General features: G+C 47.0%; 4 long non-coding RNA genes across 5 annotated transcripts; 3 read left to right on the top strand and 1 right to left on the bottom strand.

Moving 5' to 3' along the window:
• Nucleotides 1–51,616: 51,616 nt before the first annotated feature.
• LOC120229562 lies at nt 51,617–53,194 on the top strand. Its single transcript, XR_005527776.1, has 3 exons — nt 51,617–51,889; nt 52,203–52,280; nt 52,925–53,194. It is a non-coding gene; the product is annotated as an uncharacterized LOC120229562 (long non-coding RNA).
• A 2,104-nt stretch (nt 53,195–55,298) lies between these two features.
• Nucleotides 55,299–58,036, top strand: LOC120229473. The gene is made up of 3 exons (XR_005527744.1): nt 55,299–55,466; nt 57,189–57,329; nt 57,813–58,036. It is a non-coding gene; the product is annotated as an uncharacterized LOC120229473 (long non-coding RNA).
• A 35,911-nt stretch (nt 58,037–93,947) lies between these two features.
• LOC120229535 lies at nt 93,948–121,950 on the bottom strand. Of its 2 annotated transcripts, none has more exons than XR_005527765.1 (3): nt 121,567–121,950; nt 120,528–120,632; nt 93,948–95,784 (listed from the first exon to the last, which is right to left on the bottom strand). It is a non-coding gene; the product is annotated as an uncharacterized LOC120229535 (long non-coding RNA). The 2 variants fall into 2 exon arrangements; XR_005527764.1 differs by lacking the exon at nt 93,948–95,784 and adding an exon at nt 116,505–117,906.
• A 14,327-nt stretch (nt 121,951–136,277) lies between these two features.
• On the top strand, nt 136,278–142,486 carry LOC120229497. Its single transcript, XR_005527757.1, has 3 exons — nt 136,278–136,975; nt 139,013–139,154; nt 141,338–142,486. It is a non-coding gene; the product is annotated as an uncharacterized LOC120229497 (long non-coding RNA).
• The last annotated feature ends 1,693 nt before the right edge of the window (nt 142,487–144,179 follow it).

Genomic DNA, 144,179 nt, shown 5'->3' with positions numbered 1-144,179 from the left:
AAAGACAGGAATGGGGCCCTCAGGGACTAAATGAAAACGACAACATTTATGAACAAATATCAACATTTTACAGAACTGCTTTCCTTGACCACCTTCCCTTCCTAAGCTCCGGGGATTGGCAATGGAATGTCGGGGCTGGAAATGGCCTTGTGGGTCCAGATGAGGAGACCAAGGCCTAAGCACCTGGGACTTTGCCAAGGTGGACTGCTGCTCCAAGCCCAGGGGTGTTGGTGCCCAGGGCTGAGGGCCTGCCTGTTTCCCCCACTTCACACACCACCCACACGCGATTTTAATTTAACAAGGAATGAAGTTGCAAGCAACCTGAATTCAGTTGCAAAAGACAGAAACTAATTCACACTGGGTTGGACAAAATGGAAATACGTTCACTTACATAACTGAAAAGTTTATGATTAGGGTTGTCTTCAGGCATGGCTAGATCCAGGAGCTCCAAAGAAGTCTTAGGCCAGGCCTCTCTCCATCTCTCCTCTGTTTTTCTTTGTATTGATTCTTTTTCCTACTGGCACCCCTGGACTCACATCCTTGGTTTAGATCCTAGAAGAAGAAAGGTGTATCTCTTTCCCAGGAACTGCAACAAAAGCCTGGGGAACACATCCTTCTGGCCTGCCCAGCTCACTCTGGAGTCCAAACTCCTGTCGAGGAGGATGGGGCCACCAGTAGAGATGGTCCAGGGGCTAGAAGTGGGGAGGGCTAGCTCCCAAAGAAAATTCTGGCATCTGTTCTCAAAAGGGCAAATGGTGGGGTGCCTGGGTGTCTCAGTTGGTTGGGCATCCGACTTTGGCTCAGGTCACGATCTCGCAGTTCGTGAGTTCGAGCCCCACGTCCCGCTCCGTGCTGACAGCTCAGAGCCTGGAACCTGCTTCACATTCTTTGTCTCGCTTTCTCTTTGCCCCTCCCCAACTCATACTCTGTCTCTTCTCTCTCAAAAAAATAAATACACATTAAAAATTAAAAAAAGGGGGGGCAAATGGCAGGGAGTAAGCAAAAATAACCTATGTCAACGTAGTTTATAATGATGTCATTTGGTTATCAGGAACCCTGGGAAGACAGGATTTTGTGTTTTTGGAGTGATTTTCTTGGCTCTTCTCAAGGTCTGCCCCCAGGATAGTCACCTTCTCACGAGAGTGTTTCTTCTCTATCCTTGCTCTGCGCCACAGGCAGGGCCTAGGCTGGGTGCCAGTCCCAGACAGGACTTTGCTTAGTACTCTGGGACTTGGTCATTTGGAAAGTGATGAAACAGTCTAGAACCCTCTGGATCTGGCACCCACAAATGATTTTTTTAAAGTTTATTTATTATGAGAGAGAAAGAGAGAGAGCACACGATCATGAGCTGGGGGTGAGGTGCTGCAGAGAGAGAGGGAGAGAGAGAATCCCCAGAGGCTCTGCACTGACAGTGCAGAGGCCGATGTAGGGCTTGAACTCACAAACCATGAGATCATGACCCAAGCTGAAACCAAGAGTCAAATGTTTAACTGACTGAGCCACCCAGGAGTCCCTGCTCCCACTAATGATCTTAACATAGGGCTCCTTTCTCTCACCTGCTTCTCCCCCCAGTCAGGTCTTGCTTTTATTTTAAGGGTAGCAGGAGGGAAATATTTTAGGAAAACATTTGATGTGTTTTCTCGATGCTTCACTAATTACTGCCCACAGTGGGCTGACTATAGCCCCCGCCGTTTGCACCGCACAGTGGGGTTTAGCAATAAAGGGCTGTCTGTTGTCCAGTAGAGAAAAGAGATTAATAGACATAAATAGAGCCTTCCAGAACAGAGCCATTAAACAGCGACTCACCGTAACTGAATAGCAACCACTCTACATTCTAATTTCACTCACCAGGTGATAAGTTGATTTTACAGTTGATAATTTAACTTCCAACACATAAAAATGCCATTCAGCTGGATCGACTAGTAACTTGCCTGCAAATACGGATATAAGTTGAAAAACACTGGAATTATGTCAAGGAAAGTAACGTTTACTACTGTGTCAGAAACACAAGACTCGTGCTGAGTCTCTTTCTACGTGGACACGTAGCGTCGTGGCTACCGGCCTGGGCGGTGTGGAGAGACTGGCTGGGTCCTCTGCATTTCCCAGCACATTCTAGCGGGGGCCAACGCCTAGTTCACTGTTTTCAAGCTCATCTCTACACTGTGTCTAACACATGCGGTTGCAAAGATTAAATAACACGGGCAATAAATAAATAAGAAACAAATCACTGATACACGTAAAGGGCTTGGCACCGTGCCTGGGCACATAGTAAGTGCTCAGTAAATGTTAGCCTTGCTGACTGCAAAAAAAAAAAAAAAAAGTTTTATGGCGTATACACAGTCATTGAATATTGACATCTGGCCCAAGGGCAAGGATCCCACTGAGGGGAAAATACTGGCTGCAAGGTGCCACCTTCGGCACCTCAGTTTATCAGGATAAGACCATTCCTCAAAAACCAGTGTGCACTTCTGTCTTGCCTGAGATGGGTTTCACTTCCAGCAGCCGGGACTGAGCTCCTCTCCCTTCTCTTCGCATCAAGATGGTTTTACACCCAGAAAAGGACTCAGTTAGTTCAAGGAAACAGAATACAGTAATCAGCAGTCTTTTTGCAATTGAAATCCTAACATATTCTTTTTTTTTTTTTTTTTTTGTCCCCTGAAGGGCTTAGAAATGAAATGTGCCACGGATTAAAATAACTCTGAAGTGAGTCTCGTGAACAGAGCGATGCACATACTGCACCACTCTTTGCTGCAGTAACGGTAATGACATGACATGGAAAGTGAGCGTCCTATCCGGAGCTGAATCTGTTTGGGTATAAATATCAGGACGCGGGCCTGTGTGGCCCCACGCTCGCCTAGGATGCGCGGCATCATTAGCACTTTCGGATTGGATCCCCGGATTCAGCCGCTCCGCGCCCATGCTGAGCTGCTGTAATGCAGGAGCGCCCTCTACTGAGCTTCTTGTGTAATAGCCGAAAGCCTGTCTAGAGGCAAATTTATTACCTGTGCCTGGTACATGTCCCATCCGTATTTACTGAACTGATGAGTATGCGAGTGACTGCCTAGCCTGGCTTCTGTCTGGACCTGTGGGACCAGAGCTCTCAGGGCCGCACCTGTGACACGGAGACCGTGCTTCTGCTTGGGGCTCAGAGCTTGAGGATGGCGATTCTCACTAGCAGGCCTGGATCTTGTCGGTGAGACCGGTGCAGGACAGGGTTATGAAAGGGTGTGGCCAGGGGGGCGGTTCAAAGAATCACAAATTGATGGAAGAGAGGGGAAATCGGCATCCAGGAAACCCAGCTGAGACTAGAGAGTGAAGGAAATCCGTTCAGGGCAAGGTATGAGCAGCGTAAATGGAGATGGGGCTGGCAGTCTGTCATGAAGGAGACCGGTGGACAGAGGAAGAAACAGGGCCTCCATCAGCCGAAGCCCGGTGGTCCAGGATTGAAGTTCTTTGTCTGGTGGGAGTGTCTCCCTCACAAAGAGCCCCCCCCCCCCATCCCCAGAATCCCTGGGGAGGGACACACCAAGAATGTCTCAGCCCTGCACAATCTGTGAGATGCTAGGCTCGGACGATGCATGGAAAGACTATGACATTGTCTCCAAGGGGAGTTTTGCAGACGAGGCAGTGGATTTTGGTGGAATTTGGCAAAAAAAAAAAAAAAAAATAGCCAGAAGGGTTGTGTTTCTTTTTTTCCACGTTTAAGCCTTCATTATCAATCGTCGATCTCTGTTGTATGTCTGAGATAGGTATGAACATTTAGAAGTCCTAAGCTTTCCTATCAATATTATTTTCAGATAAGACTCCTACAGCAGATTGTTTTAAATCTCTCCTTAATATTTAAATTTAATACCTTTTATTTTAAAGTAGGCTTCACAATCGGGGGCCTTGAACTCATGACTCTGAGATCAAAAGTTACATGCTTTACCAACTGAGGCAGACAGGCACCCTTAAACTTCATCTCTTTTTTAAATAAAGATTTTTATTGGGGTGCCTGGGTGGCTCAAGTGGGTGGGTTAAGTGTCCGACGGCTCAGGTCATGATCTTGCAGTTCATGAGTTTGAGCCTCGAGTCGGGCTCTGTGCTGACAGCTCAGAGCCTGGAGCTGCTTCAGATTCTGTGTCTCCCGCTCTCTCTGCCCTTCCCCTTCTTGCACTCTGTCTCTGTCTCTGTCTCTCTCTCTCAAAAGTAAACATTAAATTTTTTTTAAAGATTTTTAAGTAATCTATATACCCATTGCAGGACTCGAATGCATACTCCTGAGAACAAGAGTCACACACTCCATAGACTGAGCCTGCCAGGTCTCCTCTAAATTTCTTATTTTACGTGAACTTTTATCAAGGACATTAAGAACTTACACTTTGGAAATCAAGGCTCAAGCCTACTGACAAGGACAGAGAATCCTCATACCAGAGCCAACATCCTTTTAGGTGAAGGGGAAGAAAAAGCTTGCGATGCAAAAGTTATTTGTGATTTGTTTAATTATTCAATCACCATAATTAAATTTCTACTCTAATAGCTACAGAGAAGAAGGAGAAGAAACGGGTAACAATAAATACCAGGTGATTACAGCGCTGCACCATGAACCGAGAAGTATTTGATGGAAACTTGGATTCCCTTTGTGCCCCCTTCTCTGTTCTCCCCAGGTGAACTGGGATGCCTATTATTTTCATTTAATTAAAAGCTAGCTGGCTGGACCCAAGAGAGGTAGAAACAATCGAGCTTTTGTGCCTCAAGCCAGCCCTGTCGGCTCTCACAGCCGTGGTGAAGGGGGGCCCGGGTGCGTCACCAAGCTCTTCCTTTGTCTGCTGTGCGGTCACTCAGGATGACTCTTCCCTTTAATACAACAGTTGGCTTCTTCTTGAACTATCATCTGTGTGAATATGGCATGAGCATCTGAATAGAGTTCTTTGGCTCTTTGCTTCTTTTGTTAGAGGCAGAGCCACGTACGATTTTCATTTCCTCCTTATAAGTTAAGCTGTGCTTTATGTAATCTACTACCCTGCCCGTTAGTCATAGAGTATTCTTTCTACCTTCTTGATTCTGCCCCCTCCAGTCTCCTAAGTCTGTTTTCCCAAGGGCATTTGGGCCCAAAGGAAAAATCCACAAGACTTTTGGTTCCCTGGCCTTTCAACTGATCTTCTGATCCCTTTATCCTTCTTAACATTTTTTCCCCTTGGGAACCGACTGGACTGGCCACACTTCCCTTATTCTCTGTGGCACCACATTGCTGCCCCCAAGATGCAGGACTGATTTGTGCTGGTGACCGTCTGGGATGGAAATGTTCACGGGGTCAGAAGTACGCCACCCACCCATCGCCCACCACCCACATCCGTGGTTGCAAAACCACACTCCCTCCTCCTCAACTCTGTCCTTCAGTCACTAATCCACAGAATGTTGGTGGCTCCCCATGTTTGGTCTGGAACCTTCTCATCCTCTCGTGTCTTGGTAGTTAATCCCACCTACCTCTCTAGGTTTCTCACTTTCTGTCCCTGCCCACAGCCAGAGGAGCTCAGCTTACAAACCATCAAAGCGCAGAACTCTCTTCTCTCTATGTACCTCCACCAGCACTATGGAGCAAGACAGGAAACCAGCACCAGACAATAAGTAAACCCATCCGTCCTGTCTATCTGCTCATGCTTACATCCGGTCAACCAGAGTCCAGATCATTCTATTTCAGAAATGGTTCTTGGAATTAAAATTATGAGCACTTGTTTTTTCCTCCATTCAAGAGAGTTGCCTTGGGTGGATCAGTCAGTTAAGCATCTGGCTTTGGCTCAGGTCATGATTTCACGTTTGTGAGTTCAAGCCCCGCGTTGGGCTCTGTGCTGACAGCTCAGAGCCTGGAGCCTGCTTTGGATTCTGTGTCTCCTCTTCTCTCTGCCCCTCCCCTGCTCATGCTCTGTCTCTCAAAAAAATAGATAAATACACATTGAAAAAGAAATTATTTTCAGAGAGAGAGAGAAAGTGCAAGTGGGGGAGGGGCAAAGAGGGAGGCAGAGAAAGAGAATCCCAGTCAGGCTCCACACTATCAGGCCAGAGCCCTATGCCGGCCTCACACTCATGAACCATGAGATCATGACCTGAACTGAAGTTGGACACTTAACCGACTGAGCCACCCAGGCGCCCTTATTCATGTCTTTGATGAGTGCAGTATTCACTTCTACTTTGGCATGTGGGAGGAGCACGTGCCTCAGTCCTCTCCGCTTGCACCCTGGGGATGTGCATCCAGAAGTAGATTTGCCGTCTGTCTCCCTCTCCACCTGTTGCAGGGAAGGTATGATCTGTAGAGCTGGTCACCTCACACTTGGGGATACTGAAGGGCAAGTCCTGCTCAGATCCCTCACCTAAGCTGCTCTCTTCACTCTGGCTTGTAGCACAGAGTTCCGCAAGGAGGCGGGAGGCTGGTCATCAGAGTTCTCCCAGCATAAGAAAGCAATACTGCTTGGCCATAAAGGGGCATCGTAAGTGAAGGGATTTAGACCTCAAAACCCAACTCTCAACCCCTCACATGACCCAGAGGGACATTCCAGTGAACTCTGGCATCCAAATTGCATGTGAGGAGACACAACACGTAGGCAACAATAGAGAAAAATCTAGAGAGAAGAGATCCCATGAGAGCCTCTAAGATGAGATGAAAGAACAGAGGAACCAAAGAATAAAGGCTGAATTCCTCCTTCTCCTGCTCATCTTTCTTCTTTTAAAGGCATTTTGGTATTTTCATTCTACTCAAAGACATCACAATTTTTACGGAAGATCCAGCCCTTTGTTCATGGTAGAGCAAGTTTTTCTTTCTTGAGAAGCTGGTGTTCAAGAGAACTGAGAGATCACTGAATAGATCATTTTTCAGTATATTTAAAATTAATTTATTTAGAGTGAGAGATGGAGCATGTGAGCGACTGGGAGAGGGGCAGAGAGAGGGAGAGAGAGAGAATCCCAGGCAGGCTCCTTTCTGTCGGTTCAGGTCCCCATGCGGGGCTCAAACTCACAAGCCATGAGACCATGACTTGGGCCAAAGTTAGATGCTTAACCAACGGAGCCACCCAGGAGTCCCATTTTTCAGTATTTTTGAAAGAGGTGAACAGACGGTGTGATGTTCAGAAGGTACAAAGGGCATTCAGTAAGAAGGACGTGCCTGTCTCACCCTCCCCATTCCATCCCATCTCTGCTGTCCCTGGGGAGGGGGAGGTGGCTGCAGTTATCAGCAGCTTGCATCTCCTAGATATTGAATCATCCCTTCTCAGAGCTATTCCTTAAGGAAAATGTATTGTGCTTCTTGAAAATCTTAGGCAAGAGAGGCTAAAGAAAGAGCAATATCATAAATTATTGATAGCAGGCAGTCCAGAAGACCTGAAATATGGGCACAAAATATCAAGGCAAAGGGCTCCAGAAGAAGGAAGACTTTGAGTTTTGGGGGAAAGGAATAAGCTACCAGATCTTTCCTATTGAAGTTCCTATTGAAGTCCAGGCCCGCCTAGCTCCTGAGAGCCCTGGGGACCTCTGTTCCCAAGAGCAGCTGGATGCTGGGACCACTTGGAGGCTCCCCTTGGGCATCCATCCTTTGGAGCTGTCTCCTGCCCGGGGGGCCAAGACACCACTGGACACCTGCCATCTGCGGGGACTGAGCCTCTGCTCCACCCGCCTTGACGGCTGTCCTGACAACGGTTAGCCAATCGGAAGCTCGCCTCCCTGATTCTTGCGACTGGACTCACAGCTGCTGGTGGAGTCCTGTCTGACCGGGATGCAGCCCTGGGTCGATTGATTTATGATGACTGGTGGAGACCAGAGAAGCAAGACTGACTGAGAACAGTAACTCCAGCACTTTCCCAGCCTGTGATGGCTTGGCAGGAAAAGATAAAGAAAAACAAAAGCAGAGAAATGAGAATAAATTTGATTTCTGTGATGGAAGAAGCTGACTGAATTCTGCTTATTTATCTAGTATCTCTTAACGTAATTTCCAGCCTGCCGCTCACAGACTGTGTCTTTGTCATAATTTTATCTAGTGCCAAGTGGGCAAAAGAACAAAATAAAAACCAGCTTAGGCTGTTCCTTGCCAAAGGAGTTATAAATTCAAATACAAAAATTAGGTCTAGACTTCAGGGAGGAGCCATAATTCAAGGAAGTAGGGTTGAAGTCACAGGTAGCCTTAGGGACTGGGCGTTGGCTTGTAGGAAGGAGTCTTTGGCAAAAAGTTGTTTGCCCCAGCCAGAAACTGGAATGCCCATCTGCAGCAAAATTATTAAATAATCTAAGATACGTCCATGCAGTCACAACTTCAGAGCTATTAAAAAGAATGAGATGGGGGTGCCCGAGTGGCTCAGTCAGTTAAGCATCCGACTTTGGCTCAGGTCTTGAACTCAATGTTTGTGGGCTTGAGCCCTGCGTCGGGCTCTGTGCTGACAGCTCAGAGCCTGGAGCCTGCTTCAGATTCTGTGTCTCCCTCTCTCTCTGACCCTCCCCTGCTCACACTGTCTCTCTCTCTCAGAAACTTAAAAAAACATTAATAAAATAAATAAAAAGAATGAGATGAATCTGTGTGCCTTGATATGGTCAAGATCACCCAGATATCGTTCAGTGAGAAAGAGAATAGTGCGTAAATGCCCCCACCTCTGTGACAAGTTTGTATATATACACGTATATAATAAATGGGTGAATGTGTGTGTGTTAGATAGATTGACACGGGTATATGATATGTGATATCCATGGGGATTTGTCCAAAAAGACAAACAGGAACATAAGAAACTGTTGGTCGTGATTATCTCTGGACAATGGAATGGAGTTATGTGGGTTGGAAAAGAAGCTTCTGTTTTATTGCATCCCCACGGTACCACTTGCATTTTCTTTCCATGTGCATAAAAATATTATTTTCATCATAACAAAGAAAGTCCAAAAAACCCATTTAGCTAATGCATGCATCAAAAGAGAAAATGACTGCATACATATGCAGATTTGAAAAGCCCTAAATTCTGTACTGCCTTCTAGAAAGGATTAAAATAAATAGAACAAATGTCCAGAGAGTGAATTAACACATCAGCCAATGTCAAATATCCATAAATAAGTGATTCCAGTTCAGCTGCATGAGGTCCATAAAAGTAGCGTCCAAGCATGACTGAAGCCCTTGCAGGGAAAAATTTATGGATGGTATCATTTTCCTTCAGAGCTGCTAGCCTGCTCCCTCAAGGTCAGGCCAGCAAGTTTAACTGTAACATTAACATTAGACGTGCTTTCCCCGTAGAGGCGCAAGGGCAGGAGGGGTCTAGCTCTCCCCAAACCTTTAACCTTTCTGGAAGAAGCCGTACTGTCAATGTCCCTGGTTCTTAGCAGGTTTTTCAACTGATTCTTTTCAGAGGCCAACTTTGCTTGGGTCATGATCTCTCACGGTTCGTGGGTTCGAGCCCCACATTGGGCTCTGTGCTGACTGCTCAGAGCCTGGAGCTGCTTCAGAATCTGTGTCTCCCTCTCTCTCTCTCTGCCCCTCCCCTACTTGTGCTTTTTCTCTCTCTCTCTCAAAAATAAATAAATAAACACAAAAAAATATTTTAAAATATCACAAATTTCTCCTTTCTCCTGGGTGTGCACGCAAATTATGTTTCATAATGACAGTTCATCTACGTATCATTAACACCTTATCCCATGAAAGTGGTGGAGAAGGAGCTTCCCAGCAGAGTTTCCGTGCGTCTCGGAGGACAAGGCTTTTCACACCTCTGTATGAGGCTGGGCAGAATGGAACACAGCAGTGCGAGACGAAGAGCAAGCCCGGAGGAGGGGGTAGGTCTTCTCTGTTCTGTGTGTTAGAGTTCCCTGTGGGAAAAAAGCCACCTCTCATTTTTAAACGTTGCGTGGATTTATCTATCAGTGCTCATCACCCAGGACACAGGGGCTCTCGGATCTGCTAACTGTGGGCCATTCTCTCCTATAAGCCCCAGTGCCCCTTCTGGATGTAACATTTTTCTGGAAAAATCACTCTTCCAGACCATTTTTAATTTTGACTTCCTGATGAAATTATATGACGAACTGAAATGTATAGAAAAAAAGCATGGTCATCTAGAGAACAATGGAGTCTGGTCAGAGCCGTCAACCATGTCATTATAACTGGCATCGACCATGTCTGCTCATGTCAAATTGACCTCTGCTCTCTCCACAATAATTTCAGTAAACTCATTACCTTTTTTTTTTTTTTTTCGGGACACTGTAAAAACCCAACGGGAATGTAGTCAGCAAGTTTGATATACCCTGTGTCTGAATATAGAGTTCTTTGTTTACTTTCCCCATTCTAGAAACTTCTGGCATGGTTGACAATACATAGAACTGGAAGTGATGTAACAAAATCAGAGGATTTCCCAAGCCACATGTGCCTCACATGTTCTTACAATTAAATTGGTGCTATCATCATTTATTCCGATTTTTAGAGTTCTTCCCCTTTTCCTTTTTGGTTGAAGCCATTCTCTTAATAAACATTCTCTGCAATAAAGAATTAACTTTTTAAAAGTTTATTTATTTATTTTGAGTGAGAGAAAGAAAGAGAGCAGGGGAGGGGCAGAGAGAGAGGGAGAGAGAGAGAATCCTAAGCAGGCTCAGTACTGTCAGTACAGAGCCCCATGCAGAGTGCAAACTCACAAACCATGAGATCATGACCTGAGCCAAAATCAAGAGTCAGAAACTTAAGCGACTGAACTACCCAGGCGCCCCAAGAATTAACTTTTTAAATCCTGTGTTCAGACTGTCTGCAACAGACCTGGGCTATACGTATAATCTCCAAGAAGCTTTTGAATTGAGCGCCTATCAGAAATATCACTACGGGTAGCCAAAGGGTATTATTTCTCTCACGAGTCCCCTTTAAATGCACCACCGCGCCTTTATTTTTCTGCTTCTCACATTGCTTCTCACGAAGAACTCTCCCTCAATTGTCACATGCAAGCACGCACTGAGCACAAGACACTTTATTTTTGGGTATGCATGGAGGTGGTTACACACACTCACCTAAAGCAGGCGGGCCATGATTCATCTATCCACAAACACCTCTTTTGTTTTAAGTTTATTTATTTTGAGAGAGTGAGTAGGGGAGGGGCAGAGAGAGAGAGGGAGAGAGAGAATCCTAAGCAGGCTCCACGCTGTCAGCACAGAGCCCGATGCAGGGCTTGATCTCATGAACCGTGAGACCATGACTTGAGCTAAAATCAAGAGTTGGGCGCTCAACCAACTGAGCCACCCGGGTGCCTGCTATCCACAAATACCTCTGAAGGTGTGTGTATGCTCAGACCCTTTGAGCATCGAGCAGGGGTAATAATAGGAGAAAAGATATTTACAATGAGCCCAAGACATGATCCCTCTACACAGGACATTTACCCTCTGGTTGGGGAGCTAAGTGATTACACGTTTTTAGAAAATACATCTTCTTATTTCACCCTTTGTTGTTTTCCTTTCTATTCATTCACTGCTTATACCTCACCTTTTCTGTGTTCCAGATTTCCAGTTTCCTTTCCTCTTTTCTTTCTTTTCCTCTCCTCTGCTAGTATCCTAAAGTTACCCAGAAGAATCGGTGCGTCTGGTGGCATTTAGGGCCAAAGAATGGCTCACCTGCTGTTCGAGGCTGGGCAGCCCCATCTTTTTCTAGAATCCTTGTCTTCCTTCCACTGCCGCAGACATATGTGCCTTCTCTCAGGGGTCACAGAAGGTCTGCAAGGGTCCTAGCCTTCTGAGGCTCCCTCCCTCCCTCTCACTGAGCTGTGGCCCAGGTCCTGGGACCCCCTGACCGACAGCCCGGGCTCACAGTCCTTGCACCCCCTGCTGCCGGGTGAGGCTGCCAGATCATCGGTGGATATGCGTGCTCGGGCCATGACGTAAGAGCCCACGTTTGCAGTCTAGGAAAGAGTTCACGTGAAATGCAGGAAAGGAACAGCTTGTCATTTCAAATACAAGTTCACTCTTTGGGGAAACGATTCAGGTTTCATTCATTTAAGACATAGTTTGTGGGGCGCCTGGGTGGCTCAGGCAGTTAAGCATCTGACTCTTGACTTCGGTTCAGGTCATGATCTCACGGTTTGTGACCCGTGTTGGGCTCTGCGCTGACAGCATGGAGCCTGCTTGGGATCCTCTCTCCCTCCCTCCCTGCCCCTCCCCTGCTCTCTCTCTCTCTCAAAATAAATAAATAAACGTTTTTTAAATAGATGTATTTGTAGACATACATTTTATGTCAGGTGATGGCATCATGAAACCTAGTCCTGATTCTCAGGGAGTCTGCAGGCTGGTGACAAACAGAGACAAATACTCCCTCAGGAATAACAGCGGCACAAGTTCTAAGAGGGAGGTGAGCCCTGGGCCCAGGTTGGGCTGGTGGCAGATGGTGCGGGGAAGGGTGGGGTGGGGAGTGAGGCAGATGCCCTCAGGGACAGCTTCTGGGCAGGTGACATGTAAACAGGGGACAGAATTAGCAGACACTGGGTGACTACAGCATGTTAGCTCGCTGGTGTCTGAATCTATCCCCATAGCCTTCTGATTGCACTGGGGTTCCCAGCCATGTGGGGGAGGTGCGCTCGGGAGCCACCAGAGGAAGACAAAGTTGCCCACATAGAGGGGCCGGGCACCCCATCTCGGGGACAGGCCCCTGGGAGGCAGCCCAGGCCTGATCGGCCAGCAGCCGAGGACAAGGCCAGGTGACAGACACTTCAGGAGTTTCTACCAGCCTCTCTGCCCGGACTGCAAGTGAGCAACACAAAACCAGACTTACAGCCTTGAAATCACAGCGGCCATCTACATGGCCTGCCCCGAAAGGGGGTAAGAGCGATCACATGGGTGAGAAAAATGTCTTCCGTTAATTCAGCCAACAGTACGTGCTGGTTACCTGATAACACCTGTCAGTTAACGGTGTGTTGTAACCATGAGGATTTAGCCACTTACAGTTCAAAGAGCTGTTTTAGTAATGTGATTTTCATCTTAAGCACATTATATTAAGAGGCAAGTCAGGAGAATTACCAGAAGAAAGGAAATCCGCTCTGGTCTAGCTGCAAACAAGAGGGGCTTCGTGGCAGAGGAGGCCTGAGGACCCCCAGGCAGGCATGGGACCGCCCCCCCCCCGCCCCCCCCGTGAGGGCCTTCCTGACAGAAGATGTCTGACACAATTGGGCAAACCTTAATGAGGGTCCGGAGATGACTAGAAAGCTCTGCTGGGAGCAAGAGGCCGGGAAGGGAAGGGCTGATGGGTGGTTATCAGGCTACTCCCCAGACTTCACAGGCCTTCCAGACGCCCTGCCGAATGTGTCCAAGCAGAAGCACAGGCCACGCACAGGCAAGCACGTGGGCTTTGCGGACGATGGCACCGTGGAAAGTTCCGGAGGTTTCCAGAGTCGGAGTCCCTGTGTGCGTAGTAACTCCATAGGCACAATGGAGAAGCTGTACAAACCAATGGAGAAGGGCATCCGGCTCCGGGGACCTGCCGCCGCGGGGCTGGGTCCCGATGCGGGAAAGCTTTGTGCTGGCTTCTGCTCAGCAGGTCCCGTGGGTGTGCAAGCAGTGTCCCTGGACCTGACAGCATCCCTAGCATGTGTGGGTGACATTTCACCAACAAATCTCCATTCCCGAGAAAGCCAAATACTTGCTACCACCCAACACTCTCTTCATTTGCTGGGAAGTCATGAGAGTAGGGAAATATGTTAGGGATATTGGGTTGTGCCTCATGCTTTTCTGAGAGGGATGTTTGGCTTTGTTGTTATCTTTCGTATTTAAACTTTTTAATGTTTATTTATTTTTGAGAGAGAGAGAGAGAGAGAGAGCACAAGTCAGGGAGGGGCAGAGAGAGAGGGAGACACAGAATCCGAAGCAGCTCCAGGCTCAGACCCGTAGCACAGAGCCCGACGCGGGGCTCGAACCCACGAACCAGTAGAGCATGACCTGAGGCGAAGTCGGACGCCCAACCGACTGAGCCACCCAGGTGCCCCTGTTTGACTTTGTTTTTATTTTATTTTTATTTATATATATTTTAAAATTTATTTATTTATTTTGAAAGAGAGAGAAAGGGAGAAGCAGGGAGAGAGAGAGAGAGAGAGAGAGAGAGAAAGTCCCAAGCTGCCAGAGAGGAGCAGACATGGGGCTCAATCTCATGAACCATGAAATCGTGATCTGAGTCGAAAACAAGAGTTGGATGCTTAACGGACTGAGCCACCCGGTCACCCCTGACTTTGTTTTCAATAGCATCGATCCGGGAGCTGGTGAGCTCTGGGCTCTAATTCTGCCCAGTGAGATGGTGTAGAAGGAGCACTGACCCCTACTTTCCTACCTGGGAAATGGAAATGAGAATAGCACGTGTCTCACAAGCCACAGGGCTGGGAGCCTGGGCATTCAAGGACCCTGTGCTGTGCCTGGATAAGTAGCATCGGCTCTCGTAGCTTCCATCACATCGTACTGGGTCATTCAACCCATGCCTACATGAGATCCTTTTGTGCTTTGCCTGGAAGTCACCAATATACCACTTTACCTGTGGTTGGGTCAGTTTCCTGGAGTATAATTGTTTCAGTAAATGGTTACAGCAAGTTTCATAGAAGCACGGCTTCCTGCAGTTTGTAAGAGAATGAAAGCTTATTTTCTCCACCTGGGATGCGACAGTAGGCATCTTTCATGTGCTCTACCTACTTCACGCTCCACAAGTGTGTGACATTACAGCATCGGGGGATTTGCACACGCGACATCCTTCTTTGTCAGACTTCTGATTTTGTCTACCGAACTCTGCAAAAATATCATCTGCATCTGAAGTCCTGGGTGTGGCTCAATGACTATAAAAATGATTACTTTGTTACTGCACTTACCTTCCTGAACAGACAGAAGACAGTAATTGACAGTGGTAAAGTCATATTTTTTCTGTTCTTCATTTTCATGCCAGTGTCTGATGTAGCGTATGTGTTTGGTGTGTGTGTGAGTGTGTGGTGTGCACGCATGTGTGTAGGTGTGAGTGTGTGTATAGTGTGTGGTGTGAGTGGTATGTGTGCTTGTGTGTAGGTGTGAGAGTGTGTGGTGTGTGTCTACAGTGTGAAAGTATGTGTGTGTGTTTTGTGGGGGGGGCATGCATGGTATGTGGGGTTTTGTGTGTGATGTTCATGCTGTGTATGAGCATCTGTGGTTGATGGTATGTGTGGTGTATGTGTTTGTGTAGCATATGTATGTGTGTATGTGTGTAGATGTGCATGGTATTTGCATATGTTTCTTTTTATTAATGTTTATTTTTATTTTTGAGCGAGAGAGAGAGAGAGACACAGAGTGTGAGCAGGGGAGGGGCAGAGAGGGAGACACAGAATCCGAAGCAGGCTCCAGGCTCTGAGCTGTCAGCACAGAGCCCAATGTCGGGTTTGAACCCACCAACGGCAAGATCATGACCTGAGCCAAAGTTGGATGCTTAACCGACTGAGCCACCCAGGCTCCCCCATTGTGGATGTTTCTCATATATGACGTGACATGATGTGATGTACGTGTGATGTGTGTACAAGGGGTGTTGTTGACTGAGACAAGGCCAAAATGAGTGTGGACTTCATGACAGCCCCCATCTGAGGGAGTACAGGCTGTTTCTGTCTCCTCAGCAGCCACTCTGCCCAATGGGAGGGTCAAGCGGGCTGTGCAGACACTCCCTGCAGCCCTCCCAGGCCCAGACCCTTGATCTGGGGCCAGGGGAGCCATGAACACTCACTGTGGGGCAGTGGGGGCAAGGTGGGGGTGGGGGAGTGCCCCCAGTAGACAGGTGTCACACGTGTTGTCACAGCCCGTGGCTGGAGGAATCAGAGGTGTCCCGGGGCTCCTGGAAGCCTGCACCCGGTCCCCCGGCACCCCCCACCCCCACCCTGCTCTCTCCTTCTCCCTTTGCTGACCCCTCTGTGTTGTAGCACCGGAATAATCCACAGCCGCGCCAGGCTGCAGGCTGGTCCCAGGGGTCCCCCCAGCGAGCCAGCGCCTCCGAGGGCGGTCGTGGGGACCCCCCGGCACAGCCTTCTTCCATGGGGATGTGTCAGGATGAAATAAAAGCCTTGCAGATTTTGAAGAACTCAGAAGCCCTTAGAAACCCCTCCAGTGAAAAATCTCTTAATCGAAGAGCCCTGACCCTGCCATCTCGGGGTTTGAGCAGATAAGTGAGGTGAAAAGACCCCTCTGTGTTCTAATTAGCCTTGTAACTAGTTTCAGTCATAGCTCTCTTAGGAAAATTGGGTTGCTTTGTACACAGGAAGTCCTATTCTCTAAGCAGCAACATGGTGAGGGCAGAGGGGAGATTCTGGAAGATGAGGGATAAGCTCACAGCTGTCCAGGGCCATTAAGACCCCAGGGGTTCAGCTTTCCAACATTTTAACATATCACAGTGTTTCATCTTTTTAAAAAATTTTTCAAAAACTGACTGCGTGCCTGGCTGGCTCAATTAAGCACCTGACTCTTGATCTCAGCTCAGGTTACGATCTCATGGTTCATGAGTTTGAGCCCCACATCAGGCTCCATGCTGACAGTGATGGGTGTGCTTGGGCGTCTCTCTCTGCCCCTCCTCCATGCTCTCTTTCTCTCTCACACAAAGTAAATAAATAAACAAACTTAAACATTTTTTTTCAAAAAGGGAAAAGTTCATACAATGATAAATTATTACTTTATAATTAAAACACAGACATGTGTAAAGTAGAAGTTCATTTTAGAAGAAAAAAAATGTTAAGCTTTACTGTCAGACTTTGTGCTATTTTGAAATAGCATAAAACCTCCCTCTTTTGCCCAACAGTCATGATCTCATCACAATATCAGCCTGAGCATTTGAGAAGAGACATGGGTTGACTTTTTTCCGTGTCTTAATGGATGAAACCTTTGCAGGTCAGCATGCCAGACTAGGGGTTGAATCTCAGGGACAGTAACGCCGTGATCCACAAGCAGGGGTAAAGTGCACCCTGACAGTCCCCGGTGCAAGCTGTGCAGTCACCGGCTACGGATGGCCGGAAACTGTGTTAGCTTGTAGCATGGTCCTGTGGTGACAAATGTGCGTGTGCACGTGTGAGCATGCACACGCATGCAAACACCCCATCCCGGCCGAGGCCTCCGGAACACCAGATCTGCAGACGGATACACCTGCACTGGAATCCTGGACTTTCTTTCTACCTGTTGGCTCTGTGATCACGGGAAATGCTTCCGCCTACTAGTACTGAACCTCATTTTTGTCCATCTATAAAATGTGCACAATCATCCCTACATCCCGTAGGTGTTTTGAGGATTTGGGGAATAAGGCATCCAAGAGGCAGTGTAGACACAGGCAGAGGGTGGCTACCAGGTGGCCTTGCAGGGGGCCGGGCGGCTCTTTCCAGCAGGCTGCTGCCTCACCTGTTCTGCCCTGAGTGGTGTCTCCTGTAGCATCCGCCTGACCGTGATGTCTCCCCCGCGTGGCCTTTGTGAGAAGCGCACCAAGTCGCCCATGAGGCATGCTGGGAGGAGGGCCCCCTGCCATTGCTGGTACCCAAAATATCTCAGAGCTGGCTTCTCTAACATCTTGCTTTACACGGCTCCTTGCATCCAAGCTGTTGCCTTCCTACCACGCAGATTGCCAATCTTTTGAAAAATAGAAATGAATTAAGAGCGTGTAGTAGTGTTGAGGAGCAGGGAAAGAAAAGAGAGCTCCCACTGCAAGAAGGAGAGGAAGATCTTTGGTTATTGTACGTACACTGCTGGGGTTCTAGAAACATCTCACGTTCACCTTTAAAGGGGCCCACCTCCTAGCCGGCAGTTGCCTAGACGGTAAGAATCACACATCCTCCGCACCTAGCATCCCTCCTTCAGGTAAAGCAGGCATACAGAATGGGCGACTGAGACTTCAAAGAATTTACAGGAGAACCCTATCAGCTGTTTTCCTTCGTGTCCGCAATCACTGCCCACGACAGAAAGGCTCTCAGGGACCCATCAAGCAATTTCCCGTTTTAATAGAAACATCACTTGCGAACGGACAGTCAGTGGCCCTTCCTCACTGAGCAGCGCCCTGGTGTATAGAAGAGGTCAGCTTTGGTGGAAATTCATCACATCCGTGAAGACTACAGCTTCTCAGCGACAGCAATGTTAATAGATTTCATAACTGCGTCGCTGAAGCAATTTCAGCGTGAGAGAGGACAGCAGGCGGGGGCTGTCCATGCTGTGGCTGAAATTAGGCAGACTTCGAACCAGGAAGAGCCAAAGCTTCAGTGAGCAATGCCCTTGTTCAGGATATATTCTAGAATCTCTTAAAACAAAGCCTCTGAGTCACGTTGGCTTTGAGGATGAATGTGAGCCAGCACCCAGATGGTCTGAAAGGGAATTGGCAATTCATTTATTTGTTTTGTTATCCACGGAGAAGTATTTGCTGAGTGCCGACAATGTGTCTGGCTCTATTCTCAGAGGTGGGGCTCTGGGGCCTCATCACTAAGACCATGTGACTGGTGGCCAGTAGTAGTGAGTTATTTGCCCAGGCCAGAATTTGGCTGGAGGTAAATATAATGGTAAATGGTTAAGGAGGAGTATAGAGAAATTGCATTTCATTTTATTTAAAAAAATTTTTTTTAACATTTTATTTTATTTATTTTTTGAGAGATAGAGAGACTGAACATGAGCAGGGGAGGGGCAAAGAGAGAGGGAGACACAGAATCCAAAGTAGGCTCCAGGCTCTAAGCTGTCAGCACAAAGCCCAATGGTGAGGCTTGAACCCATAAACCACAAGATCACAACCTGAGCTGAAGTCGGATGCTCAACCAAGTGAGCCACCCAGGCACCCTGAGAAATTGTATTTTAAATGTACATAAATACAATGGATTTAAGGTCAAATTTCCTAAGCTGATCCATGAGCCATGTGCCTTGAGATGTGTGGGGTCGGAATAAATAGGAAGTACCTTCATGGAGCATGAAAGTACTCAATATTTATTTTACTTGAAAATTTGAGGGGGGGCAGCGCCTGGGTAGCTCAGTCGGTTAAGCATCCGACTTTGGCTCAGGTCATGATCTCACGGTTCATGGGTTCGAGCCCCGCGTCGGGCTCTGTGCTGACGGCCAGCTCAGAGCTTGGAGCCTGTTTTGGATTCTGTGTCTCCCCCTCTCTCTGACCCTCCCCTGCTCATGCTGTCTCTCTCTCTCTCTCTCTCAGAAATAAATAAAAAACATTTAAAAAAATAAACAAAGAAAATGTGACGGGGGGAGCCCATGATTTTTGGATATAGATAAGTCATTTTGAGGAATGCAAACTTTTCTATATTTTTAGGGTGAAACACAGAGCTTGAGAGTAATTATTCTCTTGTAGCACCTTGAAGATCTCAGGTCTTGAGCATATGTTTTTATTCTGTTCTGCTTACTAGGGTGGTCCGGTGGAAAAAAAATCTAGTGAGCCCTCTTTCAGTGTATTTTCTTTACTCCTCGATGCTCTGGTTAAGTTTGTCATTTGAAGTAATCTACAAATACTACTCCTTGCAAGGATGCGTATGGTTTATAAGGTGATTGTGTTTGATGTTAATGAAAGTGAGACTTAACACTTAATGCAAGCAAGTCTTGGTAGCTTCACAATCTCACGTGGGAAGTTAATGGTCATTTTTTACTGTTGTAGCCTGAATATAAAAGCTGCTCCGAGGAAAACTGTCCAAATGGTGTGTTCTTTTTCTTTTCTTTTCTTTTTAATTTTTTTTTAATGTTTTTATTTTTATTTCTGAGAGAGAGAGAGACAGCATGAGCAGGGAGGGTCAGAGAGAGAGAGGGAGATACAGAATTTGAAACAGGCTCCATGCTCTGAGCTAGCTGTCAGCACAGAGCCCGATGTGGGGCTCGAACCCACAGACTGTGAGATCGTGACCTGAGCCAAAGTCTGACGCTTAACTGATTGAGTCACCCAGGTGCCCCACTTTTCTTTTTTTTTAAATTAATGTTTATTTATTTTTGAAAGAAAGAGAGAGACAGAAAGAGCAATAGCTAGGGAGGGACAGAGAGAAATGGGGACACAGAATCCGAAGCAGCCTCCAGGCTCTGAGCTGTCAGCACAGAGCCTGAGGCAAGGCTCGAACTCACAAGCTGTGAGATCATGACCTGAGTCGAAGTCAGATGCTTAACCAACGGAGTCCCCCAGGTGCCCCTGATGTGTTCTTTTTCAAGAGCAAACACCTCATAAATAAGAGCTGACATTAAAATACACTAGAGTAATTGATTTGGGGAATAATGAGAGCAAACTGTTGGACGACCCACGTTCTCCACCTGCAGCTAAGGTCAAGCTCAGAAGAGGTCACGAATGCATTGACTGGTAAGACGTGGTTTGGCCTGTAGAGGTCAGTTGAAAGTAAAATAATTTTAATAGTTTTGGAAATAATCAGATCAATTCAGGGATTGGGGTTAAGTAGGTCCCTAGCAAGGCTCCTCAAAGTTCTTTGTGAATAGGGACGGCCCAGCTGCCTATTAAACACGCAGATTCCTGGTGTCTACCCCAAAGAGCCTGATTCACTAGGTCTTCGGTTGGTTTGGGGAACATGGTTGTCTTTACCAACACCTCAGGGGGTTCTGATACAAGTTATTCTCTGCCTACAGCTTGAGAGAAGTCTGACCTTGGGTGCCCCATGGACAGACTTCATCGTAGTCCCATGAACCCCTGAAGTGGAATGGCAATTTGGTTTTGTGTGTTCATATTTCTGGAGGGAGGATGCATATCTTTCTTCAGATGCTCAAAGGGTCCTGACGCTGGAGCATTTCTGGGTTTGGAAGGGGGCCCTGTAGCTGGACTCTGTGGTTAGCAAGGTATAGAGAGGAGGCTGAAAAGAACAGCTATGTAAATTGACATGGCCCTTTAGCTTATGCATATAAAGAAATGTTTGGACCTTAAAGTAAATCAAAATATTAGATTAAAAAAAAAGGAGAGAAGATACTTTAGAGATGTTTTGGAGTATGGACAGCCCATTTTAAGACCGGCCGACTCTCTCCTTCTCAAAGGATGCATTGTTATGGCAGTGACGGAGGAAGTGACTCAGCACCTGAAACCGTTACAGGCAAGTAAAACATGTTCTCAGACTTACAAATTACTTTTAACCTCCCTGGAAGACTGGCCAAGAGGCCCGGAATGCCGCACCCATCATAATTACGGGAAAGAGTCCGGGTTTCTGGGCTTCAGGTGTTTCTCGCATCCACTGGCTCTCTCAAGTGCTATCCAAATAGTCAAAGAAAGGTCGAAGGATTCGAGGTGACAGCACCGAATCGGGATGGAAAGGAAAAGAATCAGGAAATAAAAGAGAAGAAAGGGAAGTGGAACATGCCTCCCTTCTTGAAAAATGGGTGTCTCGTAAAAAGAGATGGTCCATCTCCGTGACCAGACACGGAATTGAGTCTCTTGCTCCTGTTGCTCTGAGGTTGCTGTGAGCTCTGCAGGACCCGGGGCTTTGCGGAGATGGGTTGGTGAAGGAGGTTGGATGAGGAGTAGAGAGTCAGGCTCCCACCCTTGCCATGTGTATGAGTACGCACCCCTGTAAGAGTGCAGTGCAGGGCCATCCTCCAAGCCCTTCATTTGTGACCCTTTATCTTTCATTTTTCAAAAAATGTTTTTTTGTTATTTTGTTTGTTTATTTATTTTATTGAGTGTGCTTGTGCATGAGTGGGGGAGGGGAAGAGAGAGAGACAATATTTCAAGCAAGCTCCATGATCATCACAGTTTATTTATTTTGGGGGAGAGAGAGAGAGAGAATCCTAAGCAGGCTCTTCACCGTCAGCACAGAGCCCCGCATGGGGCTTGATCACACGAACCACTAGATCATGACCTGAGCCAAAATCAAGGGTCAGATGCTCAACTGACCGAACCACCCAGGGCCCCCTCAGACCCTTTATTTACTCTGCACTCTCTCCCTATGGGCTTGACATTCTAGAGTGCGGCTGCTTGGCTTGAGGGGTGAATCTCCTGGTTCCTCACCATCAGGGACCACTGTGCTCCCTCCCTCCCCGAGGCCCAGGTCCTGAGTAAGGGCCCTGTACCCTCCCTGACTTGAGATGATCTGATAAGAGAGCTTTAAACTTCCCCCTGAGGTGGCTTCCTCTGCCCCCTGAGCCTAGAGGGGGCCTCTGCTTGCCCTTGGTGGAGACAGCGTACATGGATTCCAGGGGTGGGGACACAAAACGGGGCTACAAGGATTGTGACACTCGCCTCCTCCAGGGTCTGGCGGCCACATGCTGACTGGCCAGGGGCCTTGAGAGGAAGGTCAAGGCCGCAGAGGAGCCTCCCGAGATCTGCCAGCTCTGACAGTGGCCTCTGCCAGCTGAAGAGGGGCGGGGGAAGGGACTGTTGTCAGAAGCAGGCAGGAAGATGGGGAGCTCGTTATGATGTGGACTTACGGGGTCCTGGTTGGGGCTGCCGCCTCAGGGCGCCCACATCCTGCAGAGCTGAGCCCCGGCAGGGAGAGCAGAGGGGCACCAGCCTCATCCGATACCATCCAAACTCTGACTCTTCTGCCATCTCAGGGTCTGGGCCAGCGGCCCCCTTTGGCTGGATCCACTCAGAAGCCAGAAGACAAAGACGCCCCAGTCAGGGAGCCCTCAGAAGTCAGCTCTCTGGGCCCGGAGCCGGGCAGAGAAAGGGTGGATACGAGCTGTGTATTTGAGACGTTGCTGTGTATGAAAATGGATGAAAACCAACACAGATACAGAAAAGGGATGTAGACGAGAGGCTGTGTGACCCGGCTGTGGCCACAGAACTTGTCCCCCAAAGGAACCTCTTTGTGTCTGAAGCTTCTAATACAAGAATTGGTGAGGGGGAGGCTCCCCACTCCTACCAAGTTTTGTGAAACTAGTCAAAGGATGGTGTTATGGGCTAAACTGTGTCGCCCCACCCCAATTTCTGTTCTGAAGCCCCAACCCTCCTTGGGACAGCATCTGGAATTAGGGAACTTGGGGTTAGGTTAACTGAGGTCGTAAGGGTGGGACTCTAATTGGAGAGGGCTAGTGTCCTTATAAGACAAAGAAGAGACACCTGAGAGCTCTCTCTGTCCACGTGCATGCAGAACAAAGGCTGCATCAGGACACAATGAGGAGGTGGCCATTTGTAAGCCAAGGAGAGAAGTCATGTCATACAGCAGCCCCCTGGAGCCTTGATCTCAAGTCTCCAGCCTCTGGGGCTGTGAGAAATAGATCACAGTCCCCTAGTGTAAGTCACCTGTCCCGTCACCACAGCCCAAGGTCAACGCAGATGGAAAGTCGTCAGTAGACAGTCTGAAATTGTAGGTAGTTGCCTCATAGCAAATGGTGGGAAATGAAGGGCCGTTGTTGACAAGCCTTCTGCCTAATTCTCTTGGGGCTCTGAGTCTCTTTCTTACTCTTTAAAAGGAAACCTGTGGATGATGTGGGGCTTGAAAAGGGAGTGTCTTCTTTGACTTTGCATGAAGATTCCCCTAAAATGGGCAGGGATGGGCAATGAAGGAGGGGTTTGGAGCAGGAAGGGTCCAGACACCCTGTGAGGGATGTAGAGCCGCTAAGGCGGACAGAGGCGGGGAGTGTATCAGGTGATTTACATGATGCCTACGCCAGCCTCAGCCTCACTGTGACCCCAAACCTCATTGTGGCCCTTCGGGAGGCATGGACAACAGGGGGCAGCAGAGGCAGCTCTTCCAGGACAAAATCTGGTCTGACAAGTTCTCTGCTGTCTGTTCAGTTCTGCTCAGGAGGGTGGTTGGCAGAGAAGGTGGGAGTTATCTACCCACTAGCCCCATCGGGAGCGTCCAGAGGTGGCCATCAGGGTGCCCTTGATGGACGAAAGCGTTCCGTTGCCCAGGAAGAAGCAGCCTGATAGCAATTTGGTACCTGGAATTCGGAACCTCCTCTCTTGGGCCTTCTGACTTGGGGCTTACATTTGAAACCTTGTTCATTGTAATGGCGTCACCACAATATGGCCGACTTCCTCTGGACCCATCGTCACTTGGATGCCTTCTTTTTACCTCTGTTTCATTTACTCCGGAGAGTATATTTCCCTGAGTCGCCCACAGGTAAACTAGAATAAACCGTACATATGCCCCAAGACCAGATATATTCTAATACATTCTCTAAATTTAGTGAAAAAAAAAAAAGACAACTATTTTCAGAAGATGTAAGAGGAAAGGGATACTATGAACTTTATTCAGAAAACTCCCCTCCAATAAAATTCCCATGATAACCTCAATTCGGTGTGGATATGGTCCTGTTTTAATGTACCACTTCATTCTTCTTGCTGAGATTTTATTTAGGATTTTGCTTCTATATTTGTGAATGTGATGAATGTACAGTTTCCTTTTTCTGCATGGTCTGAGTAAGCATTTGGTACTGGAGTTATGCTAGCTTTATAGAAATGGATTGACCTACATGAAGAAAGTGATAAGGCTTTATGGAGAGATACAAAAGACGGTTGAGGGGAAAAAAAAAAAAAACCCAGAAAGAGAGCCCACACTGGATGGGAAGAGAACCCTACACAAATTTTGCTTCTTTCCATACATTTTCAGTTCTAATACAGCTTTCGTTGTCACCTTCTAGAATTTGATAAAAAGAATGTACATCTCCTCTGGAAGGGGAAAAAAAAACCCCAGAAAAGAGTAATTTTGCTGTTAAGGTTGTCTGTATTTTCTAAATAGTGCTGTGTATGGATTTCACTTTTCTTAGCAGATGGTCTTTTTTCATTTAACCATGGTTACTGATCTCACCTTGTACAAGGATGGTCCCACTGTGGTCAGGGAATGTGACTCTGGAAGATCTGCTTCTGGGAACTCTATGACGCTCTCTGTAGAGCTAGCATGTGGTTGCTTCTTTTTTGTTGTTTTTAAAGAATCATACAGTATGTAGACTTTTGAGCCTGCCTTTTTCTTTTTTAATATTTTTATTTATTTCTAGGAGAGAGAGAGAGAGACATTGTGAGCAGGGGAGGGTCAGAGAGAGAGGGAGACACAGACTCCGAAACAGGCTCCAGGCTCTGAACTGGCAGTCAGCACAGAGCCCGACCCGGGGCTCGAACCCACGAACCGCGAGATCATGACCTAAGTGAAAGTCGGACGCTTAATCGACTAAGCCACCCAGGTGCCCCAAGCCTGCCTTTTTTTTTTTTTTTGAAGTTTATTTATTTATCTTGAGAAAGAGATAAAAAGAGAATGTGCATGGGGGGAGGGGCAGAGAGAGTGGGAGAGAGAGAGAGAGAGAGAGAGAGAGAGAGAGAGAGAATCCCAAGCAGGCTCCGCGCTGTCAGAACAGAGCCTGATGTGGGGCTGGAACCCATGAACTGTGAGATTATGACCTGAGCTGAAGTCAAGAGTTGGACACTCAACCCACTGAGCCATGCAGGCGCCCCAACATGGGGTCACTTCTCACACATGCCCCTGTTTATTCGTTGTAGGTAAAGAGCTTGAGAGGTAGTTACACAGATCAGTGTAAAACTAAATCTACCGTATTCGTAGGCAAGTTCTTTCTGGTTATTCGGCCGTAAAGGGACAGCTGTGTGTGGAAAGCTTCTACGGCAACCTGGCTTACGTCACGTTTTCCTTCTGGTTTTAAAATCTTCGCTTTGTGAGTCATGATTTATCGAGATGCAGAGATCCCCGATTCGCCAAAGAGCAAAGATTGCAGAAGGAAGATAAAATTCACAAAGGAATTCAGCTCATGAGAAAATCGGCCCTGACAAGGCAAAGAAGGAGTGACAGGGACAGCCGCTCATCTGTGCTCGGGGCAAAAAGCTGTCTTTACCTTACTCCTTACACCAAAATAAATTCCAGAGGCATCGAAGACCTATGTGTCAACTATTAAACCCTGCAGGTACTGGAAGGAAGCGTGGGTTCTCTCTTTGGAAACTTGATATGAGGAAGACCTTTCTAGTCACGACACGAACTCAGAAGATAGAATGGAATCGATGAGTGCGTTTAACTTTCTTTTTCAAAAAGCTGACAAAATATTTCAGTCAAAGCTAAATGACCAACCGAGGGTAGAATTGCAATCTATATATGAATAACAAATAACAAATTGTCTGCAAAATCACAAGAGGGCAGAGAACGGATCCACAATTATGGGCCTGATTTATGCTGAATCTTTCCGTAATGTAAAATTATATCTTTTGACCTATTTCATGCTTTTCCCTTGAATCTCTCTTTTCTTTTCTTTTTTTTTTTTTTTGAACGCTTTTATTCCTGCTTCCTCTTCCTTGTCGTTTGCCAGAGATATCTTTGCCTTATTTTTATTTTTAACTTTCTTGGGTCATTTATTTTTAGGTGCATCCTACAGGCAGAAAATCTTCGGATTAAAAAAAATTAATCTGAGTTTGCCCTTTAGAGGAGAATTCAATCCGTGTGCCTTTACGTAATAAGAAATAAATCGGATCCGCATATGCTATCTTTATTTTTTTCCCTTTTTAAGAAATTTTGTTGGGCATTAGTTTTTATTTTCTTTTGCTATATAAATGATGTCTGCTGACTTTAATATTCTGTAGTAGTTCAACATTCCATCAATCATAGGTTGGACAATTTATTAGTTTTTATGTTTATTTCTAATTTTTTTAATGTTTACTTTTGAGAAAGAGACAGAGACAGAACATGAACAGGGAAAGGGCAGAGAAAGAGGGAGACACAGAATCTGAAGCAGGCCCAGGATCCAAGCTGTCAGGACAGAGCCCTAGTCGAGGCTCGAACTCACAGACAGGGGAGATCATGACCTGGGCTAAAGTCGGACGGTTAACCAACTGAGCCACCCAAGCCCAAGTGCCCCTAAAGTTTATTTCTTCATTTTGAGAGAGAGAGAGAGAGAGAGAGAGAGATAAAGAGAGCACAGGGAAAGGGCGGAGAGAGAGAATTCCAAGTCGGCTCCACACTGTCAGTGCAGAGCCCCATGTGGGGCTCAAACCCACGAACCGATGGTGACCTGAGCTGAAATCCAGAGTCAGACATTGAACCGCCTGAGCCACCCAGGTGTCCTGTAGGTGGGACAATTTACCACAACAGTTTCAAACACTAACCCAACTCATCACTAATGTAAGTACTTAACTTTTGTTCTGGTCTTTCTGTTTTATACATATTTTCTCTCTTTCTTTTTCCCCCTTCACTTTTCAGGGCTTGCTTCCTGAGGCTGTAGGGGGGATCCTGAGTCAGGCTCCCGCTTTGAGGAGCCTGGCAGGAACCCAGGCGAATTCTGATGACGGGGAGAAAAAGGGTGGCCAACCTCTGCCCTGCCCAGGAAGCCCCCCTCAGGAAAACACCCTGACGGCTCTGGTGCAAACCATCCAATTAGGTTAGAGCCTCACTCAGGTAGTGAGAACTCGCGGTTCCTCAGGGGGCTGTGTGCCTGTGAGAGACCTGACCCGCGGCCTCCCCGGGCCTGGGAGAAGCCCAGACCCCGGCGCTGATGGCTGCTTGTGGGGCCTGCAGCCTGCGGTCCGTCGGGGCAGAGAGAGGGCACAGACAGAGGGCGCCCGCGGTCAGCCCTCAGGGTTGAGCCAACCGCAGCCAGAATGTGACAAACAAGGGACATCTCTGACAGGCTGTTCCCTTCCATCGGGAGCCCTGCAGGCTGGCGGGGAGGGACCCTAACGGGGGTGCAGGCAGGCATCAGGGGACCCACCGCACAGACATAGAGAACTTCACCCTCGATGTTCGTCCTTTCTGCCGAGACCACTCACCCAGCCTCGCAGACCGGCAAGGGGGGCGTGAGGGTGATGTCAGGCATCACGCAGCCCCAGACTTGCAGCCTGTCACCTGGTCACACTGACAATGGAGCGGCGTGCCTCATTTAAACATTTTTTAAATTTAATACTTATTTATTTTGAGAGAGAGACAGAGCATGAGCAGGGGAGGGGCAGGGAGAGAGGGAGACACAGAATCCGAAGCAGACTTCAGGCTCTGAGCTGTCAAGCAGAGCCCGACGCGGGGCTCGAACTCATGAACCACAAGATCATGACCTGAGCTGAAGTCGGACTGAGCCACCCAAAGGCCCCAGCGTGCCCCGTTTTAAAATCAATTCCATATTTACCATGTGAATGATTTAATTGCATTCTTTATGTGTTTAAAAGCATTCATTTGTTTGTGTGAACTTTAAAAACTTGCCACAAGGTGGTAGCCCGTTTGTCATCATTCTTCGGTATTCGGGAGTTTACAAGCTGGGCGTCGGAGCCCCTCTGGTCTCTGAGGGGCCTCGGCTCTGGTGGGAGGGGGCTAGTGACCCTTAGCCTTCCCACAGTGTGCTGGGTCACCACATCCCTGACACTCAATAGCACGACAGGCCTCCAGAACCTCTCTGGAATTTGGGGTGCGAGGTGGGTGGGTTTCAGGAGTGTCCGGCCATCCTGGGGTGGGATTTGTATTTGGAAGGGTCTTTAAGGATAAGATGAATAGGGCATTTCTTCAACTGACAGCTATTTTTGAGGTTTGCAGACAAGGCGAGCTGGCGTAGGGGAAGGGAAGACGTTCTGAAATCTCGCAGCCCCCTCCTTGGGGAGCCCCCAGAGCCTCCCCCACTTAGAATAACACGTCCATCGTATTGTTTCCCCGGCGGGCTCGGCCTGACCCGTCACGCCTCCCTGCCTGTGACCGTCAAGCTGGCCGCGTTTTCCGCCTTACCAGTCTTGACTCCCACTCCCCGGGCTGTGTTGTTTGGGACCCGAGACACACAGGGGTCAAGGTCACGGGAGAAGCTGCTGAGAAGCTCATGTCTCGCTGCAGCTCTAATGTGCTAGTGGCCACGGTTTCAGACTTATTCCAGAAATACCATCCGTCCTGAAGATGCCTGTGTTGTTATGGAGGCTGGAGAGCTACAGACACGCCTCTGAAGGTTAAACACGGATGCTGTTATCTTTTTGTGGGACCGGGGTGGGGGTGGTTGTGGTGGTAAGCCAGTCCTTTTCTTCTGAAAGAGAAAATAAGAGAGAGAGATGAAAGGAGGAGAGAGAAGGAAGGAAGGAAAAGAGAGGAGGAAAGGAAGGGAGGGAAGGAGGAAGGAAGGGAGGGAGCCTGGAAGGGAGAAAAATCGGTGAAGCAGGAGACAAAAGCAGGTGCAGAATCCATCCACAGCAGCAGAAACCCATCAATAGAGCGGGAAAGCGCAACCCTCCAGATTATAAAATTGGATCCACCCCTGGGGGGACATTTGCGTTCGGGCATTTAAGAAAGGAGGGCGTGAGCGGCTCAGTGGCCCCATCCACCTAACCTTGGGGGCGTTTTCATGGAGATGCTTACCCTGATTCCCGGTACCGCGTTGCCAGGGCAACCGAGGAGGGAAAGATGGCCAGGGATTCCACGGGGTGCTTGTGAGGCTTACAATGGGGCCCGGCACAGGCCCACAGGGGTGGGGGGGGCTGGAGGGAATGGGCCCCAGACCGCATCAGGGCACACCCCACCCCTGCATGGCAAGTGAGGCTGGCCCGGTGAGCACGTTCCTTGGAGTGTGTGATCTCAGGGTTGTCTTTCAGAGGAAGTCTCCAGAAGGGAAACATTCTCCCCATTCCCTGTCCTCTGTCTAAGGAGACCTGTGTCCTGTGAGTCTGCTTTCTCAATAGGCCACGAGGTCACGTGTTTCTTCCACGTCCAGCTAGGTAACACTCGGTTTTCAAGGGGGTTTTTGTAAATACAAAGTAGTGCCTGATTGCACATTAGCCACAGAGGGGAATTTAAAACAACATAAATGGCCACACTCTTGTGACCATACGAGCTTCCCTGCCCTTTTCCAGCTATCCCCTCGCACTGCCGCTGGGGACTCTGCCGTCCCCCTCCCGTGCCCACACGTGCCTGTAAATCACACGGGCCCTGGCGCCCCAGGTCCGTCTCTCCGCACCGGCCATCTGCTCCCCGCTCTGTTTCTGTCTCTGCACCGCCAGCTGCTCCCTCCCAGACTCTGCCCGTCCGGGCACTAGTGAAAACTGGTGGGCTCCCACCGCCCCATCTACTTTCTGTGGCTGACAGCGTCGCCTCCCCCCGGGATGGGCCCTCCGTCCAAGCAGCTCCAGCACAAGCAGGTCCAGGGACACTAGGACTGAGTCCCAGCCCGGGGAGCCTCCTTGGGCACCTGAGGCCCGGCTCCCAACACCGGGTGGGGGCTGCTCCTCTGAACTTCTGAGTTCTGATAACCCCGATTTGTTTCCCTTGTTCCCCCAGCCTGAGGGGTGGTAGCTTCTTCTCTGTGGCCTCAGTTTCCCCTTTTTCCTTCTTCAGCCCTCCAGCACCTCTTTCACTAATTCCCTATATTCAATTCTCTCTGTCCAGTGACAATGCAGCTTGCGGATGATACATGCTCTTCCATGATGCCTGTTCCCCCTGACCATTTGTATTAATGCCTATAATTCTTCCTCATGCATTTTGGCATCTGCCTGCCCTTCCGGTTCAGGAGGCATAACCCTCCTCCTCTGATGGGCATTAGGGATCCCTCAGATTTTCACCACAAACAGCACTGCCATGAGCAGCCTTGGACAAGACTGTCATTTCCAAGCACATGCCTTTCTGCAGGAGGTGACTCTAGAAATTACTGGTCTTTTCTTGGATTTGCTTCCTAGCGCTCAGAGATTACACAGTCTGCCTGCCTCATCAGCGTGTCATTTCAGAGTCACCCGTGACGTCCATGTCTTCTGTCTCACAGTTGGCTCGAATGTCTCTATAACCTTCTACTGTTTAAAACTATTGTTCTGTATACAAAATTGTTTTTATTACCAACAAGGGGTAATGAACTTGATTTCCTACAGCCTTTTGCTATTTTAACATGTTCTTGCCTCTGTTTATGCTTATGGAGATGAAAATTACAAATTTATTAAATCCAGGCAATCTACACTATGAATGCCACACCATATGTAAATTATTAAAGCTTCGCCTAGGGGCACCTGGGTGGTTCAGTCGGTTAAGCGTCCGACTTCAGCTCAGGTCATGATCTGTTACAGATTCTGTGTCTCCCTCTCTCTCTGCCCCTCCTCTGCTCACACTGTCTCTCTCTCTCTCTCTCAGAAATAAGTAAAAACCATTTAAAATTTTTTTTAAAAAAGCTTCACCTTGTTTTCTGTTTTCTACTTGGGAATAAACTCACTTTCTCAATTCCTTAGTCAGTGTAGTTGACATTGGCCTCAGGTAAAAGAGTGCTATGAGTTTATTTTTTAACCCAAGAGGAAAATAGTGATTAATTTCTATTGATCTTATCAATTAAAAAAACATATTCATGGAAAATCTTGTATTATCTTTACCTCAGGACTACTTTTTTAAATTTTTAATGTTTTTTTTTATTTGGAGAGAGGGAGGGAGAGGGGGAGAGAGCACAAGCTGGGGAGGGGCAGAGAGAAGGAAGGAGAGAGAAAGAATCCCAAGCAGGCTCTTCCCTGCCAGCACAGAGCCCGACTTGGGGCTTGAACTCGTGAACCATGACATCATGACCTGAGCCAAAATCAAGAGTCAGATGCTGAACCAACTGAGCCACCCAGGCGCCCCTTCCTCAGGACCTTGAAAAGCAAGTAAGCAGTAAGTAAGTAAGCATGTGCAATACAAAAGCATGAAAAGGCCATTCTCAATCTACATTCTGTCCCATAAATATTTATAGAATCTATGAAATTTTGTTGGCCGTTATAGGTTGAATTCCGAATGCTTACATTTCACTATAACTTTGAATATAATGCAGGTCCAGTCAGCCTGCTGTTTATTGAGAACTCACTCCATGCCAGGCATGATGCCAAGAGCTGTAGCTGTATTTACTTGATTGTCCTGCTCACAGTTTATGGCCACTTTCCAGATGAAGAAACTCTTAGTTGGTAATTAAGTCACTTGCCCAAAGCACACAGCTCCTGAGTGGCAGTGTGGAGAGTGGGACCAGCTGTCCGTAGTCCCCAAGTTGGTGAACCCATCACAGGCCACCCTGGGTGTTGGCTGCCTGTAAGAAGGAAACAGCTTCATCGGCTCCATCTCGCCCCGCACACAATGACCAGCCGGAAGGCACAGTTGTAAGTGTCCAGCTGTGCTGCACCTGGAGCTTCAGGGCCTGCCGGTTCTATAGAATGTCCCAACCACACCCCCTTCTCCCTCACCCCTCACACGCCTCAGCTCTTAGCTTAGATGTTGACCTCTGTCCATGGTACTCATGATGCACTCATCATTGTTCACCTAATCATCTAACATTATGTGTTTAATGAATGGCTCCCCCTCTAGGGTGTGTGTTCAGTGGGGACAGGGGTTGTGGCTGTTTTATCACCTCTGTGTCTTCAAGGGCCAGGCCAATGCTTGACCACAGCCGGTGCTAGCTGATGCCTGGAATGGGGGCCAGGGGAGCTGTTGGGAGCCAGGGCCAAGATTCTGGAGGACTCTGGGACACAGACAGAATATGGTGGACGAACTTGTGGACCGGTCCGCCCGAGGCTCCTTGGTTCTTCTTTGACTTCCAGAAGCTAATTACAGATTAAGGCAGCTCTGCCTTTATCTCTTTTCATTTATTTCTATTTGGGACTCCTCTCTTTCTCATCTGTCATCTGTCTGTTCCTCTCTGAGGCATTCCAGGGGAAGTCTGGAGTCTAAGATCTGGTAGTGTCAAGATACCCTGGGATCTGTACTGGGTTAGACAGTGTCTCCCCAAAATCTGTAGATGCTACATTACTTGGAAATAGGGTTTTTGCAGAGGTAATTTGTTTGGGATGAGGTCATCCTGGATTAGAGTGGATGGGCTTTCATCCAGTGAATGGAATCTTTTTAAGGAGAAGGAAATGTGAACGCAGAGACACACCAAGTAGACGGCCATGTGGAAATGAAGGTAGAGACTGGAGGGATGGGTCTACAAGCCAAGGAGCACGGAAATTGCCTGAACCACCAGAAAATTGTAAGCAGCAAGGGAGGATCCTTCCCAGAGGGAGCACAGCCCGGAAAGCACCTCGTTTTCGGACTCCTAGCCTCCAGAACTGTGAGACGATGGATTTCTATTGTTTTAAGCCACCTGGTTTGTGATATCTTGCTATGGCTGTCCTTGGAAAGTAATACAGGGACAAAAGGTGGGTCCCTTAGAGGCTAAGCTGGTGAAGACTGGTGAGCCAGCAAACTGCTTGGAGAGGTGATGGGGACAGAAAAGATATGAGACTATTGATACTTACAGCCCTTCCAGGGGGAAGACAGCCACAAGAAGTGCTAGGATTAGGGTGTCAGGAAAACAAGAACTTGACTGATGGTTGGACCCAAACACCTCTTGGTTTATATTCTTGGCCTTTAAAAATACAGGTGACTTTTATAAATACAGAATATTTTGGGGGAGCACCTGGGTGGCTCAACTGATTAAGCATGTGACTCTTGGTTTTGGCTCAGGTCACAATCTCACGGTTCGTGAGTTCAAGTCCTGCGTCAGGCTCTGTGCTGCCAGTGTGGAGCCCGCTTGGGATTCTCTATCTCCCTCTCTCTCTGCTCCTACCCTGCTCACTCTTTTTGTCTCTCAAAATAAGTAAATAAATTCAAAAAAAATTTTTTTAATACAGAATATTTTGAAATTGTTGAAAACTTGTTTCAGTAAAATAAAAGTACGTAAAGTATTCCCCTTTTGACTTGTGCTTTGTTCATTCTATGTGCTCTTCTTAGGAGATCCCGTCCACGCCCTTGACTTTAACGATGATGTATACGCGGACGACCGCCGTGCGTGTCGTGAGCTCAGACTCTTCCCCGTATGCGTAACTTCTTATTCCGCGCTTCAGCCTGGATGCCCACAAGTATCTAACTCAGCCCGTGCAAGATGGAACTTGTCACCTTCACCCAAAGCTTCTGTCTTTCCTCCACCACCAATCACACCCTACCCCTCACCAGTTTGATGCCTAAACCAGAAACCAGAAAAGCATTCTCTGGCCACTCCTTTGCCTTATCTCCCACATTCAATCAACTCCTAAGTTCTGCTCAATCGGCCTCTAAATATTCCCATAATTGGTCCATTTGGTCTTCTTCTTCCATTGCCACTCTCTGGTTCATGTCCTTGCTTCTTCTTGGGGTTACTGCTACAACTTCCTAACTAGTGTCCCTGTCCCTGTCCTGCCCTCTAGGACCCCTTTTTTGTAAAATGTCTTTAATGTTTATTTATTTTTGATAGGGAGACCAAGTATGAACGGGGGAGGGGCAGAGAGAGGGTGAGACACAGAATCCGAAACAGCCTCTAGGCTCCACCTTGTCAGCACAGAGCCTGGCACAGGGCTTGAACCTGAGCCAAAGTTGGAGGCTTAACCTACTGAGTCCCCCATATGCCCCCCCACCCAGGACCCTTGATACAGTCTTCACGATGCCTCGAGACACCCACCTAGAGCGCCAGTCCGACTCTCACACAGCCTCGTGCAAGCTCTCCACGGGAGGACCGAGCCAGTTTCGTGGCGCAGCCGGGCAAGTCTGCAGCAGCTTTCCCCAGCCCGGGGCATGGCCACCTGTCTGCGCCTGCTCCCCGCCTTCCAGCCTTCACTCCGCGGCCCCTGCCCTTCTGTTGTTCTCTGGCTCAGTCAGAACAGACTGACTGGTTGGCCAACAGCAGTGAGGTCTCTGCAGAGGCCACTTACACATTTTCCTTTCATTATGCAGCAGAAGAGACCGCCGGCAAGGTTGGCTTGGACAGGCTGCATGGCCTGATGTTGTGGGTACTTCCTGGGGCCTCCCCTGGGCCCTCTCCATGGCCACATCCCACGCTGACACCCATATCACCTCAGGGCTGTGCGTCCCCAACAGCCTTTAAATTTCCCTACCTTCTATGAACCAGAAAACCCACTGTTTGGCATGACTTCATGCTGCCACTGGGGAAGCTGAATATAATCAGTTTTGCTTAATGACTGTCATCAATTTGTCTCTCTCTCTCTTTTTTTTTAAGTTTATTTATTTTTTTGAGAGAGAGATACAGACAGTGTGAGTGGGGGAGATGTGGAAAGAGAGGAGAGAAGGAGAGTCCCAAGCAGGTTCCGCACTGCCAGCACAGAACCTGATGTGGGGCTCGAACCCATGAAGCCATGAGATCATGACCTGAGCCAAAACCAAGAGCTGGAAGCTCAACCGACTGAGCCCCCCAGACGCTCCATCAATTTCTTTCTCTAAATAAGTGATGAACATTTATAGCAAGCTTTCCGGTTCAGTTATAGGATTTAATTTTACCCCCATAACAAGTCTGTGAAGTATGCAGACGGCATATTATTTTTCAGTTTTCTAGAAAAGGGAACACGGAGCGTATAAGAAGTCGCCTGATGCCAGGCTGCCAGTAAGAAGGAGAAGCGGGGGTGAAATCTGTTCATCCAGCTCCAGTGACGCGGAGCTCCAGCCGTCACACTGCTTTGTCGCCGGTCCTCAACAGGGGGGTGGGAAACCACAGTTAGTATCTCATCCTTACGGGGACTCACTGTCTGGCAGCCTCATCTTTCTGGAATGCAGCTAAAACCATCCAAGGAGCCACCTGTGGGCATCTGCACACGCCCCTTCTGAGTCTCTGAAGATTGACCTAGTCTGGCTTCCCTGGTGGCCGAGGACCCCGCTAGGCCTCTGGGTCTGGGAGGACAGTGAAGATGGAAGTTCAACGGGAGACCAGCTGGAAACAGAGGCCACGAGGTGAGCCAAGCAAAGCCTCCTTCAGAGGAGGCAGGGCAGGACGTTGGGCTGGAATTGAGTAGAAACAGAGCCAGAGGCAGATGTGCTGGAGAGGCAGACGTGTGTGCCCACGGGGTCTCTGGTTTTGATGAGCCTGGGGCACTACGCTGGCTGGCAAGGCCAAGGTGCATGAGCTGAAAGACAAAAAGGCTGATGAGGTGTGAGGGTCTCAGCTCAGGGAGCAGGAAGCAGGAACCCGGAGGAGAAGAGAGGTGGACATCCGGATGAGGAGCGGGGAGAAGGTAGTGGGGTTCAAGGAAAGTCTCTCGTGTCAGCAGGACTCGGTGTCTGGCTCCCTGCAGAGATTCTAGAGTGAAGACTGCTCAGTGTCAGGGTTCTGAGCCTGCTGTCTGGCGGCCAGCTTCGGCCAGGACCGGGTGCGGGGACCTGGGAGGCGAGCTCGCGGCTTGTGCCCAGCAACACCCCCACTCTGGAAGGTTCCATTCTGCCCCCTCCCCATACCCCTCCATCTCCTTTGGAGCCGTCTTCCTCTATTTGAGCAATTCTCATAGAACTTAGTTCCTAACTTTTGTTTCCCCATCATAAACCTTCATCCAAGAACAAGCCCCTCTCCTTGGCTCTGCCAATATGAACAGATAAACTGTGGATGTTACACGAAGTTGTGGCCCCTGGGGGCCTGGGATAATTCACCGGAGGGATTCCACAATGGCCTACAGTCAGGTGTACTGACTGATGGTGCCTGGCTGCCGACAGCAGCTGGGGTGCAGACGCCTTTGACCTTGCTCTCAAGGGGAATGTTCTGAGGAGCCTACAGAAGATCCCTCCCCCTTGGAAATACCCGCGGCCTCCTCTGTTTTCAGTCCTCCCCTCACCCAGACAACAGAGCCGCCATCAGGGTGGAGTTAGTTGGCCTTGGCCTCCCTCTGCAGTTGGGCGCGTGAGTCTTGCACACGCTCAGCATTTTGAGCCCCTGAGCACAGCAGCACAGCGGGACCCTGGTTTACCAGATGTCTCGGTGCTGGTGGGCTTGCCGGGGCCCTCCTGAGTCCAATGTCAGTAGAAGAAATAAATACTCAAATTACGTGGGTTCTGCTTAACAGCTGAGGTGAAAGGAAGGCTCAGCATCCAAAGACAGGAAGGCTTTCAGACAAGCTCTGAGTGATTCAACACGACAGAGAAGAAAATAGAGGGTGACAGAGCCTGTAAGCCCCATAACACAGGACGGCAGATGACGGGGACGCTGCTTAATGCAGGAGTTGCCTAGAAGGACCATCTCGGGTTTGATGACAGCAGCCGCAGCAGGACGTCTCACCAATTTTGTTTTACACTCAAGAAGTCTCGTGACCTTCAGGTTAGACTAACTAAGATGTCCATCGATCATTTTTATCCCCCAAATAGTGTCAGGCCTCCTAGCATGTGACCTCACATGTGACAGCCAGAATCTCTTCAGGGCCGTGAGTTAGGGCCATAGGTAATTGACAAGGAATGCAAATCAGGTGCCAATTTGTGGCATTTAGAACGTTTCCATTTAAATTGCTAATCTCGCTGAATCCACTAGCAAATGTAGAAATCAACATGTACATAAATTATCTGGAAGACTGCAGAGCTCTGTAGAAGACACGATATCCCCTAATCTGTGTAACAATAAGGGAGAAACGTCAATGTCTTGATACAGATAGCGCCCCCCAAATCATCCAGCCATGTGATGGCTGAGCTTTTCAGGGAGCGCCTTGACCAGCTCTTTGAAAATATGCTTCTCAGACCAAACACATTCCATAAGATGGTTGTCAATAAGTGCTTTACACACACATACACACACACACACACACACACACACACACACACACATGCAGAATGAAATAAATTAGAGAAAAACAGCATCCTCTCGCCCCTCTAGAAAAATCAAAATATACCCTGGTCCATTCCAGACTCTGAGACGTCCCGGGAACAAAAACATGCTTACTCTGGGTGATTTCCTGCAGCATTTCAGGAGACAGATCAGAGAAGGCTCATTTTTGGTAGAACACCTATTCATATCTTGATATATACACATTCAGAAGCTGCTCTCGCCAACTGTGAGTTTCGCGGCTAACAACTTAATCACTTACACTTTTATGGGGAGACAACTCCCACACCAGTTAAGTACGGAAACAACTCACAGCTGCCCCCTTTAAGCCAACACCCCATTCCAAACAAGCAACTGTTTTGCCAGCTTCCCATCTGTTCTGTGTGTTTATGTCTAAATGAACCCCCCATCAGACTGAGAAACAGATGATCTCTGTTAAACCCCTCTAATAATTGCACTGAGTTGACGGAAAATGTGATCTCTCCCCTGTTCCGCAATCCACAATGGCTCCCCATTTAGCAATCCCAAGTTGCCTCATCCTTCTGGACCTCAAAAACTCCTGTGCCCTGAGCCCCTTGCGCCTGTCTTGTCTTTTCTTCCGTACCACTTCAGTCCCTGTCCGTACCTCGGTCTGACTGCTCTTCTCCTCACTTCCCTCGATACCTGCTCCTACAACATGCTCCTTCCCACTTATCCAGAGCAGGGGTCAGTGGACTTTTCCCCAAAAAGGCCAGACAGTAAATATTTTAGGCTTGGAGGAGCATATGGTGTTGTTTGCACCTAGTCAACTCCGCCTTTGTAGCAGGAAAGCAGCCAGTAACAATATGTAAATAGATTAACATGGCTGAGTTCCAATAAAACTTTATTTAGAAAAACAGGCACCAGGCTGGATTTGGTCCTTGGGCTGTTGTGCGCCAACCCTGGTCTACATGACTGTCCATTTTTATTTTTTAATTTTTTTTTTTTCTGAGAGAGAGAGAGAGAGACAGCATGAGCAGGGGAGGGTCAGAGAGAGGGAGGTGCAGAATCTGAAGCAGCCTCCAGGCTCTGAGCTGGCTGCCAGCACAGAGCCCGATGCGAGGCTCGAACCCATGAACCATGAGATCATGACCTGAGCCAAAGTTGGACGTTTAACCGACTAAGCCACCCAGGCACCCCTGATTGTCCATTTTAAAAGAGCGATCTAATCTTATTCTGTGAATCTTTCATCCATCACTTCAGCAAACATCCTTCACTTTACTGCCTCACTGGTCATAAGGGAGGGTCAGAGACTCAACAGGAAGCACCGACTTATGTTTTGGGCTTTACATAAAATGCTTGATGAAATTAGATAATTATTCGTGCTTCATGATGAGCAGCTTGGGCTCAGGGTACCATGCCTCCAGTGAAACCGCTAGTGGGAAGGACTCAGTTTACTCCAGTTTTACCTGATTCTACCAGGCCCATCCTTGATACAATGTTGCACACTGAGCTTTGTGCAAGTGTATTTACAGCACCATCTTGTCCAAAACTTGCAACGCCCTAGGGATGTAGAGACTACTCACCCTGGCTTGCAAATGCGCAAACTGAAGTTCTGAGATAGTCATGTGCTCAGGCCACACAGCTGGTCACCTATAAGAACAGGATCCAAACTCATATCTTCAGTTGCCAAAGGCTGTTTCACTATGTCTCAGTGTTTTGAGCTAGTAAATGAGGTCCTTCATTGTGATACTCAGCGATCAGCAGGGTTTACTGAAGCTTGTCAAGACGTTCTGAGCAAGTCGATTTGCAGCCTGATTTCAGATGTAAGGAGAGGTGAGGGCCACTCAGAAAAGATTCATTTACATCTTGATCCCTAATTTGGGAAGACCAAAAAGATAATTTTTGAAAGAATCAAACCTGAGCATTTGTTCTTCAGGAAATTATTGGAGAATGCTAATAATGAGCACACCACCTTCTTTGCAGGTACTCAACTGACTGAGAGCAGACACAAAGAATCAGAACATTGCATTGATTTTGAAAAAGCTACATGGGAGAGCTTTAACATTGTTTTTTTTTTTAGTCTAGAACTCGAGACCTTATTATGTAAACCAATTCTTCAAGCAGAGGCAGAAAAGCTGAAACAGACATGAGCAGATTTCTGATTGAGCCTGACAGAAGCAAGCCCTGTTTGGTTTGTTTTCTGCATAGAAAGTAAAGCCCATAATGCCCTTGGTTGTTTGGGGTGGCTTTATCCCATGGCGAACATTCCTAAGGGGTCTCCAAATTTCCCCAGGCTCATTACTCAGACTAGATATTGAAGATATAAAGTGTGTGTGTGTGTGTGTGTGCACACGCGCGCGCGCGTGAGAGAGAGATTATGTGTGTTTCCCCTGAATAGTAGAGGGAAAGCTTTTTCATAGGAAGCTAGGGGAATAAGAGTTCCTTCTTGTATTACTTAGCTAGTACTAGTTATGCTGTGTAACAAACAATCCTTCACAGTGTAGAACTTGTAACTGCAAAGATTTATTTCTCATTTGGTTACATGTTGGTTGGCTGCAGAGCTATGGCTCTATTCCAAGTATCTTCCTCCTGAAATGCCTAAGGGAACAGCTTCATGTTGATTTCTTGGCAGAAGGAAAAACAATCTAGAGATCTGGAAAGAAGCATGCATATGTCATGTCCCACATGCCATTGATCAAGTCACATGGCCAAGCCCAACGACCCTGGGGTGGGGATATGTAGTCTTCCACAGGAAGGTAAACACTCTACCCCCCTCCCTCATAGGGACTAACCTACAGCAAAGAAGAACAAGAGAAAGCACTTCCTTTAAAGAAAGTAAATTGTGTTGTCTAACTTCATTTAGCCAGGTTAATGGATCAGTGACCAATTCCAGATATGTCATGAACTGATAGCTTATGCTATGTATATTATAAATTAAGATGAATTCTAAAATGCTCTTAAATCGATCTACTTCTATTTATTTGAATGTCCCCATCTTGGTCCATATCACCAGACTCTCTCCCAGGTCCCCTTCCTTTAAGTTGGGCCCTCCAATCCATTCTCAATTCTGTAGCCAGAGTGAGCTTTCTAGAGAACAATCTAATTTTGTCATTCTTGCAAAATACTTTTGTGCTTGCAACTTGTAGCAAAAAAGTATAGCTATTTTTTGCTCACTTGCTATGTTCCAGATATGTTTCTGAAATAATATGACATTTTATTTAATCCTCCCAGACACACTATTAAATACTGCTTTAGTACTAGTACTTAATGGATGAGAGCCAGAGATCTAGAAAGATCAAGTCACTTTCCCCTGTAGAGGTAGAGTTTTGAATCTAAGAAGAATGACCTTGTAGAAGCCAACCTCCAAGATGGCTTCCAATCATCCCTGACTTTTAATGTCTCATTGTTGTGTAGTCTTCTCCCAAACTCTGCTGGAATTGGTCTGTGTAAACCAATAGACTATGGCAGAAGTGATGGTATGTGATTTTCCAAGGCTGGGTCATAAAAGACATTGTAACTTCTGCCTTTGTGTGTATCTGGGATCATTCTCTTTGGAGATGGGCAACCGCCATGTTAGGAGGAAACCCAAGCAGCTCTACAGAGAGGCCCACGGGATGAGGAACTGAGGTCTCCTGCCAATGGCCAACAAAGAACTGTGGTTGGCTGAGCTATGTGAATGAGTCATCTTAGGATCAAATCCTCAAGATGGCCACACACCTGGCCAAGCCCTTGAGTGAAGCCTCAGGAGAGACTCTGAGCCCAGAACCATCTAGCTAAGGAGACTCCAAAGTCTTGAGCCATGGGAACTGGGAAATGATAAATGTGTATTGTTTTAAGCTACAAAGTTTTAGGGGCAATTTTTTTTTTACACAGCACTATAAAACTAACACACTCTGCAACCCTCACACGAAAGCCAACTCTCAAGAGCATGGGGCAGCAGTCTGTGGTCTCCTGTTACTGTGGAATATGGCAGACAGTGAAACTTTCTGTGGGGAAAAAAAGCTAGGAGAGAGAGACAAGATGTTAAGATATTATAGTTTTAAATAGTACCATCAAGAAAAGATTCACAGAGAAGATGGCCTTTGAGGAAAGACTTGGAGGTGATGAGGATGCAAGCCCGCTGGTGATATGCAAAAGAACATTCCAGAAAGAAGGAGCAGCAAGTGCAAAGGCCCTGAGGTGAGTACACATGTCCAAGGACACTAGAGCAGGTCATATGGGTAGAGGAGGTGAGTGAAGGTATGCATAGCAGGAAATGAGACCCAACAGGCACCAGATCAGGTAGCAACCTTACTGGTGATTTTTTCAAGACTTTGGCTTTTAGTCTGAGTGAGATGGAAAGCCACTGGAGGGCTTTGATCAGAGAAGTGATCATATCTAGTGCCTTCCTGAATCCCTAACAATAATTATTAAGCAGAATTAGGCTAATTTTAGTTAACTGATGGCTATGTGCAGACATTACATAACATACTGTACTTGAATTAAAGGTACACAGAACAACTATGAGCATTCCCATTCTACAGGTGGAGAAACTGAGTCTTAAGGAGGTAAATGGCCCACATGTTGTCCACAGCCAGTGAGCGCTGGAGCTTGGGTCTGAACCTAGGAAATCTCGATTTCCTGATTAAGCAGGTACTGTTAATATGAGTAGAAGTCAAACATGGCTGAAGTACTCTGAAGTAAAACTGAAGTACTCCTCTTCAAAATAATACTCAGCCCTACGAGACTCGGCCATGAGCTCCTTGACCAACCCTGCCATTGATTCTTGATGCACCATCCCCGGGAGGGCTGTGCAGGCCTGTGGAGAGGGCACAGGCTGGGGCCATGTAGTCTTACATTTCTCACCAGAACATTGGCTGAGAGAACACATGTCCTCTCCCAAGCCAATAAAGAGGGTGCTCTGTTCTCAGTTTCTGTGACAATTAGGCCTGTTGTAGGAATCATGTGGCACATGACAAGTGCTAAATTAGTATGGAGATCTGTGACTTCCTTTTAATCATGATTTAAAATCTAGAATCTGAACTTACACTCATTGCCTTTTAGATGATTTATTCCAGGATTCCATAAGGTGAGATAGATTTTAAGTGTCCTACAGTTAAAGGAACTAGGCTTTTGTTTTCTTTATAGTAATATTTCAGGCACTGTTAGATTTTTCCCAAGTCAAGTGACTGCTTTAAATAATGGCAAACATCCTAAAGACAGATCCTTTCTGTCACAACCATGAGCATTGAATATACTCACCCCTCAGTGGTCAGAGAGAGATGTAATAATAGAGATTCAAAAAGTGCTTTTGTCACAAAGCATACCAGTGACATTCACCTAATGGAGTCTTCTATTTCTCAAATGGACTGAACCAGTCACACATGACCATCAGTGACAAATGCAAACCTATCAGGGCGTGATCCAGTTTCCTATTATACCCCCACATTGGTTTTCGGGTTCACCAAGCACCATGCACCATTATTTTCAAATCAATCAGTGGTTTCCCAGATCATAATACAGAGCTTTCAAGTGATGATGTTCACAATGCCAAGATATCACACTTGAAAACACGTAAGAATTCCCAGGCAAGAAATATGTGATGGAGGAAAACAGATGTCAGAGACTATTTAAGGACTCATTCATAGCATAACACTTTGCAGATTTTTTTTTTCTTAGAAAGAAAGGAAGATGTCTCTTTGTTACCTCCTAGTGGAGAAGAGTTTTTCATAGAAGCCTAATCCAAAGAGAGCCTTTGAGGGTCAACCTTTTAAAATAAAGCAAGAATGGGGCGCCTGGGTAGCTCAGTTGGTTAAGTGCCTGACTTCCGCTCGGGTCATGATCTCCCAGTTCGTGAGTTTGGGTCCCGCATCAGGTTCTGTGCTGGCAGTTCAGAGCCTGGAGCCTGCTTCAAATTCTGTCTCTCTATGTGCCCCTCTCCCGCTCACATTCTCTCTCTCTCTCTCTCCCCCCCCACTCAAAAATAAATAAACATTAAAATATTTAAAAAATAAAATAAAATAAAATAAAATAAAATAGCAAGAACACTTGGGTCCTTGTGATGAAAACCTGCAGAGTCACACCGTCCCCCAAAGCTTCGTCTTAAGGAGTGAAGTAGAGCTAGAGAGGAAGGCAGATGCTTCCCCAGACTTTCTGTTCTTTCTTACAACGTGTGCTTTTCATGGTGGTCTGTGAGGTGATGCTCTGGGCATCATGTCTGGCGTACAAGGATAAGGGTAAAGAAAGGAGATTCAGACCCCAGGGCTGAGGCTGCAGCTGTGGGTGGGGTGGGGGCAGTCAGGAGGGGCCAGAGCCGCCATAACCACCCATGCAGTGGATGTGGGACCATGCCTCCACTGAAGTCACGTCAAGGGGGAAATAGTAGATGGGGTAGGTCAGCACAATGCCATCAGAGTCAGTTGGCAGAGCTTGACAAGTAGGGCCAGATAGCTCTGGAAACTGGTGTCCACCCCCTATATGAGGGGGGTGCTGCTTGTGTGGTTGGCTGGAAGTTCCAACGAAGTCAGTGTGGCCCTTTCAGGGTGTCCCACCAGACTCCGTACTACCCCGGTCCTCTGCTCCCTCCCTCCCCGCCTATTTCCATTGGGTCATCCATACCACACTTTTGTACTTTCTAGGCTGTTCTGTACCCCTTCACCTTTATTTACTCAACCCTCTTCAGCCCTGTACAGCAATCTCATTCAAGAAATATCGATCGAGCTTTTCCAGGATGCCAGAGAGTGTTCCAGATGTTGAAGATCCATTGTGGAGTTTCACTCTTAAGGGTGTGTGTGACATGATAAACAAGGGGACCTGCAGATAATTGTATCCTTGCAACCTGTACTATGTGCTAACACACGATGGCCACATAAGTCACAGAGAAGGCATGCGGTGGGGTGCATGGGGTGGAAGGGATGGTCATGAGAAGGGCAGACTGGGCTGTCCCACTGGGCAGGAGGGCAGCAGATCAGAGAGTGTCCTGCAAGGCGTGTGGCTGAGGGAGAGAGAACAGGATGGAGGAGACTGGGTGGGAGGGTCTTCTAATCTGGGAAGAGGAGTGTGGACTCGCTTGAATAGAAAGGGAAGTCCCTTTCCTCTGCTTTCTGGTTGTCACCTTCCTGGAAGGGGCTGAGTCAATCTTCAAGACTCCCTAGAGACCTGGCCCTTCTCCTTCCTGTGATCGCTTACCTGGGGCACGCCCAGGCTCAGTCGGTTGAGCATCTGACTTCGGCTTAGGTCATAATCACGCGGCTCGTGGGTACCAGCCCCATGTCAGGCTGTGTGCTGACCGCTCAGAGCCCCCATGTGGGCTCCTGGAGTGGAAGATTCCCCCCTGCTCACTCTCACGTGCACAGTGTCACGAATGGAGGTATGACCGATGAACAGAGGGCAATCTCCACGACCTCCAGCCATTCTGCAGAATAGGGGTCTCTGGATGTGGTATTTGGCTCTGACATGCTGCTTGGGAAGCCAGCCCCCTCCTCCTCAGAGAGTCCTTACCTGGAAGCAACTGTCCCCAGCAAGTCCACGCAGCCTCGGACACACGGGACCATTACCCTGGAGGCAGAGGGGAGCCAGAGGGGTCATGTGTTCACCCTGGCTGCTCTGTCCCCACCGTGCAGAGCCACCATGGCCGGCTGCTTCCCCTCCCTGTGAGTGTGTGCGCACAGACTGCAGACTCCTCTCCGCTTACGGGTGAGCAGAAATCTATTTGAGAATATAAATGAATCTGTAATGCATACCATGTTTTCAAGCTAAACTGATTGATTTTGGATTAAGTGCTATTGTGCCATCAGGATTGCACACTATCTTTAAGACACACACACACACACACACACACACACACACACAGAACCATGTGGTAATTACGACAAGAATCAGAAGCTTCACTGTGAAAACCCAAGCAAATAGGTCTGGATTTACCGACAGGTGAGATTGTTGCACTTTACTGCTGGGCCAGAAATCTGGGAATGGCATGAACTCTTCCTATGCTCTTTAATAAACCAAAGTGTCTGAGTATTTTCACGGGCAAGAAACATGCTGAAGGGGGCACCTGGGTGGCTCAGTAGGTTGAGCATCTGACTTCGGCTCAGGTCATGATCACGCGGCTCGTGGGTACAAGCCCCATGTCGGGCTCTGTGCTGACCGCTCAGAGCCTAGAGCCTGTTTCGGATTCTGTGCCTCCCTCCTTCTCTGCGCCTCCCCTGCTCATGTGCTCTCTCTGTCTCAGCAAAAATACATGCTTAAAAAAGCATTCTGAAGGGTGATGATGAATTATATTTGTAATCATCATATGCAATTTGGGGTTTTTTTTGTTTCTCTGTATTTTCTGGTATCTCTATAGTGTCTTTCTGCATTTCTCACCCCCTTTTCTCTAGTAAAGCAAAGATATGGACTCTAGTGAGTTTCCCCAAACATGATGAATTTTTAAAATACTTTTTCTTGTTTTTTTTTTTTTAAGGCGGAAGAGGGAACAACCTTTCTTATTTTCATTTTGATTCCAAAGCCTCTTTCTCATTCCCACCCCTTCCTCTTGACATACAGATCTTTAGAGTTTTTGGAATCCTGAGTGCCAAACCACACTGCCTGACTCATTAAGCGAAGGGGTCTGACTTGGTAAAATCCACCTGCAAAGTCCTTTTAGGACAGGCCTCCAAAGAAATCTTTTTTGGGGTTTTTCCTTTTTTTCTTCCAATTATTAGCTATCTTCCCCTGGACGAGTGGAGAGTTTCTTTGCATGGGTGAGAAGCCAAAAGTAGGGGAGAAGGAGACCTCTAATGAGTGTGCACCATGAGGTCCCCTCCTCACAGGCTATAAAGCCAGTTCTCACCATCAGGCAATCAGATGGCAGCGGCTTCCGGACACCTTGGATGTGAGTGTGTGTGAGTGGGAGGGACCGTGTGTGTGTGTGGGGGGGGCTGTAGTCCACCCGCCCTGACACTGCATGTGTTAAACACATCTTTCCACATTAACACGTCTGCATCCTTGAGTCTTATTCCGTTCTTGCCCTCAGTCACCTGTCTTGCCTACATAGATTTCTTGACATCACAGGTGGTATTTTCCAAGCCCTTCAAGAGACCCTTCAGGAACAGTCTAAGAAACCTACAACCCACCCAGTGTGCTTACAGCTAAGGCTTGCAGATAAAAAACAAAAACAAAAACCAGCCTTGCAGTTTCCTGTGCGGTTGCACATTTTTCTTCCCTTATTGTGATAACAAATGAAAAATGGCAAGCAATGAGCATTTCGGAAGGACCCCTGCCTCTCTCTACGTGTATGCAGTAGGAAGTGCATATGTGCACTCAGTGAGCCCAAGTGTTCTGTGCTGGCTTCCTTGCTGGAGGACCTCACTGCCAGATCAGGGGAGTGGGCACTTTCTCTGCATTTCTCGGGCCGCATCTCATGCATCAGGGCTGGTTCCTTCATTCGGGAAGCACTGATGGTTTATCCTAGACACAGGGAGGAAGTGCTGGAGATCGTTCCTGCCCTTGAGCTGTTCACACTCCGTGGGGAGAAACCAGTACACAGTTGGTTGATTCTTGGTCTTGAAGGTTCCACAGGAGGGACCCAGCCTCTCTGAACGGGGTGTTATCTGAATTTCAAAACAAGTCACGTAACCCTGTGGGTTTTGTCTTTGCAAGCCTGCACTCCTGGCTTGCGATGCATTGCACGCCTTGGATTTGGGTCTTCTCTGTTTCTCCCAGATCGCAATCACCAGCAACCCAGAGAAACGCTTCAGGTTGAGTTACCGTCTGTTCTTCTTGGTGGACTAGAAGTCTCCTGGGAGATGTTAGGATCTGCCTTCTCACACCTGACATGTAGACGTGAGGGATGCAGGCTCTGCGCCTCTCAGGCAACAGGGGCGGAAGTAATGACTGCGGGCTAGAAAGAGGAACTTTGGGGATAAATATCAACGAAGATAATGGTGGTCTGAGTAACTGCTATATTGTCGGCTCACACACTGCTCGTAGCTAACAAGTCTCCCGGGCACGGGATTCTCAGCAGCACAGCGCACCGATCCGCAGTGAGTCGAGGCAGTGGCTGTCTGACTTCCATACTTTCATGGTGTTCGATGCCCCTCCTAGAGTCCCCAGTCCGCCATAGGGGGCAGTAGGCTCTAGTAACTGATCATTCAAATATATTAAAGCCTGAGACAGTACTTCAGTCCAGCCGGCCAGGGTAGTTTCATCTGCTGCTAATTCAATCTGCTGCCTCACTACTCCATTCTTTCCTCCTATCCACCCTGCTGCTTGCGGGTGAGAGTGGAGCTAGGATTTCCATTCAATGTCATGTGTCATTGCCCAGTCTGTCCACCATGACCTTTGACATGGGATCCTGGTCACGGTCTATTGGATGAGGGCATCCACATGGGGTACTCAGTTTCTCCCTTCCCCGGTGATGGCAGTCTGGCTTGCGAGGCGACAGGGAAACTGCTGGGCAGGGTCAGATGCCCGGGGCATCTTCAGAACCACTTGACCCGCAAGCTGGACCCAGGCAGTCAGAGGCTCCCAGCCCCCCAGGCCTTGCAACGTGCATTCCACCTGCTTTCCCCACTTCCAGAAGCTTCTCAAAGGATAGAGCCTTAAGATAGGGATGGGTTGTTGGGACCATCTGGACGCCTCATGTGACTGAACCGAGTTAAGGCCTTTGCATCAGTGTTGAGGATTCTGGTGGGCGGGTGCAGAGGTCATGCCGAAGAGCTCCGAGTTCAGCCCACCGGCCGCTGTGGTTTCTTCTTGCCTGAGGTGCTCCACCAGGAGCATGTGGCTCTGTGGGGAGACCGGGTTTCTGCCCCTCCCAGAGCTGGGACCCGGATCCTAGGGCGCTGCCCCCTCTTGTTGTCTCTGCCACAGCGTCTCAGGTACATCCAGGTCCAGTGGTAGCGCCACTTGGGAGGTGCCCAGAGCGCCAACCCGCTTCACTAGCGGCTTTTGCTTTCTCAAGGGCGCCTTGCTGCTCCGATCCTCAGTCCCATGCAAACCCTTTTTCAGGTGATAGAAGGGACAGAGGCATCATGCCACGTGGGGAAGACAAGTCTTCTAAACCCCAAAATCCCTACAAAAGCTTGACCTCTTTCTCATGCTTGGGGTTGGGTAAACTTGTACCTTATCAATCACAGCTTCTGGGATGTCACGAGGCTTACCCAAACAGACGACTTCCAAAAGCTTCACAGATGTGCCTGGGCCTTGGATTTTTTCTGCGGGCTCACACCCATCCTCTTCCTCACAATGCTCCAGCAAAGCCGGAAGGGTGTGTGGTCCAGAGGGGGTCTGCACATGTTGACATTATGTCATCAGCATGATGGGCCCTTGTCACTGATGTGAGGGAAGCACAGTGACCTAGGCGACCATCCCATGACATATGGTGGGGCTGTGCAGGTGACCCTGGGGAAGCACTTGAGAGGTCCGTGCCTGCGCTTCCCACATGCAGGCAAATTGATCTTCTGACAGTAATGAGCACATGCTGCCCAGTAACTCATACATGGAAAAAGGCATTTGCTAAGTCCAGCCCGGCATGGTTCACTCCTAGGATCTTGGCCAAGGCATCCAAGATGGTGGCCATGTTGGGTATAGCCATGTGGATGGGGGGGCACCTTTTTCAGTTCCCAGTGGTCTGCCGTCATCTGCCACAAGCCACCTGGCTTTTTGACCAGCCACTTCAGGCTATTGAAAGCACTTTGGGCAGAGTGTCCAGAGCCCACTCAGTGCGGTTCTCGGATGGTCCCTCCTGTCTCCTTATGTGGGAAGTTTACCTTGTCTGATGGTCACCACCTTCCATGAGGGCAGCTGGCTTACTGGTTCCCAGGTGACATTTCCCTTTGGCACTGGTTTGGTTTCTCTAACCCAGAGGCAGAATTCACTGATAGAGATTTGCAGAGTTTGACCTTGTAGGATATGTGTGCCCATTATGCTCTCTGGTGTTGGAGAGATTAAAAACCTCAAGGGATGGAAGCACCTGGGTGGCTCAGTCGGCTAAGCTTCTGACTCTTGAGTTCAGCTCATGTCATGATCTCATGACTTGTGGGATCGAGCCCCATATTGGTTCTGCCCTGACAGCACACAGCCTGCTTGGGATCCTCTCTCCCTCTCTGCCCCTCCTCTGCTGGCTCTCTCTCAAAATAAATAAATAAACTTTAAAAACTTAAAAAATAAAAACTTTGAGGAACCTGGGTGACTCAGTCAGTTAAGCATCCAACTTGGCTCAGGTCATGATCTCACTGTTTGTGAGTTTGAGGCCCGCGTCAGGCTCTGTGCTGATGTCAGAGCCTGGTTCAGATCCTCCATCTCCCTCTGTCTCTCTGCCTCTCCCCTGCTTGTGCTCTTTCTCTCTCTTTAAAAAACAAAAACAAAAACCTAAACTTTAAAAAAAAGAATAATAAAATAAAATAATGGTTGAAAATAAATAAGTAAAAATAAAAACCTCAAGGGACAGGGGCGCCTGGGTGGCTTAGTCGGTTAAGCGTCCGACTTTTGCTTAGGTCATGATCTCGCGGTTTGTGGGTTCGAGCCCCGCGTCGGGCTCTGTGCTGACTGCCAGCTCAGAGCCTGGAGCCTGTTTCAGTCTGTGACTCCCTCTCTCTCTGACCCTCCCCTGCTCAAGCTGTCTCTCTCTCTCTCTCTCCTAGAAATAAATAAAAACATTAAAAAAAAAATGAAAAAAAAAAAAACCTCAAGGGACAGAGAAAGAAAGTGAGCTTTCTCCTAGGAGTTTTGGGGGGATAATTGCTATTTAAAAATTCCCTTTATATTAGGGGTCAGACGGTACGGGGCACGTCATCTATTTCACTGTCTGTCACCACAACGCCTTCCTCTTCACTCTGCCCATTTTCCCCAGGATTCCACCTGCTCGTCCCAAGCAGGCGTTCTCACCAGTGCTCGGACCTTAATCCCCGGCGGCTCGCATGCTCCCAACTTCACACGTGACACAGGATGGCCTCCAACTTATTATCCTGCTCTCACCTTGTCTGCCAGCCCCGAAGCCAGCAGAGCAGTGGGCACTGCACGCCCTTCTCCAACCTCAGCTCTTCTTCCAACCTTCCAACTCGAGCTGCAGCCTCTAGTTAAGCATGAGCAGCTGCGACACTGCCCACGGTAGCACCCAGCATGCCATGCGGCCCATCGTGGCTCTTCTCTGCCACTGAGTGCTCTGTGCTGTGGCCCCAACAAGCGCATGGAGCCAGCCAGTGGACACTGGACATGCCCACGCTCATGGCAGTCCACAAGCATGGGACCTGCAAGCCCCACGTGGCGGCTGACAGCCAACTCAAGATTTCCCCAGGAGACACCTCTTTCCCAAGGCTCATGTCTTCAGTCTCCTGGCCAGCTCATCCACTGTTGGTTGGCATCCTTGGGGATTCTTGGGGGGGAATTCTGGAACTGGCCCCAAACATGGAAGGCACGGAGAGAGGAGAGATGCAAGCCCCTCTAGATTGGTGGACAGTGAGGGTAATAAGGAACCTTGCACACGGGGCTTGTCTTGTGTGCTGCAGGAATAGTAGATCTCTGCACCTGCCCACCAGTATCTTGAAAGCTCACATGAAGACCTTCATTGGATTCAGTCGCATGTACTGTCCAGATGGTCTCAACAACACATCACAATCTTAAGGCTGGATTCTTGGAGAAGCTTCTGGGAGTGGGGGAAGCAAATGGAACACACACTGCAGGGACTGGGGGGCCGGGTGACTCCGATCGCCGGGGTCCAGCTTGCTCGTCAACTGATGGTCATGTCCTCTTGATGACCTCCTCCAACGCAGGTGCTTTATTGTCTTATCCCATATAAGTTTCACAGCAATGTTATGAGGTGGGAACTATTATTATTCCCATTTTCCAGAGAGGACAACTGAGGCCAGAGCAGGTAAGAAAGGTACCCAACATCACGACCTGCTAAGTGGTGGAACTGGAAGTCTGTTTCCCAGGCCTGTGCCAACGAGAGCCAACCAACCATGGGGAGGCCCTCAGGTAGTGAGGTTTTCATCACTGGAAATTTTCTAGAAGAAGGAGACAGGGGGCATTTGTGGATGCCTCCCCAGCAAGTATACCCCCAACAAACTCTGCTTTCCATTTAGGCATCTGAATGGTGCTGAGAGAGACGAGCGACCCTTACTATCAGGAAGAACCTGGTCAGTTGGTACACAAATTGGCCACTAGGGTCCCTGGGCTGCTTGAGCAGAGCTCCCTTGAAGCACCTGACCTCAGGGCTTTTCGCTGTAGGTTCTGACTGGGGGGTGCTGGTCAGAAGGCAGAGGGGAAGACGTCAGGGAAGTCAGTAGTAATGGTTGGCAGGAAATCCGTTTGTCAGACAGACCTTGAGGGGAAGGACATCAACCTTTCGGGGTAGGAGAAAGAAAACAGTTTGAGAACACAGGCAGAGCTGAAGTCTTCTAACCGCTAGAGGAAGCCGGGGTGAGCTGCAGGGACAGTCGACGGGGTGCTGCAGCTGCCTGCTCCCCCACTCCGTCTGGACATGGACCCCCCTTTATAATATAGCATCAGAACTGAGAAGAGCCACAAGCATGTGGATGCCCATCGTTAAGGGGGCGGCGGCCAGATGAGCCGGGTGGAGGGGAAACCTGGGCTGGGGTCCAAGAGGTATTTGTGCCGCAGCAAGAACAGTGTTGTGAAGGCGAACACGGCATTGCGGGAAAGGGTGTGTGAGCCCACGGCCTCACGGTTCCTCAGGCTGGTGGCGCCTCCAGCTGCCTCAAGCAAGGCTGGTCACCCACAGAAGACGGGGAACAGCTTCACGTCTGTGAGGCATCACCTGTGCTAGCTGTTGGCATATGTTCTGGGAAGACGGGCCTGGATGGATGGGCGGCCCACACCTGGGGGCCCTCGGAGGGCTGGCCCGGATCCCTAACAGCCCAACCCACCCCCTCCTGCTCCCCAGTGTGGACCTGGGACAGGGAGCCCGCAGGTGCCCACACTGGTAAGCCAGACAGTCTCGTTTATGTTCCTTGCAGACCCAAACCTGATGGATTTGGCTGAAATCTGTCTTCCCTCTGCCAGGGATGCTATCAAAGGAATCACCTCATTAGAAGGTGGGTCTGGGGACCTTGGTTTCACCTCTAAGACTAGTATTTCCTTAGTACGATTCAATGTGATGTGGTTTGTGTTTTTCATAAGGCAGGTGCCAAGTATCTTGAAAGACACAGTCTTAATGATTTCATCCTCACAGACGTGTGCGAGACAAATGGCTATAGAGCCTTTTCACCTAAAGTTCTGCTCTTTCCGACCACCAGTAGGATCGCGGTCAAGGGTGTGAGATCGATGCACTTGGCCATGCCCGCCTCCAGCACCTTCAGACAGTCAGTTCCAGGAAATGTCTTAAAATTTTATACGCAATACAAAGAAATTGTTCTCATCTTGGGTTTAATATGCAGTAAGTGAAACAGCGACCTTCTAATGGAGTGCTCAGCTTTTATATGTTGGAACAGATGTCATAAATTATGGTTATTTTTAACAAGATTATGAAGATTACCTAAATCACTTGACAGTGTAAGATATCCTAGTTCAAAGTCACGTGTAATATGCCTGCAAAGGTATGTTATAATTAGTGCAGAGAAGGTAATGAAAAATTTAAATAGAGTTTTAAGTGCACAGATAGATGCTTAAGTATGTAACTCACAACTCATTCCTTGTAAAGCTCTGTCCTAACACGTTTCTTGATCTTGACATTTTCCAGCGTGTTTCAGTTCCTGAGGATCTGCAAGAGTGGAGGGTGCAGAGAGCGTACCTGGGCAGGGGAGGGGAACAAAGAGGAGGAGCCCATATCCTCACAAGGATCAGCCCTGAGCCGGAGGGACTCTGCTGTCACGGTGAAGATGCTCAGTTCCACCACGAGAGGGAGCACGTGCTACACAACAGAAGCGCAGTTAGGGCTGGAAGGGAAGGGGGAGAGATGGAGACAGAGACAGAGAGACAGATGCAGAGATAGAGAGTGACACAGACCCAGAGACGGAGACATACAGACAGAGGCGGACAGACAGAAGCTGAGAGAGACAGAAAGAGAGAGACAGAGACAGAGAGAGACAAAGAGACACACACAGAGAAAAGAGACAGAGGGATAGAAAGAGACAGAGAGCCACACAGAGGGATACAGACCTCGAGACAGAGAAAGAGAGACATAGAGAGATCGAAGCTCAAGGTACAGAGAGAATGAGACACAGGGACACAGGGCAGGAGGGGACATTTGCAAGAGTCCCAGAATATAAGGTAACAGAAAATGTCCACAGACAGGAAGGAAAGTCCCCTGTGCTCTTAATGGAGTTGGATTGAGGCCCAAGTGATTATTGTGAATCCTATTGCCAATCCTCAAGTAAAGGCTCTAATCAACTTTTGCAAAAGATTTCTCTAGAAAATAAGCAAAGCTATCGTAATACTGTGGGTTTATAACCTTAGATTATATTAACAAAGATCAAGGTATGAAAGTGGGGAATGGCCATGGTTTCCATGGGTTGGTTGTAGTCAGGGTTTATCGTCAGTTGTTTTTTTTTTTTTACTCTGAAAATAAAGAAAGATGAGTACAAATACAGCTCTGTCAACCTAAAAGTAAAAGCTAATTGAATTAAGAACAGAATGTCTTGTCTTTCAAATATAAGAGAAAGAAAAAAATACATATACATTGCATACATAAGCTATCAAAAAGATAAAAAAAAAATGAAGAGAACTAAGAGTCCCCAAAGAGAAAGTGTGAATCCACATGGCAAGAATGAGTGAGAAAGAATTGTTTGAAGACTATAATTAAAAAAATAAGACTTAGGGGCGCCTGAGTGACTCAGTGGGTTAAGCATCCGACTTCAGCTCAGGTCATCGTCTTGAGGTTTGGGAGTTTGAGGTCCGCGTCGGGCTCTGTGCTGACAGCTCGGAGCCTGGAGCCTGCTTCCGATTCTGGTCTCCCCTTCTGTTTGTCCCTCCCATGCTCACGCTCTGCCTCTCTCTGTCTCTCAATAATAAATAAAAATGTTGAAAAATTTAAAAATAAGGCTTAGATCAAGTTTTGACAAAAATGAGCAGTTTCCTGCTTATAATAGGTGCACTTGAAGCAACACGTGGGTGGAAGATGACAAACTCAAGAATGGAGGATGGTCAAAGACACATCCAGCAAGAAGACCAAACCAGAAGTTGGGAAAACTGATGTCAGGCACATGGGCTTCTCTGTCCTCAGATGTTGGTTGATCTCATCTATTCTCAGGGTTCTAGAACCATCACAGGCCAGTGACTCACCCATTTGCACCCCCCCTAACCCATACAGCTGATTTGTGTCTGCTCAGACTGTCTCCTGGGGACCACAAACAGCCTGTGCAAAGCTGCACACTTGATCTGGTCTGCTAAACCTTGCTGCCTGGAGTCTATCTTATTTATTCATTCAACACACACAGACACAGACACAGACACAGACACAGACACAGACACACAGACACACACACACACACACACACACACACAGTTTATCTTTTCCAGACAGAGACTGGGAACTGACCAGGGGACACTCATCCACATTCATACAATTCACGTTTTTGTGGGAAAGATAAAAGAATGAACAAATTAACAAGATAATTTCAGAGATTGATAAACCAAGAGCATAGGGAAGCCCAGGACCAAACTAAAAAAACAAAAATGTGCTGTGCTTTTCTTTTCTAGACGTCTAATGATTCTGTTGGAAGGGATTCCCCTAAGTGACACTTGTAGGACAGAGTGTGTAGATTAGGCTGCCTAGGAAGATCTCTCTGAAGAAGCTACGTTTCAGCTGCTGATGGAGAAGCTCTCATTCATTTGCTCATTCAAACAGGGAAGACATGACCTTGTCAAGCAAAGGGAACCGAGGGACAAAGGCCAGCATGTGGGAGTGAGCTGGGCACGGACACAGAGCTAGAGGAGAGTAGCTGGAGATGAGATCGGAGAGTTTGACAAGATGATGTCGTGCTGGCCTGAGATCTACGTGTCGCTCGGCAAAGTCTATGTTAGGCTGCAGTAATAAACAGCCCCCAAGTTTCAGTGGGTTACAATAAAGGTTAATTTCTTGTTCACTCCTTAACTTCACTGAGGTCAACTGGGGATTCCGTGTGATTGCCTTCACCGTGGAATCCACGATGACAGGATGGCCTCCAGCCTTGGAATGAAGCACCACAATGCATTGTCACTGAAGCCTTCCACCTTGTGGCAACACACATCACTTCTGCCACATTTCATTGACAAGTCCTGCGGCTCAGCCAGTGTCCGAGAAGGTAAGTGTGCTCTGCGGGGAGAGGAGACCGCTTGCAAACAGCCTAAGCAATGACCGTACGCAGGTAAAGACTGAGTTTTATTCTAAAGCAATAGGAAAATATTGGAGTATTTGAGACGACGACTGACACGATTTGGTTTAGGTCTATAGAAGATGCTCCCTGTGGGGAGTGGCTATGGGGAGAATGTGAGACGGGTGGAGGACAGGAGGCAGGGAGGCTCCCGGGGGGGGGGCCAGTGGAGGCTTAGCCCTGGGCGGTGGCCAGGATGGGCAGCACCTGGGATGACTGTTGAACTGGAAATCAGAAACCTGGAGCCCACTCTGGCCGCCGTCCCTCGCCTCCCCCGCCCTCCGGCCCACTAACACGCTGGAGTTCCAGTCCACCTGACTTAGCTCCGGCCAGTGCAGCGTCAGCTTCTCCCCTGCTCTCCCGGCAAGATCTCCACGTAGCCCCCAGACCATCTCTGTGGTGCGCCCGAGTTGTCTTAGCGTGGACACGGGGTCCCCTGACCCCCTCTCGCTTAAAGCCCCTCGTTGCTCCCAGGATAATCTCCTAAGTCTGGAATCTTCGTCCACGCTCATTCTGCGGCCCCTGCTCCCACCGCTGACCCCGCGGCTACCGGTCCCCCTACAAGGGCCTGGACCTGCAGGTGCTGCCTCAGCCCTTCACACCAGCTCTTCGTCATTTGCACAGCTCCTCACCCCTCCCTGCTGGGACACACATGCACACACTCACACACACTCACATACACGCACATACACACACACACACAACCACACACATACACATAGTCACACATATTCAGAATGCACACACACTCACACATGCACACACACACACACTCACAGACATGCACGCACACAGGGCCACACACATCCACACATAGGCACATACAAATAGTCACAAATCACACATGCACACACAGTCACACACTCTCACACATGCACATACCATCTCATATATGCACATATAGGTACACACTCACATACACTCACACGCCCACACACTCACACACACATGCATACACTCAGGCACATGCAATACCCTCACACAAATGCACATACATGTGCACACACTGGCACACTTACACACATCAGCACACATTCATACATGCACATATGTGTGCATATACCCAGTCACACATGGTCACACACACGGCTACACACTCACCCACATTTACATATGTTTACACACACATGCACATACAGGAGCACAAACACCTTCACATGCGCACATGCAAAGCACATGCATTCACACACATTCACACACTCACACACATGCACACACATACACTCACAGGGTCACACTGTCACGCATGCACACATACATATACACACACATGCACACATACACACACTCACATACACTAGATACACTAGCACATATTCACACAAACACAGAGGCACACAAGCACACATACAATGTTCACACATTTGCACATACATACACACTCACCTACACGCACAAGGCCGCGCTGTCACATATGCACATATACTCACACACGCGCAAATGCACACACACTTGCACAGATACACACGACTCGCACACACATGCACACGCGCGCACACACACACACACACCTGACCACCTCCGACTCTTCCTTCCCATCTCAGCTTAACCATTTTTGTTTTTGAGAAGCCCTCCTTGGCCATCCCTTCCCCACAATCGAAATCAGACCCCCAATCACGTATTTTTAGAGCTCGCCAGACTTTTCCTTCGCAGGGCTTATTGTGCTTTATGACTGTCTTCAAATTACTGACTCGCCTGAGCGGCTGAGGCGTCAGCTCTGGGAGAAAGCTTCCCACGGAATCATCGGTGCCCAGTGGGGCGCCGGGTGCGCGGCTGGCCTTCGGCGCCCACGGAGTAAGTGAATGAAAGCAGGAGTCAGAGCAAAGGTAGCCAACCATCCAAACACCCCCCAAAAGAGGAAGGGACTTAATCATAATATAACCAGGAAATGGGGAAAAAATGGAACCATTGGGTATTTCTCATGAAATGTTTTGACTGATGGGAAAATGCTGGTAACGAGATGTTACGAAAAATAAAATGGAATTCAAACGCGTGTCCGTGCACACCTGAAGGGGCCTATTAAGCCAGGAACGCAGTGCGGTCTGAGAATGATTACGGGATGAAAGGCATTCTGCTTTTAAACTATACAGAGTATCCCTAACCGATGACATAAATGCAATTTTGTATCAAATAAATTATAAGCAGACAGGATCCTGATACTATCTTCTAGCCTCCTTTTGTCTAAGTCGTAGGAAACACTCCATTTATTTGATGTTAAAAATCCTTACCAACCAATTCTAAATCCTTCCTGCTACATTTATTTCCTTTGTGTCTCAGCTTCAGACAAAGAAGAAACGGAAAAGTGGCTCAGATCAGAGTCCTGCAGCGGCCCGGCCTGAAGAAAATTCGTGTCATCCCCGGCGGCTACGGAACGTCACACTAACAGGGGACGAGGTGGCCTCAAGCCCCCGGCTCTCCAGCTCGGCCAGACACCAAGCAGGCAGCCTTCAGCCCGAACCCCCCCCTGAATTCACACGTACCAGAAGGTGGCCTGGGGAGGACGCGGCGCCGTTGTAGGTGAGCGCGCTGTCACCTGTATTAATAGAGAAGATGTGAGATCTGGCAGAAAAAGGAACCGCGAAGTGACTCACTTGTAAAATTCTTGCATCAGCTGGTGCTGAGGTGGCCTCAGTCAGCATTGGAAGTCACTGGAAATGTCTCAGGTTGATCAGAGGCCCCTGTAAAAATGTGTCCCACTCCCCACCCCCAGTGTTGGGTGCTTCAGAGGCCGCTGTGAGTGGGGCCCCAGCCCTGGCTGCAGTGACGGGCCTGGACACGGACACGTGGAAGGGACAGGTCCACAGCGAGGTGGGCCAGCTGGGTCCCCAGCAGTCAGGGCAGGAGGTCAATTCTTTTTTTTTTTTTTTTAATGTTTTATTTATTTCTAGGAGAAAGAGAGAGACAGCGTGAGCAGGGGAGGGTCAGAGAGAGAGGGAGTCACAGACTGAAACAGGCTCCAGGCTCTGAGCTGGCAGTCAGCACAGAGCCCGACGCGGGGCCCGAACCCACGAACCGCGAGATCATGACCTGAGCGAAAGTTGGACGCTTAACCAACTAAGCCACCCAGGCGCCCCCAGGAGGTCAATTCTTATGAACAGGCTCAGAGAGCTTTTTTTGGGAGGGAGTCTCTGGACCCCCTTTGCTCAGACTTTCCATCTGAGCACATACTTCTCAACAGCACTTTCAGGAGCAGTGGAGGGGGGGGGCTTCTCTCTACAGTGGCCCCCACCCTGGAGCGCCATCAGCCTTCACAGCCAGGCACAAGGTGCCACCGAGTGTCTCTGAGTGGGGCGCTTCTTCCCCACATGGAGGAAACTCTGGTTTACTGGAATGAATTCTATTCTTAGGACCTACCAAGAACGCTCAAACCTCTCTTTCTAAAGAAAACCTTCCTAATATATGAGCAGCCCAGAACCTTTAGGCATTAGTTAGAGCACATGGCGTCCCCAGACTGAGTTTTGGATTGCAGAGGCAGCACCCAGGGTTACAGGAATGGGCTTCAGCGTCAGGGGGTCTCTTTTGAACCTGGAATTTGCCCAGCTGTGCCACCTTGGCCCTGTCGCCAGCATCTCCAAGCAGCAGAGATTTCCCCTTTAAAATCAGAATGAGCTCCTACTTCCGAGGGTTGTTTTGAAGCTCCAGGGGAAACAGGAGTAAATGGGTAGACAGCTCCTAGCACCTGCTAAACTCCGCGTGTGCGTTTGGCAGGAAGTTCACGGTCAGCTTGTGCAGTGCGCTTTATGTGCATCCATCTCAAATAATGGCTGTGCCTTGATCTGACTCACAAAGGAGGCCAGTCATTCCCTTCATGCCCTGAGCCATTCAAGGAATGGTGCCTTAGGCTGGACAGGACCTTCTGGGGGCCATGGTCACACGGGCGGCGACATTTAGCTTGGGACTCCGTAAAATCCCTGTCCTTCCCGTGTGGAGCAGTTAACCCACGCTCTGGCATCAAGTGGAACTGGCAGATGCATTGGCTGTGAGTGCCAGCTGTTACCTGCTTCTCAGTGGCTCCTCCCATTTCTGCTGGCCCCAGCGTGTGTAGACCCCATTATAGAGTATGTAAGACATCACCCCAAATTGGACAGACGTGGGTTCTAACCTCTCTTCCCTTCCCCCGCCCAGTCTAAGTTGCTGAGAGACCTGGAATGTGAGCACCAGATCCAGAACCCCCAATGCTCATTCTAGTGGTGGATGCTTATCCTTCAAACTCCTTTCTCTGGATGGGTCAACCGGGCAGCTAGGGGTGCCCCTTGGAGGAGTGTGCTGCTGGGCCATGGATTTCCAGAAGGACTGCGGTGCCCCTAGGGATTTTGTCAAATGCCTTAGGGCACGTGGAGAGTGATCTCCAGCACTCCTGCGGGCCCTCCAGACCCACCGGGATGTGACCCACAGACACTGCAGTCCGATTTGTTTGATCACATCCTGCTGGTGCTACTAACCCCCTGGGGGTCCTGGGTAAGTCAAGTCCCTTGTTCAGATTGTCCCTGTCTCCCTGCGTCTTCTTCCTGGAGACCCTGTACTGGGCTACTGTTTCCTGGGATTATCTCCGGAATCCCACATGGGCTCCAGCCCAGGGTTCACTCCTCCCTCACCTCACACACAAGGACCCTGAAGCCTTGACTTGGCCACCAGCCTGCAAGTCATGGGGCCAGGCCCCCGAGCCTGCCCTGTCTGACTCCTGCTCCCAAAGCTCTATTTTAAGAATTTTATTTTGGGGCGCCTGGGTGGCTCAGTCGGTTAAGCACCTGGCTCCAACTCAGGTTATCATCTTACGGCTTGAGTTCGAGCCCCGTGTCAGGCTCTGTGCTGACAGCTCGGAGCCTGGAGCTGCTTCAGATTCTGTGTTTCCCACTCACTCTGCCCCTCCCCGCCCCCCCCCCCCGCCCTCTGTCTCTCTCAAAGATAAATCAACATTAAAAAGAGAATTTTTTTTATATTTGAAATGTATTTTATCAAAGTAATTATGACAAGTACAGATTTTTACAGAAACCCAAAAGGGTTAAAATTATAACAACAACAACAGCAAAATCAGGCCTCTGCCTCCAGGCCCCGAGTCCCTGAACCACGTGAAACTCTCTTGCTGTTTCTCCAGCTCTATTTTGTCGCGTGTCTACACTGCGTGCCTGTGTTGCGAATTCCTAATTTATTCATTTTTAGACATGACCTACGGCCTCCCCAGTGAACCTCGCCGTGCAAGACCTCAGGGCACCATGTTATGTCATCTCCCTTACGGCAACCCTGTCCTGTGTCTGCGTCAACTTCTGCTGCCGGATCAACACCGTAGGCTCAGCACTTTCCCCCCATTGCTCTAGAGCCTGGAAGTTTGAGAGCAGGGTTCCGGTGTGATCAGGTTCTGGGGAGAGCTCGCTTTCTGGTCTGTAGACAGATGTTTTCTCTCCGTTACCTAACATGGCCTTTCCTTGTGTGTGCAGAGAGGGAGAGGTCTCTCTCTTTGTCTTCTTATGAAACCACTAACCTCACCACAAGGACCCCCTCCATGACCTAATTCAACCCTAATCACCTGCCAAAAATCCTATCCCCAAATACCATTGCATTGAGGGTTAGGGCTTCAACTAATCAACGTGGAGTGGGGTGGGGGACACGCTTCAGTCCATAACACCCCATTAATAATGCCTAGTTGTTGGGATAGTTTGTATTATTGAAACTCTCTAGATGGACATAATATTTACCTACAACTTTTGATTTCTGATTTTCTTTCTTCTTTCTTTCTTTCTTTCTTTCTTTCTTTCTTTCTTTCTTTCTTTCTTTCTCTTTTTGTAACATATTGTGTATAATTGTCAGGTAAAGAACTACACTGCGCGTTTGAAGTATAGTGTTTGTTAAGTTCGGACACACGTATATACCAGTGGGACCATTACCATGCTCGAGATGGTAGACATCCTCATCACTGCTAGATGGGGGGCACTTTGCTGTTTCTTCTTCCTGCACCACCACCCTCCCATCTTCTACCCATCCTCAGGCCACACTCTTCTGCTTTCTGTCGCTGTAGATTAGTTCGCATTTCTAGAATGATTTCTGGAATCATCCGGTATTTACCTTCCGGGGTGGCTTCTTTTGCTCTGCATGAATATGTCGATACCCATGTGTGTTGTTACACGTATCAGTAGCTCATTCCTTTTTATTACTGAGTAGGAACCCATTGTACAGAGAACCATGATCTGCTTATCGATTCACATGGTGGACATTTGGGGATTTTTCGAATAAAGCTGCCATGGGGCACTTGGGTGGCTCAGTCGGTTAAGCATCTGAATTTGACTCAGGTCATGACCTCACAGTTTGTGAGTTCGAGTCCTGCACTGGGCTCCCTGTTGTCAGCACTGAGCCCACTTTGGATCCTCTGTCACCGTCTCTCTCTCTCTTTCTCTCAAAGAAATCTTTTTTTTATTAAAAAAAAAAAAACAAAGAAAGCTGTCATGAACAATTACACACAAACCTTTGTGTGGACACCTGTTTTCTTTTCTCTTAGGTAAACACTTAGCAGTGGAATGGCTGGGTTATATGGTAGGTGCCTGTTTAACTTTTTAAAAAACAGCCCAACTGTTTCCAGAGTGATTGTGCTCTGTTTACACTCCTACCAGCAGTGTGAGATAGTTCCAGTTTCTCCACATCCCTGCCAACGCTCAGTATAGTCATTGCTTTTTTTTTTTTTTTTAAATTTTTAATGTTTATTTAATGGTTATTTATTTTTGAGAATCCAAAGCAGGCTCCAGGCTCTGAGCTGTCAGCACAGAGCCCGACATGGGGCTCGAACCCATGAACTGAGAGACCATGACCTGGGCCAAAGTCAGATGCCACCTAGGCACCCCTAGTAATTGCTTTTAATTACAGCTCTTCTGGTGGCAGTGCAGTATTAGCTGACTATGGCTTCAATTTGCAGTAAAGAGCCCAAGAGCTGAATTATTAACCACAGGACCATCTCCTCTCCCAGCTTTATGTGCCCCCAGAAACTTTATGAGAATTTTATTTATTTACCTATTTAGTCTCCCAAGGATTTTGAGGACTGAGTGAAGTATCCATTCATTCATTCTCTGCCCCATCTAATTGTTACCTCCTGTGGGTACATTGGAATTTTAGTAATAGCTATCTTGGAGAGAGAGGATCATTTTTCCTAGTTTCTGTAAATTTAATTTATGTCAGTAGCTGTATACTAGCGATTGAGTCCATGAAAGAAGTCAGAGAATATCTGCAATGTTGACACTAAATTGTCAGGATGCCAGTGCCCAAGTCATTGTTTGCTTGTGACCACTTCTGCTACTCAACTCAATCACATGTTCAGGAAAACAGGAGCATTAGCTCCTGGCTGCACTTCCCTCCAATGACAGAAAAAGCAGAGCCATACCCTTAGACAGCTCCTGGACCAGAGGCAGATAAACATCTCATGTAGGTGCATGGGATAGTGGGGTCTTAGAATTGGAATGGCGCTTGGATTGAATCAGGGAAGTTTTCCTAGATTGGGAGATTTTTAAAAATATTTTTAGAGAGAGCGCAAGACCACACATGAGCAGGGGGGAACAGTGGCAGTGTGGGAGAGAGAGAGACAGAGACAGAGACATAGAGAGAAAATCTTAAGTAGACTCCATGCTCAGTGCAGAGCCCAATACAAACCTCAATCCCATGACCCTGGGATCATGACTTGAGTGGAAGTCAAGAGTCTGATGCTCAGCCAACTAAACAACCCAGGTACCCCAGATTGGGAGATTCTTGAAGAATGGGGAGAAGTTTCCTGTGTTGGACAAAAAGGTAAAGAAGTAGAAATTCCCATTCAAGGGACAGTGTATGCAAAGGTATAGAAGCCACAGTTCATATGAGAGTTGCCAAAGCATCAGGTAGCACAGGAAGGGTCCTGGGAAATGCATGCAGATTGTGAAGGCATTTAGGCTGTGCTGATAAAGTGTTTTGATCTAATAGTCAAAGGGGACATTTCTGAGAATCCTGACCATGTTCTAGGAGGTTCAGAGTGGCAGCCGTTCAGGAGATGGGGAGAGAAGGTGGCCTCAGGAGAGTGACCAGCTTCGTGGTCTAACCTCTGGTCACATGCAGAGCACCAAGGCAGCTGTGGCTGTCTGGGCCAGGGGTGTATGAGCCCGAACAAAGGCAGTAAGGGTGGAAAGGGAAGAAAGGGAGCCACTCAAGTTTCAGGCAAGAGAACTGATTAACTGTGAGGACAGATCACATGAGGAAGCTCTCTGGGATATTCTTTTGCCTTGGATGACTAGACATTTGTTGAAATATGAGCTGCAGAAGTTGGAGGACGATATTTATGGAGAAAAGATGACGACTCTGGGTTTGGAGTTTATAAGTTGGGAGGCCCCGAAGGGCATCCCTTAGACAACCACATGGTTGCTAAGAAGCTCAGGAGAACAGGTGGGTTGTCGAGAATCATTGGTGCACCTGTAAATGCTGACGTCACGGGGAAGGACAAGCTTGCCTAGAGGAGCATCCGGCAAACCCACCACATTTAGTAGGAAGCCAGAGGGAGAGGAAGGAATGCAGGAAGGATGCATACATGGGCCATAACTTCAGTGTTGAGGGGGATGGAATGTGATGACCTGATGTGAGGCTGGAAATCGGCGCTGGCCCTCCATCACGAGATCAAGAGCTGTGATTACATCTCGTCACCCATGAAAGAAGGCTCAAGTGCTCTGCCTACTTGGGGATGCCGCCAGAGAACAGCTACCCGCCCACAGTGAAGGGAGAAGTCAGGCAGATACTGATGTTACCAGGCTCTGGACAAGTTTGTTGCTTACCATTTCTAGGTTCGGAGAGGCAATGTTCCTTTGGGGTGAGAACCTTGAACTTCCTCTGAATTGCAGTCTCTAGAAGTTTTGCCTGAGAGGGTCATGGAATTGAAGAACAGAGAAAGGTAAATGCTGAAAGATTGAAAGTATAACCCCGATGCCAAATAAACATGACGAAGAAAGCAGGTGTCTCGGAAGACAGCCAGAAAGCTAACAAATTAGAAAATCCCTTTCTGAAAAAGGTAGAAAAAGAGAGAAAATTGAAAAGAACTTTAATTTTTTTAATTTATTTATTCTTCAGAGAGAGAGATAGAGAGAGAGAGTACTGGGGAAAGGCAAAGAGAGGGAGAGAGAGAATCCCAAGCAAGCTCTATGGTGTCAGCACAGAGCCTGACATGGGGCTCAGTCTCAAGAACCATGAGATCATGACCTGAGCTGAAATCAAGAGTTGGACACTTAAGCAACTGAGCCATCCACGTGCCCTGAGAAGGACTTTAAATGTGTGTATTCATGTTCCTCAGAAAGATAGAAGAAATAATGGCAACTGTAAATAAGAATAGAGAGTTATGCAACAAAAAAATGGCAATTAGAAATCAAAATCAATATGGATTAAAAAGAAGCCTTTGGGGAGACTCTGTGTCTCCCTCGCTCTCTGCTCTTTCCCTACTCATGCTCTGTCTCTCTCTGTCTCTCAAAAATAAGTAAACATTAAAAAACCCCTCAGATTGGAAAAGTAAATTATAGTTATTGAAGCAAGAGATCAACTAAGTGAGATAAACAGTGAGCTGGAAAAAAAACTTGATGATTTAGACATTTGTAAGATAGAATTGAGAAAATCAGTGTGGATATAGCAGAGAGAGGAGAGAGAAACATGAAAGATCTGTAGAAAAGGTATTGAAATCTCCCAATCTATCAGACAGAATGGGGAAGAGGCAAAGTTAAGTAAGACATGGCTAGTTACTTCAAGACTGGAAGAAATTATGAACTCCCCAGACCAAAAAAACACCCTCAGGACAAAGTAAGATAAACTTACAAACAAAAGTCCATGTTTAGATGCATCACAGGGAAACTACAGATCAGACATGATAAAATTTCCAAACTACTAAAAGGAAAAGAGATTTTATTTTATTTTATTTTACTTTATTTTATTTTATTTTGTTTTGTTTTTAGAAGGCTCTACGCCCCACGTGAGGCTGAAACTCAAGACCCTGACACCAAGAGTCCCATGCTCTACCGACTGAGCCAGCCACGAGCCCCAAGAAAAGACATTGTATACTAAGGAATGGCCATCAGAGAGACAGCCTAAGGTCCTTGCCAGAAGACAAGGGAGCAAGGTGTTGAGGGAAAATTCACTAGTAGTGAAGGGTTCCATGCCCAACTGAAGTGCCTTTTAGGAATTATGGCTGTATACAGCACTATCGGCAATAGCAAAAGCATGGAAAGAGCCCAGATTTCCATCAACAGATGAATGGATGAAGAAGATGTCATATATATACACAATGGAGTAGTACTCGGCAATCAAAAAGAACGAAATCTTGCCATTTGCAACACCTTGGAGGGAACTGGAGGGTCTTATGTTAAGTGAAATTAGTCAGAGAAAAACAGATATCATATGACTTCACTCATATGAGGAATTTAAGATACAAAACAGATGAACATAAGGAAGAGAAGCAAAAATAATATGAAAACAGAGAGGAGGGGCAAGACATAAAAGATTCTAGAACAAACAGAGGGTTGCTGGAGGGGTTGTAGGGGGGAATGAGCTAAATGGGTGAGGGGCATTAAGGAATCTGCTCCTGAAATCATCGTCGCACCAAATGCTAACTAACTTGGATGTAAATTAAACAACAAATAAATTTAAAAATAATTAAGTAAGTAAGTAATTAAGTAAATAAAGTTAGGGGGAAAAAGGAGTTATGGCTGTATATAAATATCCCCAGACCTAACACGTTTTCTGGTCAAGATGGCATCATGAACAGGTAGCAAACAGCAGTCACGTTATAAATGAGAGGCGTAATTGAAGGGAAGTTAAACAGTCATGTGATAAATAAGAGGAGAACTTCCCTTCGAAGGGAAGGTAAAAAGTTCTTGGTATTGACCTGGGTGGTGAATTCAACATTAACCACGCTTATGTATGTATTTTATAGTTCACAATAAAGAGAGGGAAGCGAACCGTAGGAGACTCTTAAATACAGAGAACAGAGGTTGCTAGAGGGGAGGTGGATGGGGGATGGGCTAGATGGGGGATGGACGTTAAAGAGGGCACTTATTGGGATGCACACTGGCTGTTGTTTGTAAATGATGAATCCCTTGGTTCTACTCTTGAAGCCAAGACTACACTGTACATTAACTAACTTGAGAATGAATAACATCAAATAAAATTGAAAAGGAAAAATGTTATATTTTTTAAAGGAAAAAAATTGTAAAACTTAAATACAGGACATTTTCTATTCAAAAAATTGCAAATATATTTTTTAAGAGGCTAGGTTCCTTGTCTTGTTCAGGAGAGTTTGATTCAATGTAGGGTTCGAATTTGGGGAAATATTGGCATTGGGGCATTTTGCCCCCAGTGTGAGTCTTTTAATGACATGAACCTCTCAGCCGCAAAACAAAACTGCCTTCTGTGTTGTCTCCTAGAAATGCTTTGCATGGATGTGGCTTTTTCCCTTTCCTGTGGCAGTGGCAAGATCTAGTCTATAATCACTTTCATTTTGCACAGGGCAATAAGCATTCATTTAAAGACTCCAGCTCCCAAGATCGGAATCTACTAGCTGACTCACAAAGCTGACAGAATTCTCTACCCCGAACACTGGGTTAGAAGAGCAGATTACAGTTGTTAAACTATCCACAGGAGGGCTCTCCTGATGTTCCCAACCCAAAAAGAGAAGTTTGGGTAAAAATATAGGGAAATAATGTGAGGAAAACCAGACTGAACCTTCACAGTTTAAACAAAATTTCCATAATTGTATAAGATTTAGATTCTTATAACGTATATGAAAGCAAATGGGATAATTTCAATACAAAGACCAGGACCAGTGACTTGGGTTTCTGAATATTTCATTGTCCAGTCCTGCTTTTACTTAAACAGGCTGGTACTTGAAGCAATGGCCCCTGGGAAGATTAGAATTGGTAAAGAGCCTTTCATTTCTTTTCCTCTTTCCCTTTCCTGCTCACCTACTCATTTGCTAACAAGGCTATTAATAACAAACCCTGCTATGGAGTTGTAAGGGGCTGATCAGGCACAGCCTCATCTATCTCGAGTTCTGAAAGTATAGAAAAATAAACACCAGAAAGGTAAGGATTCAATATAGCATTCTGTTTATTATAGGGAAGCTGGTTTGGAGAGTGCAATTTGGATTCAATGTGTGGATATGGTAGTTTATCCCTCTATCCCAAATGGAACTTTCCTACCCAGTCAATGGTGGAGCAGTTGGGGTCTGCAGCCGTCTTCCCTATATTTGCAGTGAAGAACTGAGGGCTTCTCTCATAAAAGCCTGCCCCATGTGAGAGCACAAACCAGCACCCAGAGCAGGCAATAGAGCACTCCTCACTCTCCGGAGCCACACCTGCAGGCAGGTCCTTCCAGAAGGCTGGAGAGAAGAGAACTATTCCATTATTCATAGTGAAAAGACTCAGGACGGTGAGCACAGAGGTCCGAGGATGTGGCCAGCCCTGTCCCCTCAATCTCGCTCAACCAGAGAATGGAACGACAGTGCTGGAGGGTAACCCGTACTAGGGAGAGGCAACCTAAATAATTTTGACAGCTGGTGAAAATGTGGGGATTCAGAATGCCCGAGGTCGAGATGAGTTGGGCGGTTTGGTGTTCAAGGCTGGCTAAGACCAGACTTGTTTGATTCAGCGGTATTCCTACCTACTGCTTGATGTGTGGGCAGGACCTCAAATGATGCCTTGGTGCAGACTTTGAAAAATCCTATTTTCTTTTCAAATACAAAGTTTTTTAACCTCTCAACTTTTCGCTTTGGAACAATGACAGATTCAGCGGAAGTTTCCAAAAACAGTGCAGAGAGGAACAGCGTATCTGCCACTCAGTTTTCTCCTCACACACAAAATATGTGCACATTATTATACTACAATTTCGAAACCAGGAAACTGACATTGGTGCAATGGACAGACTTTATTCTGAGCCACTTTTACAGACACACACACACGTGTGTGTGTGTGTGTGTGTGTGTGTGCATATGTATCTAGTTCTACAGCCCTATCACGTGTAACTTATACAACTATGACCACAAGAAAGGTACAGAACTATTCTGTATCTAGATTTCCCTCCTCCTATCAGGTTTCTTAGTGCTTTGATATGTGCCTGGTTAATAATATGGTTGTCACTCACTGAAATAGTATATTAAGTATAGAATTCATTGTCTTTATATAGAACCCAGATAAAATCATTTGCCAATAGGACCACTGTGCTGTGTCTCACTTAGAAGCAATTTACCTTAATTTCAGACAACACTGTGAAAAGGAAAGAATCAATTTTGAGAGTTTTGTTCTTATAAGTGAAATGTACAGAAGGTAAGTTAGCCCAAATTTCCTTTGTCCTAGAGCAATGCCATTTGGCTAGTGCTCAATGTAGGTTAGGGGTCAAGTGCTTCTCTACACTTGACCATCCTTGGACACACAAAGGCATCGGAACCTCAGCTTGACTGACCTTGATCTCATTTTCCTCCCCTACCCCAACCCTTCCCAGACTGCTCCCCTCTGCCTTTTATCATAATAGGGGAAAAGTATAGGAATAAGGGCACCAGGACCCATCAAGTGGGATAGAGAGAGACTGCCTTTTGACAGGGAAAGAGAAGCAGGGTAGTTATGGTCTCATGATATCACCCCTATAGACTACTCACTAGTTTCCAAGGAAAATGTGCCCGCATAATGGAAAGACCATGCAAACACCATCATTTTTTGTGATCAAGTTGATCAAGTGATCAGGTTGGTCTGCTGATTCATGTGCCTGTGGGTGACTCACTGTGAAGGGCCCAGTATCACCCATGGGACATTACTAGCGATAAGTATCCTGAATCTGATCATGATAAAACAGTCAGACAAATTCAGATGTGAAACAATCTGCACACAGGTTGACTTGGACTCCTCAAATGAGTCAATAGTATGAAAAGCAAAAGATGGGGAGGTTGTTCTAGATTAAAAGAATAGACAAAGATAACAGCCAAAAATACAGGGCACCTGGGTGGTCAGTTGGTTAAGCGTTTGACTTCAGCTCGGGTCATGATCTCACAGTGTGTGAGTTCGAGCCCCACATTGGGCTCTGTGCTAACAGCTGGGAGCCTGGAGCCTGCTTCGGATTCTGTGTCTCCCCTTCTCTTTCTGCCTGTCCCCAGCTAGCTCTCTGTCTCTCTTTCAAAAAAAAAATAATAAAGAACAATTAAAATTTTTTTAATTTAAAAATAACCAGTCAAATGCAATAGCTGATGTTTTTAATGTTGTAAAGTACATTTGGGGGATGCTTGGGGGGACTGGCTCTTAGATGCTTTTCTAGAATCATCATTGGAATTCCTAGGAGTGGTAATTGTGTTAGGTCATGTAGATTGCCCTTATTCTCAAAAGATGCAGGCTGAGGTATTTAGGGATGAGTGACATGATGTCTGCAACTTGCTTTCAAATGATTCACCAATAAATATATTTGTGTGTGTGTCCTTATGACTATGTATCCACACAATAACACAAATGTGACAAAATGCTGACAATGGAAGAAGCTAGGCTATAATATTCATCGTATTATATTTTCAACTTCTTTATAGGTTTGAAATGTTTCAAGAAGAGTAGGAGGAGAGTAATTCAGACCGAAAGCTTTGCCAGTGGGGTGGGATGTGTGGGGTCCGTGTCTTGTATAGTAATGCACAACCCAGCAGTGAGCCCAGAGCAGAGCCACCAAGGACCACAATGTGGGCTGGGCTGTGTGCAACCTGATGGTGCTGTTTCCATGGAAATCATGTTAGTGGTGCTCCTCCCCCTCTTATATCCTGAAGAACCATCCACAGCGGCCTGTGAGGCAGTGTGTGCTGGATTAGACTGACATTCAAGTTGGCTTTATTCTACAAGCAGTGTTGGGAGTTGGAATAACCCAAGTCAAAGTTTTTTGAGATGTAGTTTATGGGTGATTAATAGTTAGTCTTTTAGATTCAAAGCTCTTGGAGGGCAGGCTTTGTTTGTTTTGAAAGCTTGGTACTTGGCACATAATAAGAAATCAATAATTACTTGTTGAAATAATGAGCCAACTGCTATCAAATCTGTTTGAGAAATATTGCATTAAACAAGCTCCTAGTGCAGGACTTCTCAGTGACTATGATACACAAATGTAAGGAGTGAATCTCTGAAAAGGGGAATACAGGAAGCAATGTTGTCCTAACTGGCTCAACATATAAACCTTAGTCACTGAGTGCTCATAGACATATTGTCATATACTAGGTCCACCATGTAAAATGTATTCTTGTTGGTTATGGCCCAGAAAAGTTGAAATTCCCATTTTTAGAAAGAAAACCCATGAGTTTTTGTTGTTGCTGCGTTTCTTGAGCTTCCTCATCTCTTGCTCTTGGTCTTTAAAACATTCTGTAAGCTCTGGAGTATCCTTCCACTGCACCCCTTCTCTTGCTTCAGTCAATCTTAGTCTATTGCAACCCAGCAACTGTGTTGATTACATTTCTCCACTTAAGTGGTCTCATGCTTCTATCTGGTTCTCCATTCTTCAGGAGTCTTTCAATTACTGTTGCAGAAACCAAACATAAACAAGTTTAGGTACCAAAAGACAAGTACCTGGTTTGTTTAATTAAAAAGTCTGGTCATATCCCCCAAATAAATCATCACATTCTGTTTCTTGTTCCATCTCTCTGACATCTATCTTCATATAGAAGGGCCAATGGCTGCTGGAAGCCCTTGACTCACACTCTATCAGTCTAGTGGTCCCACCCTGATCAATAGAAAGCATTCCTATCTATAGATGGGGCAGAAAGGTCTCAAGGCAGAATCTCACTAGTCCAGTATGGGTGGGATGCCTGTTTCTCAGCCAATCACTACAACTAGGGCAATGGAGGGACTCTGCTTGGTCAGGCACGGGGCAAGACCCATGACTGAATGGGATGATGTCCAGTCTGCTCAAACCACAGGAAATGAATTTCCCACAGGAAGGAACTTTCCTTTACCAGACAAAAAGGAAAATGGATGTTTAGCAAGCAACACGGAGATCCACAGGCACTAATGGTGGGTCGAATACTATTGAAACCCAGACAGGGTATTGTAATGAGCAATTCTCAGGCTTACAAAATAGGAGAGGGTTATGGGAACTTATCAGAACTCCTTGCATGGAATTCTTATTCTCCCAGAGAAAGGTCTATACAGTTCATTATGATGTTCATAGTTTCCCAGAGATAAAATCTTGGGTAAATGCCAAGTGGTTAAAATAAACATTCTGCTAGGCCACCTCCCACAATACACTTTGATTTGTTAAATGCAAATTTAATAATTTTCCAGAGATAAAATATTGGGTAACTGCCAAATGGTTAGATAAATATTCTCCTAAGCCAACCCTAACGGTGCATTTTGATTTGTTGAATGCATATGTTTACCCCATTTTTCTCCCCAAAGCAAGAGGAGTCAATCTGATAGGCTATATCTGATTGATATAGTTCTTTTCCTCAAAGGGCTTACAGCCTAATGGAGGAGACAGAGGACCACACAAGTGCAGAAAACGCTTTGATAAGGGCAGTGCAAGCAGGCAAAGGGTCTAAGGAAGAACATCTTTATCAAACTGGAAAACCAGAGACTTCTATGAGCAGGTGAGTCTAGTGTTTAGGGTGAGGACACTCTGCTGTCAGTTGTCCTTCTACCGTGGCCATGACTCTCTGAGAGACATCTTGATATGTCAAGGCAGGTTCAGAGAAAGATACTCAGAAGGTGAAGAAAACAAGTTTGTGCCATGTGGGTAGCAGCTATGGGGAGTAAGAATGATAGTCTTGAATATTTATTTGAAGGGCTGCCTCGAGGAAAAGGAACTAACTTTTTTTTTTTTTTTGAGAAGGAACTGACTTTTATGTTGTCTCCAGAAATATTATAATCATCCAGTTCCTGGGAAGACCCACAGGGAGTCAGAAGTTGAGTCAGTAGAGAAGGAAGTACTTTCTAACCAAAGGCTATCTTGGAAATGAATGAGATATTTGTGGAGAAAGGAGTTTGCCACTACTGAAAATGTTTAAGGATAGATGGATGGTTACTTGTCAGAAATGTGGTGATAATTAAAGCATGAGTTTGGGGATATGTTGGATGCATGCAATCTTGAAGAGCCTTGAGACAGCAAGATGGCCATCAGCACTCAGAAACCTGTTGCTGTAACCACATCTACGTGTTCTTTAATATGATGTCCATTTAGGATTTTCATAGCAAACTGCTGGAGGAATATTTGTCTTATAAATAAAAGACATTCAAAGACATCTATGCTTTAAGGTTTCCTAGAACTTTCCCACATCGGCAATTTATGCTGAGTCACTCCCAGTATCATTTTCTGGGTTGGTAGCCATGTCTGTGACCTCTAATTCTGCAGAAAGTTAGCATGACACAAAGTGTTTATAAATGACCTATAATGTGTTGTGAGTCAGAAGCCCAGGCTCGCATTTTGCGCTAACCTTGTCGTGACACACCAGTGAACTACGTATCACTCATTGAAGCCGCTCCTCTTTTCTCTTCTCTGTATAATTTTTGGGTGGGAGGCTGCATGTACAGACAGGTGTATTGGAAAATGTATTAGCCCATGAAGAAAGCACCTTGGTCCCTCTCATCTATGCCTTGGGACAAATCACTTAACTTCTTCCTCCCCTTCCTCAGAATGAGGATCAAATAAAATAAATAAAAGCTTTGAATTTCTAAATTTTAATGCCTTTGAGTTTAGGTTGTGTTTAAGTTTGTACTCTCTTGGTCTCCCCGTCTAAACACACAAAGTTATCTCAAATGTAAACCTGGGTTTTAGTTTGCAAACAAGGGACGGATTCGAGGAAGGGAGTAGAGATGAAGAGATGAAACTATACAAGGAGATACTTTCAAAGACACTCTAAGTAAGTCAGGATGAAATTCTAAAACATGTCAAAGTGATCCATGGGAAGACAAGAAAAGAGAAACAAAGTGAGAACCAGAAAAAACAAACAAACACACAAACAGAAAACAATAGAATAATAGACTCAAGCACTAACATACCAGTAGTTATCTTAACTGCAAATGACCTAAACACACCAATCAAAGGACAAAGATTAGCAGAGTGGTTTCAAAAACATGACTCTATTTATGGCTGGAGGAAATTTACTTCAAATACGTTGATTTAGGCACTTTGAAACTGAACGAGTGGAACAGATATATCATGGAAACCTTAATCAAAAGAACAGGGTGGTTATATTAATACAATAGAAAATAGACCCCAGAACACAGAAAATTACTGGAGATGAAGAGAGAGTATGTAATGATAAAATATCAATCCACTGGGAAGACATAATGATGTTAAATGTGTACACACCAAACAACAGAACCTAAAAATAGATAAAGCAGAAACTTAAGTGTTATAAGGAATAATAGTTGGGGGCTTCGACACCTCCTCTCAGCAACTGATAGGATGGACTACTGGGCAGAAAATCAGCAATATAGAAAACCTGAGCAATCGAATCAACCAACAGAATCTAACTGACTTAAGTCAGCAAGTACAAAATATACTTTCTATTCAAGTGCCCATGGAACGTTCACCAAGTTAGACCATATCCTAGACCATAAAACCATTCTTAACAAGAATTGAAATCATAGAATGAAGTCTCTGATTATAATGGATTCAAACTAGAAATCAATAATAGAAGGGCAACAGGGAGGTCCACTGGAAATTAAACAACACATTTCTTTAATTAAAACAAAAATACAACATATCGAAATTAGTAGGATGCAGCTAAAGCAGTGCCAAAAGGGAAATTTATAGCACTAAAAATGCATATTGGAAAAGAGATATATCTCTAATTCATAGTCTAACTTTCTACCTTGAAAACTTAGAAAAGCAAAGCAAAAACAACAACAAAATGCAAAGCAAGCAGAAGGATGGAGATAATAAAGACAAGAGCATATAGCAATAGAATTGAAAATAACAAAAACGATAGAAAGAATCAATACATAAAGTTGGTTTTATTAAAAAAACAATGAAATGGAAAACCTCTAACAAGACTGAGAAAAATAAAAAGAGGTAAAAAATTAAAAACCACCACTATTAGGAATAAAACAGGTAATGTCTTTATATGAAACCTGAAGACATTAAAAAGACAATAATGGAATACTATAAGCAACTTTATGCTTGTGAATTCAATAATTGAGAAACAATGGACCACTTTGTCAAGAACTCCAATTTACCAAAATTCAACCAAGATGAATATACAATCTGAATAGCCTTATAACCCTTAAATAAGTTGAAATGATCATTTAAAAGTCCACCAAAAGTACATCCTCAGACCTCGTTTCACTGAAGAAAAACACTTAAAAAGTAATTAACACTAGTTCTGTATAATCTCTTCAAAAAAAAAAAAATGGAAAAAGATAAAATACTTCCCAACTCATTTTATGAGGTCAGCACTACTCTAATACCAAAACCAGACAAAGACAACAGCAATAACAAATATCTTTCTTGAACTTAGAGGGAAAAATCATCAACAAAACATTAGCAAACCAAATCCAATAATGTATAAAAAGAATTACACACCATGACCAAATGGGATTCATTCCAGGTTTTCAAGGCCAGTTCAAAACTTGAAAATCAATTAGTGTAATCACCATATCAATAAGTTAACGGAGAAAAATGATATGATCCTATCAGTTGAAACATAAAAAGCACTTAATAAAATCCAAGGCATATTCGTGATAACTGCTCTCAGCAAGTTAAGAATAGAGGGGAACTACCTCACCTTGACAAAGAGCATCTGCAAAACCCCTCAGCTAATTTTATATTTTTACTAAATATTGTACTATAATATGTAAGTATATTGTTTAATATATTTAATGTTATTTGATATAATACATATTAACTATTATAATAATTTTTAAATGGTGAAATACTGAATACTTTCCTTCTAAGACCAAAAGCAAAGCAAGGATGTCCGCTCTCACCACTCTGTGGTCCCTGTCACACACAACAGGCAGGACTCACTTAACACTAGCCCAACTCTAGTACCTGGCTCCTCCTGGCTCTTCTGTCATCCGGCAGCATAAGCATCACCTGGGAACTTATTAGAAATGCAGATCCCACGTCTCCCTTGGACCCGCTGAGGCAGAATCTTCATTGGAACAAAATCCCACCTCAAATCCTGAGAGGCACTGTCTTCTCAATAGCAGTTTGCTGATATGCCCTGAGTTATAATAGCGCTCATCTATTTCCAGGCGAAGCTGGCGTGAGTTGGCTACACCTACGATAATCTGGGGATAGTCCCTAACGTCAACCAAGGATAATGCATTACCAAACCATTGTTATAAAAATCTATTTTAATTTTCCCCTAACGGCTCTTTATGACACAGCCAGGATTTGAGAATGACCTGGTGACCAGGCAGCCAGGCAACCCCCCGGGCTCCACATTGAAGGCAATCTGATTGTCTGGGCAGATGTCTCTTTCCCTTGGCTTTTTGAGACCCCTGAGCTCAGTTGAAGACTGTCTTCCTGGAGGGAAGCCAGGTCTCGGGGCAAGGAAATGAAGACATTACCAAGCCTAGTGAGCCAAAATTCATGTACTAATTCTGCCTAATTTCTAGACATTTCTAGTTTTCTATAACTTCCTGTTTCTGAGATAATTAACACGTGACCTTGGTTTTCCATTCTCTCCAAGTTTCACTGTCTCCCTCCTTATCAGTACGATTCATCCTAATCTTTTTATTAAGCCTCTGGAGAGAGGCATCCATATTTTTTTTTAAAAGGTATTCTGGGCAGTGTTCTTAGAAGCTTTCCACTTTTTAATCTGACCTCTATCACACTGTTTAAAATCAGCTCGTGACACTTCTCATGATTTCAGTTGGTGTCCAGAGATTTGATACTGAAGAAAAATAAAGAGCCAATGCTTTCTCCCCATGGTAAGCTTTGTTCTCCCAAAGAAAATGCGCTGGTCTAGTGTGAAAATCCATTTCACAAAAGAGTTACATACCTTCTCATTAGCATCTTTCTTATAGTTAAGCATGGAGCTGGAAAAAAGAGAGTTACCAGCCAGTGAGCAGTGGATATTGACCCAGCAATGCTAAAAATACCTCAGAGCTGGATATTACATTCAATTTGCCCTTTTAGTGAGCACCAAGCACAAAAGGAAGATAGAGGTAGTAACAGTGGGAAGTCCCCAGGTCCAAAGTTACTGGGTTCCAGTAATCACAGCATGGGATCAAGAGCCACCTCTGCCTGAGCCAATACTGTTCTGTCGTAGAAGGAGGGCGGGTCTGCAGATGCAGTCTTCCTGGGAATTCATCCTGGCCCAGGCACCTTGACACCGGGAGCAAGGAGGGTATTTAGAGCTCAGCTGCATAGATTTCCAGCCAGGCGATGGGTCTCTACCCGAGGGGTGCTTGGAAGCTAGCCCAGCAGAGATTTGTCATTGCTGTGCAATGGAACACCTCCTACCAGGAGCAGAGATTATTAGCTGTAGCTGGCGCGTGCCACTTTACCTGCTCCAGATATAAATGCAGTCACTTCTCTTATTCTTCCAAATTGGTGCAGGGCCACAGGCGCCCTAATTAGCTGCAGATCAAGCATTTTCCTGTCGAATCCACAAGACCAAACCAACACCCACGCAAACCGTCCACATTCTCTCCATCCTGGGAATGCGGTTCTATTCCAAAAGTCTTATTTCTGGTGTTGAAGGCTTCCGGTCAGACCAACAGTGCTGTCTCTTGTGTCCAGGCCCCCTGGGGGTCGTTGTTGAACACCAGGGCCGCCCTCTACCATGGATGCCTATTAGTTAGGCTCTTTGGCCCCGAGCCCAGCAGGCAAAGCCTCAGTACCCCAGGCTCAGCCTTCCGTGTCCATGGCTCTTGCTTCACTTTCATATTCTTTGATAGTGCTTCCCAACCACACCCCTTCTCTGTGTCGGGAGAAGTACGGCTCTGCAAATCCTCGGGCCAGGCGTGTGCAGATCTTAGGGCCCCGAGAAGGTAAAAGAGGCTTTGTTATTTACAAAAGCGGACTGGCAGGGTGTTCTCTGGAGTTTTATAATTCGCGGCATCCGGGATAAAGACCAAGCACACATTTCTAGCAGTTCCAGAGGATGCAAGTACAGGTTCTCTGCAGGCCACGCTTTGACCTGGTGCTGAGTCTTGTCCTCAGCTCACACTTCCTCCTCTCTGATGGCGTCCTCGTGGGGGGCTTTTTTCTTTTTTTTTTTAATTTGAGAGAGAATGCCAGCAGGGGAAAGGGGCAGAGGGAGGGAGAGAGAATTGTTTTTGAGTATGATTATATCTGTACTAAATTTTATTTTTTTTTTAGGCTGGCATTTTATTTTATTTTTACACTGTACTTATTTATTTATTTATCTATTTATTTAATAGAATTGATTGTCAGGTTAGCTAACATAGAGTGTGTACAGTGTGCTCTTACAGGCAACAACCTCTTTGACCTCAACTGCAGCAACTTCTTACTCGACACGTCTCCAAAGGCAAGGGAAATAAAAGCAAAAATGAACTATTGGGATGTTATCAACAGAGAGGGAGCATCTTAAGCAAGCTCTATGCTCAACGCAGAGCCTGACTCGGGGCTTGATTCTGCTCATTTAATCTCAGGTCATGGAATCATGACCTGGGCCAGCATCAAGAGTAGGATGCTTAGGGGCACCTGGGTGGCTCTGTTGGTTAAGCGTCCGACTTCGGCTCAAGTCATGATCACACGATTTGTGGGTTTGAGCCCCGCATTGGGCTCTATGCTGATGGCTAGCTCAGAACCTGGAGCCTGCTTCTCCCTCTCTCTCCAACCCTCCCCTGCTCACGCTGTCTCTCTCTCTCTCTCTCTCTCAGAAAAAAAAAAAAAAGAGTACGACGCTTAACTGACTGAGCCATCCAGGCGCCCCTCCTCCGCTTTTTAAACCTGGGATTCTTCTTCCCTAACACACACACACTCACTCACACACACACACACACACTCACACACACACTCACACACGCACTATTCTTACTGAAGTGTTTCCTCCCCCAACCTTCAACAGAAGCTTGGCCAAGTGAGAGGAATATTTACATAACCAAGAAGCACACTGACCTGATACTTCCCCTGCCCCAAAGTGACTTTCTATCTCTTTGTGAAGAGAAAGTTCTGGAAGCTTCTCTCCTTAAACAACAACAAAAGAATAAGAGCGTAGACCCCACCTCAGGCTCACAAAGATGTAGGTCAGTCCTTAACTCACTCTCTAGCCCGAGTCCTCCCACAGCCCTGCAATCACCCTGCGGGAGCTGGACCACTCCCCGGGCACCCCAGACATTTCATTTCTGACGTGAGACCCTCAAGGGCTGGCTTCTCTTTGGCACAAGCAGCATATCTGGGGGGGGGGGTGACCTAGTCAGAGTCCCCGAGTCACTGGAACAGGCAGAACCTTTCATCTACACATCCTGCCAGTGAGAAGCATGGCCATGCTGTTTCCTGCAGCACAGCTGAGCGGGTCCTCACTGCTGACGGCCCGGAGCACGACAGGAGGGTCAGGAACTCAGTCCTGCAGAGGGCGGAATGGGGGCAGGCACTCGGATTCAGGAACAGTGACCAGTCCAGGTGACAGGGACCCAGGGGGCCGGCTATGTGCCAGGTGGGGGCCATGTCCAGCCCCAGCGGGGGAGGAGATCCCTTGTGTCTCCCAATCCTACCAGCCACCTGGCTCTGCTTCTGAGCCACCATCCAGGCCCATCCCAGTTCTGCCCTTTCCTCTGCGGGGGGGTGGGGGGAGCCCCCCAGACACAGCCCTTCAGGGACCCGAGCTCTGAAGAACCACCTGACGGGGAGCTCCTGAGGTTGAATTCAATGGAGATTGAGAACAGTCGACAATCCAGGGGCTTAAAAGATGACGCCTCCTTTCTGTTTCTACCTGTCCTGTAACTCATCACACCCATCGTCCACTCCAGGCACAAGCAAGTGGCCTTGGGAGACCAGCGGGCATCCTTGCTCTGCTATCTTCCTCTCTCCCTTCATCCTGACCTCCAGGCAACCGGCTCTCTCCTTTTTCTCTGAAGGAGCCTCAACTTTGTCTCCTGTGGGTGAGGCGACCCAGGGCCCAGGCAGGCCATCTCATCCCCGGGACTCTGCCCCCTACCGGCCGCCGCAGGCACAGCAGGCACACTGCAGAAACCTACCTTCTATTTTGTCCTGTAGTTCTGGGAGGGGAGCTTCGAGTGTGGACCGTGCCCTCTCAATAATTTACGACACCCATGTTCGGAGCAGGCTCACTGGAAGCTAATGAAAAGAGAAGTTTCCCTTCCCTCCGTTGAAACAAATGTCAGGAAATCTACGGCTACGCCTGCTGCTAATGATGGGTCCCCATGCATTTCTCCTCACCTCCCGAAAGAAGCTTGATGGCTTGGTCGCTGCACTCTGTGAAATGGCAAGGGGGGAAAGCAGCTCCCAGAAATGCCAAGACCCGAGGATTCAGGTGCTGGGTGAAGCAAGTGATTAGTTCCTCTTCCTAAAGAAATGTAATTTATTCCTTTGTGTCACCCCGTAACTCTTAGAATCCTACTTAACGTTCCCTTTCATTCCGAATACCCTCCTTAGAGTCGAGGAAATTATAGCTCATTATCTTGCCTAATTTGCATGCTTCCCAATTACATACCTGGTGATATAGAACACAAGAATACAACCGTTTGGTGGCAAACAATGACTTAAGTCTGGAATAAGCAGCCTTCTTTATTCTCGTCACCAGTGTAATATCCTCTGTGTTTATACTGAGACACAGACAGGAGAGGAAATCCATTTTCGACAATGGACTTACGGGCCTTTGGGGGCTCCTTTATCCCCTAAAGCTTCACACCAGGGAGAAGGCATTTAGACAAAGACAAAACCCACACAATACAAATACCTTCTGGCTGCTAATTGGAAATTCAGGTCGCTCCGTTGTAGGGTTTTCTTGCCTGCTCTCCCTGTCCCCAGCTCTGCAGCCCTGAGAATTCTGGAATCCAGGGCAAGATGGGATGTTTTGCTGGTTGGGGCTGGGCCACTAATGGAGGAGTGAAGGAGTCAGAGGGGAGATCGTCTTTGAGCCACAAAACAAAGGAGATCGCCTGTGCTGTGTCCCCACCCACTGGACGCGCCAAGTGGAACTCGTGAAGGGCTCTCTGTCGGCCACCACCTCGCTCCCAAGGAAAGCCCCCGGCCCACACCTCCCCTTCCGCAGCCTGGGCCCCACAGCCTCACGTCTACACAGCCACCCCCATTTCCCCTTTCCCTCTCTCAGATCCATCTCAGCTGTCTTTAGCTCTGGAATATTCCACACATTTGGCTTCCCAGTCTGAGATGAACAACCCCTCACCAAGGCCACACATGCCAACACCCATATCTACTCTCCTGTCTCAGCCGAGTCCTTAGTGCTGCTTGGCAGACTTTTTCCTTCTCTCCCTCGGTCTCTGTTCGTTTTCCACCCCAGATATTCCAAGTAGTCACCATGTGACGTCCACACAGACGTCAGACAAATGACAGCACACCAGGTGCCTTAAAACAATGGAAATTCATTCTCTCCCAGCACTGGAGGCCAGAAGTCCAAAAGTAGGGTTCCTTCTGGATGCTCTGAGGGAGAACCTTCCCATGCCTCTCTCCTAGCTTCGGGGGGTTCCAGCGATCGTGCGTGTTCCTGGCTGGTGGATGCATCACTCCAATCTCAGACCCCATGTTCACACGGACTTCCTTCCGTTTTCTTCTCCAGGCATGAACTCAAATGTCTCTCTTCTTACAAGTACACACTCATTGGGTTAGGGCTGAATCACACTGATTCAGTGTGAATTCACTTATCTTAACTTGATCACATCTGCAAAGACCCTGTTTCCAAATAAGGTGACATTCATAAGATTTAGGGCTTAAACATATTCTGGTCAGGGGGAAGGAGGGGTACAATTCTATTCATTACAATAGATGTCCAGTATTTAAAGCACTTAATAAATTTTAGCTTTCTTTTAAAGAAATCATTATCTAACCTCTATACTTCCACAGATTATTTGCATTCCCTTCCCTACAGGAAAGATCATTAAGTACAAATTCTCAGCTTCCCCCTCCTCATCCACATTACTGGTCCCTCCGCTCCTGTCTCACAGGGGCCCCTTTATGTCTCGAGGGCCAGTTGCCCATCTCTGTCTCTCCTTTATCCCTAGTTCCCTGACTCTAGTAAAATCTGACCTGACATCCTCTTGATTAAAAATCCACCCAAGGTACCCAGTTAAGGGCAGGTCTTTCGTAAACCAGACTCCAAGCCCCACAAGGAGATCACCTTTGCTGGCTTTCCCCAGGCATTCAGAGTTCTCGGCACCTCTTGCCCATTTTGTACCTACAGATAAATTGCTGTGGAGGTCCAAGGTCATATTCCCAGCACCTGGTGAATGTGCTAGAAGAACCACTCCATCTTGGAGAAGCACTACAGGTCAGCAGGCTGAGTCCAAGCACCCAGAGAGGGTCCTGCAAGACCAGCCAAGAGGGTCCCTGGCTGCACGCAGGATAGAAATAAATGTGAGCCAGCAGGAAGTGGAAGCAGAGTTTACTGAAGGGAGGGAGAGAGAGTGCATGCGTGGATATAGACAGTGGGTCAGGGAGACTCAGAAAAGAAAGGAAGGAGTCTCGTTTCTTCTCAGAATCTGGGGGGTTTTAGTGAGGATTGTGGTCCAATGTGTATGTCCCCTGAGGCATCTAGGAACTGGTTAGAACAAAGACGAGGGCCCATGTGTTATTCCTTGGAGCCAGATGGTCTAGGCATTGAGCTGTCTCACTGGTGGTCTTGACATATCTGGGGGCCTCCTCTGGTCCTTCTCACCTGGTCCCTCCTTAGAGGTTACCTATTCTAGAGAAACCATTAACTCCTTTACAAGGAGGACATATACTACTTGCATTGTGAGGCCTGTGTAAAGTAGGGGTGCAGGTCTGGCAAGAGTAGAAACAGGAAAAGAAGCAAAATGATTTTTGTGGAGTCCTTCAGTTTCTCTGTCTCATTACTTTCAATGAATTTTCAGAGTTGCCATTGGCACGGTGGGTTCTTTGACCACTTCTCCGGGGACCGTTCGCCATCACACCACTGCAGTGTGTTGAGTCTTCCACGCTTCTGACTGATCTAGCCCACATTTCCCAAGCATTTAGCCTCAGTTAATGGCAATGTGTATAAAACTGTCAAGAGGCTTCCTTTGGATTCTAAAGGCCTTGTCAGGGCCCCATGAGGAAGGGAAGGACTAGGTTCGCAAGGGTGCTTGATGGAGAGTTTCGGAAGGATCTTGGAGTGGGAGGCAGTGCAGAGACCAGGGATAAAGGGAACTGCGAATGAGTAACTGTCTTTCTGTTTCTCCTGAAAGATGAATAAGACAAGTATTTGCAAACCATGGTCAATAAACTTGACACGGATCCCTTATACTACATAGAACGTATTATGGAAGGATTAGTTAATGAATCCCAAATAAGAAAACAAGGGGTGGAGTCAGTAAGGTTTTAAGATGTAGATGAAGGGACCCTACAGTCATCCTGGTGCGTCCATGATGTCATCATTCTAAGTGTCTGGCAACCTTCAATGGAGCTCCTTCAATGATGGGAACTCATTACCTCATGCCATAGGTCATTCCATCTTTTAGCTGCTTGGATTGCAAGGAAATGCTTTTTTCCCTCCTATTAAGCCAAAAGTGAGTACCTGGAGGCTTCTATCCATTGCTTAAATTAAGTGTTTAGTAAAGTCCACTATGTAGAGTCACTGGCACTGCATTCTAACACTGCCCTTCTCTCCACTTAGCCTGACATCACATCGGCAGTGCTGACAGCCACATCTCTCAGTGGAGTCCTCCTGAGCTTCCTCTTAACAAAAACACCATAGGTGTTTACACGCAGCAGTAGCTAAGTCATGGATGCCATGCCTTTGCATACTGTTGGATCTCTTGTTCGATGCAGGATCTGACATTATCCGTGTTGATAATGTCGTATTCTGTTCGACTGCAGGCACTAGCCTAGTAGTTTTTGATTAAGAATGGGTGTCAGAGGGGCGCCTGGGTGGCTTAGTCGGTTAAGCGTCCGACTTTCGCTTAGGTCATGATCTCGCGGTTCGTGGGTTCGAGCCCCGCGTCGGGCTCTGTGCTGACTGCCAGCTCAGAGCCTGGAGCCTGTTTCAGTCTGTGACTCCCTCTCTCTCTGACCCTCCCCTGCTCACACTGTCTCTCTCTCTCTCTCTCTCCCCTAGAAATAAATAAAAAAAACATTAAAAAAAAAAAAAAGAACGGGTGTCAGAATCATCTGCAGAGCATTCTCAAAATGAAAATGTCTGGTCCCATTTTCAGACTAAATAGACTATGAAATACAATACATAGTGCCCACAGGGAGGATGGATTATTTTCTCCACTCATAGGACCCAAGAGCCCAGAATCCATACAGCAGCCTGAACAGAAGTCTGCACCCAATACAGTTTAAAAAAAATTTTTTTTAATGTTTATTTATTTTTGAGAGAGGGAGAGACAGAGTATGAGTGGGGGAGGGGCAGAGAGAGAGGGAGACAAAGAATCTGAAGTAGGCTCCAGGCTCCGAGCTGTCAGCACAGAGCCCACCGTGGGGCTCGAACTCCAACTCGGAAACTGCAAGATCATGACCTGAGCCAAAGTTGGACCCTTAAATAGATTGAGCCACCCAGGCGCCCCAACACCCAATGTACTTTTATTGCTGTTTTTATAATCCTATTGTCATCTCAAGCTGACACATTCCAGAAGAGCATGAGTTATTAAAAATAAAAAGCAGACAACAAGTTAGGAAACAATATATGCAGTAACTAGAAACAAAGAGCTAATATTTTAATACACTCTGCATTCATAAATGTCAGTAAGAAGGACAACAGAAACCCCTGAGGTAAGCATGCTAATGATATTAGTAGAAAACTTAAAAAAAAAGAAATAGAGATGATAAGCAAATATGGAAAGAAAGTCACAACGTGCTTGATAGTCAAAGAGATGCAAAATTAAACAACATGGAGATCGTTTTCAGAGTTCTTTTTTGTTGTCTGACGCCATGTAAAGCACGCCTTACACACGGCCTCTGCAAATGACTAGCAATCACTTCCACTTTGGGGAAACTATCATCAAGAAGAAAAATCGACATTCCGGAAAGTATTTATGCCCTAAATGTTAATTTTAATAAGGTTTAATAGTCTTTTTAATAATGGAGAAGTGGAAAGAATCTCAATATCCAACACTAGAGCAATGGCTAGGCACACGTTTATTTCCTGCAGAAAGCTTGCTGTAGTCCTGCCTCCCAAGTCTCTACTGTTCACAGCTCACTGTGACTTCCTGTGTCCCTGAGTGTGCGACTTCTTCACCACAGGGATGCTTCTTAATTATCTTTCATCCTCGCTACCAGCTCAGGGTATGGCTACAATTCAATAAATGTTTATTAAATGAATAAGAATGAAATACATATAGAACATCTTGTAACTGTTAAAATAATATTTAAGTGTGTCATATACTAGAAAAAATGCTTATGAAGAATGGTAAGGAGAAAGCGTGGGAGAATTCTTGTAGTCAGTAGCACGACGGAGCTCATGTTGATCAAGTATGTTCTGTGCCAAGTGCAATATATACATAATTATATATACTACATATTATCATATATAATGTATTATTATATAATATATATTTAATCCTTATAATGATCTTTTGAGTTTCCATCTCTTTATCTCCATTCTACCGATGAAGAACGAAACGTTGGTGAATTAAGAGCCACCGTGAAGGGGACACCACCCAGGGAGTAGCTGGGGCACGTCCCCAGGTTGTGTGATACTGGCGGCAGACCCGTGAACACCATGCCATCCTCTATCTAGAATGTGGCAAAACAAAGATACCTCAAACCAGCTCTGACTAAGTATTATACAAAACTTACCAAACTATTAACCATGACTGACTGCCTCCGCTCGGTAGGACTGTGAGGGGCTAGTATTTTTATACATATATACGTTTTCTATATTGACTGCCCATGACATTCACATTGGGAAAAATAATAAATACTTAAAAAAGAAGAGGGCCGATTATATATTCCCTGCAAGATGAAAACCTAGCTTAGAAGCCAGCCGCATGGCCCTGTTTGAGGAACTATTTTAAAAAGGCCTTATCTATGGTGACAGAAAGTGGCCCAGTTTCATTCCTCTGCACGTCGCTGTCCACTTCTCCCGGCACCATTTGCTAAAGAGACTGTCTCTTTTCCACGGGATACTCTTTCCCGCTTTGTCAAAGCTTAAAAACTGCATACACTGTATGTCAGCTAACTTGACAGTACATTTTAGAGAATTAAAAACAAACTGAAAACAAATTAAAATAAAAATTGAAAAACAAAAGTCTTTGTCTCCTGCCAGATTTGGATTACCCTCCCGCAGATCGCCTCTGCCTTCGGTCGCCGCGAGACCTGTGGCAGCAGGACCAAAAGAAAATTCCAGCTTGAAGAACTTACCCAGGAGTCAGCAAGTCTAGAAAGAAGCTATTTGAACGTCAGAACGCGTGCAAGTGGTGCTGTGCCGTTTGGTATTGTCTTCATGTCCGTGACAGCAGGTGCTCAGGGACTCGGGGTTTCTAAGCGTCTTTATGCGGCAGGCGGAGGTGAATGCCCTGCAGGGCCAAGTACACAGGTGGGCTTTGAGGCCAGCTGAGAGCCCCAGTATACTTTCAAATCACCAGACCAGACACGGATGGTGTAGAAGACCACAGAGGGGATGGGCCTCAGGGACTCTTTCCTGTCAAGTGTTCAAGATGTTGTGGGCGTGGTCCCTTCGGCTCTTCTCTGATGCTGTTCACTGGGGGAGCTGAGACTTGCCTTTAGGAATGCATCCGCCAGACTGTGGAATTCAACGTCAGGTCCCCAGCTGCAGCTGTATAGGCTTCCCGGTGGCCGAGGAGCTATTGAATGTGACATAAGTAGTTCTGTTGGTATTTCGTTGTAATTCACCATTAATTTCAAGCTGATGCCAATGAACTATGACACTGTGACAGGCTAATGGCTTCCTGCCCCATGCTGAGGGCAGCTGAAATGTTTATTTTTCTAGCTGGAGACGTTGATCCCATGGCCAGGGGTCAATTACAAAGCTACCAAGTGAATTATGACTTATCTAAAAATATTTTGCAAAACGTAGTTGGGTTTTTAAAAACTGTGATAAATGTTCACTGAGTCTTTGTTAAACACTGAGAATTCTCAGTAGGACAGCAAGAATAAATGCTGTGTGCTTCAGGCAAACAGAGAAAAATGAACACTTTTCTAGAGTCTAGCATGGGCTTCGGTGAGGCACCGAGATTGAGTTGTGGGGGAGAGACGCACTTTCACTCACTTTGTTGCCTTTGAGTGCAGAGATATTCAGAGGAACCAATGAAAGGAGGGACTTTAGAAGCCCCAATTCCAAATATCTGGGCCTTTCCTAATGAGATCCTTAGCCAATGGTGGATGTGAAGGGAGAAGAATTTGAACAATCATTAATCTCTTTCACAGCTGATCTAAAAACATTATACAAATAAACACTCTACTCTCCTTTCTCAAAGCTGACTATTTAAAACCTCTTCCAGCCAACATCTATGCCATTTACCCATAACCACACAACCACACTCCCATCCCTGTCCGCTTTGAGCTCTGTGTAGCTGCACAAAATCACAGGACGCTCTTTTTGCTGAAAATCTAGGATGTTGGTAAATGCTCCCGGCACATCATTTAGAACCCACAGAACTCAAGCAGAGCGTCCTTTTGTTTGGCCACATAACAGAATTTCCTGGCTTGTGATCTCTCGATCTTTTCCTAGCGTGCGATGCCAGCAATCTGACTCATTATACTTCAAGTTACAAATATTTACATGCCCAGAGCCAGCTTCTTCTAATTGCATCTTCTGTCCTACTACTGTCTTTTTAAAGACATTTTTAAAGTTTTTGTAAAAAATTTCTTTCCTCCTATTTCAGAAGCTGTGGCCAGGATATGTGTGCCCCTAATGAACTGTGATTGTTGGATATCATTGTAATCAGCTTAGAGACATTGGTATCTCTTGAGAAAGTCAGGCTTTCCCATGGGACTTCAAAGGGATGTGTGCACCCACACGTTCATTGTGTGTTATTCACAATAGCCAAGACATGGGAATAACCTAAGTGTCTGTCAATGGATGAATAAATAAAGAGGTTGTGGTACATGTGGACGCACACACACACGCACACACTGGAACATTGTTTGACCAAGAGACAAAAGGAAATCCCGCCATTTGCAATAACATGGATGGACTTTGAGGGCACGGTGTTACTGAGTGTTGCCAGGGGGTAGGGGATCAGGGCAGAGAGGGCTTTAGGCAGCCTTCGTGGTATCTGTGTCCCAGAGTGGCACTGAAACACAGCACATTTCACCTCCCTACAGTGATGCTGAGTGCACTTGAATGAGCCAGGTAGATGAACAGGTGGATCTTGGCCACAGTGTCAACACCCTCCAGCCAAACCACCAGTGGCACACCTGTATTGGATCACAGTTGGGTTTATTGACCCACTTTGCCATAAAGGGAACCGTGGGGAGCCTCAGGAAGAGGTGTTAGAAAGGACTGATTTTAGAATCTGGCTTTCGGGCTCAAGGAAGTGGGACTTTGATCCAGATGGGAGGCTCCCAGAAACTAGCACAATTCCATAAGCGGATGTGTCTATGCCGAAGGAAGAGGGAACGAAGCCCAGGCTCAAGCTGGCAAAGAGGCAGTGGTCAGGCATATCAGCCATTACGGGGATGTGTGGCCGTTTGTGTGGTTTAGACAATGGCCGTGTTTTGCCCATGTTCAGACATGATTATGGAGTGGGCTTGTCTGCTGATCACAGAGGGGCTCCTGTATCATGTTGGTGCCCAGTGAAATCATATTCAACAGAACACTCGGGCACAGCTGTGAACATCGGGCCAGCTCCTAGCACCACCCATTCTCAGCTGTGTGCATTTCAGTGCCCAAGGGTACACCTGCAGGGGCTGCCGGCCAGAATCTAGACAGCCCTGTCCTCCATCCCCACCAGAGCATGTAGTAACACGCAGTTCCCCGAAGACGTGCCTTCTTTTATTTATTTATTTATTTACTTCAAGGAGAGAGAGAGAGACAGCGTGAGCAGGGGAGGGTCAGAGAGAGAGGGAGTCACAGACAGAAACAGGCTCCAGGCTCTGAGCTGGCAGTCAGCACCAGGCGCCCCCGAAGACGTGCCTTCTATGGCAGGAGGGGGTGTGGGGAAGAGGGATGTCTAAGTAGACATTGTTTTCTTCACTCCAGTGGAATCGAGGGTCAAAGCAGAAATTACAATGAGGGCCCTTGGGTGGCTCAGTCAGTTAAGTGTCTGAAACTTGGTTTCAACTCAGGTCATGATCTTGTGGTTTGTGAGATCAAGCCCCACACTGGGGTCTGCACTGATGGCACAGAGCCTGCTTAGGATTCTCTCCCTTCCTCTCTCTCTGCCCCTCCTCTGCTTGCTCTCTCTCCTTTTCTCAAAATAAACAAATGAAAAAAAAATTACTATGAAGCTAGAGAATCAAGTAAACCATATTTCCTGCACACCCGAGGTGGGGCCAGAGACTGCAAACGGTCAGGCATTGCATGTCCATACTTGGGATGGTTAGCAAACCATGGCAAACCATGCCATTCTGAAGCAATGGCTCTGGACCTTGCAAGGTCCTTGCTCATTTCCGAAATGCCAGTGGGGGGAGATGGAATTTGGTTTCAATGATTCCTATAGAATATCCCACTTTCTCCAGACATACCAGGCATGGTTGGCCGAAGAAAAGAAGAAAGGGCCAATGGAGATTTTTCAAAGCATTTCCTATTGATTTTAATTGTTTAATTTCCAGGAAAACTTCTAGAAGGGGTTCGGGGCAGAGAGAGTTCTCAGTAAGACCCTTAAAACAAAGTTGGAAAATCTTAAAAAATAAAGCAGGGAACTTGTTCTCAGAGAGGGACAGGTAATTCCAATGACACCAGCTTTAGGTATCAGGAAAAGGGCACCCACATACCCCATCAGACTGATAGTTCCTTTGAAGCGTCCATAAAATCACCGGCTCAGGATGAGTGGCGTGGTGGCCTTGAGGGAAGAGCAAATGAAGGAAGATCTCCTGAGCAGAGACCTTGCCCAGGCAGCCGCTGTGCGTTCAGCCGGGTGAAACTTTCCCCGTTTCCTTGGCTTGTGGTTGGACTGACCGTTTCCTGCAAACTGTCCCCGTTAAGAGAGCCGGCAGTGGTGATATGGCCGCCTCGAGGGCTCCGGCCATCTGGGGTTCTAGAGAAGACATTTACCCTGGACCATAGTCACCACCGGCAAGTCAAGGTTTGGAGACCCCCCCAATGAGGAGGGGGAGAAAGGAGCTTGCTGGACGCCAGGCAAGACACCAGCCCGTGGCTGCGGCCGGACACTAAAGTCAGCTGCTTTCCGGGAACTTGCTTGAAGGTGAGGCTCAGGGCGCGCCTGGGTCGGGGGAAGTTTGTGCCTCATGCTGGAAGGAAGGACGGTTCTCTCAGAAATGGATGTGGCACCAACTCCTTCCAGGCTGGGAGCTGAGGCTTCCCCGAGACCGGCGGGATCCAGGTGACCTACCCGACCCCGGAGAGCTGAGGGCAGGACCCCACGCGGCACACGCCACTTCCCAGGAGCGGAGCCGTCCCGGGGGACCATGTGGGACCAAGACCCACGCTCAGGCCTGTGCGGCTGGGGAGCCTGACTTTGCCGGTGAGTTTGTGCCCATGAGAGCGGGACGGAGCATGGCCGCCCCGGCGCAGTTCAGGAGGCCTGCGTGCTTGAGAGGAGGCTGAGGTCGGGGGTCCGGGATGCCACACTCTGGACACGGGGAGGGTCCCAGGGACGCGGACTCGCACACAGACGGGGCTGCTCCCTAGGGGTCAGGCTCGAACCAGGACTCAGGACTGGGGGGTGAGCCAGAGCGGGGTCTGGCTCTTGTCCGACGGGGGCCCCGGGTCGGTCCCACCTGTCCCTGGTCTCCAGTGTGTTCAGGTCCCCTCCCTGTAAGCGGGATCTTGTCGAGAACAGACCCGAACCCCCAAGTTTCTGGGATCGCGGAAGCTTGTTACACACACAGACACACACATCACACAGCCACAAACATACAAACACACACATCACACAGACACACACCTCACACACATACATCACACAGACACACATACACACAGACATCACACAGACACAAACATACAAACACACACATTGCAGAGACACACACATCATACAGACTCACACATCATACAGACACACACATCACACAGACATACACATACACACATACATCACACAGACACATGTCTCACACGCAGACACACACATGCACACACATCACACAGACATACACATATACACATACATCACACAGACACATGTCTCACACACGGACATCATACAGACACACACATGCACACAGACACATGCATACACACATCACACATACACACACTTCACACTCCTATATCACACAGACACACATCACACATACACACACACACACACACACACCCTACAGCCACATCACAGCACATACACACCACCCTGAACACACACACACGGCTACAGACACACCATAATATATACACCCAACACACACACTACACAAAACATACAGACAAATTGCACCACAAAAACCTAACACACATCCTCATCACACACAGCACCCCCCCGCACACAGCACACACATCCCCACAGGCAAAACCTACAGACAGACCACACCACACACACGGCATACACACTCACTGAACATACACACCACACACACAACCCACATGTGCAGCACACACATTTGCTCCTCAAGTGCTGGTGGGCCTCTGTATTTTCTCTTCACACCCATCCCCCGTGTCTCAGGACCAGTGCCCGGAAGCAGGGGAGCCTGCTGCGTTCGGGCCTGGTTTGCCTTCCGCACTTCATTTGTCTCTCATTGTTAAGAGCTCCCGGAACAGCTCCCGTGAAAAGAAACAATTGGCGCCTGGCCTCGGAGCAAAGAGGAATGTTGCTTGTTTGCCTTTGGGGAAGAGCTGGTGACTGAGAGAGGAGCGAGCTCGTGTTTTCCTCTCGAGACCAGCCAACCCACGTGTCCCACTTCTTCTTGTTTGTAAGTTTATTTATTTATTTTGAGAGAGAGAGAGAGAGAGAGAGAGACGCAACAGAGGACAGGCAGGGAGGAAGGGAGAGAGAATCCCCAAGCAGATTCTGTGCTGTCAGCAACGTGGGGCTCGATCTCATGAACCATGAGACTGAGCCGTGACTTGAGCCAAAATCAAGAGTTAGACCCTCAACCAACCGAGTCACCCAGGGGCCCCCAGCATGTCCTACTTCTGAAGCACTTACGTGGCCACCCCATTTCCAAGGCCGTGTGCCTGTCGTCAGAGGCTCAAGAGCTGGGGTCCTTCTGACACAGGTCAAGCCCTGTCCCTCACGACAACTGCAGAGGACATTTTGATGCCTTCTTGACCTGCGCACTGTGAGGCGTGGCCGGACCTGGTGCTGTGCTCACCGACTTGATACCTTCCCTGCCGGCCAACGACCGTCTCTCATTCCCCCCACCCCACGCTGGAAATAGTGGCCATTGTCCACTGCCCACACACAACAGCTCCTTCCTCTAAGAAAGCTAACAACAAAATAATAATAAATAAAAGGGAGTAGCTTGTGAATGTGCATCGTGACTGTTCTCCCTGATGGGTCCTGAGGGCCCGTGTGCCTCCTCACTTGGTTAGGTGTTAGGACACTCCTCTGAAGCCTCTCCTGGGTCTCCAAGAGTTCGTGATTCTCAAACTCTTTACAGATTGTTCCTTTGGGACAAAGGCCAGTGGTTTAAACAAGATTGTAGAGGTAGAGATAATAAAGCTTCCCAAAGTCTTTCCCTCAGGAGCCATCCCAACAGCAGAGTTCATGCCACCTTGCAGCCCTGGTCTGTCAGAGATACCAGATTCACCTGCCAAGGAGACATAAGTAGAGGAGGTTCTGAAGGTCAGAGTGGACCCAGTTCAGAATTAGACGAAAGAGCAGAAAAGGAATAAGTGAAAGCTGCTAGATTGGTGGACTTCATTCCAAGAATATCTCCCAGTGAGACCTTTCATTTAATGATAAAGTAAAGGAGAAATGACTATTTCCAAAGAGGTGAAGGCCAAGGATTTAGAAGAAAAATATTTTATGCAGGTTTAAACCTTTCTGTGTTCTTAAAAATGTCTTGTGTGTTTTTTTTTTAATTTTTTAATGTTTTATTTATTTCTGAGAAAGAGAGAGAGAGACAGTGTGAGGAGGGGAGGGTCAGAGAGAGAGGGAGACACAGAATCTGAAGACAGATTCCAGGCTCTGAGCTAGCTGTCAGCACAGAGCCCGACGTGGGGCTCAAGCCCATGAACCATGAGATCATGACCTGAGCCAAAGTCGGACGCTTAACCGACTGAGCCACCCAGGCGCCCCAAAAATGCCTTGTGTTATAATGTCCTTACACACAAGACACAGTTTTGGGGATTTTCCACACCCCATTCACCACCTAAAGTCTCACTTGTGCCCTGAGTGAGAATCACAACCTGAATGACAGGCGGCTGAGTGTGCACTTAGCACATCGAGCCAGGCTCACACAATCCCCTGGGTCACACACAGAAGGCAGAGTGGTGGGTCCGCGTGAGTCTCTAGAAATGGTGGGTCGACACTGGAGCGGACGCAGCAGAGAGCGTGCCCCCTCCCAGGTCTCCTGCACTGAGCTCCTATACTTTCTAATTTATGTGTTTGGCTTCTGCATAGACTTTTCAGGAAGACACGGTTCCAAGTCAGCCTCCCTGGCCCCTACCCCAAGAAAAGAAACCACTGCCCTGTGTCCCCTCGGGTCTGCAGGCAAGTGTCTCATCCCATGTGGACAGCTACAGGTTGTCAGCTAGCGTCTTCGTTTGGGATCCTCCCCGAGGACTGACCAGGTCACCCAGACTTGAGTTCAGGTTCCTCAGGGGAGCACCTGGCTGGCTCAGTCGGAAGAGCATGTGACTCTTGATCTTGGGGTTGTGAGTTCGAGCCCCACGTTGGGTGTAGAGATTACTTAAAAATAAATAAATAACTTTTAAAAAAAGAAAGAAAGAAAGGTTACCCAGAAGAGTAAGGAGGTCATGTTGCGAAGTCTGAGGGAGGGAGAGGGGAAGGTGAGACGGAGAAGAAAGGAAGCTCAATAAAGGGTGCATTGATGTAGGGGTTCCCTCCGGGGAACCTACATCATCCTGCGGAGTCATCCTGCAGAGTGTCCTTCAGGGCTGCTCCTCCCGTGGAAAGGAAAGTTGGATATTTATCCCCAGCTGTCTAAGGTTTATGGTAGGGGCTTTAAATTATTTTTCGCGTTTATTTATTTATTTTGAAAGAGAGAGAGAGAGAGAGCACATGATCAGGGGAGGGGCAGACAGAGAGGGAGAAGAGAATCCCAAGCAGGCTCTACACTGCCAGTGCAGATCCCAATGTAGGGCTTGAACCCATGAACCGTGAGATCGTGACCTGAGCTGAAATCAAGAGTTGGACACTTAACTGAGCCACCCAGGCGGCCCTAGGCTAGCAGGTTTAGGTCTCCCAAAGCTACTGGGCTTTCTGAACCTGGACTCAGCAAGGCCCGCTGTGCTAGGCAAGCTCGCAGGCTGAGAAGCAGAGGGATGCGGGCGGGAAGCCATCAACAGGCAAGTCCTGTCTGCTGAAGTTCAGAGACATCTGACGAGTGTGGAGGGGAGGTGCCTGGTAGGCCAAGGGCAGCTAATTGCCATGAGTCCCCCCAGGTCCTTGGCTACCATGTTTCTACAGGGCTCATAGGTTAACAGTCTTAGAGAGAAGGTCTCTTGGGTGGATCAGGAAGACACAACTTTCCATATTGAAGAAGAAGAAAAACAGCTATTTTCAGCTCCCCTTCCTTTTACCACTAATTTAATGACTTGCTCCCACTTGGAGATGTTCGGGGTGAAAGGCCTTCACCCTGACCCTGCAGCAGAGCCTCCCTACTATGGGGACATTGGCTTGACCATCGCGCCATGTCCCTGAGCGCGACACCCGTCTGCCTGGCTTTCAGAGAGACGGGCAAGGAGGGACGGAATTAACATGAAAACAGGAAATCCAAAGAAAAGAAGGTAATTTCAGCTCATGAACTTCAAAATGGGCTTTGTCTCTGATTGAGACAAAGGATTAGCACCCCTTTCCGCAGCCAGGCAGGGTCAGGCCACGGATGGTCAGTTAAGGACAGCACCCCATTTCCTGCTGGGGAATGTGGGAGGCCACAGGTGGGAACAGCTCACGTTTAGAGGCGGCTCTGCTTCGTTTCCCGGACTTGACTGAGTGGGGAATGTGTGCCAGATAAGGGAAGGGGGACATCAAGGGCAGAAGGGTCCCGGCTTTGATCCTTTTGGGGGGACTCTGGGGGTCCAGAGCCAACAAGGGCTGTTGAGCATACCACAGAAGGCTGAGGGGCCCTAACGGAGACAGCTCGCTAGCTCTGCACCTTCGAGCCTCTCCGTTACTAGGGACGCAGAGCCCAGGCCAGCAGGTCTGCTGAAGGGCCCACCTCGGTGGCCTCAACGAGATGCCACCAGCATCCGTGTGGAAGGGGGTAGAGCTGACTTGGAGGTGCCGATAGCTCTTCAAGAGCCGAGGGAGGCGTGGACAAAACAGGGTCCTGACAAGCCAACAGCATGAGTGCATCAGCTCCAGAAGGCGACAGAACACCAGGGCAGAGGGCAAAGACCCCCACCCCACCCCACCAGGGGATTCCAGACCTATCCACCTGGGGCTGCAGCCCAGAACCTTTCCTCACCAGCAGGGGGCGCGCTGACACCTCAGACAGGAGCCAATAGGCGCCGGGCTCCAGAAACCCAAAAACCAGAGAATCTATCTCCCAAGACCGGGCGCCTCCCGGAGGGATTCTTTGAGAGCCTGAATTCACCCAAAGCTGACAGCTGGATTCGACATTTACTGGTTCGGTTCCGTCGAACTGCTCCCAGCTGCACGCTCGGAACCGAGCGTCCGCAGAAAGCGGGGACGTTTGTGTGACTGGTTGTTGCAATAAGTGTGTGTGGACGGCGGGCGCAGGCGAGGCCAGAGCAGTGAGCGGGGGAGACCGGGGTCCCCCGTTAGCCAGGGTGGCGGGCGTTTGTCACTTCGGCGACTGGCACAGCGCTAATCTTTTTGTCTGGGTTCAGACAAGATGATGGAGCGGCCTTGGGCCTGCTTCAGCAGGGTCACAGGGCGGCCCTGTCTGACGTCTGTGTGCTCCCGTGAAGAACCCCAAGAACGCAGCGGGCCTGGCTGCACCCCGAGGTCAAGGGCTGCTTTCCCCTTCCACTCCAGACCTGTGGGAAAGGCACAGGAATACACTTAGCTCGATAATAGACAAGCAAGCCACCAACACAGTGCATTAGAGCTCGCGGTCAAATCGACTATATCAGAAAATGCAGGGGGTGGCGCCTGGGTGGCTCAGTCGTGAGGTGTCCTGTCAGGTTAAGGGTCTGACTCTTGGTTTTGACTCAGGTCATGATCTCACGAATTGTGAGTTCGAGCCCCGAGTCAGGCTTTGCACGGACAGTGTAGAGCTTGTATGGGATTCTCGCTCGCTCTCTCTATCCCTCTCTCTCTCTATCCCCTCCCCCTCAAAAAAGAAACTAAAAAAAGACATAAACTAAAAGAAAGAAAACTAAAATAAGAAAATGTAGGGGCATGTGGATGGCTCAATCAGTTAAGCTTCCGACTCTTGGTTTTGGCTCAGGTCACCATCTCACCATCTTATGGGTTTGAATCCCGCGTCAGGCTCTGTGCTGACGGTGTGGAGCTTACTTGGGAATCTCCCTCTTTATCTCTCTCTCTCTGCGCCTCCACGGCTCACACTCTCTGTCTCTCTCAAAAATAGGTAAATAACCTTAAAAAGAAAAAAAGAAAATGTAATCTCTTAAGAAGAAGGAATTATGAATCAGGTTAGAAGTAGAATCCTTCTCACTCATCGAATGGTGAGTAATAATTTGTGAAAAGAACAAGTTAAGTACAGACCCATTGAAAAACAAATCCCAGTCAAGTTAAAAGAGATATTATGCTGAAAAGTCTACATGCGAACAGTTTAGAAATACATGTTAAATGTATTTCTCAACTCTGTGACTCTCACAGGATTTTCCAAGTTTGAACACTAGCATTTATTTCAACGACAGTGATAAATATAGTGGAATCCATCAAAATTTAAATAGTATGTGTCAAAGCAAACCATATGTAGAACTCAGAGGCATCTGATTTCAAAAAGTATTTCAAATAAATATGAAAAATGGAAATAGCATTAATATTTCAATTTCTCATACATATGAATAAAAGGCATTCAAACTTTAATAGAATGAGCAAATGCAAGGTACGATGTACACAAATTATGATAAATGAGTGACTAATAAATATTTGGACAAATGCCTAGCTTTATTAATAACCATGAAAAGTGGTTTAATAATAATGTACAATTATAAATAATCATATAAATGGTAATAAAGTACAATCCTATGTACTCACCCACGAGCAGTTTTTAGAAGTCGAAAATTCCAAGGACGCCTGGGTGGCTAAGTCAATTGAGCGTCTGACTCTTGATTTCAGCTCAAGTCATGATCCCAGGGTGGTGGGATTGAGCCCTGAGTTGTGGGCTCCATGCTCAGTCTGCTTAAGACTCTCTCCCTCTGCCCCTCTCCTCTGCTCTCTCTCAAATTAAATAACATGATATAAAAACTTAAATTAAAAATTCCAAACAATGATGAGAGTTTGTTGAAGTGAACATTGTCTGATACTGTCAATCGGGTCATAAAAAGTTCTGACATTCCTTGACTCCAGTTTGGCATGAGACATGCCTGTGCCTTTTGAGTTTAGAGATCTAACCTGAGAAATTTCAAAATTCAAAGATTTTTGCACAAAACAGTCATGACCGTAATATTTACAATGAAAGAAAAAACTGGAAATAACTCAAAGAGTTAGGGCAGAACAGGTTATGGGTTCCTATAAATATAATGCTGTGAATCATACTTTATAGAGAGTTCATAACACCCAGGGGAAATCTTTCTCTTTAATATTTATTTGCAAAAAATGATACACCCTTGCATGCATGTAGTTGACCTTTAAGACATGAAGAGTTTTCAGAAGATAGTTGTTATTTTTTTATGAGCCAATTTTAATTTTTTATCTACTATGGTGAAAACAAACTGCTTATTTTTTTTAATTTTTTAAAATTTTTTAAATTTTTTTAAAATTTATTTCTGAGAGAGGGAGACAGCGTGAGCAGGGGAGGGTCAGAAAGAGAGGGAGATACAGAATCTGAAGCAGGCTCCAGGCTCTGAGCTAGCTGTCAGCACAGAGCCTGACGCAGGGCTCGAACCCACGAACCGTGAGATCATGACCTGAACCGAAGTCGGACGCTCAACTGACTGAGCCAGCTGGGTGTCCAGGAACACTACGTTTTTAAAATTTTTTCTCCTTCAGCATCTGAAGCAAATGACTGAGGCCTTCCCATCTTAAACAACGAGATTGTACCTCCCGATAGAACCACATATTCAGAGCAGTTTAAAAATAATTACAACTGAGTCACTGTGTGCAGCAGCTTGTATTTTTTTTCACTTCGACATGTGTGAGAACCCTGCTTTTTCTGATATAATTTGGTCTTTATTATTCCAACATACAGTGGGTGTCTGTGGTGAATGAAAATGTCAGTGTATTTTAGTAATAGAGTATACCTTTTGGTATCAGCAAAGAAATTAATTATTCATCACACCCAGCTGCCATGAGATACGGCTCTCATCCTGTGTTCCGTGTGGGGCCTCGGCGTTGTATTATTAATGTTCCCTATTTACGGGCATGTACAATGCAGAGAGCCATTTCCCATAAAATTGCTGGGTGTTTTGCTTTGTTCATTTGGAACGATCTGGAAAATGGTCATTCTGCTGGATTATTATAGTAATGTTACAACTTTATGTGGTATTTTAGAAACAATCATGTAAAATTTGGTGACGTTGTGAATCATAAAAGCAGCTGTTTAAGAATTACTGCCGGCTCCTGAGAACCGAAGACCGACAATTCTAGAGGCCACAGGCAGCTCCTGGGTGTCCCTTGAAGGAATAAAAACGTCTGCTTTTTATTTCCCGTCCTACAGAATGTGTCGACTGTCACGCTGCTGGGGCGTGAGGTGCCCTGCGCCTCTGTCATCCCCAGCCCCCCCCATAATGCCGATTAGACCGGGCCCACCCCCAATGGGCCCACTGAGTCTCTGTCCAAGGAATTTGTAATCTGCGGCTTGGAAACCGGTTGACACACAGTGGCAAGGCCTGGAGACGCCTCAAGACCCCTCAACGCACATTGGAGGCAAATTCATTTGGATCCTGAATGGGTCACACAGAGGGTGGCTGTATGGCCCAGCAACTTTACTCTTTGGTATATAAGCCCCCCAAAAACTGAAACACCAACCCAAGCAAGTATGTGTACGCTCTTAGCAGCATTATTCACGGTAACCAGAAAGTGGAAACCACTCAGGTTTTCATCAATAGGTGAATGACCTGGGGCACCTGGGTGGCCCAGTTAAGCCTCCAACTTAGGCTGAGTCATGATCTCGTGGTTCACAAGTTTGAGCCCCGGGTCGGGCTCTGTGCTGACAGCTCAGAGCCTGGACCCTGCTTCGGATTCTGTGTGTCCCTCTCTCTGCCCCTCCCCTACTCACACTGTCTCTCTCAAAAATAAATAAAACATGAAATTTTTTTAAAAATATGAATGGATAAACAGAATGTGGTATAGCCACACAAGGGAATGTTATTCGGCCATAAAAAGGAGTGAAATACTAACATCAAAGCTCACATAGGTGAAGTTCAAACCACTCTGCGAAGTAAAGGAGGCCAGTCACCAGGACCACATAGTATATGATTCCACTTGTATGAAATTTCCACGATGGGTTAATCCAGAGGCAGAAAGCGGATCGGTGACCGCCAGGAGCTGGGGCTGGGGGCTAGGGAGAGTGCTTTGTGGGTATCTCAGTCTGTTCGGGCTACAGGAACAAAAATACCATGACCCGGGGGGCTTCTAGACAACAGAAATCTCTTTCTCACAGTTCTGGAGGCTGGGAAGTCCAAGATCAAGGCGCTGGCAGATTCAGCGCCTGGTGAGCACCTCACTTTCCTCACCGAAGGCTGTATTGTTTTGTGGTGTCCTCTGATGGCAGAAGGGGCACGTGTCTCTCCGGGTCTCTTTTACAAGGGCACCGACCCCACTCTTGAGGGCTCCACCCAACAGCCTAATCCCCTCCTGGGAGCCCCAGCATTTGGTACCCTCCCAGTGGGTCTTAGGCTTCACCACACCAACGGGGAGCCCGGGACCAAATATTTAGCTCACAACAGTGGGCATGGGGTTGTCTTTTGAGGTGATGAAAATGTTTTGGAATTAGAAAGGAGTGGCATTGCACACGTCGTGCATGTAGCAAACGCCGCTAAATGGGGCACTTTAAAGTGCTTAATTTTATGTTAAATGAATCTCACTCCAGTGACAAATGATCTGTACAGAGCCGGCGCTCTGCGTTGCTAAGGCAGGTGCTGAAGGCGGCCAGGCAGGCACGCTGGAGGCCACCGTGGCTGGTGACATCCCACCCCCGACGATCCGGTTCTCAGGAAGTCCTCTGCGGACCATGGCACGTGCCCTTCCCTCGCAGCAGGAGTGGATTCTGCCTCTCACATCCCAGCGGTTTACACAATCAGGGATAGATGCATCCTGCTCACTAGACCCGGCCAGGCTCCAGTCCGGGACGCACAGCTCATCCGGGGCGCCCTGGGGACTTACCAGCTGCTGGGATCAGGAGGGAGGCAGCTGATGGCCCAGCCCTGCTTGCTGCCACCCATGTGGCCGGGCCACGTTTGCACCGCCAGCGCGGCGCCAAGACCAGAGATCTCCTTGCATAGAAACAGGAGGGTCTCACCACCAGAAAAGCTTAGGGACGCCCATCTGCCCCAGCTCCGGGGGGAATCCTGGAGGAAGGGCATGCACTTGGCCACCACACTGACCAGATCAAGCCCCCCCCCCTTTCTTCCCCCTCCGCACTCGAACTGCATTTGCAACCGAAGCCATTTTGTGCGAGGACCGCAGAGCAGCTCTGATTGAATTTTGTCCTCACTGACTTGATGCCTTGATATTGATTGATTCAGTTCAGCGCGTGAGCATTTTTATAGTCGCGGCCTTCGTTTTCAAGCCTGCAGTGTTTACATTTGCCGTAGTTAATTGTTTGTGAAATGTGTCTGGAGCCTTGGAGCGCACTAGACGCCTTCTCTCTCTCGAATTCTGCATACTTGACCTTGTGTCCAACAGGCGTCCTAAGCTGTGAGGGTCGGGCCTGGCCACCTCCTCACTGTTTGGGGTGCAAGGTTTCTTGGACACCCAACATGCGGAGCCGGGTTCCTCTTGGAGCTCGGCCACCTCTTTACAAGGCCCTCCTCCTTCCCAGCAAGGTGACCCCACTGCCTTATTTCAGATTTGGCCCCCGATGTTCCCGCAGGCTGTGGCCCCACAGGAAGGTCAGAGAAGGGGGCTCAAGGCTGCTTTCTTCTCACGCACTGACTCCCTCGCTAGGTGTGCAGTCTACTGAGGTCTGTTCTTCAAAGGTCAAAATGCAAATGACCATTAAAGCACGCTGGAGACCCTCCGGTCCCTTCAAGCTCTCAGCCGGTTTAGGATTATTGTCCAAACTACCTTTCACCACCACTGGGGAGTTTGGTAGCTTTTACTTTTGGAATGATAATTTTTTATTTTATTTTATTTTATTTTATTTTATTTTATTTTATTTTATTTTATTTTATTTTATTTTAATTTCTGAGAGAGAGAGAGAGACAGCGTGAGCAGGGGAGGGTCAGAGAGAGAGGGAGTCACAGACTGAAACAGGCTCCAGGCTCTGAGCCAGCAGTCAGCACAGAGCCCGACGCGGGGCTCGAACCCACGAACCGCGAGATCATGACCTAAGCGAAAGTCAGACGCTTAACTGACTAAGCCACCCAGGCGCCCCAGAATGATAATTTTTAAAAATGCAACAGTGTTCAACTAAAGGCAGTTGTGACTTTGGCTGATGCTTATTTTATTTTATTTTTTAAATTTGCTTATTTATTTTTGAGGGAGAGAAAGAGAGAGAGAGAGAGAACACAAGTGAGGGTGGGGTAGAGAGAAGGAGACACAGAATCTGAAGCCGGCTCTGGGCTCCGGGCTGTCAGCACAGAGCCCGACACGGGGCTCGAACCCAAGGACGGCTCCAGAGCTGAGAGACAGACATTTCTGTTGGTTAGGCCTCTGGGCCTGGGGTATGCGGCTATAGCAGAGTGAGCTGAGGAAGGTACCGGCAGCTCACAATCAGATCCCCCTCGGGTCGCCTGGAGGCCTGTGTGCTCCACACCACACACACACCTTCCCTCCTCCCCAAACCTGCTCCTCACCTTGTTTTCTCAACTTTACGATGAGAAATCTGGATGCGACCCTTGTCCCCCGCCCTCCTTTGCCCTCCTCCCTCATACCCAAGTGATGAGCACACATTAGCCTCTTGAGTATTTCCAGAATATTGTCCCATCCTCTAGAAGGGACAGTGGAGGACCTAGAAGCAGTGGAGGACAGCTTACCTTCCTCAGACTCATCAAGCTCGATGCCCCTGGGCCTTTGCACAGGGCCTGCTCTCCAAATCCAGAGCTTGATCCCTGCCTTGTCTGCTTGATAAACACTTACTCTTTTTCTAGGAGGGTACAGGGACCTGTTTCCATGCAAGTGTTCACCAGTGTTCACCTGCTTTCGCCAGTGTTCGTTCGTGGCTGCCACGTGCCGAGCGGCAGGCTGCCGGTGCCCGTGTCAGCGCTGCTCTTGTGGAGCCACTTCTTTGTTTCGAGGACAGAGACAAGGGGCTTGCAATGTACTGAGTTCTGCCAAAGGAAGCGTCGGAGGAACCAGAATCCTCAGCATCCCGGTTGGCCCAGACCGTTCTCACTTCAGCAGCAAAAACCTCATGTCTCAGGAAATGGCTGGTCGCCTGTAACCTTGCAGGGACTCCGAGAAGGCAGCCCCAGAGGCTAAGTGTTAGGTCCACCGGATGGCAGGAAGAGGGGAGACGGGCCCAGCGGTTGGGCTGCCCGAGTGGAGGGAGGAGGGGCTGGTCAAGGAGCAGAAGGAATCCCAGTCTGGCTGGGCGGGGCCAAGACTCTCTGGAATAATCCATCCGCCCTCAGCCGCCACCTCAAGCTCCAAGAAACAATCCTTCTTTCCCCTGAGGCCTGTGGACCACACGCCCCCATGGAACACAGCACCTCCTACACTTGGTGACATTGTTCGACATCATTACCTTCATTTGCTCTCTTTACCGATTTTCCTGGCAGTGACCGCAGGCTGGAGACCGTGGTGTCATCCACTGTCCCCCCCCCCCCCACCGTGGTGTCTGATTGGCAGCAGGACCCAGTAAACAGGCAGCAGGACCCAGGAGTAGATGGCGCTTTGACAGCGCCCGCTTTTTCCCAGAGCACCTTGCAAGCAGCCGCTAAATTAAAATTGTACCATACGGAGCTATTTTTACAGGACAGACAGGGAAACGCTAATCCCAGCCACGTCAGTTTCCAAGGCTCACTGAGACCAGGATGCAGGCGCTACCCGGGGCCGGGACACAATGCACTGAAGGAGAGAGTTTATGAGTGCTGTTCAGAGGAAGGTTCTAGATCATTCTGAGTTGGCCCAGGGCTTTGTTCTTTCCTTCGTGGTCACCGGACTTGAAGTCCCTGAAGACAGAGACTGTCTTGGTCCTGTTCACCACTGTGCCCTGAACTTCCGGGGAGGAGGGTGCCTGGGACTTTGCAGGTCTGTGCGGGTGTTACTGTCTGAGGCCGTTCCAGTAAAGCCTCTCTGCGCAGGAGTGGTGGCTGACTGCCTGGCGGGGCCCCCTGGACCCCACCCCAGAGCCACCAGATCACAATCGGACATTTTAACACTTCCGTGTGGTGCATATTACCTTCTGGGAGCTGTTTTAATGGATTTCATCAAGCCAGTGAGCTAGGCTGGCTCTAAAAACTAATTAGAATCGAGGTTGCCTGGCCCACCTGGAAAGCGCTTCCTCATCTCTGAACACCCAGCTCAGACATCCTTCTTATGAGAAAGTTCCCAGCCGTCATCGCTTTTGCCATCAGGGATGATCACCATCTGCCACCTTGCCCCGTGCCGTGTTCTCCCGTCTGTTGAGACGTTTATCACAGTCACGCAACAGCACTCGCTTTACGTGCCCGTTTCGACCACCAGATGGATCAACCAGACTGAAGTCCTGGAGATCAGGGAAGTGGTCTTGTTTCTCTCTCCATCCCAGGCCTGTTCACACTGAACTAACCGATGAGAGATTGGATTGGTCTGGCGTACGCTGGCCTGTGGACTCTCTGAGCCCCTCACTTTAGAAGCCAAACCTCATCCAGGCAAGTCTCTCCTCCCTTCCTTTCCCTCCCTCCCTCCCTCCCTCCCTCCCTTCCTTCCTTCCTTCCTTCCTTCCTTCCTTCTTTTTTTCCAGTGGAAATGTCAAAACCTAGGAAGTACTCCTTTAGGTCACTTAGCTATGAAAACTACCTTGGTACCCTCACGATTAGGTAGAAAATACATTCAAAAGGAGTAAAGAAAGTCTCAAGGTGATGCCTGAAGGGATGGCAGGGGTGAACACCATGGCATCTCCGCGGGCCGGAGGATTACACGGTCTCTCCCGCGTGGCAGGAAGTCTGGCCACTCTAACGCAGGAATTATGTTGCTTCATCCTGTGGACTTCTGAGAGGGCGGTGATAAAGTCTGAGATGGAATCAGAACACGCCATATGGGATAGAAGTCTCCCTGTTCAGGCTGCAGTCGATCCTTAAGTACACTGGCATCATCTGCTTGGACCTGAGTAGACTGGCATCATCTGCTTGGACCATGAGCTCCCGGAAGACACAAATTCTGCCTTAAACTCCTGTTTATTCTTGGCACATGACAGAGCCCCCAGCTCAAGGAATGCTTAGGTCTCTATGGAAACCTACAGGGTGGTCACAGCAAAGCCCATCTGCGTGTGAAGACAGGTGGACACATGTTTGCTGCACACCTCAAACACACCACACCACACTACACACAGGTTCATGACCGGTGACATGGAAAGATGCAGCGAAATCAGCCCCATCATGGCCTCCAAGCTCACATAGCATGGAAGGTACTGGAAACAAGGTCAGAATTATAAGTTTCTTCTATGGGCTCGGTCCTACCTGAAGTGATGGTGAAGTTGCTGAAAATTCGTATGGATCAGCAGGATATTAGAGCTTCATTAACTGGGGTGGGGGTGGGGGTGGGGGTGGCTCAGTCGGTTAATTGTCCAACTCTTGATCTCAGGGTTGTAAGTTCAAACCTCACACTGGGCTCCATGATAGGCTTGGAGCCTACTTAAAAAAAAGAAAGAAAGAAAACTTCATTAACTCTTTAAGAGGACAATCACTGAATAACTATCGTTCTATAGTAAGAACAATAGCTATTTTTACAATTGCTTTGTAAGCTCAGACACAAAGCCTCAGGAAAAATAAATAGAAAAAAAAACCCATTAAATTACTTAACAATGCAAGGGAGGTATATGTTTTAACCTCTTAAGAAGGTCCCCAGAAACGCTTTTTGTGAGTAACCAAATTCATCTGACCACCGCTTGAAAGCCCAAACAGTGCCCAAACCTGGTTATGCTTCAAAATTAATTGGGAATTTTTTAAAAACACAATTCTGTGTGTGGTGTCAGCTGACAGGCACAGAAAATCCTCCCAAAACATCCTTGCTTTTGGTTGACTCAGCCCTGAGTCAGCGCACACTGGTGGATAAGTCCCTATTAGTCTCCGCGGCCAGGTGCCTTTGCACAGCGCACAAACTTCACAACTGCACCTAGCACTTCTATTCTTTTATATATATATATTTTTTTTTTAAACGTTTATTTATTTATTTTGGGAGAAAGAGAACATGATCAACGGAGGAGCTGAGCCACAGGGAGAGAAAGAAACCCAAGCAGGCTCTGCTCCATCAGCACAGAGCCTGATGCGGGGCTTGATCCCACGAAATGAGATCATGACCGGAGCCAAAATCAAGAGTCAGATGCTGAAACGACCTGAGCCACCCAGATGCCCCTGGCATGCCTGTTCTTGACTTCTTGGACAGATTCTGATTTGCGGAATGGGGCAGGTGACTCTTGGGATATATCATTTTAGCAAGTTCCCCTAGGCGAGTGTAATGCACAAGTATATTTGAGAATCACTGGTTTATTGTACATTTATTCAGCAATCATGTTTACAGTGTGTCTTTGCACTTACTTCCTGGTACTTTATTGTAACTGGTAGTTCCTACATGTGGAAGAAGACACGTGTGGCTTTTGGTTGAAAACATGATTTGGAAATTCCTTTGTGTGTTGTACAAACACTTCAGGAGTCGTTGTGGCTGTGGACCAGGTGTTGTGGTCTTACTGGAACCGATCCTGATATGAGCTCACCAGGCTGGAGGAGGGGACCCAGCGTCAGCACGCCCTCCCCCACGAGCCGGGCATGCGCCCCCCTGGGCAGGAGCCCCTCTCGGCCGCAGTGAGCACGCCTCCCGCCATGCTGCGCTTTGCACCTGTCTCTCTGTCCGGGTGCTCACCTGGTGACTGGCAAAATGCAGTCCTGTGAGCAGAAATCACCCCTGAACAACTACGTGCAATATGTGCCTCTCTGCCCTTCACGATGTCCTTGAAAGAAAATTCCATGAAAAGCCACGGCCAGCCCTGGAAGTGGGAATGCTGGCCGCCCAGCCCTTGGCCCTCAGCCTCCCACCCCTGCGAGCAGCAGCAGCTGCTGCGTGGACCGTAAGCCCAGCAGGACCCCGGTGGTCGTCAGCAGGAGCGTGGACTCAGGGGGCCTCTGTCAGCAGCCTGCAAGGGCAGGGGTGAGGCCTGAGCTGGTTTTGCTGCCCATATGTTGCCAGAAGCTTCGCTCTCCTAAGGAGAAGACCCACGCCGGCACCTCACCCGGCCCGGCCATTGGGGGTGGGCCATGTCCCCCTCCCCGCCCCGGGGAGGCAGAGAAAGGACGAACCCCACCCTCAGCCTGGGCCCGCCTCTCTCAATAGGCTTTTCATCCATATGAAATTTCATCCAGAAAAGTAGCCTGGAAGTCAACGTGATGCATGTTCTCATTTTCTTTTTCTCTCCTAAGGGTCTCATATCACTTGCCTCTGAAAGATGCTTCAAATACTCCTCGGAAAAGAATCTTTACTTGGTAAACCGTTTTTTGATGCCAATTTAAATCCCATTTGCTTCAAAACACGAAGCAGGAGTCACTGAAACCGACAGAGTTAAAAGATCTAAATGCAAGTGACGCAGGTACCCAGCTGATCAGGACCCGGACTCCCGAAGTCCCCTCCTCTGCCTGAGGCTGAAGGAGCCATCGGCCCGCATCGGTCCCGTCTTCTTGTTTCGGCGACGCACCTGCAGGCGGTGGGTCCCGAGAGCAGCATGTTCTGTGGAAGTGGGGCCCCCTCGCCCCCCACCGCAGTGCGCCGACTCTTGGCTCTACTAATCAGACTTCCGTACCCACAGTTACACTTGAAGGGTATTCTTAAAAATAAGAAGCTTCCTCAATAAGTCAAACACAGAATTACCATATGACCCGTATGTCCCTTCCCAGGTGTATATCCAAGAGAAATGGAAGCAGGTGTCCACACGACACTGGGACACACACCAGCTTTCACAGCCACGCTGATCCCAATGGCCAGAAGGTGGAAGCAAACCAAATGCCCATCACCTGAGGAGCGGATGTGCGAAATGTGGTCCGTCCACACAGCGGAATATTCCTCGGCCACACAAGGGAGTGAAACATTGATGTATGAGCCTTGGAAACATGATGCTCAGGGAAAGAAAGAAGCCAGTCACACAGGACTTCATAGCGTAGGATTCCATTTATATGAAATGTCCCGACTAGGTCGATCTACGGAGACAGACAGTAGGGCTGGGGGAGGGGGTGGGGAGTGGCCGCTAATGGGGAAGGGGTTTCCTTTTGGGGTGACGAAGTGTTTTGGAGCTAGACAATGGTGTCTGCGTCTAACATTATAAATGTACTAAATGCCACGTAAAAGTGTGCACACTTTCAATTCGTTAAATGGTGGATTTTTTTTTAAATTAGGGACAGGTTTACTTTCAAGAAAGCACTTGTGAAATACAAAAGCAAAGTTCAAGTATTGCAAATAAAGGAAAGGCAGGATGCAACATTTCCTATGCCATAACACGTCCTACAGAAAAGAAATAAAGCCTGTATGGTTTATAAATCAATTGCATTATATTGCCTGACACCACTTAGTCTCAATTGCCACAAGCAATCCTAAGAACATCGACAGAACAAAATAGCCCCAAGCCATAAAACCTTGAGACCAACCAGTAACTAAGAACACTGTAGGATTTTCCCTTTCATGTTATATTAGCCTCATAATCCGACTGAGAAGTCAAATTATGTCACCATGATTTCAAAGCCTGCTGTTCTATATTTTTTTAAGTCATTCTAAATGGTGGATTTTATGTCAAGTGAATTTTGCTACTGAAGGGAAAGAAAAAGAGCCCCATTCTGTTCTCCTCTTTCAAGGAGTGATCGTGATCCTAACCAGCTTGGTTAGAACTCATCACACACCTTCCCGCGCATCCTAGGTTGTAAGATCGCACTATTGCAATTACTCTTTGGATCATCTGTCTTTCCTGATGGGCTGGAGATACCACTGAGTAGAGACCAAGTCTGTCTCAGTTCTGAGTGATGACCAGACTGTCCCCGTGGGCACCCAAGTGGGCCGCTGCACAGTGGTTCACACATACTGCAGCCCTGTGCTGTTGACCTCTCCCTTCAGCACTTCCTACTGAACCCTCTTCTGTCTTCACAGCCTTCTTCCAGACAGGTATAACTTAATTTCAGTTACTGAATTACAATACCCTTCCCAGAATTTACGCTGGGGTCGACATCACCTTGATTAGAATGTCAGATGGAAAAGTACTGAACAACTCAGCACAAAATTCTCTTTAGCTCTTCTGTATCGAGTTGAAAAATGAAAGCAAGATTAAAGAAAAATACAACCTTTCACTGTTATTTGGAAACAAGAAGTGTTTTCCTTCAATGCAGTCACTAGTCCTCAAAAGGTGGTCACCGGGTCAGTGACAGCAGTGGCATCACCTGGGAAATCATTAGGAATGAAAGTTCTCAGGCCCCACCCTGGACCTATGGAGTCAGGAAATCTGGAGGTAAGACCCAGCAATCAGTTGTAAGAGGGCCCCCTCCCCGATTTATTCTGATGCACATGCAGGTCTGAGAACTGTTGTTTTAAGGCAGTGATTCCTAATTCTGGATGCTTATTGGAATCACATGAAGAATTTTATTTTTTATATTTAAAAAAATTTTTTTTAAGTTTATTTATTTATTTGAGGGAGGAGGGGCAGACAGAGAGGTAGAGAGAGAATTCCAGGCAGGCTCCTCGCTGTCAGTGCAGAGCCCAATGTGGGGCTCGAACACGTGTACCTCATGACCATGACCTGAGCCAAAATCAAGAGTTGGGCACTCAGCTGACCGAGCCATCCAGGTGCCTCCACATGAGGAATTTTAAAAAGTAAAGGCCTCAGGGCCCCAGGACATACTGTGTGACCCAGGGCCCAGGCCCTCTTCTTCACGGTGAAGAACACTGGCCCACGGTTTGCATATTTGCAGAGAAATTGACAAAACCATCACAGAGTCAAAATGAAAGTCAGTGGATCAGAAGAGGACCTAAGAATTATCCCCGACCCAAATTGCAAATGAGGAAGCTGAGGCCCACACAGGTCCATTGAACTGCCGAGGGTCACATCGCTGTTGTATGAGAAACGTGGGCGTTGACCCCAGGACCCTGGCCTCCCCCGCCCCGGCTCTTGGTGGTGGTGCAGGTGGATACATTTTACCCCGGCTGCTTTATATCACCCCCTGAGCCCTTTCTCTTGAGGATGAAGGATGCTGTCAGACTGGATGTCACTCAGCCCCTGGGTCAGGTGGGTCGTGTCCAGGGGAGGGGGACATCCTTCCATCTCACACTCTGCACCCCCAGATCCCACACCGAGCACCCCCGTCCCTGTCACCTGCTACAGGCTCTGCTCAGGTGCAGTCCCTGCCGGAGCAGAGCCGCACACTCCCTCTTTATCTAGCTCATCCCTTCTGCCCTCCCTTCTTGTCATCTCAACTTTGTCACCTTATGTCTTCAGTTTGTCCCTTCTGCTGCCATGCCACTGCCACGGCCAACTTTCTGTTTGTATCTTGTCCCCCAGAGTGAAAGTGTACACCGGTCTCAGGCAGGGTGAGGGGACCCCGGAACTGGGCATTTGTGACATGATCCATCACACCTGCACTTTAAGTTCATTTATTTATTTTGAGAGAGAGCGCAGGCGCAGGGGAGGGGCAGAGATGGAGAGAGAATTCCAAGCAGGCTCTGCACGGAGCCTGATGAGAGGCTCAGTCTCACGAACCTCAGGATCAAGACTGGGGCCAAAATCGAGAGTCGGACTCATAGCGGACCGAGCCATCCAGGTGGCCCCCATCACACCTGTACCTTTGGAGATGACCAGAACATTCGGCGACTCCTCCCTTGGCCCCGCCCAGCAAGGAACTTTGAAACGGCAGCCTCGTCCCGGCAGCACAATTTGAGGTTTGTACAGAAATTATTCCCTGTGCCTGTCTCTCCTGTCACGCATTTGCCCTCCTTGGTGGCCGGCTCTGCTCTCTGGGACTGTTGCCCTCTGTCCAGCCCCCTCGCCACCTCCTCCCACCAGCTCCAGCTACACCTTTTGCTGCTTTCCCGTCCTCTGGCGCAGGAGGGACCCCTGGGGAAGTCTGCCAGGTCACATGTGCTGTCGCAGCCCCTGTACTCAAACTCTCTGCACGCCTCACCCACCATCGCCCGCCTTCCGGCAAACAGCATGTCTTATCTCTCTGAACAAAAATGAAAATGAAAAGTAGTGACTGCTGTCATTCTCAAGCAATTTCACCAAACACTGTGTCTTCCTCCCAATGATAAATTGTACATTAGTGCAGCATAAGGAACGCTGAGTGGCTCCTGAGTCCCGGCAGGGAGTCTCATCCCTCCAAATGGTGCCCACTTGCTGTCTGAGGTTGCTGTTAAAGACGCAAGAGTCATCTGTCTTTGAAGCCCTAAAGCCAAATCTGCAGTTATGTTTGGATGGCATCCTTTTTAAAAAAAAAAGTTTAATCGTTTATTTTAGAGACAGAGCAAGAGTGAGTAGGGGAGGGACAGAGAATGAGAGAGAGAAAAAGAGGAGGAGCCCTCTCCACTGCCAGCGTGGAGTCAGATGCGGGGCTCGAACTCATGAACCATGAGATCGTGAGGGGAGCTAACATCAAGAGTAGGAAGCTTAACCGACTGAGCTGCCCAGGTGTCCTGATTGGATGGCATTCTTATCAGTCGCTTTGGTCCTTGGATAGGTTGTCAAAAGTGTGAGAAGAGCACGTCACACTGGGCCCCAAGATCTTAGTTTCTAATACTGTCTCCAATACTAGTAACAGGGACCAGGGCTTCTTTGAAAATGGCAAATTCTAGGACCGGGGCAAGGAATATACAAGTTGAACCTGGAGAATTTTGGCATGTCAGAGAGTAAGGATATGCCCAAAACAACAACAACAACACAAAAAAAAACAAACACAAAAAACAAAAACAAAAACAAAACAAACACACACACACAAAAAACAAAAACAAAAGCAACACTAAACAAAAAAAAACACTGATGTCAAAAGAGCACAGGAGCCCATTGAAAGAGTGCCCTGTAGCCAACACTGGAGCAATAGCAGCAACACAATAATTTTTTTTAAAAAGCTGTTTAGAATTATAACCAAAGTACAAAATAAATATCCATGAATCTTGACTGATAGCAAACGATTGAATACATTAAATAAGCGAGGGAGAAGATACAAATCTCCTGTCCAGAAGAATTCCAAAAACTCCTCAGACACTCCCATCCCACAGCAGGGGAGTGTAACTCCCCAAATGCAGGCTGCGCGTGACGCCATTCCTCAGTAGAGGACAGCCTGGAAGAGGCAGCGGTGGGGGTGGCGGGGGTGGGTACTGCTGGGGTTAGTGCATGTGGTTTTCATAGGGTCAGTTCTGTGGAGGGGTTGTGGTCATTATTCTTGGACATTTGGCCTCGCCATGATTCTGTCACAAGGAGTGACTATCCAGTCTCCTTCAAATAAGTTCCTTCTATTGACTCAGCTAAAGCCATTTTCTGTTGTATTTTACCACGAGCGGTCAGCAAGAGGAAAAGCGAGCACAGAAGGCGGGCGTGGTGTGCTTGAAGCATGATGAGCCCTGAAATTAATATAAACTATGGCAGTATACTCTCTTATTCATTATGAAAATAACTTGTGTGTGTCTGTGCGCGCGCGCGCGTGCGTATGTGTGTGTTTAAAGAAGATAAAATTAAAACTCTTGGGGTGCCTGGCTGGCTCTGTCAAAAGAGTGTATAGCTCTTGATCTCCAGGTCATGAGTTCAAGCCTTATGTTGGGTGTAGAGATCACTTAAATAAACAAACTATTTAAAAAAGATAAAATAAAAAGTATTTTTAAAAATATGTTTGGAGTCTGCTTTGGATTCTGTCTCCCTCTCTCTGCCACTCCCCCACTTGTGCTCTGTCTCTGTCTCTCTCAAATATAAATTAAAAATTTTTAATTAAAAATAAAGTAAAAATGAAATATGTTTATTTATTTATTTTGAGAGAGAGAGAGAGTGCACGTATGCTCAAGAGCAGGGAAGGGGCAGAGAGAGAGAGAGAGAGAGAGAATCCCAAGGAGGCTACACATTGCCAGCATAGAGCCCAACCAGGGGCTCAATCCCCCAACCACGAGATCATGACCTGAGTCCAAATCAAGTCAGATGCTTAGCCAACTAAGCAACCCAGGTACCCCAAAATAAAAAGTCTGAAGGACAGTAAGGGCGTGGGTTTTTAAATGGGCATAAACATAACAAAATTCTTGCCATAACTGGATGGAGGAAGGAGATAATAATTTCTTATAGAATTTTCTACAAAAATCTTTACAGTTAAGTTGACACTGATGTAACCACTAAATTAATGAGAGTCTAGCCTTTGGTTCATCCACAGAGAAAAAGGTGGGAGACAACTGAATGTAGAAAACTTCATTAATCCAGTAAAAGGAAGGGAAGTTCAGAAAAAGAAAAGAGAAAGGATAATAAATAGAAAATCACCGTAAGATGTGAGAAATGAGGAGCGCTGGGGTGGCTCAGTTGGTTAAGTGTCCGACTTCGGCTCAGGTCATGATCTCACAGTCCATGGGTTCGAGCCCCACATCAGGTCCTGTGCTGACAGCTTGGAGCCTGCAGCCTGCTTCAGATTCTGTGTCTCCCTCTCTCTGTGCTTCTTCACTCATACTCTATCTCTCTCTCTCAAAAATAAATAAATATTAAAAAAATTGTTTTCAAAAAAAGAATGGGAGAAATGAGTCAAAATATATCATAATCTTAATAAATATAAATGGATTAGGCTTCCCAGTTAAAAGACAGCGGTTATCAGGTAAAATCTTTAAAAATCTAGCTAATATTACCTAAAAGAAATACAGAGAAATATAAAACTGCATAAAAAAGTTTAAATTGAAAGATAGGAAAAGGTATGTCTCACATTGTTGACCAAAAACTGGCTAGGGTGGCACTATTGATATCAGACAAAAGAGAATTTAAGGTAATTAGCATTTGTAAGGATAAAGAAGGACCCTATAAGATTTTATATTACTAAAAAGACAACCCAATCAGAAGAATCACATATGTGTATGCCTCAACAACACTGCCTCAAAATATACTGAATTTTAAATCATTGAGAGCGATTTCAACATTTCTATACTAGGAGTTGACATATCAAATGTGCAAGACACAAATGATAACCAATAAAATGAGTAAAGAGAGTTTATATAAAACTTCAATGTCTCCAAAGTATAGAATAGATGTTCTTTTCAAGAACACGAGTAAGATTATATAGAATTTATCATGTGTTAAGTCACAGAGAAATTTTCAATCAATTTGAGACAGTCAATAAAATACAGATTATGTTTGCTAGGCATAGGGCAATTCAAGTGGAAATGAATAAAAGATAACTTTGTAGACAATGCTTTTTCCTCTCTAGCTATGGGGACCCTTAAATGTACATTTATTAGTAACTCACGGATGAAGGAGGAATTCACAATGAAAATTACAGAGTATCTAAAACTAAACAGCATGAAAATACTATATATTTCAAAACTTGAAGCATATAGCTAAATTGGTACTTGGGGTTTAAATTATAGCCTTACCACATTTGTTACAAATAGCATTCTCAAACAAAGGAGTTTTGTTTCTTCTGGAAGAAGAAAAGCCACTTAAGCCTAAAGAAAGTAACAAGAAGAAAATAGCAAACACAAAAACTGACATTAATAAAACGATAAATAAAGAAACAATAAAGAAAATCAACAAAATCAAAAGCCAATTCCTTTAAAAGTCAGCAAAATAACACTGATCATTAAAAAAAGGAGAAAAGAGGCACAAAAATGAGACAAGGAGTAGTCACGGCGCTCTAATGACAGTGTGTGTGGCGGGTTATTAAAAACCCATAAAAGGCTGCATTGTGTGACTTTATGCCAACAGATCTGAAAACAGTAAAAATGGAAACACTTCTAGCCGAATGCAATTAAAATGTAGGACCCAGGACACATTCCACAGTGTCACACTGTAAAGTAAAATCTAGAAGACACAGAACACAAAGGAGGGCATGGGGTGGGGGTTCTCGACGTCTCCATCTCGCAGAGGGCACGCTGGGGGCAGGAGTCTTTTTTTGCCTTCAGGCTTGTGCGCTATGAACAGAGAGGGCTTGCGGACCAGGCTGCTGGGGGATCCACAGTGGCCAGACCGAGGGTTGGGGCAATGCACCGGGTGACCTTCAGAGCAAGTCTGACTGACAGCCACTCCCCACACCCAGGCAGAGCCCCTGCACCTGGAATGGTGGCTTCTGTCCTGCTAGAACCCAGAGCTTCTGAGGCAGCTCTCGGCTTGTGACTCGTTTCTCTTCTGTTACCCACACCGATGCACAAAGAAATAAATAGGAAATCTTACGAAAACAAAACATGTTGAGAACAATCAGATTCCTGCTTGAAAAGAGAGCAGGATGGGATGATTTGATGGTGCATTTTGCCATACCTTCAAAAAACACCTGACTTAAATAACCATTCCAGAGATTCAAAAAAGAAGACTCCAAACTCACTGGAAAAATCTAGCATGCATCCTTTTCACCAAACTGGACCCGGGGAGTAGAAGAAAAGGAGAAGATAAACCAGCCTCATTTGTGAGGGTGGATGCGATCATTTTAAACAAAACTTTGGCAAATGAAACGCCATACTGTATTTTGAAAAAACAATGCAACTTCATTCCAGGAATGTATGATATTTCAAAAGGAAAGCATTTATTATGTGGTTAATAATAAATTACAGATTATAAGAAAAATAAGAACGCCCCAAGGAAAATCCCAATAGGTACAGCTAGGGCAGTGACAAAACTCAACACCATTTTAGGAAATGGTGAAACTTGAAAACTCTCCTGGAATTGGGAACAAGAAGAGATTTTAAAAGCCATCAGTATCTGAAAAACCCACTAGTCAGTCTCGAATAAATTCAAGAACAAAGGAAGGACAGCCTCTATTATCACATCCGCTCAAAGACGTGCTCTGGCTCCTAGCTAGAAGAATAAAAAAAGAAAAGGAAATACTCAGTACAAGAACCAGAAAGGAAGAGATAAGACCATCTATATGCAGATATTATAGTAGTTTATATAAAATACTTAAGAGAAAGTCCAGACCAGTGAAAATGAGGAGAGTTTGGAGGGTTGCGGGATACAAAATTGAGGTTAAAAAGGCGATAGCATTCCCAGAGCAGTAAATAAAGATCGCATATGTGATAGAAAAGCTACGACTTCTGCTTTGGGCCAGAGGGAGAAAGTGGTCACCAGAACCCCCTGCCCTAGACACCTGGGGACCTGGACACAACTTAGAGTACAGCTGCCTGACCCCGGACCCCGGGGACCCCAAGGAAGGGGCGGCCAGTGAGCCCTGTGGCCACTCAGGCTTACCCCCTGGGCTGTAGGTCACAGAGGGGAACCCAAGCAGAGTCTGACAATCTGGCTGAGTGGAGGAGCCAAGAGACGAGAGTTCAGCATGTGTGGGTCGGGGTACCTGAAACGAAGCATCTACCCAGTGAAATCGGGGCCGAAGTCTGCATAGGAATCCCCCCGACAATGAGAAAGAATGAAGTCTGCCACTTGTAACAACGTGATGGAACTGGAGTCGATTATGCTAAGTGAAATAAGTCAGTGAGAAAAAGACAGAGATCGTATGTTTTCATCATATGTGGAATTTGAGAAACTTAACAGAAGACCACAGTTACAGAGAGGGAGGCAAACCATAAGAGACTTTTAAATACAGAGAACAAACTGAGGGTGGAAGTGGGGAAAATGGGTGGTGGGCACTGAGGAGGGCACTTGTGGGGGTGAGCACTGGGTGTTGTATGTAAGTGATGAGTCACAGGAATCTACTCCCGGAGCAAAGAGCACACGTTATACACTACATGTTAGCTAATTTGACAATAAATTATATATATAATGAATAATCATAATATAATAATTAATTATATGTTATTATTAACATGTATATATTATATAAATATATTATTAATCATATGTAATTAATAGTATTTTTATATATTTCCATACAGTATAATATATTTATATTATAATCTAAAAATAAATATAAAACATTTATAAACATAGAGTATTAAAATGTTTATGTAAATTATATAAATATAAAATAATATAAAAACAAATCTAAAATATATGAACCATAACTATATATTCATATTATAATAATGTAAAAATAAATTATGTATATGTAATTTATTTTTTATTTATTTATAAATAATTTATTTATTATTTATTTTATATATATATATATATATATAAGGAAATCTCCCAGAGTCTTTGGGTGAAAATCAACCTGCTCGTGTATAGGTTCAAATCTCATAAGGCTGGATGAGAACAATTTCTGAGAAGAGAACAATTTCCAGGCAGTGATAAGAAACTTCCAGAGCTTCCACAGGGCCGAGGACCATTTGGGTTTCCTGGAGGCTGAGCAGAGACTCCCTTGAACTCACAGGGCATTCCACAGAGACCTTACAGGAGCCAGCCTATCTTATACAGCACAGGAGACCAGAAAGCCCATCTGTACGGTATTCCCAGGAAGGCCCAAAGGGTACATGAGTCACCAAGGCAGCACGAAATGTGCAGGTAGGAGGCCACCAGGGACAATGACACGTAGAGAGGTAACTGTCCTCGGTTTGCCCGTGTTGACGGCAGGAGGTGCCACGAAGACCATGGGAAGATAGGGATGCACAACAACATACGTAAGAGGGGAGCACCTTGTTCCAGAAGCCAGGTGGGTTACGTTTTCATGAGTGGCAGGGTTGGAGGCATTGCCCGAGGAATGCGGTTGGCAGAAAATTATGCAGAAAATTATTCATTTGAACGTGGCTTCCCAAGGGGAGGATAGGAGGCAGCCAGCCAGGGGAATGCCAATTTGTACGATCAGAGAAATCAAGAAGGATGGTTAGAAGACTGAGGGAAGTCACCATTAGGAAGTCATATCCGTCACCCAATGCCCAGTCTTTAGAACCAGAAGCCAGTGACTGAAGGAAAAGTTGGTCCCAGGATAAAGTGTCCCAGAAAAGTCCATAATAATGACTCCCAGCCCTTCCCTAAATGGGCCTACTTATGTGGGTCACTGCATCGTGTGGAAAAGGGAACACTCAAATGTTTTCAGTACTGTCGGATAAGGGTCCTGGTCAACAATGATACTCAAGGAACTTGACATCATGGTACTCTTTTAGGGCAACAGGTAATAAATGGAGTCCTAGCCCAGTTTTATTTCATGTTAGACCCACCAGAACCAGAAAACTCCTCAGTCCCTGAATGTATCATTGAAGCAGATACATCGGTGGTTAGCACGATGCCCACACTGGATTTCTGGCCTTGAGTTACAGGCTATTCCAGTTGGAAAAGCCAAATGACAATGTCTGAAACTGTCGCTCTCACAAACATGCATCACCGACAGTGTCCCATCCTAGGGACAATGCAGGCATTAATGCTACAAGTGTGGGGATCACCAAGTCATTTCCTTTTAGTTCCCCAGCCTGACCCCCACAACACAGACTAATCTCGGAGGATGGCAGGGAAGGAGGACAAATATGCAAGCACACAGTAGCCCAGTGGCCGTTGTTATGTCCAATGTAGTATCTTTTCTAGATCCCTGGGTCCATGGTATCTACCAAACACATTCTTTCTTCCTTGTCCGAAAGGATCAGAAATATTTCACAGCCTCCTGGAATGGACAGGAGTGTACATTTACAGCCTTGAACCATGTTAACTAACTATTCTACCCTCTGCCTTAATATAATCTCAAGAGACATGGGCCTGCTGGTCATCCTTTGGGCACCCTATTTGCCTGTGTTAGGAATGAAATCGTGCTAATTTGACTGGATGACCCACAAGAGGCCGGCATGTGGGAGGCTTTGATAAGATACACTCTAGAGGGTGAGAGAGAGAGAACAATTCTATAAAGATTCAGAGACCTGTCATATAAGTGTCATGTTTAGGTGTCCAATAGTTTGGGGGCATTCTACTCCAGAGTGAAGAAGAGAGTAATGTGGGGGCATCTGGACAGTTCAGTCAGGTTGAGCAATGGACTCTTGGTTTCAGTTCAGGTCGTAAGCTCATGGTTCGTAGGACTGGGCCCTGCATCAGGCTCTGTGCTGACAGCATGGAACTTGGAATTATTCTCTCTCTCTCTCTCTCAAAATAAATAAGAGAAAAAAAGAAGAGAGTAATGTAGAAGGAGCATGACATCTGGCATTTGGGCACAGCTGACAGCATATTCGTTGGCTCACATACCTGTCTGTCCTCATTGATTAAGGTCTAGAGCAAAAAAGGAATGATATGATTTATTAACAAGACAAAAAAAAGGATAGCAAAAGATGGATACATTTGATTACATTAACATGAAAATGTCTGCACAGAATGAACAGAAAAAAAAATTAGCCATAGACTCAGAAAAGATATTTGTAAGATATACAACCAAGTAGAAAGTTTCTATAAATCAATGCAGAAGAGACAAACCACATAATAGAAAAATTCAAAGAATATAAATCAACAGCCCTGGAAGACAAAATCTAAGTAGCAATAGGCTTACATATCAGCAAATCTAGTGGATGGATCTGATAATGCCTGTGGGTGAATCTGGAGTAACACGCACTCTTTATACTTTAGAACACAGGTTGGGGCACCTAGGTGGCTGAGTCGGTTAAGGGTCCAACTTCGGCTCAGGTCATGATCTCCCAGTTCATGGGTTCGAGTCCCGCGTCAGGCTCTGTGCTGACAGCAGGCTCAGAGCCTGGAGCTTGTTTCAGATTCTGTAACTCCCTCTCTGACCCTCCCCTGCTCACGCTCTCTCTCTCTCTCAGGAAAAAAAACGTAAACAAAAGAACACAGGTTAACATTACCCAGGGGCCCTGGGGCCCCCAAATTCAGCTTCTCAGGCTATAACTGAGAAGAGCTTTAGCATATGTATCAAAATGTAGCAAAATGAAGATAAAGGGGACCCGGCTGTATCCATCCTCATGAGGAAGTACTGTTTGATCAGAAAAGGAAATTGCAGAAGAATGTGTAATAGAGATCAAGATGCTAACAGTGTTTGTCGCTGTGTTCACTCACGGGATTTCCACAGCAATCCTATGAGATGAGCTCCTTCATTATCCCCATTTTTCCAACGAAGAAACTGAGGCATGTCGAGGTAAACTTGCCCAAGAACTGTACAGCGAGGAAGTAGTACAGCCAATACATCTTATGAACATGAGTGAATGATCCTCACGTGAAAGCGCAGAATTGGTGAGTCAAAGGTATATTTTAAATTTTCAAAGATGCTTTCAATCACATGTTTAAAAGGTTGGAGATTTTCCCACTCCCACCAGCAAATAGGAAACAGTATTTTCCCCTTCATCTTCTCTACTGCTGGCTTTTATCATCGAGTAAAAAGTAGATTTCTACCTTTAGTTTGAAAATTTTGGACTCCGAGGAAGTCGTTTGTAAAGGTTTTGGATTTCTGCTTCTACATATTGCTGGTTTATAGTCATATTCACTGACCATTTTTATATTTGGTTGTAATTTTTTTCATTTTATAGAAGACCTTTTATTAGATGAGTAAGATTAATCTTATGCCTATCCTATCTTACAAATTGATTTCTTCGCTATAGGATGTTTTTTCATTTTCTTAATGATTGTATCTTTATCTATAAAACTTTCCTTACCCTTCAGCCCACCTTAATCTGCTTCGGGTACTTTGTCACTGTCCTCAAACTTCAGGCATCATGTTACCAAATTTAATGAAGAATTTTCTGTTCTAATCTTGTTCGACCCAGTGAAACGTACAAGTCGGTTTTTATTTTGTCTAGAAAATATGAGACAATACCACCAACTCTACAAAGTTGTTCCAAATGTTAGGAGGTGTTCACGCCCCACACCCGGGTTGGTGCCCATTGTTATTACTGCTCAGAAGCCTGCCATCCCACTCATCTGTCTGTGTGCTCTGGCCTCAGCGCCCTGGAAAATGTTACTATTCTCAGCAAGAGGCGGGAAGGAGAAGCCAGCACTGATGCCGGCCTGGTGTGTCCCACGAGTTGTGCTAATCACATCTCAGGGCAATACAAATACCAACAGCGTTAGTAACAATAACAAAATTATGAACATTTGCTTTACTGAGAACTTACTACATCCCAAACACCTTGCTGAGTGAGTGGTTGGTGATAACGGATACACGAGACACAGGCACTTGGCCGTCTGGCGCCTGATAAGTGCCACGTATGACATCTGCAATCACGCTCATCACCATCGCTATGAACGATCATTTTACTGGCAACATCTTATCAAACAAAGTGCCGGGAACAATACCTTCATCCCCAGGCCGAAGGATGGGGAAGGCAGGCTGACCGACACGGGCCTCCTGTCCCCCATCAAGCGGGCTGGGAAAGCCTTCTTCTCTCCAGATCACGTCAGCTGGGGAAAAAAATCAAGCTCATTATTGAAGGGACCAAATGGAACTTCATGGAAAGCTCTGCCCCTTGGGATAAAGCCTTTTTTTATAAGCCTTCTCAGAATCCTAGAGTCCTGGGAGAGATCGTGTTGTGTTTGCCTCTCACTAGGTTCACCCAACATTGGAAAGTCCAGACATTTCACACCTAGAAGTAGGGATTTTCTGCCTCTGTTGACAAGTCAGATGAGCAGCTCTGAGAGTCTTTCCACCCAGCGGCTCCACTCGCTCCGCGTGCCTGCCTGGCTGGGAAGGCATTTAGGTTCCTGGCCCATGAGCCGAGCACCCAACCCTCAGGAGAAAAGACCTCCCGGGGAAACAGACATACTCTAAAACAGAGGGAATTTTTAGAAAAGACCTGCTCAGTATGCTCTGTGCAACTCAGGAAGAAAGGTCTCTTGTTTAATTCTCCTGGCTGCAGTGAAGTAGGAAGGGAGCGGTCCTAGAAACAAGTTTATAGACATAAAGAATGGAGGCAGATATTAAATTCACACCGGGAGGCAAAAAAAATCAAGCTCATTATTGAAGGAAACCAAATCAGTTGCTGAAGATGAACTTGAGCCACCTTAGACAATCACAGAGGAAATGAATACAGAGATTAAAATGATGAGAAAAATAAGATAACAGAGGCAGAGGGCTAACCAAGGAGATTCATCCCATGAATAAAAGCTGCTCTGGTCCAAAAAAACCAAAAAACAAAAAAAAAAAGCACATCCTAGCAATGAGTATGAGGCAACAATAAAAAGGATTAGAGAAAACTTTCCTGACCTGGAAATGGACTTGGCGCCCGGAGGAAGGGAAGAGGGAGGACTCCGTTTCTAGGCAACATTAATAAAACCAAGACAATGCTGGCAATTTTTTACAATTTCCAAAACAATAAAAGAACTCCTTTGAACTTACCCTCCAAGAAATGAATGTCACGTAGGCTGGTCTAAAATTTCTCCCCTGCTACATGAAACGTTCAGGGGCGATCGATACAGAAACCTGGGCAGAGCCGAGGCAAACAGTACACAGTCCAGGAAGCAGAGACCATGAGTAGATACCGCAAAAACAGCTCATTTGTCAGCTTCATTGTGGGGCGGGGGGTGGTAGGCAGGTCAACAGCATGCCACCTCTTCGGCGACTTACACAGGACACATCTCCTAATGTCCTGTACTCAGGACGCAGGTCCAAGAGCAGGCGCTGGGAGCCTTAGGAGAGGCCAAGCTTCCGCATTAATGGCCTGACCTCCGTCTGTGACTGATGTTGGGATCTGATGGCACCTGCCCACGGGCTCACTGTAATCCTTGGGACTGGAAACACACATTGCAAAACCTCTGTCACTGGGAGCAGAGATCTAGTCCTCAGTGACGTGGGGGTGAGCTTGCTGATGTGTCTTAAAGAACCAGACGTCTGGTGGAGAAGGTTGCATTTGGGTGCCCTACACATGAAAGAATGGCAACCTCTGTAAATACCAGGGGGCGGGGGGACAGGCTGGGTGGAAATCTACATCTCTGCCAATTCCAGATCCCCACAGACCCAATGTACTCTGCCTGCCACAGCCTCTTTCCAGGGTCCAACGCGCTGCTTTTGAACTCTAGATCTGTCCTGGGGCCTTAGTATCTTTGGGCCTTTGTTTCGTATGAATCAGAAGACCAGCAGGAGCCGGCGGAGTATGCACTGGATTTCCCAGCCCAGCGCCCCGCCACCCGGACATTCCTGCCTTCGCTCTGACCTCCCAGACTCCAGGAACGGATCATGCACATGGAATGCAGCTGGAGGAGGCTGAAGCCCTCCAGACTTGTCCCTGAGGCAAGACCTTAACTCTCAGCCCACGAAGCTGGCACCATCACCAGGACCTCCACCGATGGGGCGCGCACATCTGGAGCCTACCCCGTTTGATGCTGCCTGTTTACAATTTCGTCTGCAGAATTCCCCTTAATTACAAGATTGCCAACCTGTCATTCTTTCTGTTTGTGCGTGACTTCCTTCCAAATGCCATCCTGTGTTATTTGTCTATATTGAAATGCTTAATTTCAGAGATCTATTTTGAAGGTACAAAGATCAGTTCAGCATTTGATATCATTAAGCAGGGCACCAATGATCCACCTCCCCCACTATAAATTATGCCTCCTCTTCCCATTTCACATGTTAGTTCCTAATGAGTTTATCCTGAAATAGGTCTTTATTGACATCTTGACGGCAATAATTCCAAAGTACCCAGAGGCCCATCCAAACATGAGCTGAGTTACTCATAATCTGGTTGTCACCCGAGTGCTGTTTCCTGCCATCTTTACGAAATGAATATGGAAAGGATTAGACTTTGAGGAAAGAACCAGGTTCTGGCTTTCAATATATTCGTCAGAAACACAGCTTCTAACAAAACCAGGCCTGTTCTGACAGCACCCAAGTTCCATGCACTGTGTGCCATTTCATGAGTAAACGGCTGCTCTTTTTAATGGAACCGAAAAAGATGATGGGTGGTGGCTGAGGCACAGTTATATCCCCAGAAAGGAGGGGAGGAAATACTCATTACAAACGAGTTCACATGGCAACTGCTTGACAGAGATGAATGTGGAGAAAAACTGCCCCGAGCCTCATGTCCAGTCCCCTTTATCTGTGCTACAGGAAAGAGATTTGAAAGGGCAACGTGACTTCTCATTTTTAGCATCACGTGGACTTTTTAAAGTTTCTCTTTATAGACCCAGCCGTGCTGGTGGCCGGGACCCACACAGCGAGCACACACAATGACAGAGAACGCGTCTCTGAGCATCTTGAATCTCTTCCAGCCTGCTTCCTCCAGCTGCCAAGTACCGGGGTCACCAGCAGCTCCGGGGGAGTGCGGAGTCAGGAGCCCTCCATCCCTCGGGTAACAGGGTAACATGGTGCCTAGAAGGCTAAGAGAGCCCTGGGTAAGTAGACCTGGACAGTGGTGCCCCAAGAAGCACCATATTGGTCAGCTCTGCGATTAGGGCAGGGGCGTTGGGATGAAGCAAGGCCATTGCCCTTACTGGTAGGGAAGAGCCAATCTTCTCTGGAACCAGAAGACCTCCCGGAATGTTCTTCTCATATTCCTGACAGCTCGGAGAGGCCCTCTGCCTGCCACGTGCCCTTCCGTGGAGAGTTCACATTCTCCTAGGTAGGGGCTACATCTTCAAGGGCAGCCTACATCCACTGCCCCCTTCTGGGGCCACGGGCTCGAGACGAGGCTCACTGTTCCAGGCTCTAGGACTGGAACATCGCAGCAGGCTCCGTGAAGGACACGTGACCCAGAGCGGGCTTTTCGGGGCCAATGAGGCTCCGAGCCTGAGCTTTTGATAGAATGACTGAGCTCCTCCCACAATGGGTCTCCACAGCCTGAAGGCTGAACAGCCCACCCTCCTGTGTTATGGGCTATTCTCTTTTAAACTCCCTAAAATTAATAATATTCGCTTCCTTTTTGTCCTGGTCGGTCTGACTAATGTATTGATATTTCAGGTGACAAGGTTTTGCTTTCGTTAATTTTCTCAATTACTTTTCTGTTCTCAATTGCCTTGATTTCTGCTTGTAAATGTTAGGATTTTTTTCTGCTTCTCTTTGCTTTGGGTTTAATTTGCTCCTCTTTTTCTAGTTTGAGTCTATTAAGCTTCATAATGGAGTCAAGGGAGAAGGTCTGGAAATGCGGGGTGGGAGGCATCATGCCTTCCCGGACAGGCAGCTGCTCCCCTCCGCCAGGCTGCACCAGGAGGCGGCTTCTTCGTGTCTAGACCCGCCCTGATCTTGCTGGTGAGCCCCCAGTGAGGTCTGTGCAGAAGAGCCCGTTGTGTCGGGTGCTTTCTCAACGGTTCTGTGCTCCCACGTGGGTCCACACTTGGCCTTTGGCACTTTGGAAACATTCTGGCTCTCTGCTTCTTGCCCGACTTGTTTGGCATCCAGTTCTTCTGTCCCAAGTAAGCAAGGGCTTGCACCCTGTCTCTCCGTGGATGATCTTTCTCCTTTGATTTTTTTTTAACTTAAAAAATTGAGGTTAAATTTGCATCATGTAAACTCAACCACTGTTAAGTGTACGATCCAGTGGCCTTTAACACACTGACAACAGAGGGTAGCTGTGACCTCTGTCCAGTTCTAGATCATCGTCACAATCCAAACAGAGACCCACACCCATTGATGGGCACTCTTCACATCCCCCAACCCCAGCCTCGGGCAAACAATAATCCTCTTTCTGTCTCTGGAGATTTGCCTATCCTGGTTATTTCATATCAATGGATTCTTAAAATATGTGACTGTGTCTGGATTATCCCCTCAGTTTTTGTTTGGTTGTCCTGCAATCCCAGCTTTCTGGTGGTTTTAAGACAAATTAAGATTTTGCAGATTATCTGCTGTTTTGTTCTTTGTTCTTTGTTTTGTTCTGCTATAGACAGGTGATCTACATCTGTCTCCATCTCCCCATATGTCTACATACTCTCCCTGCGTCAGCTACTGTTACCTGAAGCAACTTCTTAACTGAATCTTGAGTTCTTTGCTGCTTTGCTGTGGTGCGGGGGCGGGGAAGTTTTAGGATCCCATGCAGACTATCTCTCCACTTGTGCAAAATCACAGACACTGTCTGATGATCTTACATCCCTGAAAGTGTAGGAGGATCAATTTAACGAACTCCACATAGATTTTAGTGTCAGGAAAATGTTTCTTTTCAACACTCGTGTTGGCTTTGCCTTATCACATAATGAGAAATATAAAACTTGTGTTGGTTTCCTTATTTCCTCAGCCGTTGAGACACTAAATTTAGCTTTCAACTGGATTAACTAACTGACTGTATGTTTCTGGAACATTTATTTCTCTTCTCCTTCCAAAAGGTTTCTGAATATTTTCATTTAAATTTTATTTAAATAAAATGAAATAAAATAAAAAATTTCTGTTGTGTTAAATAGAAATAAAATTTTATTTAAATTAATGTTTACTTATTTTTGAGAGAGAGAGAGAGAGAGAGAGAGAGAGAGAGCGCAAGTGGGGGAGGGGCAGAGAGAGAAGCAGACACAGAATCTGAAGCAAGCTCCAGGCTCTGAGCTGTCAGCACAGAGCCTGATGCGGGGCTTGAACCCATGAACTTCGAGATCGTGACCTGAGCCAAAGTCGATTCTTAACTGACTGAACCACCCAGACACCCCAATAAGATTTTAGTTAAATAAAGATTATATTTAGATAAAATTAAAGAAAATTAAAAATTTCTGTTGTGAAACAGAAATGTATGTAGTATGATGTCACACATTTTTATTTTAAATACTTACAGACATAAATTATTTTAAAATTATAGCAATTTTAAAACAAAATTATCTTAAGCTCTCATAGACACTTTCCGTATCAGTACACACAGGAGTAATGTCTCTGTAAGTTTTCTCAAGAAACCTGCAACAGATTATAGTAAAACAGACTAAATGTACAAGCAGACAATTAAAGTGCAACTTATTCGTGAAAATGATCCATAAGGATGTATAAACTGGTAGGAAGGAATGGTAAAGGGTTATTCTTAATCTTTAAACCTATGGATTGTTTGAACTTGTGAGGATGTTTTAATTTTGTTATAACAAAGACAATATGTGTGAAAACAAGAGAATATACCTATATAAATAAATGTAACATATGGCTCAGAAATATGATATGAAAATTCACCAGCAGTCATCAAACACCCTTCTCCTCTGCACTTACAGAATTATTTTTTTCAGAGAAGTGCCTTTCCATTACCTACAGACATTTGAGATTCACCAAATAATTCCCTGTCTGTCAAGTGTCCAGGCAAACGCTTGCTGTGGGCACAGCAGGAGGAGACTTTCATAAATGAGCCTAAAGATTCTTTCCAATTCTAAGATTTTAGATCCCATTCTGATTCTGCTGACAATCTCAGACCTGTCCTCTGGGTCCTGAACATAACAGATCAATGTCAAGACAAATTAAATACACAAGGCCTCTTATAAACAATGTCTTCGTGTACGATGAGCCTTGATTTTAATTCAATTACCTAAATCCCATTTAAAAAATCTAAGGAAAGAAGTCATAATGGGGATTACTAGAGATGAACATTATTTTCCAAGGAGGGCCAAAGAGAGATAAATTCTTTTCTAAATTACAATCAGGGCTGTCTTCACTATGCCTATATGTATAAGCATTCACCAAAAACCATCCCTTGAATGGCTTCTCTTCATTCCTATGACCTCTAGAGGTCTTGATGATTCCCTTTTTGAAAAAGTCTCCAGTTCAGTTTGGGCACGTTTCTGTCGTTGAAAAACACGAACATAAAAATCATGGCACTTTTCACTCCAGAACATACTGTCATTGTCCAGAGGCACAGTTCAGCCTTTGCATCAGGAAAGGAGGTATTTTGGGTTTTGAATCATTATTTGTATTCATGTATAATTCAGGGCTGCCTACCTGCCAGGTTTTCTAGAGTTGCATAGGACATGAGATAGGGATGTAGGATTTGAAAGTCAATCTAAGTATTTTTAAATGAATTTCGGAATGGTAGGGGGGAGCTCAACAAAATGAAATGCACATGACTGGCACGGTGCACACTTCGCTATGAAATTAAAGGGCATTTGCAGGAGTGTGACTGATGTGACAGCTGCCCCCCCCCCCCCCCCCCCCCCCCGCCCCACCGCAATCCTTTCTATGGATGATGAAGTCAAGGTCATACCGCAGACAGCAGACAGCCGGTCTGGTCTCCAATAGTTGTTTTCTTATTATCTAAGAATTTAAGAGACCCATGATGCTCTGCTTAGTAAATTTCTATGATGGAACCACCCTAAGGCAATAGATGTACTTTATAGTTTTAAAAAACAACAGCTCATGAATAAACAATGGGTCTAATGCGAAACCCCTCAGGCTGGAGATCCAATTTGGAGCCAGCCACTCCCCAACCCTTCCCTTAACATATTAAGAAAAAGCAAACCGTGTTCACATTCAGTATCTTTCAGCCACAAGCTTGAACGGATGTCCTTACTTGGCCTTAGAAACAAGTCCACCATAAAATCCTCCAGAGAAGCAAAACAATTAGTAGGTGGTTAAGTAATAAGTGAGACGAAATAATAATAAATACGGATTTTCCAGGCTCCGCTGTTATTTTCATTGTTGGTTTCAAATTATAAGACCGATGACTAGCTGACTCCTTGTGTTCTGCAGGGCTGGGGTGGAGAAGGTCCTCTACAGTCCACCCTGGCTTCCAGCTCTGGGATTCTACAAAGGGTCCCAGACTCCCTCTCATCCCTTAGCCGAGGGGAAGAACATCTTTTCTGATGGCCTTTCTGAGCCACTGGTAAAAATTCCTTCCAGGAGAGGAAGGGCCTCTAGTCCTACCTACCCAGTGGCCCCCTGAGACCTGTTTTCACCAAAGGACAGTGGCTTCTACAGTGCTGTCCCCTGGGGAAACAGAAGGCGCTGTAAGTCTCCCTAAAACCTCCTCAACTTTCAAACTGAAGAATGAGTGAGATGCTTGATAGACTGTAGAACTTACTTATCGTTATTTTTTACCTAGAATGAAAACTGTCCATTTCACAATTTGTGAAAAAGCTTCTGCTACAATGTTCCTAAGAAGCAGAAACAGGTCACCTTAGATTCACGGCGAGGAGTATTTACTGGTTCTCAGACCTCAGCCGGCAGGACCCGGAGGGCCCCTGCTTCCCAGACCAGGGAGACTAAGTATCTTGAGATTTGACCAAATGGCTTGGTCTTGACCAAATACTTCCTAGCAGTATGTACCTCAGAGGTGACCTGGACCCTGTACCACCCAGCACCCAGCTTGCGAGAGCCGACTGTGGGACTCGCCAAGACCTGGCAAGCTCCACAAAGATAGCCATTCTATACATTCAATGATGCAAACGTGCAATGAAATATATTATATTAAGGACAAAGGTAACAAATGTTCAGAACTTACGTGTTTCCCAATATTGGACTAAAGCTTAATTATCTCTGCGTTGAGGTTATTTACACCCTTAGTATCTGTGAGATGAAGCTATAAAGAGTCTGTAACAGTGTGCTACCGAATCTCTTCCCAGCTGGGCTTTCAGTGATGCCAGGCTAGTAGATCGAAACTGACCTCATGGGGAATGCTTACACCACAGTAATCAGTAAATGCTACAAACCAAGACTTTTCTTCCCCCTGAAGATCTACTTGTTAAACATTTACTAGCACATCACTGATCTCCAAGTGGAACATAAGGGTTATGACTTGGGGGAACACTCGGACCTTCCTGTAGCACAACGGTTTCAAGGGTGGGCGGACTGGTCTTCATTTCCAGTAGTGGACCGACCAGCTTCGAGCCCCATCTCTTCCCAGTCGAATGTCCAAGGTCAGAAGGGGCAGAACACACAAATTCAACCAATGGGGCAGTTAGTGCCTGGGAGATGGGGCCATCTATTTCTCTGCCTCCTGCTACTCAAAGCCGGGTTTGCAATCACTTTTTAGTCTCTGAAACTTTTTCAATTTTTTAAATTAATTAATTAATCTGTTTGTTTGTTTCTCAGAGAGAGAGAGAGACAGCATGAGGTGAGGCGGGTCAGAGAGAGAGGGAGACACAGAATCCGAAGCAGCTCCAGGCTCTGAGGTATCAGCACAGAGCCTGATGTGGGGCTTGCACAAACTGCGAGATCATGACCTGAACTAAAGTCGGACGCTTAACCAACTGAGCCACCCAGGCCGCCCCTCTCAAACTTTTGTTTTGTTTTGTTTGTTTTTAAATATTTTTATTTATTTCTAGGAGAGAGAGAGAGAGACAGCATGAGCAGGGGAGGGTCAGAGAGAAAGGGAGATACAGACTCTGAAACAGGCTCCAGGCTCTGAGCTGGCAGTCAGCACAGAGCCCGATGTGGGACTTGAACCCACGAACTGCGAGATCATGACCTAAGCGAAAGTCAGATGCTTAACCGACTAAGCCACCCAGGTGCCCCTCAAACTTTTTTAAAGAGAAGGCTTTTTTGTTTTTGTTTTTGTTTTTTGCAGTGGTGCTGTGTATAACACAGATGGAAGTGTAGCTGCTCCGTGACAAAGTGGAAAAGGACCAGAGCCCACTGCTCCCTGGTTCTATCTCCCTTTGCGCTGGGGGTAGGTCTGCAAGGGGAACTCATCAGCTCAGGGTGCACAGCTTGGAAATCCCCACCATGAGGAGTGACAGCCAAGAACAGTTGATTATTGATGTGTAAACACACACAGCACCCCTACTTCCCTCCGTGTATCAGTTCCCCACCAGAACCATGGACAGAGGCGGCTGGGTTCACATGACCACCTGAGGTTCTCCACAGTGAGGACCTGGGCCAAGTGGAAGGAAGGATTTTGTTTAATGACCTGCAGGCCCGGGTGACCAGCAAGGTCGCCACACTGACAGCAGAGAAGAGGTTCACTGAGGTCCATTTGGCCCTGATGTGTGCAGCATCCTCAGGGTGGATGAGCCTGTCACTAGGAGAGGACATGAGCACGGTTGGAAGTCTTGGAAGTGTTCAGACATGTATGTAGTCAGTGATGAGGGGGTGTGGTGCAGGCTGAGGACAAAGTGCAAGCCAGCGCACCCCTCTTCCCAGGGGAGATATGCGCCATATTCCTCAGGCTCTCCTGGCTGTCCAAGGACAAAGGAGAGGAAAGAAAACAAATGGCCAATTGATAGAGATCACAGTCAGACAGGACGTGGGTCTCCATCAGTTTACAAATATCTTGGTTAATTACAAGAAAAAAGCAATCTTATTAACAGCCTAATCTCCAGAAGCCTATGGACTCTGTTTCCCGGAGCCCCAACAGCATCCCTCCAACAAGGAAATTACAGGTAAAATTAAATTTCCTTTTAAAAAAATTTTTTTATGTCTTTATTTTATTTTGAGAGACAGAGACAGAGAGAGAGCAGGGGAGGGGTAAAGAGAGAGGGAGACACAGAATCCGAAGCAGGCTCCAGGCTCTGAGCTGTCAGCAGCTCGAAACCGCGAACCGTGAGATCACGACCTGAGCTAAAGTTGTATGCTTAACCGACTGAGCCACCCAAGTGCCCCAAATTAAATTTTCTTATAATCTGCAGCCCATTGACAGGTACTTGAGGCTAGCAGAAATTCTCCAGGGTCTCTACTGTCTAAATGTTAAAGTTTTGATAGAGGGAAAAACAACCTTAGCTTGACAATAACTAGGCCTCCAATAATCAGTGAGTCTTCTTCTGCATATGAAAACTCATTGAAAACTTCCCTTTCTCGGTACCTCCTAACTCTGTAGCATATAAGGAGCCACGCTTCACAACCCCAGTGCAGCTCTTTCTGCCCGTGGTCCTGTCCCTGTGCTTTAATAAAATCACCTTTTTGCACCAAAGACATCTTGAAGAATTCTTTCTTGGCCATAGGCTCTGGACCCCATGAACCCACCATTGCCCCCAAACTTCATCAGTCATCACCTTGTGAGAAAAATCCCAGCTTGGCTGATCATCCCAGTGAGATAAGTGAGGTCACAGATGAACCTTCCCTTGGGGCTCCTCACGAATGATCCATATGACTCTCAGATGAGCCAGCAGGTCTGTGAATGGAGTGAGGTTAACCACAGATCTGTCTACAGAGGGGAGAGAAGCACATAAACATGTGGAATACTTCCAAATCTTGCCATGTGCTTACCCTTGACAGTCATCATGAAAGCCACATGCTTGGTTAATTGGTGGGCGCCACGGCTTCCTTCCATTACTGTAAGGCCCTCCAACTTTGTACCTTTAAAGCTTTAAGCAGAGTCATAGCCTACAACTCGTGTGCACATAATTCATAGCTTATGCTTTTCCCACCAGTCGTAAAGCATTCCAGTGTATAGAACTGCCCTCGGTTGAACATTCTGCAGATGTGTCTACTTTCTTAGAATTTCCTAGGTCTTCTTGAGCCAATCTCTGTGTGTGTCTCTCATACTCTGCTGCTGCTTGAGACTTTGACCCAGACTCTTCATCCCCAGGTCCGTATCCATGGAGACTGGATATCATCTCTCACCAAGTACCCAACTACCTCCGATTTCTGTGCTTCTGTCCCGATTCCCCTGCCGTTGGTAGCAGCGTTTAATGAGACAATGAGTGGGATTAGTTGAGGTGAGAAGAGATGGGGGCTTGTGAAAATCCCATCTTGTTCCAGGCAACTTCCTCGTTATAAATTCAGAAAGAATCACTCTGCTTTTGTACACCCGCCTCTGTGAGTTGGGATGGCATGTATCACTACACCCCGTGTGCTTGCTTCAGATTAAAAAAAAAAAAAAATCATCATTTTGAGAGTAACTGCATTGGGGAGCTCTTTTCTTAAATATTTTTAATGTTTTTTTTATTTCTGAGAGTGAGAGACAGAGCATGAGTGGGGAAGAGGCAAGAGAGAGAGAGAGGGAGATACTGAAACTGAAGCAGGCTCCAGGCTCTGAGCTGTTAGCACAGAGCCAGATGCGGGACTTGAACTAGAACTTGGAACAGCAAGACCATGACCTGAGCCGAAGTCAGACGCTTAACCAACTGAGCCATCCAGGCACCCCTTTTGGGGAGCTCTTTATAAAGGCAAATTTTGCATTTATTTCTATCCCTTCTTTATAGGGACAGAGTACTTGTCCCAAAATTTAGAGTCTGGGGGAGTGAAGAACTCTGCTGAGGCCCTCTGTCCCAGGCTGAATTCTGCATTCCAGTCTAACCAGAGAAGCCTGCATCACGTACTGGCCTGGCTCCTAACAGAATGTCCTTTTGTATCCAGCTGGCTAGTGTCCCTGGGGGATAGGTCCTGAGCTTGTCCAGGGTAGATGGGAAGGTGTTAGAAATTGAACCCTGTACCCCAGCTGCCTTCACTGACAAACACATCCAATTCCAATGTACATAGAAACTGAACTAAGTAAAGCATTTCACCCCTGAGGATAGGAACATGCAAATAAGGTGAAGCAAAACAGAGGAAACCTGTTTGCCTCGTCTTGAACATCAAGGAGTATTTACCTCTCTCACATTAATGACGTCTCTGTACAAATATTTCCCCTAGAGGCCGCATCTGATGACTCACAAACCTTCTTCCACTGAGGGAGGAGGGGCGTGAGGTTCTTTTTTCTATCATGGTTCTGCCTGGTGACGGTAAAAACTGATGCCCATGAGATTACCTCTCTCACAGATGAATCTGAAATGGAGAATCCTGCCCTATTTCCCCTCAAAAATACACTTCTTGTTGGGGTGCCTGGGTGACTCAGTCTGTTGAGCATCCAACTCTTGACCTTTGCCCAGGTCATAATCCCAGGGTCATGAGATCGAGCCCCATGTTGGACTTGGCGTTGAACTTGAGACTGCTTAAGATCTCTCTCTCTCTCTCTCTCTCTCTCTCTCTCTCTCTCTCTCCCCCCGTCCCTCTCTCTTTCCCTCTGCTCCCTCCCTTTTTCTCTAAAATAAAATTTTAAAAATACAATTATTGTTGAATTAAAATGTTCTCCTAGGGAGTTTTTCAAAGTCTCGTGATGTTCTGCATCAGTATTATAATCTACCTAAGTTACTTATACTTCACAAGCACCTAGCTTTGGAATTTCCAAAAATAAAAATCAACAGCCCAATATTTTGGGAAGCTAAGTGGCCATCACATCGCATTGTTCCTCAGTTGCAAAAGAGGAACCCATTCTGTGTCACTCACCCATTTCTGTTCCAGTCCATACTGTTCACCCACGGAGACTGGGTTGGGGAGACAAAGAAGACCTGACTGAATTATTCATGGTCGACCTGCAGAAAAATCCCTTTAATGTCTGCTAGATCTTGATCAATCCTTCCCATAATGAAAATTTAATATCATCTTACTCCTTTTTGGGCATGTTAGCTTCACGGTATGTGCACAGAACACTGTCACTACTGAAATTCTACCCCATGGCCCATCGTCTCCCATAGCCGATTCATTTCTAGCTGAGGCTTCTGGATTTTCTAACAATTTGACCTTTTAATTTTGATATAATATTTTCAGAGGAAAAGGATTCAGAACTGTTGTATATTACTGTGAACTCTGTTAGTAATTAAAAATGGTCCTTTGTCCCATGAATGTTTCCTTGGATTTTACTTTCATGTAATGTTTTCCTCTTTCTCTTTGCTTGTATTCAGTTGCTATACCTTTGTTCATTCTTTTACTTATAACTTTTTGCATTATTTTTAGTGGCTCCTTTTTATATTAGGCATTTTCGATATACCACTTTTGTTTTCCGTGTGTGATGCGGAAAGCAGCTTTTGAAGAAAACGGCATTTGTTTTTCTGAGAAGCTGGGTAAGCATCTCACAGTTTGACAGCCCTGCTCACATCCATGGTCTGGACATTTAGGCAGGAGCTTGAATTAGGTTTCCTGCTATCAATTCCCGCTGCACTTTTCTAGGGGCACCTTTTAAAATAACCGCTTAGAGGGGCACCTGGGTGGCTCAGTCAGTTACGCATCTGGCTTTGGCTCAGGTCATGATCTTGCGGTTCATGAGTTTGAGCCCCGAATCAGGGGCTGTGTGCTGACAGCTTGGAGCCTGGAGCCTGTTTCTAGTTCTGTGTCTCCCTCTCTCTCTGCCCCTCCCCCCCACAACTCTGTCTTTCCCTCTCAGAAATAAACATTTAAAAATTAAAAATAAATAAAAAATAAAATAAAATAACCACTTAGAGTTAAGTGTAAGATAAGTTAGTGACCTGTGCTCCAAGCACTTTGTAAGTAACAGGTGCTAACCACCTCTCTATCCTCTGCCCGTTGGTGACCTGGGACAAAGACTGTCCTTCCTCAGCTCACTGCCCCCTGCCCCAGTTCTGGGACCTGGAAGTAATAAATCTCGTGACTCCATATCCTTTGTGTGGATGTACTGGAATTTCGCTTCCAATCCAAATTCCAAGTGAGACCTGGTGGGTCTCACTTCTCCAAAGAGGGGTGTCGTGTGCTGAGGGAGCCGCCTGCCCACCGCGGGGTGTGCTGGCTGATGTCCCCTCATCCGCCAGGTCATGGTCTACATACTCTTTATTCCACACACCAGCTCCAGCCTCTGGACGCATAGTGGGCTTCTGTTAGGGACTGAACTGTGTCTCCCACAAATTCATATTTTGAAGTCCTTAATCCCCACTGTGACTGTATTTAGATAAAGCGTCTTTAGGGAGACACGTAAGGTTAAGTAAGTTCATAAGGACACAAATAGGATTGGTGTCTTTTTTTTTTTTTTTTTTAATGTTTTACTTATTTCTGAGAGAGAGAAAGGCAGCGTGAGCAGGAGAGGGCCAGAGAGAGAGAGAGAGAGAGAGAGATAGAGAGATAGAGAGACGCAGAATCAGAAGCAGGCTCCAGGCTCTGAGCTAGCTGTCAGCACAGAGCCTGATGCGGGGCTCGAACCCATAAACCATGAGATCATGACCCGAGCCGAAGGCAGCCGCCTAACCGACTGAGCCACCCAGGTGCCCCAGGACTGGTGTCTTTTTAAGAAGAGGCAGAGATACCAGATCTCCCTCTCTCCCCCTGTCCCCACCTGGAACTCATAGAGAAGAGGCCATATGAGCTCACAGCAAGCAGGCAGCTGTCCACGAGCCAGGAAGAGGGGCTTTGCCAGAAATCAAATCTTCTGGCACTCTGATCTGAGACTTCCAGCCTCTAGAAATGTGGGAAATACATTTCTGTCGTTTAAGCCACCCAGTCTGTGTTATTTGGTCATGGCAGCCTGAACTGACTAATATAGCCTCTTATATATTTTGGTTTTCAATCAGTTTAAGAATGTTTAAAAAAGGGTGTCAAACATAATTACACTAAATTTCTTTGGGTACTGAGTTCTTTCTAATGCTTTCCTTATAGCCCCCTCATCTCCTGCCTTTCCTGGTGAACTAAGTTGCATTTCTTTTATCTTTGCAGCTCTCTGCAACGTATTTTACATGAATCTGGCAATTGAAACAATAGGAAGATTTGACTGCCCGAGAAAGAAAGTGTAGAAAAAGCCTAAGCACGCCGAGGACACGGGCGATCCTTGGAGATCATGTACACTCGATAGGCAATGGAATTCCCCAGAGGTGACAGACGTGGCCCGGGGGGCGGGGGGGTACCTAGGTGCATGAAACCATGCATCCTGAGCGGAGAGAGGGCTTCCAGAAGGCAAGGCTACTTAGTCTCTTTGAGGCTGGAAGGGGGGTCAAGCAAGTCTAAGTTAAGAAAAGATCCTTAGGTTGGCTATGAAGACATCTCTAGGGAGTCTTGAAGAGCCTTCTTTAGCGAAGGGGCAGAAGCAAGTGCTGAAAAATGTGTCATAAGTAAACTGGACTATTTTTACAGACACTGAGCGGGCGAAGTGAGAAAGGGCCTTACAGCATCTGGCAGCAGCTGGTCCTGGGCCATGGAAGAGGCCGGGACGTGTGTATTGGTACTGGAGACAGGTGTGATAAGGCAGAGAGGAGACAGCACCCTTGATGGAGCATGGTCCCAAAGACTGATGTTCCTGGCTTTGGGACGCCGCTGAAGAATGAAGACCTTTCTTTACTCCTCACTTGAGGGTCAGCATTAAGCATGGAATATGTAATAGGCCAGACTCCATTAAGCTTCTCTTGCTGGTGTGGAGGGCTCAGAGCAGGGACCGCCAGAGCAATCTTGGAGAAAAACAATTATGTGCACAGGAGGGAATGGGGTCATCTGCAAGTCAATGGCTGTCACATGTAAATCCATTAATTCATCAAGTGTACTGTAAGAGTCTAAGCATGAATGAACGTGGCATTTGGGGAAGGCATTCCTCATGTTTCTCCTTCATTTGTGTCTCACAATCGTCCTCTGAGATTTTTAATTTAACCAGCTTTTTAAGAGTAAGCTCCGAAGCGAAGTGACCTGCCCAAGGAGGCGAGTTGCTCAGTGATGGGAGCAGCCACTCAGTCTCTTAGCTCTGAATTCAGCGTTCTCTTCACAACGCGACGCTCTCCTTCTCACGCCCATCTCTTCACCAGCCACGCCGCATGCGGGTCATAGAACAAGAGCGTCAACACAACAGACCATAAGTGACATAAGTGTGAGAGTTCCTCTCTCTCGGACACTCCATCTCCCGTGGCGAGTGAGTCACTGACAATGCACCTCCTTTGTTCCCGGAGAGAGCATTCTAGCCTGAATCCTGTCTCCTTTCCCGCAACCAGAGAATTGTGTGGGACAAGCGAGAAGAAAACGTCCGATGGCCCCTTTCCTAGAGGTGAAAGGCAGCCCTCAGGTCCTGCTGCCAATTGTCCCCCTCCCCTCCGGGCTTCCTCTGGCCTTCTGTGGTCACCGGAGGCTTTCAAGCAGAAGTCCTCCGAAGTTCAAGGGCAGGAGGATTCATACGAGGAAGGCGGGGTCCGCATGAGCTTGAATGCTGGGACCCACGACTGACAGTGCTGCGTGGGATGCCCGAAACTAGCCGGTGAGCTTTTAAAATAGTCATAAGAGGGGCACCTGTGGGGCTCAGTCAGTTAAGCGTCCGACCCTGGCTCAGGTCATGATCTCGTGGTTTGTGGGTTCGAGCCCCGCGATGGGCTCTGTGCTGACAGCTCAGAGCCTGGAGCCTGCTTCAGATTCTGTGTCTCCCTCTCTCTCTCTGACCCTCCCCTGCTCATGCTGTCTCTCTCTGTCTCAGAAATAAATAAAAAACATTAAAAAATTTAAAATAGTAAGAATTGCATCATTCTAAGAAGTTGTTTTAAATGTAAGATCACATCAGAGGCGCTGGGGTGGCTCAGTCGGTCAAGTGTCTGACTCTCGATTTTGGCTCAGGTCATGATCTCATGGTTCAGGGGATGGAGCCCCACATCAGGCCCCATGTGGGAGGCAGAGCTGCTTAAGATTCTCTCTCCCTCTCCTTCTGCTCCTCTCCTGCTCACACTCTCAAGCATGCTCTAAGTAAATAATAAGTAAACAAATAAATAAAGTAAGAGCACATCCTTTCTGCCCTGGCTTCATACTCCACCTTCTCTGAAACCTTCCTGACAAGGTGTTGGAGCGTCTCACAGCCTGGCCAGGGTGGAGACTGGGTCCCTTGCACTCTGCCCTTGCTAGTAGGGTGAGCACTGAGGAGCTGTAGTTATTTTCTTCAGTGTTGGCTGGAGTAGAGCCTTGATTGACCACTCTTTTATCTTAATAGGCTGCCCTCTCTTGGTCCTTTGCCAGAGAAAACAGGCTTTCGTTGGGGTTTCTGTTTGTCTGCCCTTTTCCAAGTTACTGGCTTTTCAGCCCAAATCTGGGATATAGGAGGCAAAAAGGGAGCCCAGGAAATGGGCTCTGGACTCCTTTTTCTACCTTTCAGAGTCTTTGTATGTTTCTTTTCTACATGGTGTCCAGGTTTGTATCGGGAGGCATGATACGCCTACTCCAGCTTTCTGGAAGTGCATGTGTGGCAAGAATTAAGTTCTAAAGGGTTCGGATCCGCAGTGCCAAGGTGTATCTGGTTCTTCCATAGCATCACTAAGCCAGGCCCCAGCACCAGCCGGGTGTCCTCACCTCACCTCAGTGCCGATGCTACCCACAGAGAGCATCGGTCCCGCAGAATGAGGGCTCAGACCCGCAAGCCAATCTGTGGATCCTAAGCCCAATGGTCACCTGAGCCCCTGACTGACGGGCTAGGGATTGGAGTTTCCAGGACCCCCTCCTTGGGTGTGACCAATTCGCTGGAGCAGTTCAGAAACATTTTACTCCACATTCAAGAGTCTCTCATGGCTTGCCTCCCTCGTCTCCCCGACTATTTCCCCCCTTGAAAGCTGAGAACAAACTGAGGACTGGTGGGGGGGAGGGGAAGGGGGGATGGGCACGGAGGAGGGCACTTGTGGGGATGAGCACTGGGTGTTATATGGAAACCAACTTGACAATAAACTATTATAAAAAAAAGAAAGAAACATTTTACTCACCAGATTACTGGTTTATTGTCAAAGGAGAAGACGCCCTGGGGAGGTGTGGGGAAGGGCTCAGAGCTCCCATGCCCCTTCCCGGTGCAGCCCCTCCCCACACCTCCACACGTTCACCCACCTGGAAGCTCTCGGGACCTCATCCTTGGGGTTTCTATGGAGGCTCATTACACAGGTGTGATTGACTGACTCATTGCCCATTGGTGATTGAACTCAATCTCTACCCCTCTCCTCTCCCCAGAGATCAGTTCTGCTGGCAGCCAGTTCCCCAGCCCAAGGGGCCTCCGCAAAGCCACGTTATTAACATAACAAGAGACACTTTGATCCTTCTCCTCCCTTAGGAAATTTCTAAGGATTTTAAGAGCTCTGTGCCGGGGACAGGGACACAGAATAAATACTTATATCTTATTATAAATCACAATATCATAGCTTTAAAATTCAATGTGACCCTAAGAATGGAACTTCCAGTTAAAGGGAGTGTTTAGCCCCAGGGAGGAAAAGATGCTGGGAAGGAGAGGCTGATGTCCTTCTCCGGGTCACATCAAACTTCTTTTCCTTTACAGTTCAGCATCCAGCCTCCTCATTTCTCAACAGCCTCCAGAGGAATACGAAAAATGCCAGCCAGAAGGAACTGCTCGGTTGTCCTGAAATTAGCATTTCTATTCAACTCCCAATTCTGCTAATGAATCCCAAGCTGTCTCTATGGTGGGTACAGACTCAATTTGTCACTGCCATCCATCTCATCAGGGGAGCAAGCTGGGAGGCTCTTGTCTTAAAAGAGCGCCAGGACATGGTCCGAGAATGGATGCCGGCAGCCTTTCAATCAATGTCCACACTGCCACCAAGCAGCCGTGTGCCTGCGCCCTCGGGGGCTTTTGACTTGATTTGCTTAAGTTAAACTATCCATCCCTATATCTTCTTACATACTTTGGATTCTGAGGAGGTCTGAAGTATCTATATAATATCACAACCACAAAAATGTCAAAGGATTTGAAGCCAGTCTTGAGCTGGCTTACATTTATGTGCCCGTTTGTGCTCAGTGGATTGAGTTCATATTTGTGGGAATGAGGGATTATGTAAGGCCTGTGCTCAGGAGAAACTAGTAGGTCCCATCTGCTTGTACTTACTGGCATTAACATTTGGAGAGGTCTTTTTTCAGAGCGGGGGGGTCCAGCTCCCCTCCCCATTTTATTGGTGAAAGAACCCCCCCGTTGTGGGGGATCGCAAGCCATATGGATCACGAGGCTGATCCTATTCGTATCCATCACAGACATGACATGACTAAGCCCTTACCAGTCTGAGTAGCCCGTTTTCCTGACCCCAGGTGACAGGTCGCGAAAGGACATGTAACCACAGGCGGCCAATCAAAGTCTTTTTCTACATCCTGATGTGCAAGTAAGAGAGAGATTGAGAGCCCAGAGCTGCCCACGCCCACCCCTGCTGCCCTGCCCTGGGGGAGCGCACCTGAAGCTGAGCCCACTCTGAGAAGAAGCAGGCTGGGAGAGGAGGAACTGACCGGTTGGGGGATTTCCTAGAAAGAATTTGCTTTCATTCCTGCTGCTTCTGAGATTTTATGTTTCCCGAGGAAGTTAAGAGGAGTGGTTTAATACTCGTGGTGAGCTTGCTAGAAACAGCCCAGAGAAGGCTGCCTGTTCTCCCAGCAATTCCTGGGTGTGAAGAAATCCAGTTCAAAGCTACTCTGCACAACTATCCAGAGGAGACCTGTCCTCTGAGGCAAAGGCTTAAGCACCCTGTCAAAGCATTGATTCTCTGAAAGCAGTTCACCTCTGGTTTGCAGAAGACCCTAGAAGCTGTGGCTCCTTCTAGACCCACCTTCGGTCAGGCAAGCTCCAACTCCACCCCGAGGGAGAAAAGCTGGCTGGATCTGCGTGTATCTTGGAGGAAAGTCCATCTTGAGTTACATCCCAATTCCAGTGAGATTATCTCCTTGACTTCCTCACTCCCGATGAGTCCAAGGCACTGTCCATTTTATTATTTATTTACTTAATGTTTATTTTTGAGAGAGAGAGACAGCAGGGTAGAGGCAGAGAGAGAAGCAGATGCAGACTCGAGAGAAGCAGATGCAGACTCTGTACCAGGCTCCAGGCTCTGAGCTGTCAACACAGAGCCCAACGCAAGGCCCAAACTTATAAACTGTGAGATCACGACCTGAGCCTAAGTTGGACATTTAACCCATTGAGCCACCCAGGTGCCCTCCTTCACCCTGCTTCTTTTGAAGGCTCTGTCCATTTTAGAGGCAGATTCCTTTTTTTTTTTTTTAATTTGTTTTAACATTTATTTATCTTTGAGAGACAGAGAGAGAGAGACAAAGCATAAACAGAGGAGAGGCAGAGAGAGAGGGAGACACAGACTCCGAGCTGTCAGCACAGAGTCTGACGCGGGGCTCAATCCCACTAACTGTGAGATAATGACCGACTGAACCACCCAGTGGCCCCATAGAGGCAGATTCTTTTAAGAAAGTGGAGACAAAGGTCATTTTATAGAGACTTTTATGAAAGAAAGCTACTACAATGTCATATCCTAGAGACATAATGTTCGCTCTCTTGAATTCCCTGGTTGCAATAAAAGTGTAAGCAAGAATGTTAGTGAACTCAGTCTCTGCCCTGGGAGACAAGGCCCACTGCCTTTTCTGATTCTACTCGATTCTGCAGCTCAAAAGTTTGAGTTTACTTCATGCATGTTCAGACGTTTATGCTATATAAATCTCATCTTCCCTCCAAGAGTAAGAAATCACCAGTCTCATTAACAGGCAGGTGGCACAAACAATTCTCCTTCCTGAGAATCTGTTGTGATTGGGCTCCAACCTTAAGCTGTGGGAAGATGTGTTATGCAAACGGCTCAAAAATCACCAGTTTACTTCCCTTCAGACGGACTTGCTGTTTGGGGTCCTGACTTTGGAAAAATAATGGAAACTTTCAAGATGTTTTGGATGCTCCGTCTTCACCACCCTGCTTCTCCAAATTTCATCCAACTGAGAATGGACACCGGGAACCAGCTGGGATCCAAGCATAGCTTTACAGCTGCTGAGAAGAGCCTGAAATGGGGCAAATGCCAGCAAGCCCTCTTATAAGCCAGGTTCCCTTTGTCCGGGTCCAGGATGGAGGGTCTGACTCCTCTCCCTTGCACTGTGGGCAGCAGAGTCCCTGAGCCAGGCCTCCCTGGCCCACCTAGGATGCAGGAAGAGCCTAGGCCCAGGGAACAGAGGTTGGGATCTCCCTGGGGCAGCCCTTGCTACCTGCTCACCGGTGAAAAGTGCAATACAGGAGCCCCCAGGCCTGGCCCGCAGAAGAACCTGGAAAGAGGAGCTGGTCTCTCATTGGACACACCCCCGAGTAAAATGAACCAATCGGATTAGCGCATGCATCTCTGGGGGGCGGGGCAAGGCTGAAAACTCCCCGCTGCGGGTCTTCAGAGCCAAGGGATGGGCGTGGGGAAAGGTGCTGTTTACCCGGGGCTAGAAAAGGCTCAGAAGACAAAGCAGGGTTCCTCCCACAGGAACCCCCTAGCAGCAGAAAGTAGGACATCCAGGATGCCCTGTGCCCTCCTGCTCCAGCTGGAGGCGCGAGGCTTCTGGAAGCCTGCAGCCCGTGTGATGGAGGGGCGGTTGCATGTTTAGACCCTACCTGCTGAATTCCAATAGAAAGCAAAGAGAACCCCTCACCACCACCACCAAGTCAGTCCCCTAGCCAGAGCCCCTTGGCGTATGAACACGGCCTCTTCTACCCACAGCAGGGGACAAAATATGCCTGGTTCCAGCGGGTCTGAGATTCACCCACCCCCAGACTGTGCAAGATGCAGGCAGTCTTCTAGATTGTTCTATTGTGGTAACTCCCCTATTATGCACCATTAAGAAAACCATTAAAAATCATAGTCAGGAAAAGTTTTGAACACTCAGAAATAAGTCAAAGAGGTGATCCGATTACCTTTTAGTTTTAGGCTAAATGATATTCGAATGAGCATGCCAGAAGCTCAGCTGACTTGGAGAATATACTGGTTTGAGTAACAGTTGGTTCAGGACGGGGGGGGGGGGGGGGGGGGGGGGGGGGGGGGGGGGGGGGGGGGGGGGGGGGGGGGAGGTGGGGGGGGGTTCCTGATGAAAACTGACCCATTAGACAAGATTGCCCTGAAAGTTACGGTTTAGTTGCCCTGCAGGAATATTAATCAGTCTTGTACCCAAGTCACCAACATGACTCTGAATTCCTGTTTTCACTGACTTTGTGTGTCATGTCCACACAGACCCTCTGAAGCATGAAGCAGGTCTATAATTTTCATTTTTCCTCTACAAGTTAAAAACAACTCTCCCGTGTGATTGCTCTCTATTTTGATTGGAATTATAATTTTAACACCTTAAGAATTACTTTTGATCAAGGATTTGTTGTGATTTGTGAAAAAGTTCAAAATATAATATTAACTCATAAACCTACCCATAGAACTAAATATAAGCTCTCTTCTGTTGAGATATATTTATCCATCCATGTATCCAATTCTGCATCCATCTGTCCATCCATCTGCCCATTCATGACTGTCCATGAAAGAATGTGGCATCTGAAGTCAGTCGGTCTTATCAGCAGCTGATTCTGTTCTAAATTCTGCGCCTTACTCACCCCATGACCTTGGGCAAGTCCTGCGAGTTAAAAGGTGTGTTTCTTCAGTTGTAAAAGGAGAGAAGTATGGGACTACAGAGAAATGTAAAAGAGAACTTAGATACAAAGCCCTCGGGGTGACACCTGGCTCCCATCATCAGTCAAATTGCTCTTCCTAATGTCTCTAAGTCCAGAGATAAAGATGTCATAAAAATGGGAAGGAGATTTGACAAAAAGTAAACCTGGTTATCTGGGGATTTGGAGGGGTTAGTTCTTCAATGTTGGCTTAGAAGTCAACATTCTGGTCCTTAAAGCAGGGGAAAGCTGGACACATGGAAAAAGAATGATCCTTCTTGGACTTTCCTGAGAACTGAGGGTGCAGGGCAAACAGCCACCTGCAAATCTGGAGAAAAAGGAGAATGGGGGAGGCAAACCCCAAATCAGCCTGTCTAGAGCAGGAGCTGCTGGAGCCATCTGCTGACAAGAGGCTTGTGACAAATTGCTGGAGGCTGAGTGTGTCCCACCCTGGAGGCTGCCATCTTAGAGGCCGACTCACTTCAGTGGCTTTTACCTGTGGGAGCCTCACCTGGTTCTCACGGTGGAGATCTGAGAAAGACCCTTCTCCTCACCCCACTTGGCTCTGGCAGGCAGAATAGAAGAGGAATCATTGTGAAACCTGCCCAGACCCTTCTCCAGGGAAGAGACCTTGTCAGAGCTTCTGGAACATTCCATTTGGGAGAAATGGATTCCTCTCACAAGAGCCTTCTTAACTTTATTGTCTCACATCCCGAGGGGAAAAGAAAACACAGGCAGGAGGGGTCAGGGTTTCAGGGAAATAGATTGAGGATATACTCTAGCCAGGGAAGGGGGTGGGGGGCAGGGGTAGGGGTCCCCAATGGGAGTGACCCTTGGGACGGTCACAGGCCCACCAAGACTTTGAGATTTAATCCTAGAATCACAGAATGGCCCTCCCACCCCCACAGTCCCCCACACCCATGGCAAGAACAGTGGATGCCAGGACAGAGCTGTAGGATACATTGTCTGAGGAGGAGCTTAGAGAAGCCCAAGGTCAAGACGGTCAACAGTTACTCACGTGGCAGATATGGTTCTGTGTCAATAATCACTT

Source organism: Hyaena hyaena, unplaced genomic scaffold, assembly GCF_003009895.1.
Source record: "Hyaena hyaena isolate Hyena2069 unplaced genomic scaffold, ASM300989v1 scaffold_31, whole genome shotgun sequence".
Taxonomy (NCBI): domain Eukaryota; kingdom Metazoa; phylum Chordata; class Mammalia; order Carnivora; family Hyaenidae; genus Hyaena; species Hyaena hyaena.
The sequence above is the reverse complement of the archived record's forward strand: the minus strand, read 5'-3'. Positions and strand labels throughout refer to the sequence as shown.